Source organism: Phaseolus vulgaris, chromosome 3 (assembly GCF_051622355.1).
Source record: "Phaseolus vulgaris cultivar YP4 chromosome 3, ASM5162235v1, whole genome shotgun sequence".
Lineage (NCBI taxonomy): Eukaryota > Viridiplantae > Streptophyta > Magnoliopsida > Fabales > Fabaceae > Phaseolus > Phaseolus vulgaris.
In genome coordinates, this window is record NC_143500.1 from 54,519,235 (window position 1) to 54,651,750 (window position 132,516).

Sequence of the window (132,516 nt, forward strand, 5' to 3'; positions counted from 1 at the left end):
ATGATTTGTGTTGTTTTATTGTAAGTTGACAGTTTTGAGTTGTATATATATAATAATAATATTTTATAAATAATTATACATGTATTTCTTTCTGCGATGCACAGATTAGTAACACTAGTATATATAATATTTGAGAGGATGACACTATCAAGTCTCTATGATTAGAGTCAAGATGGTTAGTTTAAGTGATAAAAAGTCTAGTTTCTCTTAAGATAGCTTCCTTGCAGAGTCTATCTAATAATTTATTCTGTGTCTATGGTTTGCAAGTGTTAATAATATTGATTGCTAGATACCATATAAAACTTCATTATATTTATTATTTCTCTTCTTCTTTTTCTTTCTTTTAACTGATCCATTTTAACTTTTATCTATTTTTAAGTTTTTCATAGGCTAACCTTTAACAGTAAAATAGTTTTTGGATTGACTGATAAAGACTATATTTGAGATAGAAACTTGAGTGGTATTGTAACACATAAAGCCTGATAACTGCAGTTAGATTTGGCACAATTTTCCATTTCTTTGGGATAATAAAGGCACTCAAACCAACATCTCAAATACACAAAACACTCAAATCAACCAGCAAAGATAATATAAACAGCAAGTTGTTGAAATTAACAGCACCAACTACTCTGAGGGTTGCCACAGAAAGCTTCTAAAGAGGTTTCACTTTTCATCTTGTCATGGACTGTGACATTGGTGTTAGTGTAGCTCCTTGCCCTTGCCTTTCTCTGTTGGCTTCCCAACCTATTTTCAATTCATTGCCCCCACAATAAGTTAGTTTCATCTATCATTTGAATTGAGAAAGGAGTGCTAAGACCACAAAGGGGAAGTTTTATGCTTCAGTTTTCAACATCATATAAGTGCTAATTTTTTAAATTTTTGAAAATTGCCAAGTTACTGAAACTGAATCTCTATTTTGTTTAAAAGAAAACTATACATTAAAGGAAAATCATCAAAAGTAAGATCTAGAGCAAGAAAGATGACAAGGGATCATATAAAAACAGTTTGACCAGTAGATTAGTTCCAATAAGGGAAAATAAGGTCAAGCTGTCAGGAAAAGAAACATGTAATTTTGCATCCCTCCAATCAGATTCAATGAAAGTATAGTATCTTAAAATGATCCATGAAGTTTGTCCCCTTGAGATTTCCTACTATTTCAAGCTCATTATGCTTATAGGGGAAGTATTCAAACTCATTATTTAGCAGAAAACCCATATGGTGTCTGATATAATTCACTATATTCTTACTCTCAATACATCAAAATCAAATTTTGAAAAGAACTATGGACATGAGATAAACAAATAGAGATCCTAGCTCAAGCTAACTGGTAAGCTTTGTTTTTGATACTTGTAAAAGGATTCAAACACTCCTGAAATGCCCCTTTAATTCAGTTATTTTGATAAAAAAAAGATAAGAGAGATTCTGACAAGTTAAAGATGGCATTACCTATGCTCAAGTCAAATCCACGGTTTTTAAGTTCTCTATATTCCTGACATAGAGCACAAGCTTCACAACAGAAATGAACTAAGCAATCCATACATGGAGCCTCTGGCAAGTCATATTGTGCTCTCATTTTGGACCTATAATAGCATGAGTACAAGCATGCAAGCCCACTCAGAGCTAGTAGTGTCCCATAAATGGTCCCATTACAAGTGCAAGCTGAAAGAAAAAGACAAGAAAAACAGTAGCAGATATAACCATTATGAGTCATTACTTCAAATATATTGCACTCATGAATGCATTTTTTTTATTAAAACTTACTTTGTTCGCCTTTATCTATTATTTCTGCTATCAATCCGAATGTAACACAAGGGCAGAAGCAAGTGACCAAACCTTAGACAATAAACAACCATACTATGTCAATTGCTTGATGTTCATACAACAGGAAAAAAAAACAATGAATCAACAAAATAAACAATATATACAAATGAATCATTTCAGGTGATCCAACATGAATCAAGATCGATTCAATAGTCTTACAGTTTCCAGGATCATCAAGACAACGGCAAAGACCAGTTGACCATCTCTGTGTCCTGATCATAGGACCCCTGACACTGTTGTTGTTGTATGGAGGAGCATAAGATGGTATTTGTGGAGGGCCATAAGTTGGAGGCACCACCACTGGTACAATATAGCCTTGATGGCTACGATGAGCTACATATGCCTCATCATTTTCATCTACTGGAGGATACATTTTTCTCAGACTTAGCCTCAATTACATCACACCAATGACCCTCTAAGAAAGACAATCTTTTTCTGGCTTTTATCTTAGTATATACAAATGGGAGGATCTTAATTTAAAGAGGGTACTCCTCATTTTATCACTAGCTATTTAGGAAATAGTTTTTTATTGTGATTGTTTTAAAACTCAGAAGTTGCAAAGAAAAGCAATGAGCATTTGAATATCAGCATAATAATTGGACTTAGTTGTTTCCTGGAAAATCTTACTGCAAAAGGATAGGAAGAGAAGACAATTTATGATCACATGATAGGTCTTGACTTGCACATGGTCAAGAAAATCATAATCATTTTGATACAAGTGTGAATCCAGAATAATTTATTATTTGCAGTGATGCAAGATGAAAATTTAGGCACCAATGGTTACTTGGCACTGGTGACATGCAGATCAAAAACGGGTTGCAAGACAAGGATGGTGATTTAAAATAAATAACAAGTCAATGCAATATAAGTTATTTAACTACCAAAACAAAGTTATAATATGTTCAACAACCAAGGTAACCAAAAGAAGATTATAATATCAGCAACATGTGCTTCAGTAGACAATTAAAAAAAGAACAAATTTAAAATTACAACAACTGTTTAAACCCTAAATATCAGCAACATGTGTTTCAGTAGACCATAAAAAGAATAAAAATTATAAGAAATGTTGAGAGTGGGATTTGAACCCACGCCCTTTCGGACCAGAACCTTAATCTGGCGCCTTAGACCAACTCGGCCATCTCAACTTTTGAGAAAATATAAACAAATTATTATATTTAATCTTTAAGAATAAATTGTATGATATAAAAGTCATCTTTAACAATCTCACTTAAATATGAGATAATTTTTACTTTTATTTATGATTTTTATATCATAATAGTGTAGAGATAAAATTATAATTTTTCCTTTTAAAAAATAATCCTAACCTTTTTTTAGCTAAAATGACTTTTTAAAAATCCTTAACTTCTCTTGTGGATAACTAGAAAGACTAGAGTTTATATTTAAATAAACTCATCTCAAACTTCAAAAACTTAATAATCCATGATACCTCTATAATATATGTTTAAAAATTACCACAAGCTTTTTTTTATATCCAGAATATCATCAAGTATCCATATATGTTTTTAAAATATTATAAAATAAAAGTCAACTTAATTATTCTGTAGTTTCTGAACACATAATAAATTCAAATATCACTATTTCTAGATTAAAAAATGTTAAAATAATAATTTTGACCATGCGAATTTCTATTGAATCGATAGACTGAATATGTTGAGTATGAGGGTTAATGAAAAATATATTGGTCACATATATGTACTAAGACCCAAAGAATTTAAAATGATCTCTCCACAATCTATTATAGGTTTTCATGATAATAAATAAAATCATTGTTTCACACTTATCTTATAACATAAAAGGAAATACAGGATCTTATTAAATATTGGGATGTACGGTAAAGAGAAAAAATTATTATATATAATAAATAAATAAGTGTCTCAAATAAAAAAAGATATAAAAAATTATTATATATAATAAATAAATAAGTGTCTCAAATAAAAAAAGATATAAACAAAGAACTAAGATCTATATATTTAATTATATTTAACACTTCTATCGAGGTTGGAATATAAAAATAATGTGAAATTCGTTATAAATATAATCAATTATAGGATCTCGCAACAATTTAATGAACATATTTATCAACTGATTATTAAAGTTAATAAATTGAGTGGTGGTATCCAAATGTAATTTTTTCTTGGATAAAGTGACAATCTACTTCTATATATTTAGTTCTCTCGTGAAATACTAGATTTTAGAAAATATATAGGATAATCTGATTGATCACGTATAAGAGTACTTTGTGTGAACTCTCAAAATCTCAATTCTTTAAAGCATTATTATTTAAGTCAAATAAGCTTACATATGGCAGAGACCATAAATTCTATTAGGTTTCGAAGGATATGAAACTCATATTTTCAAATTCATATCAAATGAGATGAAGATGAGAGATTTATATAAAGTATGTTATGTCAGTTTTATTGGATTAAAACTACATTTCAATTTATTAATTTCACTTACAAGCGCAAAGAATAGATTAAATCATACTTTCAACTTGTTAAAATGGATTTATCATATTATTTTGAAATCACAAGATAATTTTAATATATTGAAAACTTGTTTTAACATATTGAAATAGACTTCCAAAACTACTCAAGTTTTTTTTTAAGTGGTTTTAACAAATTGACTGAGTAGAATAATCTATTAAAATATTTACTATAGCCATTTTAAACTTCATATAATAATATTTGAATGGATTAAAATATCTTTTATTTAGTTAAAATTATTTTGTAATTGAGATAAGTTCTAATTGATCATTCACTATTATGTTTTGATCCTTCATCCATTGTTTATTCGAATCATTTTTCTTAGACTAACATACTTTTTGGAATTGTTGATCCAATGTCAATGGTACATTGCAATGATCTATTGGTTGATTACCATTATTTTTAAATTCTTGCTTTGGAATTAAAATTATAAACTATACAGACACCTTCAATATAGTTAATAAGATTTTCATTTCAAATTTAAACCCATAAAGGTTAAATAGCAATTGTCATACTACAATTGCATTTCAAATTCAAAATTATAACTAAATATTGTCTTCAATGATATTTTCATTTGGAGTCCAATTGATTAGTAGGCCTTATATTTGAATTTGAGTTTGGCAGCACCATATCATTTTTAACTAGCACCCAATCACACATAGGAAAAGTTCAATCTATCCTTAATAAATCTAAAAATATCTTAAAATGTGATAGGCACCCAATCTCATGCACCCAACCCTATTCTTCTTCTTCTTGTTGTTCATTTGTGCTTGAAGCAGCAGCAGCCGCAACCACCCTCAGCCACTGTCATCCATCGTCGTTTCCCTTGGTTTCCTCCACCATCAGTGAGCTTCATCATCGCAGGCAGAGCAGCAGCCGCCATCGTCAGCTTCTGAAGTCGAAGAAGGAACCATCGTCGGAGAAAGGTACTCTGTCATGCCTACCGGATATTTTTATCTGTAATTCATTATTGAGTTCCGCACTTTTTTATCTGTAGTTTACTATTGCATTTCGGATATTTTTATCCGCAGTTCAAGACTGGGTTCCGGATATTTTTATCCACAGTTGGGCACTTGGCTTCTGGATTTTTTTATCCGCAGTTGTGGAAGAATGACCTCCAGATATTTTTATTTGCAAGAGGCATTTGACTTGTGGATAATTTTTTTCGTAGTGTTGTTGTTCTGCGCAAGACAAGAGCATGATGGGATTTTAAAAAGTTCGTCGGGTGCCAGTCACAATTGATCAGGTGCAGGAAGCAATTGCCTTTGAGTTTTGATTTGAAATTGGGCTCAATTAGAAATTGTTACTTATTGGACCTTGAATTATAATTGAAATTGGATTTGGATTCCAAATACTAATGTCTCTGGACTGTTTCTTCCTGCACCTCCATATCTTCTTCTGCCACCTCCATACACAACATGAAAATACATTTTTGTCCTTCTTGTGTCACCTCCATAGAGTAGTTTCCGGATTATGTAATTCGGAAACTCATTTGAAAAAAGACTTCCGGATTACATAATCCGGAAGTTAAATAAAACTTTCAGATTATATAATCCGGAGAATAATCATGCATATGAAAAATGACTTTTGGATTATGTAATCCGGTAGCTAATTACAAATTTGAAAAATGACTTCCGAATTACATAATCCAAAATATTATAAAGGGGCATTTTTGGAAATTTGAAAACTTATGGAGGTGAGAGAAGAAGGTATGGAGGTGCAGGAAGAAACAGTCATGTCTCTGCCATCAAGAATCGACACAAGGGTCATATTATCCATTCATGAAAAGTCAGTTTCTTGATCGATGTTATTAAATCGATGTTAATATAAGTTAGTATGAACTATTTGTCCTTTATATATTTGTCATTTATATAAAGTTTTGACTCACTAAATTCAAACTTCCTTGAATTTCAATGTTTTCATTAGTAGACAAAATTTAGATATAATATTTCAGAGAGATGCTTGATGAAATCACTTCTTTAGTTTTTCTGGATTCTGAAATTCGAAAATCTAACTTTTTCAAGTTAAAAACGGAAATTTTATTGCAAAAACAAGTTATGTTATTCTTAATAAATAGTATAACGCTATAATGAATCAAAGATTTTAGTGAAAATAAACTTCTTCATTCCATAAAATCCTACATAAATATTTCTAATCCAATCATACAGATTTTTTTTAATAATTATAATTTCAAGATTCATGAAATTATGATTCAAGTATGAAGATTTGAGTTTTTATTTATCACTGGAGTAAGATATTGGCCTCTTCTTCATGACCTAATCTCTTTGGTTAAGCATTGATAATTAAGGTGGCAAAAGAAGTCATAAAGATGAGTTAACTAGGGTTCAACATTTTGTCGCCGACCTAGTGAAGGCTATAAAGTATCCATTCTCTTTTAAAATGTTGAGATTCGAATGTCTCGAGAAAACTGGTGTAGATTCTCTTCTAAGAGACTCACCTTAATTACGAAACCATGATCACTTCTGCTAGGGTTTCAACCACTGTCAGTCTCCGTTCACACCATGTTCCTACCAAAAATCACTCGGAGTTACCTCAGTGAGAATTGTGTGTTCCTCCATCAATCTGTCGAGATGTCTTTTAAGGATAAAATTGTAACGAAACACACTTTCAAAACAGACAATATCTCGAATGACTCGGAGGTACCTCGGTGAGGATTGTGTGTTCTTTTTTTTTTATCAGTAAAGAATAAATAAAATAAAATGAGGTACTTTAAGGGTACCCCAACCCTTATACAAAAACAAAAAACAAGTTTCCTTGCACCAACAAGTATCCACCAGACCTTACACGACAATACCCAAAAACACGTATAAAATACTAGATACAGAGATCCCCCAACCCTCAATCCTATATTGAAACACGCCCTCAGAACATGCACAAAATCCAATAGCTAAAGAAGATCTTTACTAGCATTTTGACCTACATCAAACTCAATGCCAAATACAACAATAGAACCTGCAAAAGAGAGCATAACCAGAAAATCCTGCACAGAACACAAGCAACTTTCAATCGCAACCTAAGGCACTTACATCAATCCATCCATGCCAAGGAAACCTGCACAGAACATACCACAACTTCCAAACCTGGGTGTTCTTCCCTCAACCCGATACGTCTTTTAAGGATAAAATCGTAACGGAACACCCACTTTCAAAGCAGACAATATCTCAGATGCTGACGTTATCTCTCGGACTTAAGATCGGAACAAATCATAATCTTAACCCAAATAAAAAAACTTCCCCTTAGAGATCAACAAAATAAGGTGGATAAACTTGGGAAAGGAGAAATCGATGGGTTGAAGGTAATTTACAAGTTTTTTTATACAATTTTTCGTCACAGCTTTGTTAAACATAAAGTTCTAGCTAACAGCATATCATTGGTCACCGTTTTTGTCATGTAATGTTTGATGTCTGATTTAAAACCAGTGTGTGGTGCTATGATATGGTGGTATAACAACTCTTTCATCTGTCTTTTACCAAACACGATCTGAGTTGGATATGTTCTGTATTGATCATTTTTATATTTCCACTGTCGAAGTTGCTAGAGACTTAACTCATAAACTAAGCAAGGAAAAACAGCCATATTTCGCAGGATTAAACAAAGTAATTAAAGTTTTACACGTCCCTTCAGCAGGATAATCCAAAGAGCTTACTGTGTTACGTTTTGAGCAAGATGCATGCCATGCCACAAAAAATAAATTAGAGGGTTTTTGGATCTGACATAGTAAAATGAGCCTCGAGCATTGAGTGTGTATGCATATGATATTATGATATTGGATTGGATTATAATAATAAGAACTAAAGGTTGATTGATTGGATGATATTAGAATAGAATAATATGAACTAAAAGCATCATTTATCGGATTACAAGAGACAAATTTTGCTAACAGGATAGGAGACAAAAAGGGGGACAGGCTCTCAGCCCTAACTTTTCTCCTAGCAGTGGTTATTTTGATTAATCTTATTAAGTAAATTTTATTATGGGTGGTCTGATAACGGATAACTCGATAAGGTCAACAAACCATTGTTAGGATAAGCTTATAAATAGTTTTGATACGATATTAAGGAGTGGACTTTGAGTATAACTCAACCTCATAAAACCGATTTATGAGAAGAGATTTGCACTTACTTATTTACTATCAACCTCATAAAACCGATTTATGAGAAGAGATTTGTACTTACTTATTTACTATGAAATATCTTAATCTCTAGTCAGTGTGGAATCTCTACAAATTTTCTGCTAAAAGGAAGCATCACTCTACGATGCAGGAAGAGACCATTTGTCCTAAGCTCAATTGCCAAGAAATATATAAAAACTATAGTCCACAAAAGGATGTGGATTTCATGTGAAGAACACTTTGGCAAAAAGAAACACGTGATGGTCAATAGTTGAACTGAAAGATTCTTTTGGCGCATGAATTATTAGTCTTGCATGTATATATTCTTTGTTTCCTTCTTGTGCTTACAACTAGCTTTTCCAATATTTGACAAAAAGAAGAGAAGAATATAATACAGACATGCTAAACAATCTGACTTAACTCACATGATCCTGGGAATTCATATGATGAAAATGTTAAACAATTTCAGTTCTGTATAATATAGATAAAGGAACAACTTTCTTAAATATGTTTGCTGCAATTGATCAATAGTATATATCATTTGGTGAAACTGTACACTCATATTCACGGTGCCGAATTTCTCAGCCAACAGTTAAAAACTCAAAGGTGAACACCCACACTCCTAACATATTATAAATAAATAACTGATATTTTTTTTCATATCCTTTTTCCTTTTTTGTCAGTTCTTTATTATAAATATAGTATTAAAGTATTTTTAACCTATCATAACGATTGTTTGTTAGATTTATTAAGTCATCCACTATAAGATCGTTATGTTGTCCCACGCATCATTCTCGACGTGAGAAGAGTGTGTTAGAGATTCCACATTTACTATAGATTAGAGTGTTTCAGAATATATTAGTGAGTGCAAACCTTACCAGTGGGTTACGCAAATTCAATTCTTAATATAGCATAAAAAGACAAATCTAAATAACATGTTATGTCCACTAAGCACACAGACAAGAGAATCCCCATCATTATATAAGGGCAAACACCTGCATATGGAAATTAACCCTTCAGACTGTAGGAACAGAAAAGATATAATATAAGTTTTGCCTCATTTGTCTGCTCTATAATCTCAAAGTTGTGCAGTGCATGAGCTTCAATCATGGATCCCAGAATCTCCTTCTCCTATGATTTTGTGGCTTCCCAGCAGGCAATCAAGCATGAAAATATATACAGAGAAGATCCTGTCTCTTCGGATTTTGAATTCTCTGTCAAGAACAACTCCATGATATCAGCAGATGAAGTGTTTTTCCAGGGCATGCTGTTGCCTCTGAAGAGTCATGACTGCTCCAAGAAGGTCACTTTGAGGGATGAGTTGCTTGCTAATGATGACCATGAAGAGGAGTTACCAAGATTACCAAAGAGTTCAAGCCGGTGGAGGGAGCGATTAGGGCTCAGAAGGGTTTCATCTAAGAAAGATAAGAACAACAATGAAGGGTTTCAGAAGAGAGTTGCTAATGAAAAAGGGTTTTCTTCTGCACAAGGAGACAAGAGTGTGAGCTAAGACAAAATGGTAAGATATCAACCATCCTTCTCTTCTGATCTTCACATTTTTTACCACTTTCATCTTCTTTTGCTACTAAATATCCTTATAGTTTCAATCTTAATGAGTAAAATCCCATGACAGGAAATGTTTTCTGAAGGTGGTGTAAGTTGTAGGAGCAAATAGGAGAAGCATTCATTTCTGAATTTCTGAAGAAGACATATGAAAACTGCTAGAATTTTGGTCTCACTTCCTTCTCAACCCTTAAGCTAATTTAACCTAAGTTTATGTTCCCCACCTATCTCCAGCATTTTAATCTTTGTACAAAAAATTGCAGTTGAAGAACTTCTGAGTATTTTTGTTTGTGTATTCTCCTTCTACTTTCAAACAAGTTCTCTATATTCTTATCTGAACAAGATTCTTCGGTGTTACATTTTCTCTTTAGGAGAGGGGAAAAAGGAAAATAACGTGTTTTAAGAGAATTAACATAAACATAGGTTTCTATAAACATAGGTTTCAAATATAGAAATACAAACTTAAAGAAAAATGTGAGAAGTGTCACCACAATAAATAAAATAATTTAAAATCAATCAAAAGTTGAGATAAATGAATAAAAGTGAAAAAATTATTAAATAGAAATCAACTTTAGATATCTAACATAATTAGTTAATATATTAACCAAATTTGATAGTATTGTAAAGATTAAATAAATTATTGATATTTAAATTAATTATATTATTTATAAATAATTTTAAAATTGATATCTAATTAACTACATAGATTTTATCTATTAATTATTTAAATTTTAAAGTTGGTATCTAAAATCTTGATATCTAATTAAATATCAATTTAAAAATTATTTATCAATAAGAGAAACTAATTTAGATATCAATAATTTTTTTAATCTCTAAAATAGTATTTATATAATTTTATCAATATAAAATTAATTATTTTTTTATCTTTAAAATTAATTTTTATTTAATGATTTTTTTAGTGTTATCCTAAATAATAAAGTTTGGTTGATACTGTAAATAACAAAAACAATTATACTATAATTATTTTTTTAATAAAATATTATATTATAATAAAAATAATAATTTATTTAAATGAAAAAATGAATGTAATCAATCTCGAAATATCATTATCATCCTAAATTAAAAATAATTTAAAAAATGGACATAAACCTCGCCGAAGGACGCTAAGATAATATAATTTAAAAATAAATAGTATATAGCACTGGTTAACTTAAAACCAAATATAATATTAACATAATATTGTTTTCGTGAATTAAGTCAACGCTTAAAAAACATTTTATTAATTCAATTTTTTGTATTTTCTTTTGCAATTCGCATTTGTATTTTATCATGCAGTCATCATTACATGTTCATTTATATAAATTCGCATTCATTATCTTACAATCCTGTAAACAATGGTTTAATTTATAGAAAGCGATTAATAAAACTAATTTCAGAATTAAATGGATAAAAAGCAAAAAAAAAAACATTACATGTTCATTTAACATCATTGAGAAGTTATCTAAAATGAAAATATGAGACAATCCCATATTAAAATCAATTTAAACATTAATATAAATTCATTTATACAACATAAATTGAGTCCTATATTAAATTGTTAAATAAAAATCAAGTTTACCTATAAATGAATTTAAGTCCCAAATTTGAAAATTGTTAAATTTGATAACATTTGGGTTGTCCACAGAAGCTACACTTAACTATAATTACAATAATAGAAAATAAAAGTGGTAAGTAATAGAAATGTTTAAAAATTTACAAACAGAAGGGTTTGAATATTAGTAATATTTGAAAAATATTTTTAAAATTTATATTTGTACACTTTAGATGTATTTATTACAAACTTATGTATTGGACAAGAAATATTGATGTATTTAAGAGTTGAATTTTTTTGAGGAAATTTAAATATTGGATTGAAATTTAAAAAATATTTAATTTGAAGTATTTATAATAAGATGGTGTAAGTTATGGAACCAAACATGTTATTATTTGAGGTTGTATATTTTTACTGAATGAATAATACTAATCAAATAACTTTTTTATGTCATTATTCAATCACAAATTATTATATTTAATAGTTTTATTAAAGCTAATTTCTACTAAATTAACACTTAAAAAATTTGGTTATTTCATTGACTGAAAATCACCATAATAAAAAGGATTTAGTGCCTCTAAAAGCAAGATGTGTTTCAGACACAGTTATAGTTTTTCACAATGTAAAACTGATGTTTGAATTTTCCTTGAAAGAGTTATCTGCATATTTAATATTGCACTGTGTTTTTGACCATGATTATCTTGTAATAGCAATTCATGTGGGTTTCTACAGTAGAATTTCCTTTTGATTTTTGTGGTATAAAACAGAGTTTACAATAAATAATTCCCAATTTGTTTTCATAATTTACTTCACGTAGTTGCACCTTCACTTCACCATTACCATGTTTACTTCTCCCCTTCTACACAATGACTCTGTTTCTGCGTATCAACTCTGTGGGCATCTGGAAGCGCAACCGTTGGAAATGGAACCAAAGGTTCCGGCTTTTCACGACCCAGTTGCAAGCTTCCGAGCCCCATGTCGGTTTCGTGATCTCCACCAACATTTCCATCGCTAAACGCTTCAATATGGGCAATCTCGAAGAAGCCCGCCACCTGTTCGATCAAATGCCGCACCGAACAGTTTCTTCCTGGAACACTATGCTTTCTGGCTACTCCCGATGGGGGAGGTACCCTGAGGCCTTGGCCCTTGTTTCCGTCATGCACCGCTCCCGTGTCACGCTCAATGAGGTTTCTTTCTCTGCGGTGTTGAGCGCGTGTGCGCGTTCTGAGTCATTGCTTCTTGGAAAGCAGGTTCATTCTTTGCTTTTGAAATCTGGGTATGAGAGGTTTTGCCTTGTGGGGAGTGCTTTGCTATATTTTTGTGTGCACTGCTGTGGAATCAGAGAAGCTGAGGTGGTTTTTGAGGAGCTGCGTGATGGGAACCAAGTGTTGTGGAGTTTGATGCTTGCGGGTTATGTGCAGCGTGACATGATGGATGATGCTACGGACATGTTTGAGAAAATGCCGGCCCGGGATGTTGTAGCTTGGACTACATTGATCTCAGGGTATGCTAAGAGGGAAGGTGGGTGTGAGAGGGCTTTGGATTTGTTTGGGTGTATGAGAAGGAGTTCTGAGGTGGTGCCTAATGAGTTCACTTTGGATTGTGTTCTGAGGGTTTGTGCTAGACTTGGGGTTTTGTGTGTAGGGAAGGTTGTTCATGGGCTTTGCATTAAGGGTGGGTTTGATTTTGATAACTCAATTGGTGGTGCGCTTACTGAGTTTTATTGTGATTGTGAAGCTATTGATGATGCCAAGAGAGTTTATGAGAGCATGTGGGGAGAAGCTTGTTTGAATGTTGCTAACTCACTGATTGGGGGTCTTGTCTCAAAAGGAAGGATTGAAGAAGCTGAATTTGTCTTTAATGAATTGAGAGATACAAATCCTGTTTCATTTAATTTGATGATCAAAGGTTATGCTATGAATGGCCAGTTCGAAAAATCAAAAAGGATTTTTGAGATAATGAGTCCCAAGAATTTAACATCTTTAAATACTATGATTTCTGTGTATTCCAAAAATGGTGAACTTGATGAAGCAGTGAAGCTTTTTGACAAAACTAAAGGCGAAAGAAATTATGTCACATGGAACTCAATGATGTCGGGTTATATCATTAATGGTCAGCACAAGGAGGCATTGAATCTATATGTGGCTATGCGCAGATTATCAGTTGACTATAGTAGATCAACATTCTCTGTCCTATTTCGTGCTTGCTCTTGTCTTTGTTCTTTTCGACAAGGACAGTTACTTCATGCTCACTTAATCAAAACGCCATTCCAAGTAAATGTTTATGTTGGAACTGCTCTCGTAGATTTCTATTCCAAATGTGGTCACTTGGCTGATGCTCAACGCTCATTTATCAGCATTTTTTCGCCCAATGTAGCAGCATGGACAGCTCTTATAAATGGTTATGCGTATCACGGACTGGGATCTGAAGCAGTTTTACTCTTCCGCTCAATGTCACATCAAGGAGTTGTTCCAAATGCAGCTACTTTTGTTGGTGTTCTCTCTGCTTGTAACCATGCTGGTCTAGTTGGCGAAGGTTTGAGAATTTTCCACACAATGCAAAGATATTATGGGGTAACCCCGACAATAGAACATTACACATGTCTGGTGGATCTCCTTGGTCGATCAGGCCATGTAAAAGAAGCCGAAGAGTTCATCATAAAAATGCCGATCGAAGCAGATGCAATAATTTGGGGAGCTTTGCTTAATGCTTCTTGGTTCTGGAAGGATATGGAAGTGGGGGAGAGAGCTGCTGAGAAGTTGTTCAGTTTGGATCCCAACCCAACTTTTGCTTTTGTTGTTCTCTCCAACATGTATGCCATACTAGGTAGATGGGGACAGAAGACAGAACTTAGGAAAAGATTGCAGAGTTTGGAATTAAGAAAAGATCCAGGGTGCAGCTGGATAGAATTGAATAACGATATTCATCTGTTCTCTGTAGAAGATAAAACTCATCCTTATTCTGATGTTATTTATGCAACTGTAGAGCATTTAACTGCTACCATTAACTCTATTATACCCTTCAATTATCTTCATAGCAGCAATTTTGGGTAACATTTCTGAGGCAACCTACTCTTCATGATCTTATTTTTGGTGCAAGCCTGGTTTTATATATCAATAACACTCCCTTCAGACAATATAGGTTCATTATACCCTGTGAAGGAAGTTAACATGAATGACTTTTTGAAAACATTTGAAGAGTAACATAAGAAGTTGAATGTAAAGCTTTATATCCTATTCTGCTATGTCTTACATGTAGAAGAGTTTGTGTAGTAGTGAGAAACGTGTTACTGTGTTAACAGCTGAGGTAAATTTCTATTAAGAGTTTCAATAATGAAATCAAGAATCCATTTGTATAAAAGAATTATTCTCCTAATAATAATAGAATGTCAAAGCACATGGTACTATTCTACTTCAGAAAATTACAATAAGGAAAAAAATCAGAGATACATGTCATAGTAGCACTTCATCTACTGTAGCACCACACCATGTACAAAAGTTGTGGTTTTGTATGGAAATTTTAATTTACGAATTAACATTTTATTTTTAATATCAATCTCTAAAATTGACAATTATAAAATTTTATGACTATTATATAAACATGATAAAAAATCAACATGCAACAATAATTAAATCCCTCTGTATAAAATTAGGATTGTTTTTCTTTAACCTAGGTTTTTAATAGAAGATTAACCCTAAAGACACAAACTGAGGATAAAATAATTTCCTTTCGTTATCTTTTCACAGGAAACAACGAGAAGCAGTGTCCAGATTCAATGTATCTGCACTGCACGTAACAATCACAACCACGTCAAACAATTACCATCTCCTGTTATTTTGTGTTCGGAATTAACAGATAGCATCAATCACTACATTTAAATATTGTTTTTTGAGGTATTGTTCGTTCTAGAATCAGTGTTTTATTCTTGTTTTATCCTTAAAACATACAGTGATGATGGATTAGAGAAGGAAGAGTATATAAAGTGTTTTTAACTTTAAGTTTTAAGACTGAGACTATATATTATCAGTAGTAGTAGAACAATTTGTTTGTATATAGGTAAAAGAGTAAGCTCAGCACTTGGCAAAGAAGTGAATGATAGCTGACAAGAAGCATGGGAGAGGTAGACCCTGCTTTCATCCAAGAGCCACAACACAGAGCAAAGTTGTATACCATCCAAGCTGAAGAAATTCCTGTGATAGATCTGTCTTCATCAGATCCATCTTCCATTGAAGGGTTAGTGAAGGAGATAGGGAGTGCATGCAAGGAATGGGGTTTCTTCCAAGTAACCAACCATGGGGTGCCCCTCACTCTAAGACAAAGCATTGAGAAAGCTTCAAGGATGTTCTTTTCTCAGACTCTGGAGGAGAAGAGGAAGGTTAGCAGAGATGAGTCTTCTCCATGTGGTTACTATGACACAGAACACACCAAAAACGTTAGGGACTGGAAAGAAGTCTTCGATTTCCAAGCCAAAGACCCCACTTTCATTCCTCTCAATTCTGATGAACACGATCATCGAATCTCGAACTGGACAAATCAATCCCCTCAATACCCTCCAAACTTTAGGTAATTCAACTTCTCCTTCAAACAAAATTACTCTTCGCTTGTCATAGATTCACATCGACTAGAGATTAAGATATTCCATCCTTTATAAGTTGGTACAAATTTCGTCTTACAAACTAGTTTTATGAAGTTGAATTAGACTTAAATTTCACTTATGGTATCAGAGTCATTTAAAGTCTATTCTAGAGACAGTTTGTTGGGCGTATCGTGGTGTCATATGTTATCGAGCCGTTATCAGACTACCCAAACATATATTTTCACGCACGAGATGTGTGTTGGAGATCCTAGATCGACTAAAGATTAGAATATTTTATATAAGTGGGTGTAAACCTCATCTCATAAACCGATTTTATGATATTGAATTAAGCTTAAAGTCTATTTATTTGTCTTTTCTTGTAATTCAACTATCTATAGATGAAATATTAGTTAATGGATTGTTTATAAACGATGGGAATATGTGTATATGGACAGGGATATAATCGTAGAGTATGTTGAAGAGATGGAAAAGTTGTCCTTTAAGTTGATGGAGCTGATTGCTCTGAGCTTAGGCCTTGAGGCAAAGAGGTTTGAAGAATTTTTCAGCAAAGATCAAACTAGCTTTATTCGTCTCAACCACTATCCTCCATGCCCTTATCCTGAGCTAGCCCTTGGTGTTGGTCGACATAAGGACGCTGGAGCCTTAACCATTCTTGCACAAGATGAGGTTGGTGGACTTCAAGTCAAACGCAAAGCAGATCAAGAGTGGGTTCGAGTGAAACCTACACCAGATGCCTACATAATCAATGTTGGTGATATTATTCAGGTTAGTTTTTAAGGGTTTTTTTTTATCACATTTAAAAAAATTATAAATTTAGGTAAGTCGTGTCAATTTATCACAACTTCATAGGAAAAAGTCGTGCCAATTTGACACGATTTTGTCACATCAATATGAAGTCGTATCAACACGTCAACCTGAAGTCGTGTCAATATGTTAACCTAAAGTTGTGTCAAGTTAGCACAACTTTGTTCACGTCATTTTAAAAAATTCTTGTTTATATATTGAGTAGTAAATTATGTAATATATAAAATTAATTTGATACATAATTTTCTAAAGGTGTTAGTTTTTAATCGTAAAAAAAATGAGTAAACTTGGAGGTAAGAGGTACTGACACATGACAACAAATCTTGCTGAAAACATCAATTCAATTTTGAAAAGATTTAGAAAGAAAATTAAAAAAAAAGAAAAATTTTATGACATAGACAAAGTAGTATATCAAGTTCATGCGACTTCAAGTTGACATGGTAGAAGTTGTGCCAACTTGGCACGACTTCAGATTGGGGTGGCAAAATCGTGTCAACTTGACACACAACTTAGCAAAATTTGTAATTTTTTTAAAAAAAAGACTCCATTTTAGTAAAAAGAAAAAAAAAACAAAGTTGTAAAAAAAATCGGTTTTTGAAGCTATATAAAGATAGAAGATGTTGAAACTCTAGTGCTGAAGTTAATACCAGTTTATGAAACATATATAATCTCTTGATATTAGATTGGGTTGTTAATGCGGGTTTGGAGCAATGATTTGTATGAGAGTGTGGAACACAGAGTAATGGTTAACTCTGAGAAAGAAAGGTTTTCCATTCCATTTTTCTTCTTCCCTGCACACGACACTGAAGTGAAGCCTTTGGAGGAATTGTGTGATGAGAGAAACCCTTCAAAATATAGGCCATACAAATGGGGCAAGTTTCTTGTCCGTAGAAAGGGCAGCAATTTCAAGAAACAAAATGTTGAGAACATTCAGATTCATCATTATAAGATAGCTTAAAGGATAATCAAATATCAGCTTTAGCTTATGCATGACCCTAGAAGAATGTTTCTGATTATTATGCACTACTTTGAAGAAAAAGTGAACATTATGCATGCAAGTATCATGTAATAAAACAAAAATATTGAAAGTGCATGGATCCTTCATTGTTTTTGCTGTTTAAGGTTTTAGTATTCAGTAAGTATTGTTTGATGTTGTAAACTACTTCTTCATTGTAAATAGCAATTAACTGTTGAAAACTACCTACATATTTATAATCGTATATAACTATAGGTTTGTGAGTTACATACAAATTTTATTTTATGTATGGACTTAAATTCGAATGTAAATTGATAATTCATGCTAGTTATTTTATGAATAACAACAACATTTCCTAAAAATTATCCGTAGAAAATTTTTGTATGTAAGGTTAGACATAATTTTTTTTAAGGATGTGAGGTCTTGTATACAATATATATATATATATATATATATATATATACTAATAAAGAAAAATTAAATAGACTTAAATAAGTTTTAACTCTAACATTAAATATTTAATAAAAAAATTCAAATTTTATACTTAATAAATTAAACATGTTGGTTTAATTTTTTTTACCTGTGCTAATTTTATTGTTACTCTGTCAATTAAGTTAAAAACACATGTCACAATGTTAAAAAATTAAATACATCAAACCAAATCATAGTACACCATAATATATATATATATATATATATATATATATATATATATATTATGATAAAAGTATAGGCTAAGGGACCCAAAGATAAACATAAAACTATTTTAAAAATTGATTAAAAGAAACAATATAAATTTACAATAAAGCAAAAAATAAATATTTAAAAAAAAACTTAAATCAAATTTCGATAACTTATTAAGTACTTAATTTAAAAAATAATTTATGGAGTGTTCAAAATAAATTTAAAGTAAAGAATATAATGGGATCGTTGATCTCAAAACTGAAAAGGATAATGGTACATTAATCATTCACATTTTTTTTACAATTACATTATAATCTCCAATATTATTATTTTAATACTTTTCATATCATTTAATTATAAATATACCTTTTATTATATATTTATTTATAAACTCATCGGTTATACAATTCCAAAATTATCAAAATCTCATTTTCCAACTAAAAATTACATTGCTCTTTATAAAATTTGCTGTTTTGACATCATTTGCCACTTGATTATTATCTTTTGGTTAGATTCTTAGGGACTTCAACTATTAGTTGCTTTTTTTTTCACTTTTACTTTTTGAGCACTAGTATACAAACACAACCTTACTAGTATACAAACACAACCTTACTAGTATACAAACACAACCTTACTAGTATACAAAACACAAGACACGTTGTAGCATAACAGATACTAGTCCAAGTTCAATGCACATAATCTCTGGTGATTACATCAGCAACACATAAAACATTGAGTATCAGACATCTTTGGATCAAACCAATAAACCAGGAACAACCAACATGGGACAGGTAGACGCTGCTTTTGTTCAGGCACCAGAACACAGACCAAAAACCTCAGTGATTGTGGACCAAGGCATCCCTCTCATTGATCTGTCTCCCATAAACTACCAAATCGAAGACACCATCCCACTTTCTTGTGTCCAAGAATTAGTTCAAGAAATAGGCAGTGCATGCAAGGAGTGGGGTTTCTTTCAGGTGATCAATCATAAGGTGCCTTTGGGTAAACGACAGAGGATTGAAGATGCTGCAAGGAAGTTTTTTGCACTTGATTTGGAGGAAAAACTGAAGGTGAGAAGGGATGCAGTTAACGTGCTGGGGTACTTTGAAGCAGAACATACCAAGAATATTAGGGACTGGAAAGAGATCTATGATTTCAATGTGCAGGAACCCACTTTTATACCACCTTTACTTGACCCAGATCATGATCAGAGCCTTCAGTTCCAATGGGATAATCGCTGGCCTCACAATCCTCCACATTTCAAGTAATTCAATGCCCATAATTTGATTAGGCTATACTATATTTCTGTTATTAAATTTGAGTTTAATTTCATATACTATTTGATTAGTCTATAGTATATTTCTCTTATTAAATTTGAGTTTAATTTTATACACTATTAAAGTGGACTTTAAGCTTAACTCAATCTTATAAAATCGATTTATGAGGTGAGATTTGCACTCACTTATATACTATGAAATGTTTTAATCTCTAGTTGATATTGGATCTTCAATACACACCTCTCACGCCTAGAGTGACAGCTTGTGCGTAGAACTAGCGGATGGTCTGATAAGTCCAAGAAACTCTCGTTAGAATATGTTCGAAATGACTCTGATACTCTATTATGAAGTGGATTTTAAGCCTAACTCGGTCTCATAAAACCGTTTTATGAAGTTAAATTAGACTTAAAGTGGATGGTTATTTAAAATTCTACACCTTTAGTTCAGCGTATACTCTGTTTTCTCATTACATTTTCTTGTGTTGAGGTGCTAAAATCTAATTAAAAGGAGAAGACACAGATAGAATATATAAAAGTTTGGAAGAAACCATTTAAATGGGGTCTTATTTTGAAGAGATTCATTCATAAGTTTTTGATAGAGTATCGTGGTGGTGGGATAAAGCTAGGTTATTATTGTTGAATTTGTTTTACAAAGGTGAGGATTAAATTTGAATCTAAGATCTTATGTAGTATATCATCATATACTAACAGAAAAATACTGATCTGATACCAGAGAAGCATGCCAAGAATATGCAGAAGAAGTGGAGAAACTTGCTTATAAGTTGATGGAACTTGTTGCTATGAGCTTAGGCTTGGTGCCAAATAAGTTTCGCAGCTACTTCACACATAACACCAGTAATATCAGACTCAACCATTATCCACCTTGTCCCTACCCTCATCTGGCTCTTGGCCTTGGACACCACAAGGACAGCGGTGTATTGACTGTGCTTGCTCAAGATGAAGTTGGTGGTCTAGAAGTCAGGAGAAAATCAGATGGAGAGTGGATTCGAGTCAAACCCATTTTCAATTCCTTCATCATTAATGTTGGTGATATGATCCAGGTATCAAACCTTAGCTCATTTTTCTCTCCATCAAAGTTTTCAAAAGGGTGATGCAAATCCATTATTGATAAGTGAACTGATTACAGATAAAAATGTTATTTTCACATTGATACATTGAAAGACATCAGTTTACAATTATGATCTGCTTAATACAATTTTAAAATTAATCATTTTAGACAATTTCTGAAGTTTGGACGCCTCTTATATGGTGTGTCTGTGTCGGACACACGTATCAGACACCAACATTCATACGATACTCGTAAGATACGTATCGGTAAAGTGTCCAATTCAAAAAATATTTGTTAGATTTCTGACAATTCTATCATAGTTCTAACACAATTTTAAAGAGGAGAAATACATTAAACTTTTTAAAACTCAAACTTCTTGTATAAATTTTTAATATGATTATAAAAATAAGCAACAAATCATTTTGAACCAGTCATGAGAAAAAAAATTCTGCAAAAAAAAAAACTGAAACATACTTATGCACACAAATCTTTATTGTCAATTTATATATATATTTGTGTCCGCATGTCCTACATTTTAGAAATTATACGTAGTGTCAATGCTACATAGGTTTCTTGATGAAGTCTCTTTTGTGAACGTAGATTTGGAGCAATGATGGTTATGAGAGTGTGGAGCACAGAGTGGTGGTGAACTCTGAGAAGGATAGGTTTTCAATTCCATTCTTTCTTAAACCAGCACTCTACACTGATGTGATGCCCTTTGAAGAGTTGTTAGACGATAAAAACCCTCCTAAATATAGATCACTCAACTGGGGCAGCTTCCGCACTGCAAGAATGCGTAGTAATTTTGCCAAATCCAATGTTGAAAATCTCCAAATTTATCATTTCAAGCTTCCCAGTGACTGAATTGAAGAGTGTGCAAAATGTGAACTTGAAGTTTATGTTGTAAATACTTATAGTAGCTAAGTAGAACCATGGTTAAGAACAATGATAATGTTATCCACCATATAGAATGCACTCTAATATTATCCAAACCACAAGCCCAAAACTATACTAAATTGCTTTGAAAGGTGTTGGTGTATACGCATTAGGTGCAAGTAATTGGAAACATGTTTGTGATTTAAGAGTGTTCTGAGTAGAAGTAAGGCTATGGAACTAAGTGTGAAGTTTCAAAAAGTCAACAAAACTTTAAGGACTCTTATAAATAGTGTAGATAGGAATAAAACCCTACCTATTTTATCTAAATCTTCTTGCTTCCATGTAAGGTACGTGTGACCTAGGCCTTTATGTAAGGACATAAAACATCAATAAAAACACCAAAGTTGTTAGAGAGAACTAGAGATGCATATAGGCCCATTAAGATTATCTAGGACTATTTTATACAAATTCTTTCTACACCCAATCTTTTTGAACTTGCACCCAACACAATTTTAAATTTTCAATAATACTCTTTATTCTGGAATTTGAAATAATACATTCTGAAAAAGTAGATTCAGAAGATATTATTGTGTTTCGAAAATAAAAATCCAAAAACAAAAATCAAAATCTCATTCTAAAAAAAATCCAAAATTTGAAAAAATACATTCTGAAAGAGATTATTGTGCTCTGAAAATAAAAATCTAGAAACAAAAATGAAAAATCCATTCTAGATAAAAAAAAAAAACCGCAATACAAAAAATTTATTTTAAAAAAAACCATTAAAAATAATTGTAGAAGTCACTATTAAAATATATTATAAAAGATAGGCAATTGCTTCCTGCACCCAATCAATTTTGACTCGCACCCAACAAAAATTTTAAAATTACATTTTGCCATTTTCACACATTTGCTTACAGATTTCAATATCTGGAAGTCATTTTTATATATTCTAGATTTCGAAATTCAGAAGGTCATTTTCATATTTTATTTAAGCTTCCGGAAGTGAATAATGAGTTATGGATTTTCATATTCAGAATGGTGTGTTGTAAATGGTGTTGAGGATTGAGATCCATAACTCATTTATGTTTGCTTACGGATCTTGACATTCGGGAATTCATTTATGTTGTCCAAATAAGCGTACAGATGGTAAAATTCAAAAGTGACATATTAATTCCGAATTTATCTATGCAGAAATTTATAATTTAACTTACAAATATGAATATCCAGAAGACAAAAATTTAAAATTATTAAGATAAAATAAACATTTCACGTATATATCATAAATGATATCAGCCTAAAAAATAAGAGGGTAATTACAAAAATTACAAGGGTACATATATACAAGAACAAAAAGCCTTTTATCTAATAGTTATCATCAATACTAAAAATATCTTTTTGCCCAAAAATTTAAATTTAGTTTATTATTTTACAGTAGACTAACTAACACTTTATAATATAAACTGAACTCCGTTGACAAATTTATTAGATGCTTGATTTTTTAAGGTAATATGCATATGACTCGAAGATAAAAAATAAAAAAATTGTAACTAATGTTTAAAAATAACAAAGTGTTAAAGAATAATAATAATTTATAAAATAAGACGTGTTAGTATAATTTCTGAATAATGAAAGATATAATTTGAAGGAAAGTCAATGTAATTATTGACGGACTTTTCAATATGTAATTTATAATTTCTATTTATAAATAATTTATAACGTAACCAGTTTTTCTATTATATTATACTTCTGACTTTAATGTCATAGTTTTTTTTTTCAAAAGGAACTTTAATGTCATATACAACGCCTATGCCTATGATTGGGGTATCTAACTTCCAATTTCGTTATCTATATATTAAATTTTAATACAAAAATTTAACTGAGATTAATTTAAATTTTTATAATCAACTTCTTTTACTATGATCCACATGTTAATGCAATTCTATAATTACAATTAATGTGAAATATAATTTTTGTAATGACTTAAAATTCGTACAACAAAATAATAATTTAATTAATTTTGATAGAATTAATTTACTTAAATATGTTTTTATTCTCTACAATACAAAATGAATAAGCTTTAGTTTTTAGTTTTGCTCTTTATAAATTTGATTATTATTTTAATGTAGAACTAAGTATTTATTACTAATATAATAATAGGTGGAGACATGATACTTCTAATATTTCTCTAAACTTGTGGAATAATTTATTTTTATTTCTTTTATAAAAAGTTTTCATGTTAGGCATTACTATACAACTTGACATCTCAGTTAGGCTGACACCTCAAGTAACAACAATCATCTGCCATTACATGGAAAAAAATATTATTAAAATAAATACAAAAATATGGGGGACTAAACCAAAACTCATATGTTAACAAAAACGATACATAGATAGATTATACATATTCATAAAGAATTCTAAGAACAGACTAGCTGTGAGTCTATTATACCAATGAAATTGTGAAATAAATATTTAAATAAAACTAAATTAACATAATTTAAAGAATAAAATTTATTTATAATATTTTTTATATAAAAGTTTCATGTTGAATATCATTATATACTTGACATCTTAGTTCGACCTGACATCTCAAGTATCAATGATCATATCTGAGACTCAAGTATCAACAATCATCTGTGAGATTATTGTTGTTACTTTAGTATCAGAATCTAACTCTCAAGTTGTATAAAAAAAATAAAATATAAAAACAAATAGTGAATTGGTTGAGCAAGCAACTAGGTTGCGTGCAGCCAAAGAAAGGAGCACGTTGAACCCATAAAGTGAAATTGTTTATTGTAACGTGTTGCCCCCAAACATTAGCACAAAACCTTCTTATAATAAAACGACAAAACTCAACTCCTAAACAATAAATAATATTTCTTTTTTCTCTCTTTTTAACAAGGGGAATCTTTGAGGTGGGATATTTTCATTTTATATTTTATTATAAGTAGGGAAACATAGTGGCCAATTATTGATTTTAGGAAAAAGTTACAAAATATTAATGATTTTTCATCTTGTGGTATCAGTTTCTAAGTTAGTGATATTTCATTCTTACAAGTTTTGCTAAAATTGGAAGGAGTTTTAAAAATTAAGTTTTTATTTATATTTTAATAAAACTAAAACAATAATTTATTAATTAATATTACAAAATAAACTTTAAGTCTAACGCAACTCCATAAAACCGGCTCATAAGATCGAGGTTTGCATTCACTCATATACAATGAATGAAAGACTCTAATCTCTAATCGACGTGGAATCTCCAACAATTAAAATATTGTATTTAGTTATTAAAATTTATGTAAAATTTAATTCTTAAATTTAAAACTTTGTCAGAAATTTGTTTAAAGTTAAATATATTTTTCGTTTTTTATTATAACGTAAAATTAATTATTATTTTTTTAAATTTAGATCTTTAAGTATTTGTAATATAAAAAAAATTGAAATATTTCTTTTTATATATCATAATGGATTATGGAATGTCTTTTATATAATATGTGCATCTTAGATTTAAGACGTTTTTAAAAACTCTATATTAAACACAGTCTCACAATTTTCTAAAAAAAAGATAAAATTTATTAAATAAGATAAATGATTTAGAGAAAATATAGATATATTATATAAAGTTATTGTTATAATAATAAAATTACTTGAAAACTTTATACTGAGGTATTTCCTTTGTTTAATCCTGATATAATTTTTTGTTTTTTCCTCCACGGTATCCCAAGATTAGGTGAAACACTTTTACTAATAATAATTGATCTTGAATCTAATTATTTGATATTATTACTAATGTTGTCTAAAGAAATATTTTCTAACTAATTTGTTACCTTTTTAAAATGTTACTAGAAATAACGTTTTATTTGACTCAATTTTTATATGCATTTCTATTTTATCTTAAAAATATTATTAATTTTTTTTAATTTATATGTGTATGCGTATACTTTGTATGCTAGACGGTCCTTAATATTATTGTTGAAATGACAAGAGAAAATGAAATAAGAGAATTTATTTATTGTTTAAGGTTTTTATTTGCATATCTTTTCCCTTTCACGCGTGAAATGGCACAGGAAAAGTAAACCAACTCATTTAATACAATAATTCATACCACCTAAAGAGTTTCGTGATCACCTTATTATTGTTTTTTTATTATTTAAATTTAAATATTTTTAGCATAACTAACGAATAAATATTTTTATGTTAGTAGAAAATAATTTAATAAACTTCAACTTTTTTAGTACAATTTTTTTTACAGTGCTGCTAGAACAAGAAACAACACGTATTTAATAGTATTTATTATTTATAATTTTTGAATATTAAATATTGAATATTGAATTGAGTGTCAAATAATATTTTTCATATGCGTTACACGTGTTGAGATTTATTCAAGACCAAGATAGAAAAGTGTACAACAAATACATATTAATAATTAATTTAAAATCTACTATTTTAGATATCAATTTAAAAATTAATTTATTAATTTTTATTAATATTATAAATTATTTTAAATGTTAATACTTATTTAATTTATAAAATAATATCTAAATTAGTTAATATAATAATTAATTATTTTTTATTTTTAAAATTAATTCTATCTAAATGATTTCTTGAAAATATATCGTGCTTTTATTTCAGTATTAGTAAAATAATATTTACTCACAAATTGCTTTATCAAATGGGAGGAAAAAAGGTTTTGACTGTGAAAAACAATCACAAACAACAATTTTTTGGACGGTGATAGATTGATTTTATTTTGTTTACTTTCTTTTTAGTTTGTTTTGTTTTAGGATTGTTTTCAATTGAGAAATGTTAAAATCACATGGTTATATATGTTTTATAAAAAATATACTAAAATGGTACAATTATTGAATTTAAGTAAATGAATATATTTCAAAATTAACTTAACAAATGTAAATAAATTGTTGTTATTGTGGTAAATCTTACATCGTGATACAAATATTTTATAATAAAATATAAATTTCACTTTATAATTTAATTTTATAAGATTAAATTAAATTTAAAATTTATTTTTTAATATAATATTAGAGTAATTATTATTTATAAGTATGATTACAGACTGAGAATGTTGTGTTTATTAACATAAATTTGGGTTAAAAATATATAAACAAATGTTTATTTTATGATTATTATTTATTGAAGTCTTGCCTACTTAAAAAAAAATCGTGTAAGGAGGTATGAATGCTTTTATTTATGTTTTCTAAAAGCATGCTTGAAGGTATGAATTTAGATCTTTTAATGTTTTTTCAAATTCGATATACTAAAAAATACAACTAAGATATATAATAAATAATTTATTACTAATATATCAATTAATAAGGTTTAAAATTTTGTTATCTCCAAACATATTTTCAATATATTATTTTAATTGCAACAACACTTTAAGACTTAAAATAATTATATTATATAACCCAAAATAAAAAAGTCTTTAAAAAAATATTTCGAGAATAACCACTGTGACTCCAACCTTTTCTTAGTACTCAATTATTTTATAATTTATTATTTTCTTATTCACTTACTTAATGATGGATCTTATTCACTTACTTAATGATTGAAACATCAGAGTATCTTTTATAAATAATATAACACTGACATTTAATACGAATACAAACATAATATATATAATTTTTAAAATATAGAACACGAAACACGAATCTATATATTATATAATTATGAATTATATAAATTAACAATAAAATATTTATGTGCACAATGTTTCAGATTATTTTTTAAAAATTATTTTTTAAATCAGAAAGATATTTAATTTATTTTTTATTTTTATAATTATAATAAAAATTAATATATTTTTTTAAGATTATATTAGAACCGTAATAGAATTCTCAAAAATATTTCGCATCAAATTTATAGTATCTGACACAGATATAAGTGTTTGAATTTTATAAGTGGACCTTTATAAGAAGAAGTTGTATTTCATTAACAATTATTATTATTGATAGCTGAACTGATATTTCAATAAATACAATTTCAGCTTATTAAATAAACTTGATCTAAAAACATTCCATTTGTATTATGAATGTAATGTTTGCCAGGTGTCACTAAAAGAGAGGGATAAATGGTTTATTTTGGAGTATTTAAAATATCAACGAAATTGGTTATTAATTTAATTGTATTATTGTTATTGACAAGGGCACTGCAAATTACGTACTCAAGCACCGACAACTAGCACGGGCCCATTATTTGTTTTCTCGTACATATTTGTTGTCACAAAAGACAAAATTAATAAATAATAATCAAACTATAAGAAGGATACGTGTTTTCTTATAAGAATAAACACATATTTTGTGTAAACAATTCATTTTAAAAAAACTATCAATAAAAAATATTTTATCTGGTGCTGATTTATAAGAAAATTATTCATTATATATTTTCCTTTTCCCATTCAGATATAAAGGATTAAAATAAATCATTAATGTAAATTTAGACTTTTATCTCGTCAATTTAGGTTAGATTAGAGAGTAAAGGATAAAAAAAAGTTGTAATTAAATTCAACTTTTTTTATGTCGTATTTTTTTTTTTTTTTATGTTTGATGAAAAATTCAAAATTTACGTTGAATCACATTAAAATTCGATGTAAATTTAGAATTTTATATTTGATTTAATGTGGTTCGACTAAAAGGTTTTCAAATTTTTACACGTGTATCTTTTTTTTTCTATCTTTCTCTCTCGTGAATGACAATTTCTATTATGATTTTGCTCTCTTTGATAGTGACTCCGATAATTTTATGGAGGCTCCTTTAGTATTTTTGTTGGTTTTTTACCAGATTGGCTCAGGTCATTGTGTGAACGAGAGGATGCAGGTTGACACAGATTCTCGTTCGACTAAGTTATCAGACTCAAATATTACTAAGTTTAGAAGCTATTTGGGACTAATAGCTCGACAACATGTATCTATCGTCATTTCATCATGCGATGAGGTTGAAGAGATAAAAGAAAAACCTATTGTGACAGGATATTTAAGTATTGCACCATTTTATGTTAAGTTTTATATGTTTTGACATTCGAGACACTAACGTGTTAAAAAAAGAATGTCTTATCAATTATTATCACTAATTGGAGGGACTTCAAATTTTTCTTAACACTAGAATACATGCTTGAAAAACATAAAATGTCAATCATTATGTCAAGTACTAGATAACTAAGGATTTCATATAATTTTATGTCACTCAATTGGATGTCTTTTGTTAGGATTTGATATAATTTTATGTCACTCAATTGGATGCCTTTTGTTAGGTTAGTTTTTACAAATTTCTACTAACAAATTGTGCTTGTCTCATATTTTTATTTTCATTGATGAAAAAAATAATAATCTTCCAAGAGTTGCAAAAGCTTTGCTAATCAGATCACCACATGTGTTAAATTGTTTCGTACTATTTATGTACAACTTGTCCAATTCAGAATAAAATTAAAATTTGCCCATTTCAATAAATATCAAATGAAATTACACCATTTCACACCCTCCAACAAAAAATCGTTTGAATCTATTAAAGGTGATAAAATATTTAAATTTATGTGCAAAAATATAACTTTTATTGTACGTATAAAAATATAACTTTTATTACATATTTACCTATAACAAACAAGTGCATTTTACTGATTTATACTATCACGATCAATTATATCAAATTTTATTAAAATCAAATAACAATACAGAGATTATTAAATAACTCATATTTTAATATATTTTAAAAATTATATATATATATATATATTTTATCGATTTTTAAATTTATTTTAAATGGGATATTAAATTATTTTAAATTCATATGAATTTTTTATATGTGATAAAAGTATGATAAATTTTGAATTTAAATAAATGCATTAACAAACATGATCTAAGTAAAAATTATTAATTGTGTATGGAACGTTAGATATAACCTATTTCTACAGAATTTGCAATCTGATGAAAACCTTGCCAACTCAATTTTTCTCACTCCTTACGCGAAAACCGGTTTCAAAGTTCCAACAACAATTCCCATAATTTACAACAAAATGAATATTTACGTTTCGGAAATTAAAATAAAATAAAACTTTTGATGGATCTAATAAATCTATATCTCTATAATAATTCAAATATCTCCTCATTATTATATTTACATAAAAATGAAATCAATACAAAATATGTAAATAAACAAGAATTTTTCCATAACATATTATTAGCAGAAATATTGACGCTGTGGCATTTTTTTTTTATATTATTTTCTTTTAATAAAAAAAAATTAGTATTTATGTTAATTTTAATAGTATATACTTATTTAAATAAAATTTGTTTTGAAAGAAAATCATCTTAGAGAAAAAATTAAATAATTTCCGATTTGAATTAAAAAAAAAAGTAACAGTGTGTAGAGAAATTTTAATTGGGCAAAAACTTTATTTTTCTTAATTTTATTTAATATTCTATGAAATTTAAAAATATAATTAAAAATAAAGAAGAAAATGGAGAAGAGGAAAGAACAGAAAGTGAAGGTGGTTCATTCATTGTTTTGCTATAAGCAGAAAATAACTGGATTCATTCAGAGAAAGCAAGAAATCCAGCAAACCCACAAAAACAAGGGCATCGATTTTCCTTACAACAATTAGGGTTTGCATCAATCGGCGTTTGATGCATCAAAACCCGAAGAGAAAAGAAATTAAGCACATGCTGTTCTATACAAGAGGTGGAATTTGAAGAATAACATAAGATAAAGCAAGAACAATGATCAACGGAGGTAGCCATAGAAAGGAAGAGGAGTACTTGCGCGATTCAAGCTTCCAAGGGGCTCTGCAGTTCTCTGTTGAACTACGACGACGGTTTCTGCGACGCTCATGACGAATTCAATGGCCAATCGAACCATGGTTATGCAGAGTTCTAGTCTGTGGATCACCATCGCTTCTCTGAACTTTATCGTTTTCTGCTTCTCTTCTCTCTTCTCGCTCCAATGGCTTATCACCAATGGGTTGGGTTATCTCATTATATAATACCTTATGTTTCTGTGAGAATAATGGACCCACTTTATTAAAAAAAAAAATAAGAAAAAAGAGTAACGGGTAAATTTTTGCTGTTTAAAAATATTATTATTTAATTGTTTAAAATAATATCTTGGTTATGGGTAGGGTACGTTTGGTAAATTAGTGATGATTGTTTCTCATCATTTTATACTTTTCAATGTAAATTTTACTATATGATCTATGGATTAGAACACATTTAATATCTTATTAATGGCACTTTCTTGGATTTTGTTTTAATAACTATCAATTTAATTCAAAAACTATATAATTAATGTTTCATCACTTTAAAAATGAATTTAATGATATTTATTAAATTATTTCTTTTGGTTCAAGAGATTCCGTTTCCAACTAATTTAAGTATTTCTAAGTTTAAAACGTTTTTTCCAAATTTTTTTCACAATATAAATCACATGATTTATTTATTTAATCAAGGTTCAAAACTTGTACCGGGAGAGATGGGTCAGGCACGGTCGGTTGACGTAGTATAGCGGGAAGGTACCTGCGAAGACACTCCGACGCTCAAGTAAGTGAGAGATAGTATTTATAGGATTGCCTAATGGATTTTCTGTCCCTTGGACTCAGGGTAGTTATGGATAAGTCTTGTCAGTCGTGCCCTGGAATGCCCGAAAAACATATATTCTCTAAGCGCGTTTTCCTTATTTTTCGGAGGTGTATCTTAACCACCTTAGCTTGCCACATAAATGCCCTTATATTTATTATGCATTCGGTCGGTCGGCCACGTGTGTTCGTCCAGTGCCTACCGATACAAAACTCAATAAAAAAAACTGTAAAAAATGTAAAGATTTTTTTTTTATGAAAGATAGAGTCATGTTAAAATAAAGATAAATAAGACTATTTAATTAGTGATTGTATTTTTACTCCATCCATGTTGAAAATAAATTTCACAATCAGTATTTTGTTTTGGAATTAAATAGTTTTAAAATTTATTTATTTCCATATAAAACAAATTTACATATAACTTTTTTTATATATATTAATGTAAAGTGATTGATGCAGTTGAACAACTTGTACACACATACACGGGTACAGTTGGGTGATTCCAACAGTTCAGAGAGTATCTCAACGGATTAAATGTGATGTAAAGTTTCTAAAACATAAAGAACTACTAACCCTTCATTATCTTCATCTTAATCATTATTTTTATTTAGGAATGAAAATGTGGACAGTATTGTGAAAAAAAATAAATTTAAATCTATAGAGCCCAGACACTAATACGATACGGATACAGAAATACGTAAAATCTTTAAAATGTAGGACACGGATACACAAATCTATATATTATATAATTATGAATTATATAAATTGACAAGAAAGATTTTTGTGCACAAGTATGTTCCAGATTATTTTGTGAAGCAAAAATATGTTTTTCATGACTGGTTCACAAGGATTTGTTTCTTACTTTTATAATCATAATAACAATTTATACAATACAATTTTTATTTTGAGAAAATTAATGTATTTTTTCTTTTTAAAATTGTGTTAGAATTGTACTATAATTGTCAGAAATCTAACAAATATTTTTTGAATTGAACACTCCATGGATATATGTCTTACGAGTGTCATACGAGTGTCGGTATCGGACACCGACACATCATTTAAAAGGAATATCCGAGCTTCATAGGTTTCAATCCACTAATTAATTAAGTTTGTTTTGTATGTGGATGTAGTGATCCACTAACTTAAAAAAAATAAAAATTGTGTACTTATATCAAATACCAAATACCTATGTTATTTATTATTATTATTAATATTATTGGTGTATTATTATTGGTTTAGGTTAAATATGTGAAAGTGTGAAATGATAGGGTTGAAGATTAAATGAAGTGGGGTATAAGGGGCATGATGTTTATCTTTGAAAATTGAAATTGAATTATGAAGGGTCCCAAAAGTATGAATGTTGAGAAAGGTTCCTCAAAATGGCCATTCCATTAATCAAGGGTCAAGTGTTCCTCAACACGTCACACATCAACCTTTCACTCTTTTCTCCATTTCCAAACACCACTTTGTCTTACTCCTCTATGGATTCCTTTTTTTCCTTTATCATTCATTTCAAAATATTTCTACAAATAATCCTTATTCAATATTATTTATTATAATACTTTATTATTGAGAAATCAAATTCACAATATAAAAACCCAAAATGTGGATCTAAGAAATCAAATTCACAATTATAAATAAAAATAATGTTGTTAAAACATCAAAAACTTACTCAAAATTTCATTTATAAAAAAATGAATTCTAATATTAAAAACATAGTTTACGGGAGAGTAAAATTAAAATTAAGAGAAAACTATAATGGATTATGAGAATAGTAAGAATTTAAGAGAATGAAATTGAAATTATAAGTAAAATATAAAAAAAAAAGTTGTTTGAATTGGAACAAAGAATGTAGAAAAAGTATTGAAATTTCAAACGATGAGTGTGACAGATTTTTAAATATTTTAATATATAAGATTATGAATTTATTTTTATCTTCAAAATTAATTAAATATTAAATAAAATAAAATATTATTTAAAATTTATATTTATTTTAAAAATATATATTAAATAAATAAATTTATAAAATATCAACATTTAAATTAATAAAACTTAATTTATTTTTTATTTTATTGTTATAAAATTATAAATATCATTATATTAAAATATATTATATTAAAATATAATCGATTAAATTAAAAAAATTACTTTTGAAACGGAATTTTACTTTTGAAATTCTAATACTTTATTATCTCGATTTTGTAATTTTATCTCAACTGATGTGTTTTTTCCATTCAAAACAAAAAGCTTTAAATGTTTTTATATTAAAATAAGTAAATTAAATTTGCCTTTCTTCCTTGCTAGACACCTTAAACCAACGTAACTTAAATTCAGCTTCCCAAATCCAAATGTCAATACCAATAATTATTTCACATTCCAAATTTGACTGCTAAGAAATTAAATTCTCGAAATAAAAACTACAAAAATATAAAATATATTAAATTCTTACTATTTTATTTTTTTGACATGATTAAACATTAAAAACTCACTCAGAATTCAGTTTTTAGAAAACTAAATTTTAAATTGTGAATCGAATATTAGGAACTTACTGGGTACATAATGTCGTTAATTTTTTTATGAAGATATAATGAATGTCATTAATTTAATGGGATGAAAATATTTAATTGATAATTTCATAAAGGCTTAGTTTTAACTTTGATCTCTATATTTGTTTAAATCCACAACTTTAGTCTTTAAATTATTTTCTTCATACTTTCTTAACATTTTATTTAGTGTAATTTTGGTTTAAAGTTTATTTTATGTAATTTTTTCAGCTGTAAAATTGTATTTTAAATTACATTTGATAATAAATTTCTAAAATTATTATCCTACTCAATCATATATAAAAAAAAAAGTCATAGATCTTAATGGTAACAAAGCGTAGAAGGTAAGTTTACGCATTTGAACCCTAACAAACCAATCATAGATCTCAATAGTTGCAATGTTGAAGTGTTTTGTCTTAATGTATAAATAAGTTATACTAATGCAAGAAATTGTTTGTGATATTTTTTATGGTTCTAGATAACCTTGTGCGATCTAGATAACCTTGTGCGAGGAATCAACTTGGTTTGATCATAAAAAACATAAAACTTGAATAAATATATCATTTATAAATAACAATAATAAAAGAAATTCCCAAAGTTATTTTAATCCCAACATGTGTTATATCATTATTTATTTACTTTAGTTGTTTTGTAAAAGCTTCATCTCTCGAGCTAAATATTATAACATAATTTGTGTAGTTAGTTATTCATAAAATATATGCAATCAATCTCTATTTTTGCATTACTTCATCTTGAAATTTATTTCTACTATGATAAACATTAATTTCATGTGGATACGATAACCCTCAATTATACTACAGTTGACTCAGTCCGCTTGTTGAGAAAATAATTTTAAATCCGCCTTATCAATCAACAAGGTCCTAACATTCAACCTTAACAAATCAACCTAAGAATTGTTGGTTCCACTAACTTATAAAGTTAATATAAAAAGAATCAATTCTTGAACAACATTAACAGGATATACGCGGTAAGAAAGTATTAGTCTCTATTAAATATTGATCACAAAGAAGATATATGTCTATAAACTATTACCCACTTAAAGAGGATCCCAACCTTTATCACCTAAGAGGATACATGCCTTATCAACTCTTGTTTACAATAACAAACATCGATAGCAAAAGGAAAGTAGCCCCCATCAACTCTTACAACCTAAGATAATATGTAACTTATCAACTCTTGATCATCAAGAACAATATTGGAAACACTTCCAGCAAGAAAGACATTTAGTAAGCAATACTGGAACAACCTACCAAAAAGTAAAAAAGAAGTTACCCAAATTATTCACAATAGAAGCTCTCAAGAGAACAACATCACAAATCTTTAATTATCTTTTAAGTCTTAATAGCTCAAAATGAGTATTTAAAACTCTCAATTTTATCACACATAATACACTTTTCAATTCATAATACTCTTTTGAAGAGTGAGTGAAAGATTTTCAATATGTAAAAAAAATTACTCAATAAAAAAAAGTTAGGCAATTTAATAAAAAAATACTGATTACTTATAAAGTTACTAGTATGAATAAATCATTTTTTTAAAAGGAAAAATTCTTATTTAGGAAAAACGCATAGGTCAATTGCGAGTAAAAAAGGTTAAAATTTTGTTTTCTTGTAATAACATAAGCCTATGTCCATGCAACAAAATTGTAGAGAAACCCAACGAAAAATTTCTTCCTGCACCTCCATACTTTCCTTCTACATCCCCATAAATATGAAAATTTTAACTTTTTCCTTCTTGAATTGTTCAATCTTTAAGTCAAAAGTGTCTTATGGATTGCACAATTTGAAAGTCATTTTGAATTTGTATTTTGCAATCCAAAAGCCAAAAATAACTTCTAGATTGTGCAATCTGAAATCCATGTGACATTTTCCTCTCCAACTCCTCCATCCCCTCCACCATATTCTTATAAAAAAATGGACGCTTGGTGGCTAAGGTTGAACCTAATGCTCGTGGTTTTGCCGAAAATTGTAACCGTGATGAGTAAATTATTGTACTTTCACTTCCCATGTTTGTTGATGGCCTCCTCAAACTCCTCGCATCCTCTTCTTACTACATTCAAGACATTGAGCAAAAGGTAAATTATTTTATAACTCAAATCAATATTAGCTTTAAAAGGAAATTAATATGTAATTTATCCAAGGAATGTGTTTAGATCTCATTTTGTGGCTTTAAGTTCCATTCTAGGTTGCAAAACCACTTTCACAATTTCCAGGATATCAATCCCAAGGTCTACAACAACTTCTTGCTTCATATGGAGACAAGTAGACAAAGTTACCCTATTTTCCTCAACAAATTCTAGTCCTACCAGGTCATGAATGCATTGGAAACTAGAACTTCATGAGGCATTCATGGAGGATGTCAACCAACTTTGGCTTTCGAAATGCGAAATCTAAAAGTCACTTTTGGCTTCTAAACTCCACAAGGAAGTTATTTTTTACTTTCGAATTGCACAATCCATATGACTTCCAAATTTTGCAATCTTGAAGTCTTTTTTTAAGGATAAAAGACTTCCGGATTTTGTAATCCAAAAGCCAAATATGACTTCCTAATTGTGAAATATAGCAATGCAAAAAACATTTTTAACTTATAGATTACGCAATTCGAAAGATGCTTTTGACTTTTGGATTGCACAATCTAGAAAAAAGGCAAAGTAGGAACTTTTATAATCAAAAGAGTGCAGAAGAAAAGTATGGAGGTGCATAAAGAAATCCCTGAAACCTAATAGTAAGGGACCCAACAATGAATGAACTATAAGTCAGGGAGTTGCATTCTGCACCCTAATGTTTTCAAATGTGCATCCCTATGTGGTTGTGAAATGACAAAATTCTCCTTGAAAAAATGCATTTTAGATTACATATTCTAGAATGTATTTTCTAGATCCTTTTGGAATGAGCAATATAGAAGGCATTTATTTATTTTGTATTCTGGAATACAAATTTAGAGACTTTAATTTGTTGCCTTGTTTCATTTTCCTCCAAAAAATTAAACCTAAAGAATAAACAAAGTAACAAAATCAAAGATTGAAACAAAAATTGAAAGAAGAAAAGGCATGGAGAAGATAAATGGCATCAACAAGCTCGAATAAGCTTTCATAGTTTGATGGTATATAAACTAGTCATAAGTAACTCAACACTGATGAAAAAGAGAAGAATTAAAACCTTGAACGAGAAAACGATAAAGTGATATGAAAAATGATGAATTTTAGAATACGAATAAGCGAAAAATTGAAAGTGATGATTTAAATTGTTGCAAAGTGAAAGAGAATAGAGGGACTAAATATGTAACGAGGGAGTGAAACAAATTGAATAACTGCAAAACCCTAATTTCTCATGATGAAAACTAAAAAAAGTTGTATTTCATAATGTAAAAATACTTTTTGAAATGTGCAATTTAAAATGTATTTCTTTAATCTTGTATTTCCTATCATACATTATACAACACAAAATGATAAAAACATTATGAAAACGTACATTCAAAAATACAAATTTATAATTTTTTATTTTAGAATATACATTTCAAAATAAAAAAAAATAAAAAACATTATAATTTATATATTTCAAATATAAATTCTGTATTTTTAATTGTATATCCCAAAATACAAAACTTATATTCTAGAATTATATATAAAAATATTATTTTTAATATTTTAAAATATAAAATCTAAAAAATCACTAGATTATACAATCCAAAACTGAAATTGAAAATGGAAAAACAAAAAATCACAAAAAAATTTGTTTTCAGAAGGTTAAATTTAAAATTAAATTTTTTATGAGTATGGGTTGCAAACTTCAATACCCCATAAGTCAAGCCAAACACATGTCACCTGAGAGGAAGAACCATGTAGCCGTTAAATTTTTGAATTTTTGTATTAATTATGGACCCACTTAAAATGACCAGAAAGCCCTCGCATTTCAAATCCCCAAACCGCGATTACCTTAACTTTTACTCATTTTTGAATTGTTGATCAAATCTCAGCCGTTCACTCCAAAACCCCTTTTCCTTACTTCGTTTTCAACTGGAATTTTCAAATCATTCGAATCCTCACAGCAACAGCGAGAGTGAGTGAGTGAGTGAGTGAGTGAGAGAGAGAGAGAGAGAGAGAGAGAGTGTGTGTGTGTTTGTTTGCAAATGATTGACTTGGATCTATGTTGAACTTGAAGCAGTTCAATCTCAAATCCCTAGCAACAACACGCTGAACTCAGATTGAAGCAATTTCAGCTCTCCCCAAATTTTTCGCTTCGGGATCTTGTTCTGCAACTCTTCCTTCAGGTTCTGCAAATTTCCAACTCCTTTCACGATTTTAAGCTCGCTTTCGTTTATTTAACTTTTATAAATGATTTTTGCGTCATGCTTGAATTTTCATTTTCATTACGCTGCAGAATGCTGAGGGATTTCAAAGTTCCACGCCGAAACCCTGGAAAACACGAAGAACCCGAGAATGTGGATCCTCTGGATTCATCCACCACGGTTCAGAGGCACGCAGAAGGTTCTAGACCTCCGTTGAACACAATTCAGGAACCCGATGCGCATTGCGTGGGAAAGGTTGAGAGGACTCCTTCGAAGGCCAACAACAAAGGTCGCGGAGGAGCTGAGCTTCGCACGCCAGATAAGCACGGAGGAGGGAGCATGCTGTGGAAACAACGGTTCGGCTGGAATAACAAGAACGACGCCGTTTCCTCGTTCGGTGATGATAGGAGAGGATCTGTTGCTGGGAATGTGACTCCTCGCGTGCCTCGCACTGTGGGGAAAGCTTCTTCGAGTGTCACGGCTTGTTCCGAGAGCAACTCCACGCAGAGCACTCCGACTAAGAGTGTGACTAAGCCGCCCCCGAGCTCAAGTGTTCGGAGCAGGGCTGATGGAGGAGGCTTCAGTGCTCGTTTGGGGAACTATACTGCATTGTACAAAGGGGTTCCCAGTTCGGCTTGCTTGACTCCCACGGTTGTTAACACGGTCAAAGTGCCTCACTTTGATCTCAAGGAAGATTCTTCGTTTTGGATTAACCACAATGTACAGGTGAGTGATCCGGATATGTCACCAGTTGAGCTGATTTTATTTGGATGAGCGGGTTGTTTAATTCTGGTGCTTTTTGTGATTTGTGGTGTGAATTTTGTTATGTATAGGTTATTATTCGTGTTCGTCCTCTCAATAGCATGGAGCGATGTACACAAGGGTATAACAGATGCCTGAAACAAGAAAGCTCTCAGAGCATTAGTTGGACTGGGCATCAGGAAAACCGGTTCACCTTTGACCATGTTGCATGTGAAACCGTAGACCAGGTGTGGTTACATTGAAATGACTTTTTTGAGGTGCTAATTTCTTGTTGGGAAGGAGTTGTTAATTTCTGTCTCTGGTTTATGGCTGTGTAGGAAATGATTTTCAGATTGGCTGGTCTTCCGATGGTAGAGAACTGCCTCTCAGGATATAATAGTTGTATGTTTGCTTATGGACAGGTAATATCCTGAACTTAGCCTCTGTTCGACATTATGTGATAAAAACTGACTGGTAGTGTATGAAATAAAATAGATGAGCTTAGAAAAAGAAACCAGGAAAAACAGAAAATAGCATTTGTTCACATGCGTAACAGATTCTATGCACATGATCCAATCTATTGCTAATTGGATAATCTTGTGATTTGAAATTAAAAAAAGAATTTGGTTGACTGGCTCCTTAGTTTACCCATTGCCAAACAGTGGTAGTTAACTCCCAAGTTTTCATACATCATAATCAGGAGCTTCAGTTTGTCACTCACTGCCATTGGTTTTTTGTCAATAAGAATATGTACAGTTCTATGAATTAAGAATAAGCGTAGCACAACTAACATTTTAAAGTGTTTTTTATGCAGCAATTTAGCTCTCTGTGCAGTAAAGGGATCATTTATCACAAACTTATTAGTTGTAAATTCTAATGGGAGATTGTATTTCTCTGTTGTTGTACAACATAGTTAGAAATGGACAGTGAGTGGCATTTTTTTACTGTAAGATGATGGACGTCTCTTTTATTTTGCAGACAGGAAGTGGGAAAACATACACAATGCTCGGTGAAATTGAGGATCTAGATGTGAAGCCTAGTCCCCACCGTGGAATGACACCACGCATATTTGAGTTTTTGTTTGCCAGGATCCAAGCTGTAAATTCATTAATCTTTTGTAGCTAATTCAGTTTTTTATATATGAGGTCCATTTATGTAATCAATATTGATCAATTAATCCATATTTCTGTTTTTTATGTTTTATATTTGTTCTCTCAATCGGATTTCCAGGAAGAGGAAAGCCGAAGAGATGAGAACTTAAAATACAATTGCAAGTGTTCTTTCTTGGAGATTTACAATGAACAAATTACAGATCTACTTGATCCCTCCTCTACTAATTTGTTGGTAGGTGTAGTTTTTCACTCATCAGATGACTGTCAAACCTTTTTTAATTATTTCTCAGTGCTCCTTTTTTTCTTAATAGCTGCGTGAAGATGTCATGAAGGGTGTTTATGTTGAAAATTTATCGGAGTTTGAGGTTCAAAGTGTGAGCGACATTATAAGGCTTCTAATTCAGGTACATCCATGGGACCATCTTGTTCATTTTAAGGAATCCCCAAACAACTCCCTATCTTTGTTATTTAAATCAAATACATATTTGCTCTGAAATGCACTTTCGTCCATTAAGTTGTAGTTTCTGCTATGTAGGGTTCTGCAAATAGAAAAGTTGCAGCAACAAATATGAATAGAGAGAGCAGTAGGTCCCACAGTGTTTTTACGTGTGTAATTGAGAGCACATGGGAAAAGGATTCTACAACTAATCATCGTTTTGCAAGGTTAAACCTGGTTGATCTAGCTGGCTCCGAAAGGTATGCCTTAACTTATGGAGTTGATTGGACCAAGTGTATCTTGGGAACTGAGTGATGTAAGTGCATGTATACTAACAGAGTTATCATTAACATATATAACAGACAGAAGACTTCTGGTGCTGAGGGGGAGCGTTTAAAAGAAGCGGCTAATATCAATAAATCATTATCTACCTTGGGGTATTTGGATATTGCTACATAAATATTTAACATTGTCATATTTCTGCTTTCTCATTGAGTAACTAGTATTCTCCAATCACTCTTGCAGTCATGTTATTATGATATTAGTGGATGTGGCAAATGGGAAGCAGAGGCATATCCCTTATAGAGACTCCAGACTAACGTTTCTTCTTCAGGTTGATTTATGTACTGGTTTCCATTGAATCATTGGTCTCAGGGTTTCTTCTTTATTCACCACTATTTGGCATAAAATGCAGGACTCTCTTGGTGGAAACTCGAAAACAATGATCATTGCCAATGTCAGCCCTTCTATGTGGTCTGTTCATTTTATCTGGAACTATATTTCCTTTATCTAAATTTACAACTTGCCGTAGAAGCTTGATGGGGCTTTATCCATTTCACTGTTGCAGCTGCGCCACTGAAACATTGAATACACTTAAATTTGCTCAGAGAGCAAAACTTATACAAAATAATGTGAGTGCAATTCTAACATTCTTCTGAATCGAAGGAATGAATCTCATCAACCTCTCACCCCTATTCATTCTGTATCTTTTTCTTGTAGGCTGTGGTGAATGAAGATTCTACTGGGGATGTAATAGCTTTACAGCATCAAATTCGGGTTTTGAAGGTGGTGTCAATTATTTGTCGTAGTATTAGCTTTGTTTGAGTTGATACTCTAACTTAAAAGTCAAATTTTGGGGCAGGAGGAGCTTTCTACCCTCAAACGGCATCAGAATGTCTCCAGGTCTTTGTCATTTTCTTTGGCTTCTGTCAGAGATATAAAACAATCACTAGAACTAGAAGACTGTTGTCTAGAAAATGCTACTGACTTGGTTGATCAATGTGAAGAAAATATGTCCGAGTATGAATCCAAGGGCATCAGAATGTCCCACACACAGGTATACCGGCTTTGCTATGTTAATGATAGCTAGTGGAATGAAATTTATGTTTAAAAATTAAACTAATGAATATTTCTATTATTTTCATGCATTGTTCCTTCAAGATTTAATGAATTAAGGACTTTATAATTAATCATTTATTTTCTAAGAGATAAGGGTCCAAAGTAAAATGAAAAGTTATGACTATGCTGTTAGATTTTGTGGGAGAGTGAGCCTTATTGGAAAGGTAAGGCTATGCCTCGGGATTTGTTCCAAGTTTTAGCTGTGAAAACAACCTTTACATCAGGCCCTCCCTCTATCCCATGATGGTGCGAGGCTTGTGCACTAGGCTGCCTATGGCTAACATACATCCAACACTAGTCTTCTAAAGTTATATAGTTGTTAGCTTAGCATCTCCATGAAGTGACCATATAGTTTTTTCATTCACACCTTCGTATATTTATATGATCAAAATCATTTGTGTCTCAGTTAAAATCATTGGAGACAACTCTTGCTGGTGCTTTGAGAAGGGAACAGATGGCAGAAATTTCTATTAAGCAACTTGAAGCTGAAATTGAACAATTAAACCATTTGGTAGTTCTCTTATGAGGTCTTTTTTCTATTGGAGTTAATATTTCAACTGTCTTCACTCTTTATCTATAAATCTGCTGTCACTCAGGTTCGTCAAAGAGAAGAGGACACTAGGAGTTGCAAAATGATGCTTAGGTTTCGTGAAGACAAAATTCGTAGATTGGAATCCAGACTAGCTGGTTCCATTCCCATAGACACATTTTTGCTGGAAGAGAATAAAACACTTTCTGAGGAAAATCAGATACTTCAGGGAAAACTTGATCGAAATCCTGAAGTTACTCGGTTTGCTGTAGAGAATATTAGGCTTCTAGACCAACTTAAAAGGTAATATATCTTTTCTAACCAAGACTGTGACTATGAAATATTCTCTCTTTTTAGCAGTTCCTTACAACTACTTGCACAGATATCAAGAGTTCTATGAAGAAGGGGAGAGAGAGATTCTTTTGGCTGAAGTGTCGTCTTTGAGGGAACAAGTATATGTGCTTCTATAATTTAATACAAATAATTTCCATTCTAGATTCCTCGTTTTTAAGATTTTATGATTGAAAAACATTTGCTCTGTAGTTGCTTCAATATCATCATGGAAGAAACTCCATACAGGGTAGTTCAAATCATGAAACTCAACCTCAGGTCAGTATACAATTACCTGAAGCAGTTCATGTTTTTCATTTATTGAACATTTCATTCCTTTTTGCATGTTAGAACAATGTTTTCTGAAATTGTGTTTCTAAACCAGACTAACGTCATTAGTTGTACTAGTATTGTATGAAAAATACAGTCATCATTACTATAGTTATCACTAATCAACTCCTAAAATAGCCCCTTAATTGAAGCAGCTATTGACTGTTCATGTTTACTGTAAAATGCAATATATTTCTAACACTTTAATTTTACCACTGGTGCAGGAAGCTCAGTGCTGCAAGAAAGAGAATAGTTCTTTTGATCAAGAGGTTTTATTCCTTCATAACATAACAATTTAAACTTTTTTTTTCTTAACAAAATAATGATGTGAGGACCACTTCTTCTAATGGTTTGCAGCTAAGAAACACCCTTGACGAGTTACAGGAATGCAGGCGTAATTTAAATTATTGCTTAGAGGAGAATGCAAAACTCAGTAGGTATAGTTTCTGTACTATTGTTGAAGTTCATTTGGTTGTATGCAAGCAGATTGGAGCTCCAAATTTAGGCACTATAAAAATGCTAATGTTTTTGCATTGCATATTTATACAGGGAAATAGACTCTCTTCACTCAATGTTAAGCAACACAACTGCTACAAAGGTAGTCTTGTTATTCTGATTTAACATGTATTCATTTTTTCTCTAACATATAATGTACAAATCAATAGGAAAAGTTGAATGCTGTTTTTGTATGGTCTTTACTTCAACAAAAAATATTGTCCTTTACTGCCCCTTTCTATGTATGAAATCTGTGTTATGTGAAATAAAGTCTATTTTTTTTATCATTATTGTTTGCAGGCTTCTACAAAAGGATCGTTTTGTGATGCTCAGGCAGTTCAACAGATGGGGGTGAAGCATGAAACTCAAATGTTAAAACACACAGATGATGTTATAAATTTGCAGCTGGAATTAGATATAATGAAGGTCATTTTGAAGGAAGAGAGGACTTTCCGTGGCATATTGGAGGAGCAAACCAAATGCTTAAGTCAGGATTTTTTTATGGCAAAAGACAGTCTTAAGCAGACAAGCAGACAATTAGAAGATGCAAATGATGAGCTGAAAGAGGCAAAATCTGTTATTGAAGCTCTAGAATCACAGGAAATATTATCTATCAAAGAGATAGATGAGATAAGGAACAAGAACAACCATTATCTGGAGCTTATGGGGAAACAAGAGCATGAAATCATGACCCTGAAGAATCAACTTGTGTCTAAGGAGTTTAGAGATAATATTCCTTCAGATCATCCGGAGTTTGAAAACAAGTCTCCTTTACAGGTAAGACTTAAAAGGATGCATGATTCTCTTGAAAAAGCCAAGCAACTGAACATGTCATACCAAAGTGATCGTGCATTCCAGATATCCAATGAAGAAGAGATGGATGAAATCCGTCGGCAAGCTGAGGCTGAAACTTGTGAGGTGATTGTCTGTATGCAAGAAGAACTTGCCCTGCTCCAGCATCAAGTAAATGACAGTCATTTGAAGGAAAAAGAATTGAAAGAGAGTGTTCTGAATCTGGAAACTGAATTGAAGGAGGTGTACAACAAATTGCATTCAACTATTGATGATAATCAAAATTTAAAGGAAGAGATTGGCCAGAAAGATATAGAACTCATGTCACTGGCTGAAGAATGGGAATTATTAACCTCCGAGATTGAAGAAATTCTTTTCGATGGATGTGAGGCTCTTCTTGATGCCTCTGACCAACTTGGTGACATAAGCAATTTATTTCCGCAGAAACGAATCTGGATTTCTGAACAAGTTGGCATGGTGGTTAGAAAAATCTCTGAAAAGGAATTATTAATTGATGAACTTAGAAGATGTTTGGAAGATGCAAGCAATAAAAGAAGTGATATGGAGTCTATGTTGAAGTCCTTAAGAAGTGCAACATTAGTGATTACAGAATCCCATCAGAAGGAGTGCCTTGAAAAAGAAAAAGAAATTCTCCTATTGACCACACAACTGAATGAAAAAACATCTATTGTGGCAAAGCTGAAGGAGCAGTTGATAATGGCTCAAGATCATAGCAGAAAAACATCAAACTGTGCAACAGCAGCTTTTGTGGTTGTGAATAGAATGTCAGAAGTGAATCTTGGTTACCTTGATGATCTAAAGCATAAAGGTATTCAACTTAGTGAATTAGCTTTGGCTAATCAAACGAAGGATGCCCTTCTCATTGACCAATCCACTTCACTTGTTCAAGCAGAAAGACAGGTAACAGAGTTACAGGAAAGGTGTAATGAATTATCGCAGAAGCTCTCGGAGGAGCAAGAGCACTTATGTGCTTTGGCTCAAGAACATGTCAGTAAATTGTCAAACTGTGCAACAGCAGCTTTTGTGGTTGTAAATAGATTGTCAGAAGCGAATCTTGGTTACCTCAATGATCTAAAGCATAAGGGTATTCAACTTGGTGAATTAGCAGAGACTAATCAGAGGATGGATGCCCTTATAATTGAACAATCCACTTCACTTGTTGAAGCAGAAAGGCAGATAACAGACTTACAAGAAAGATGTAATGAATTATGGCAGAAATTGTCTGAGGAGCAAGAGAATTCTTGTGCTTTGGAACAAAAGCTTGAAGATCTTGAAAAGAATGACATTTCAAAGACAAAGGAGCAGCTAGTGATATTACAAGATGGTGTCTCTTCACTCAGGTCATGCATGGCCTCTTTTGCAGACCATTCAGAAAGTCTTGATAATAAAAAATCATTGGATGCTTGCACATCAAACTGTGATGATATTGGTGAACCAAGGGTAAGCTAATGCTGCTTTTTAATAGATTTACTTTTGACAATGCCATTTTTATTTCATTGATGTCAGTGATCTGTGAATGATTTTTATTCTGTATTTTCTATTTTGGTTGCAGAACTGTTCTGAAACACATATAAATAGTGATTCAGATCCCCATTCTGTTCAAGAACCTATAGTTGACCTGGCTGACTTACCCTTTAAGTTGGACAAACGTGGATATTGTATGAATGATCCAAAATCAAGAAGAGTTTCGACAGATGTGCGTGAAAGAGATGTTACCATTTCACTTTTGAGAAAAGAAATAGAATGTGCTCTTGAAAGCTTAAAAGAAGTGCAATATGAGATGGCCAGATTACATGAAGAGAAAAAGGAGATGTCAAAGTGTGAACTGAAGAGTCGGCAAAGCATTGAGTGCCTCACAAAGCAGATACTTTTCCTGCAAGAAGCCATGAACCACTTTGAAGAGAAATCCAAAGTCAAGATTGAAGTACTCAGTCAAAAACTTAGAGACCTGGAGAAACCTCTGACAGAAGCCAGCTCCCATTGGTACCAAAAGAAAGAGGTAATCCTTTAGTGAATTAAATATAATGTCCAGTGTTGAACTATAATTGTTTTTTTCTCCCTCTTTCAAGGATGAAAATTGTGTTTGCTTTATCTGCTTTTGTTGTTGTCACAAGCTTCCCCAATCCCTATTCATTCTGATAGAGAACACTTGTTGGTGTAAATATATCTTACATTTGCTTCGAATATGACTAGAATACTTCTTATAAGACATGGACGGTCCACCTAGAGCTCGCTTTTGGGTTGAGTTCGGCTTGGTTGTTCTATGATAGAGTTAACATTCAGCAGCTTTATGCATACTGCTTTTTTCTTTGCAGTTACTTGAACTTGAAGTTGGGGAAGCAAAGATCGTTCAAGCTCAGAAATCTCAGGAGGCATCTTGTATTCTTGCTAAATTTGAAGAAGCACAAGATACGATGAGAGAAGCAGATATTATGATCAACGGATTGGTGATAGCTAATGAGTCAATGAAGATTGATATCAAGATACTGAAAGACACAGAAGTGAAATTACTCAACGAAAATCGTATATTAGTCAGCAATATTGAAAGCTTACAAAATGTTGTCGATTTGAAGCATCGGGAGATAGAGGACCTTGTTGAATCAAGTCTAGTAGAAACAAGGGATCTAACTGTTAAGTTGGATGATGTCATTAAAGAATTCCAATTGATGATGACAGAAAATTTCATGTCTCTGGCTTGTGATTTAGAGTGCTTAAAATCTCAATGTCTATATTCCACTAAGTTGATACAGCCATGGCTTGAGAAGGTATGGTCTGAGATAGTTTTCAAAGATTGTGCCATGTCTGTGCTACATCTCTGTCACATGGGTATTTTACTGGAAACAGTAACAGGGATGCAGGCAGAAAATGGTTTGCTTTCATATGGCTTGTGTGAATCAAACTCTGTCATAAGTGATTTGAAGGAACATAATTATAGGACAAAACAAGAGCTTGATATGTGCAGAATCTTGAAAGGGAAACTGCTGGCTGACATCAAGACCAGTTTTGATCGCGTAACTAAGAAAGAAGTTGAAGCTGGAGAGATCACCATCAAACTGAACACTTTTGCTAAAAACATATCAGACCTACAGCTTCAGGAGGAGATGATGTTGCAAAGGTCTAATGAAATAGGATCCCAACTTGCTAAGCTGATGAGGGAATTGGATGTAAGTAATATAGACATTGTTACATCCCTTTTAGATCAAGAGACACTACTGAAACAGAAAGTTGAGGCCATTGATTCTCAGGCTGATTTGTTTATGACAGATTGGTATGCCAAAGACTTTGAATCGCTTATCTATACTTCTGAACTAAAATATATGTCATGTAGTATAGCTAATATGGAGGAGTGTTTTGTCAAGCACTCTATATTGGTTGAGCAACTGAAGAAAGAAGTAATCTTGTCCCAAGTAGAAACTGAGTTAGCAGAACAAATTTTGATGGATAAGGAAGTTGAAGTTTCCCGTTTAGAAAGAGAAGTTCGGCAGACAAAAGTGGAAAGGAAAGACCTATTAGCAGAATTGAACCAGAATGTCTTAAGGATTACAGAAATGGGTGAAGTAAACAAGGTCCTTGAACAAAATATTGAGTCCCTAAAGGAGGTTACTTCTTCTAATAATGCATTGAAGGGAGAACTTTTTGATGTTAAGGAGACACGCAAAAGACTGCTGGATAAGATTCTTGATCTAGAAGCTGATTATGATAAAGTAATTGCTGATGTCATAGAGAAGGACGTGACTTCCGAATTTTCTTTCCAACAGATTTCTTTATTTGAACGCCAAAACACAGAGTTAAAGAAAGTAAACTGTATGTTGGAAAACTCATCTTGCATGCTTGAGAATGAACTGAGCCTAAAGGATTCAGAGCTGACTAGAATGCAGAGCTTATTGCAAGTTGAGTTATCCAGAAAGGATGATGTAATAAAAGGACTGTTGTATGATCTGAGCTTACTACAGGAATCTGCATCTAACAATAAAGACCAAAAAGATGAAATTGAAAACATTCTGGTTACAATGGAGGCATTAGAAGCAGATCTTGCCACTAAATCTGTTGAACTTGCTGATTCTGTCGCAAAATGTCAGTTGCTTGAAGCTCAGTTGAAGGCCAAATCAGATATGATTACAGCTCTTGAGTTGGATTTCTCAAAAGAACGCGAGGCCCTACAGTTGCAAGTCAGTGACAATCAAGAACTTAGAACTAATATTGAAGAGGCCTTGGCAGCAAGAAAACTGTCTGACAATGAGCTCAGAGAAAGAATGAAGATAACAGAGAGCTTAGAGGATGAAATTCTGGAAATGAATAGTGTGATAAGCCAAATGGATGATTCAATTAAAAACCTGAGCAGTGAACTGGATGAACTCACTATTGAGAGGGATCAGCTTCAGGGTCAAGTAATTTGCCTAAAGAATAGGCTTGAAAAAGCTGAAGAACAAGCTGAAGCTAATGAAGCAATTGCTCAAGAAAATCAGAAGGTAATGCTTTATGGTTAATCTATTAATAATGCAGCTTGTTTTCCTTTTATGACATTATTATTGAGTAATCCATGGTTCTACATGAAGAACTTTGTTATGGAGTATTATATCATAAATAGTTGTATTTATTTGCTTCTTCACTGGGAATGAACTAAGTCAAAAGAAAAAAATGGCAAACAAGTTGAATGGCTGTTTCTTCTTTATTCCTGTCTGAATTTTCTTTACATTGATTACAGGAGGCGGAAACAAGAAAAATTTATGCCGAAGACAAAGAAGAAGAGGTCAAACTTCTAGAGAGATCAGTTGAAGAGCTGGAAAGTACTATTAATGTACTAGAAAACAAAGTGAGTTGTAATATTTTCTGGAGATATACCTTCATAGGTATCACACGTCCTTTGCAAGAAGCTGCTGCTGCTGATATTTAACAAAGTGAGTTATAATTATTTTGTTCAGGCTGACATCATTAAAGAAGAAGCAGAACGACAGCGGCTGCAAAGAGAAGATCTAGAGTTGGAGCTACATTCATTAAAGGATCTGATGCAAAATGTCAAAAATGTTGATGGTGACATGAGAAGGTTTAGGCCACTTAATCGCCATCTATGTCCCTATTTTGTGTTTATATTGCTTCTTTATGGCCAATACAAATCTACTGTGCTACTCTCTAGATCTATTAGTATAAAATATTTTACTGTTTCTATTTCAATTCCTGTAGATTTTTGGAAGAAAAAGAGAAAGGCCTCAATGAAGCCCTAAATCACATACAGGTTCTTAAGAGGGAGTTAGCAGGAAAGGATACAGAGGTAGGTTAATTACTATGTGACTGCTCTCTCATGTCTCTTGGATTGACGTGTCTAAATAAACATTCATTTTTTTTCGTCTTTTATCCGACAGATTCAACAGATGAAAGCTCATATTTCAGAGCTAAATTTGCATGCTGAAGCACAGGCCAAGGAGTACAAGCAGAAAGTTAGTAATTGTACTGAATAAAATAATCTTGGATGTTATTAATTGTAAATTGTATTGAAGCTTAGCAGCACCAGTTATGCACACTGAGATTAATCTTGCATCCTTACTTTATTAATAAGTTCTATTGTACTAAGTATGTCGTTATTTTAAATCAGTTCAAAGCATTGGAAGCCATGGCTGAGCAAGTCAAACCTGACGGCCTTTCAATTAATTGTTCCAGTGCTAATTCTTACAATGCACTGTCAAATAAGTCTGAGAAAAATGCCACCAAGTCTCGAGGTTCTAGCTCTCCTTTCAAATGCATTGGGTTAGGCTTGGCACAACAGGTAAAATATGAGAAGGTTGAAGAGCTATCTGCTGCAAGACTGCGCATTGAAGAACTAGAAGCCCAGGCAGCATGTCGACAGAGAGAGGTTGACTTTTCTCTTCAACTGCATATTCTAAAGTAGTTTGTTTTGCTTTTTATGGGCTTCAATTTGTCTTTACTTTTCTTTTCCAGATATTTGCACTGAATGCCAAATTAGCATCTGCCGAGAGCATGACCCATGATGTAATTCGAGACTTACTTGGAGTAAAGTTGGATATGACCACTTGTGTGGTAAGTTCATCTACCTCTTTAGCGATTTCTCTTTCAATGTCTAAAAATATTTCATTTTCCGTATCCACAGGGAAATCAAACTTTCATGTTATCGTTATTCTGACAGGAAATTATGCACTTTGCAATGGTATATGGTAAAAAATGGAATAGATAAAAATGGAAGCAGAAAATGTTTTTAGAAAAGAATATTTAGTTTTATGATATTCACCCAATGACTCCCATCTTTAATTTAATTTCCTTTATGTAGTCACTCTTCGACAATGAGCAAGCGCAGGATATTACAGAGAAAGTTCAATTTCTTACTCTAGACCCCCAAGACAAGGTAGTGTAAACTTTCGACTAGATTGTGATATTATTATGCTGGAGCTTAGTTAATCTGAATTGGTGTTCATTTCTGGAACAGGAGGTCGTTAAACTTAAGAAGCAGCTGAATGAATTCATTGAGGAGAGACAGGGGTATTTAAATTTGACGTTCTTTTTCTTCTTTTGAGAGATTAGGGTTTGAGAATCAAATCTTATAGCTTTTCTTTTCTGTATACGTAAAAATTCTTACAAATCTGAATCCCCCTACATGGCAGATGGCTGCTAGAAATGGATAGGAAACAAGCGGAATTGGTAGCTGTACAAATTGCATTGGAAAACCTTCGGCAGCGAGACCAAATGCTAAAAACAGAAAACGAAATGCTGAAGGTAGAATATTAAAGCTTTATTCTTTGTTTTTGGTGCGGTTTGTTTACTTTTCTTCCATTTCTAATTGACGAGCTTGGTTCTCTCATTTCCTGCAGATGGAAAATACAAGTAAGAAGAATAAAGTACTAGAACTGGAGGAGGAAATTAAAAAGTTGTCTGGTCAGCAAAACCTTCAGCAGCGTATTCATCATCATGCTAAAATTAAGGTAAGATTTTTACTTTGCTAAAGGTTCAAGCAGATTTTGTCTTTTTGCTTCCTGCCTTAATTTTGCAGCACTAGAGATAATATTGTCAACCTGTTTAATCTAAATATAGTATTTAGTACTAACTATATTTATTTTTATATAGTTCTTCCTCATAAATATTACTAAGAAAAAAAATTATAAAATTTCATTTCTCTTAATTGTCAAGGTATCTTTAAAATATAATTCTATTCGCTGGATTCAATCTTGAGACTGATCGTGGAATTTTGCAACAGGAGGAAAACAACAAGTTAAAGACACAGAACGAAGAACTCAGCGCAAAACTTCGGAGGGCAGAGGTCTTCCTTTCCCGCGTCAAAGAAGACCTTGCTCGTCTTCGTTCTTCTGCTGGCGTGAAAACCAGTATTAATTTTGACGAGGAACAACGTCTGATGATAAAACTGAAGGTCAGTTACAAAAAAGTAATGTGTTGTACTCCGAGTAGCTTAATAACAGAACTCAAATTTAATTATTTGAGTGAATAATGTCACAGGAGATCGAGGAGGAGAAAGTAGAGTTAGCTCAGCAATTACTGAGGTTGTCCACAAATGTTCTTAAGGTCAGGACAATGATTTATGCTTCTTGCTCTGTTGCACCCTTTTCTTGCAACCTCTCCAATGCAATGAAAACAAAGTCTGTGGTTTGTTAAACAACCTTATTTATGCTTCACTTTCAGGTGGCTGGAATATCAAGACCAACATCGGACATAAATCCTTCTCTGGCTGAGGAAGCCCTACAGGAGATCAAGAATAGGATAACTACTCTTGAAATGGAACAAGAAGATTTGAAGTTTAAGGTAAGAACACTATACACTAAGTAGAGAGTAATTCGTTTGCGAAGCCTTCTATGTCAAATTTAAAGAACATTTTGCTTACTTTTCTACACAGAATAAAATTATCAAGGAAAAGATCCGATTATCCGAGCTCATGCCACAAACTTCTCCTCTGAACTCGAGATCTGAAGAGAATCGTTTAACACCACCAAGGGCATCCCTAGCGCCATTCCTTTCCAGTTTTGATAGATAGTGAAACGTGTTACTGTATTCTGTTGTTGTTTAGTTTAGCCATTCATGTCATATTCTTTAATTATCCTGTAAATAACGTGTATGTAGCAATCTACGTGTAAATAATCTTTACACACAGTCAGAAAGCAATTCAAAGAGAAATTATTTTTTCAAAGCCTTTGCATTATATAAAATTTCGTATATTTTATTTATGGCTTAAGTTGGATTAGTTAAATTCAATGTACATTGAAATTTATTAGATAGAATAAGTTACGAAAATTTTACTTTTTGGTCAAGTCTGGAATAGCTATTGTCTTAAACTTTTTTTATAGAATCTTAATCTTTTTCAATTCAGTTGAATTATACTATATTTTCACCAATATACATGTCAAATTTCATCCATGAAATGAATTTATGCAGTCTGAACATGAAAACCATTATGATAATTTAATGGAGTTCATAACAAAGACTAATTCAACAGTATGTGAGCATGTTTCACAACATTTCCTTCCATATTTTTTTCTCGAGGGTATAATTTGAGAGAGAAGTTTTGGGGAGAGTGTAGTCGTAGACTTCGAATTTGTAATCTTCCTTGTCTACAATTTATTATTACTAGATGTTGAAAGTTTCTTGGTCAATTGAAAAGTCAGACTAACAAATGTTTCAGAATCAAAACATGTTTAAGGTGAAGGGCAATTGTTAAGTATGAATTATGCAAGACATATTGGATATGTTAGGTTGTAAAGTGTAGGAAGTGCTTGGAGGAAGACATGTTATATTGTTGGACATCCCACATCGATTAGAGATAAAGACATTTCATTATATATAAATGGATGCAAACATCAACCTCATGAGCTGGTTTTATGGGATTGAGTTAGGCCTAAAGTCCACTTTGAAGATGGATGTAACATTATGAAAACAATTTTGTTTTTATTTTGAAAAAATATTTTTTTCATTTTTTATATTTAAATATGAGTAAAATCAAACAAAAGTTTTCGATCCTGTTCGGTACATAACCTATTAATAGAGAATAACATAACATTTTGTAACTAGAAGCAAAACAGAACCGGACACAAATATTACTCTAAATAAACATGCAAACAAAAAATAGGAGCATCCATTTTGTTTGTGTTCTGATACCATAAATATACTCCGCATAGTTAAGGAGGAGTCGACAGTTTATATACTTATTCCTCTTTTAATTTATTAAGATGTTTTTTAAGAACAAAATTGTGATGAAACACCGATCTCTAAAGCGGACAATACTTCAGATATGATGATTAATTCTAATAATGTTATCTCTCAGACTTAAAGTTGGAACAGAATTTTCAAGCAGTACAGGTTCAGCTAAAATGGCTAAGGGCCAGAATATGCTCCCAAAATTACATAAGTTTTTCTATCTTTTAAATTTTGATAGTAGCCCTTCAGAGAAAGTCATGTTTCACGGATTACCTGAGTATGATTCAGCACAAAACAACATAGTTGATTCACTTCTCTTCATCCCCTTCAATAGCTTTATATTTGGTGATTCCCGTGAGAAGTACACATTTCATCTAGGAAAATATAAGTACACACAACACACATCATTTTATCATTTTATTTGATTGGTTAGGCTCAAAATTCAGAATAAGCATAACAAGTTAATGTAGTTAAAAGATAAAAATCACATTAAAAATACACATCATTTCTGTAATGCAGCATTCATTATATATAGTAATTGTTGACAAGATTATAAGTAAAGCGGTTTATATTCAATTATGATATGAAAGAAGATGTTTAGAATATAAGAGGGGAATAAAGAATATAAGTTGTGAAACTCTATTTTTCATAAAAATAACCCAACCCAACTATAGATAAAAACAAGTAAGGAGGTAAGATGATAAATACAACTTAAATTGAAGGAGGTGGATTTGTCCCACTATAAGGAAAATTCCATGACACAATCTTTCATGATAGAAAGTGAAGTATATTTGTACATATTTGAGAAGCAATGAACACCAACTTACATAGCATACACTATTTCTCCACTGCTATCTAAGTCAAGGTCAGGATCTGAATCCATGTCCTCATCAATATCCAAGCTACCAGTAAGATCATGGTTGGGAGACTGAGATCCAGCTGCAGGAATTGTAGCCTCTCTGATTATCTGCATGATTTCTTCAATGCTTTGTGTTGGTTCATCACCCTCCTCAAACTCATTCTTCGTATTCCCATCCATCAGATCACTTGGAAGGTTCTTCAAAAACCACTCGTGGTTTCTGATCTCAGGAATACTTATTCTCTGTTGTACAAACAATTTTAGGTCCTATGTTAAATGTCAATCTCATCATCCTTCACACCAACATATGTAGTACAGACACGGATACAGAAATATGTATAATCTCTAAACTGTAGGATATGAGGACACAGATCTTATATAATTATGAATTATATAAATTGATAATAAAGATTTATGTGTACAAGTATTTCCAATTTTTTTTAGCAGAAAGAAGTTTTTCATGGTTGGTTCAAAAGGATTTATTTTTTATTTTTATAATCACAGTAAAAATTTATACAATAAATTTGAATTTTGAAAAAATTAATGTATTTCTTCTTTTTAAAATTGTGTTAGAATCATGTTCAAATTGTCAGAAATCCAACAAATATTTTTGAATTGGACACTTCATTTATATGCATCCTACGAGTGTCGGTGCCCCCACCTCTCTATGTATATCTCTTCTTTCCTTTCTCTCTTCATTTTCTCTCACTAATTCTTATTTGGGGTTTAGGGTTTAGGATTTATTGATCCTTAAGCTTGAAACTAACTCAAGGCACTTATGAGGTTAAGTGACTTCCATTATCCTATGCAATTTTAATCTCTAAATTTCTACACTATTTTGAAGTGAATATTGAAGAGGAGCTAACTGAAATTATCAAGCGCTCAAGTGAGTGTCCAATATGTGTGTCCGACACACTTGCCAATTAAAAGGAGTGTCCGAACCTCATAAATACCAAATAAAAGGAGATCAGTTTGTTGGCTATTATAATAATTAGCTTAAAACTCATTCATAACTATTTCTGATGGGTTGATTGGTTAACCATGATAATGCATGAAAGTTAAACAAATGTAGAAACGAAAAACTGACTTTTGCAGGATCAGCAACAAATATCCTTGATATGAGATGACGGCACTCGGAAGATATATGAACATAGTCTGGAATTGAGTACTGAACATTCAAAATCCTCTGCAAGCAACATGCATCAGTTTAGGAAAAGTAGTTCAATAAAAGTACCACATTTGATTCAAAATAGGTGCAGTTAGTTTACATGTATGGTCTTGCGGAAATTTTTAGGTTCCTCTGGATCCTCAAATGGATATGCACCCACCAACATGACATATAGGGTCACCCCACAAGACCACACATCTGCAATCTGACTCAAAAGTGAGTCTCAATATTAGTATAAAGTAAACAATTCAGATTGCAGTGCTGCGTTTATTCTATGAAACAAAGGTCTATATATAAGCTTATGAACATAAAAAGCTATCTATAAAAACTCAACCTAAATGAACAACATCTTCACAGCACAAGTTAGTTGAATTTTTCAAGTGATAGAAGTTACAACATACCTTGCCATCATATTCCTTCTTAAGCAAAACTTCTGGAGCGATATATGCAGGGGTTCCTACTGTAGATTTTGGTTGAGAATGTAGCACTGAGGACTGAAGAAGTACCACAATCAAGATGCATAGGTAATGCAAATTTATCCGTTATCAACAAATGTCAGATATGTCTTTTATATGAAAAAAAAAATGTCAGAAAAAAAGAATTCTAGACATTCTTGACCTTGGACTTGGAGAAAATCTACAAACTGATTAACTTTCTAAACAATGCCCAGTTGAAATTTTATCACCACATCCTGGAATGCAGATACATACTATAAACATGAAGCTCTCTACAAATAAAATAGTAATATAGTGTTGGAAATTTCTCCTTAATTTAGTGGGATATCATGACCAATGCATATTCAATGATGACCATTTCAAAAGTCTTGGAATTGTAACTCTCTTGAAAATGTGATAATCGTTAATTATCCACTATCTCTTTACGAAGAAGTTTTACTCTCATTCTCTATATAAAGGGAACTTGTGAGGAAAAGTAAGACAAACAAGTGAGAAGAGCAACGTAGAGAGTAAATGAGAGAATAAATATCCACCATAGTGTGATTAGAAATTATAGTAAGAAGCTACAGAGACATTGTATTTTATCCTTGTTAGGTGGGATTGAGTGTTATCTTCATAAAGTGAGAGAAACAAATATTGTAATCCTACTTTTATAATGAAGACATTTTCTTAACTAGGTTTCGTGAGTTTTAATTCCCTAAGTTAAGAATGTTTTCTCAAATTAAAAATTCTCGGTGTCATTATTCTATTTTGTTATATTTTTCTTTTATTTGTTTATTTTTTCCACAAGTGCCCGTTTTGTAGTTACACTAAAGAGGGAGAATCTGTTCTAATTTTTCGAATATATAGATAATGAACTTTACCTTTGAATAGCCAAAATCACAAATCTTCAAACGAGGAGCTGGACTACCATCCAACAATGTGTTCTCCAACTTCAAGTCGCGATGGCACACTTGCTTCATTAAAGAACACCATCAAACATAGAAATGTAAGTCACACATCTCATGATACCTTCTGAGCTAAAAATAACTGGTAAAATAAAGAGACTTGCACCAGTTTACAATTATATTTTTTTGCTTAAAACTTGCACTAGTTTATGAAAATGACGAGAATAATCTTTCTTCATATCATCAATTACAGATTGTATACTGGAGCAGGTTGTAAAAGTATCATTACTGTAAAATAAAAGACTACATGTGGTGAACTCAAGTACCATTGCATGACAATAGCTAACCCCTGATATAAGTTGTTGGAAGAAGAAGCGTGCCTGCAGCATAGAATTGCAGAGATTAAAGGCATATGCAGTGGCATTACACAAATGAATGAATGTAACATTTGAGAGAACCTCATCCTCACTGAACCTCCCTGCATTGCATATTCGCTCAAATAGCTCTCCTCCAGAAGCATATTCCATAACAATTGCCAAATGTGTTGGTGTCAATATAACCTAAAGTCACATAAGCAAAGCACTAATTACAATACTTCTAAGATAGGAACAAATAGGATGAGACATTAGGAGTTCACACACCTCCTTGAACCTCACAATATTGGGATGCCTCAGAGATCTGTGATTTATAATTTCCCTCTGTACATTTTCATCTATCTGTTAAGAAATGAGCATTATCCAGATTTTTACATTGAGGAGATCATAACAACCAAAAGTTCAACTTGAGTTATAGTAGCCAAAAGGAGTAACAACAATAACACGAATTCTATGAAAGCAACTACAAAGAAGCTCAGTTAACCAAAACAAGTGATCCTTGAAATCAGAATCTTTAGTTAATCAAAACACTCATAAATCATACGAAAAACCATTCCCAAGAAAGCAGCTTATCAAAATCTAAAACATATCACCCCTTTAGAATAAAAATCCTCACTCACACACTCAGTTCCAGACTTCCACCCCACATACAAGCACAAACTTGATTGACATGCACGTTTATTTTTTGGTTTCGGAAGCCATCCTGATTGAGATAGAATCAAACATTTGTAACACCTTTTAATTAATCAGTTTAGCTATTTTCTGTATATTTCGGGACATGAATGAGATTCTGTGATTCTTTAATTGTTATTATAACTGTCTTTACTATTTTAAGAAGTTCTTAGACTGACTTGTCCAGTACCGACCGATACAGGTTGGTTACGAAAAACTAGCCTCTTGTGCTAGAGCTGAGCCAAGTCTAGTTAGTTATTTAGTTAGTGGATTGATTTGCGTTATAAGTAGGAAAAGAAGGATAGAGAAGGTAGATGACAAACCTTTTCACCTCTCTCAATATACTTAACAGCAACAAGTTCCTCGGTGAGCTTGTCCCTCATGAGCCTGGCTACACCGAAGTTGCCAGAACCAATGTCACGCACAAGTTCGTAGCGATCACTGTCATGCATGATGGGCATATCCATTCCTGGCACAACAGTGATAGCAGAGGGATCCATTTGGTTTAAAAAAAGAAGTGTTTTTGAAGAAGAAGCAAAAGCAGAAAGGGTTTGACGTGGTTGGGTGTGGGCCAGTGGATTTAGAGTTGGTGGGTGAAGAAAGAGACCAGAAATGGTTCCACCCCGTGAAACCTTCACCAACCCAAATGAGTAACCATGCATATGCATATGCATAGAGTAGTAGTATCAGTAGCATAGCAGTACTTGCAATTTGGCGGTGACACACTCGTGAACTGTCTCTCTCTAGATGCTTCTCTGTTATATGCTGTCTTCTCTTCTCTTCACATTTTGTGCATACAACCTTTTATACCTTATCTTTACAATTACTAATACTATTTTCTTATTATTACAAATTATATACAACTCTTAATTGTGATTATACTTGTATTGACTGATAGTACCTACACAGTACATGAAACTGGATGTAACATGTTTTGATCCTTCGGTATCTCTTGTTTTCTTTTTACTCAGTTGGGAGTTAACTTGTAAGATTATCTATCACTCTATATAAGAATATATGATGTATTTGATAAAAACGTACTTTACTCCTTTGTAGATGGTTTATTTATAGTATTTGGTCATGTACCCTAAACCCTAAACCGAATCTATCATCAGTGTTAACTTGTTCCTAGGGAGGTTCTCTAATTTATCGAAAAGTTATCCGAATTTGGTGGAATGTGCTCCTGATTCTTAGAAAATCTCTGTAATTGCCTTAACTACTATTTATTATAACTATTCTAAATGCAGTCTAACATAATCGATCGGTCACAAAATCGAATGACATGACTTATCTGGTACCGACCGGTTTAGTGGTAGTATAATTTTTCACCGATAAAAAACATTATAGGGGAAGAATGAAAACTATAACAATTTTTTTATATTTATTGATATAATTGTTCTAAAAATAGGTTTTGGCGACACTTGAGAACTATTTTGTAATATTTTTATATGTTACGATAAATCTTGTATTGCCCATTGTTATATCTGTAAAATACAATCACAATTCTAAGAGTAACTGTCTTTATATCCATTATCAATATATACTTTCTCAGAAATTTATAACACTTTCAATGACAGATGTAACAAAATTTATCATCCTATGTGTTACTTATCTTTTAATGTTAATTTTTCTTTAAAATTGTATTGAATACAATATTATAAATCAGTTTTGCAAGTATGATTAATTTAGTTTAATATATCATATCACATCACAAACACAAATGTAAACAAATGATCTGATATAATTTTGAATTAATATATAATTTATTTAAAATATAATCAATATCTGTTGTAGGAATATTCTACTTTCTCAAATTTTTAGTCCAAAAACTGTCATAAATTCCACTAGTGGTGCTTTTTGATTTTTTTTTTTCAAATTCTCACATAGATTAGAGCTCTTCACTGTTTTTTATTTTCATTTTTGAGTTCTTATTGCTACTAAATCATTAGTTTCCATTATCTTCTTTAAATTTCAGTTTCCAAAATTTCGAAAAATTTATGTGCTGCGAAAAGAAATCTAGTGGTGTGAACAGTAATCTAGATCTGTTTCCAAATTTCATGATCTGTGGTGCGAAAAGCAAATTCTAGTGGTGCAATAGAAAACTTTATTCCATTTGCAATTTGAATCGAATTTTTCCAGTGGTGCGTTCCTCTTTTGCTGAGATTTTTGGTGCGAATTGGTTGCGATTTTTTTTTTTTCTGTGTTCGTCTTGTGTTAATTTCTTGGAGCGATTTTGGAGAGTTGTTTTTGGAGAACGGTGACGGTGCAAATGGAAGTGGTGCGGTGTTGGAAGAATCACGAACGTAGGTTTTGCGATTTCCGGCGAACGGAATCGGTGAACGGCGAAGATGATTGGAAAAGTATAAATCGTTTGAATTCAATGATTGAACCAGATTTCCAGAAGTCTCGCAAAAGTTAAAATCGGAGCTAACGGCGATTCTTATGGAACCACAATCAGGCTTCGCGCATGTGGCCTCGTCTTCAACTACGAAAGGCGCCGGAGGTGGAGTCGAAACTGGAATTGGAAGATTGAAAACAGAGAAGTTGATTTCTCAAGCAAAGAACGCTTTCGGTGGAGGTAATTCAACGTGAATTTTCGTTGCGGTGTATTGTTAATTGTTTCCACCATGTTCAATCAGTTACAGAGTTTGCGATTGGCAACATGCAGAGAAGGTGTTTGATAAATTGATTCAGTGCAGTTCTTTCGGAATCAAGTTTCTTTGTTTATCTGGTTTTGGAGTTTGCTGGAACAAAATTACAGTAACAGCTGTAGTGACTTTCGACATAACGTTTTTAATTTTGCTGAAAATTGTTGGTTGGTCTAGCTGTGCAAATTTTCTTTGAGAAGTTGGTGCAGTTATTTGATTCAGTGTTGGTTGAAATTACAATTGTTTTAGCTGCAGCGAGAGTTGAATTGGTGCAGCTGGAATAGATGTTTTATTGTAGAATTCAACTGTTAGTTGAATACACTGTTTTGATGCAGTGTAAATGGCAGCTGCTGGATTTTGATTGAATTAGTTTTATGCATTTGTATACCTTGACGAAAATTGTTTTCAATTTGTGAGTGTACTTTGATTCAGCTGTGCAGATTTGGTGCAGAATTCTAGTGCATTGATTTGATCTTATTGGAACCAAAGCAGAGGCAATTTTTGTAAAATCTGCAAACTGTTTCGTGAAATTGGTGAATAGTTGTGATTAGAAGTTTGCTTTTGAGAATTGAGAAATTTGGTCAATTCTTTTTTCTTAATCCAATCTAGTACCTATTATCTAGGAAATTCATTATTGATAACTTTTAATTTCTTGTTTCTATTTAATTTTTAGATAATCTTTGAGTTTGTCTCATCTCTAATATCTTGAGTTTAATTTTCTTAATTTTGAATTTTATTGACCTCTTGAGATGAAAATTATCTCTTAGCTATGATCTTTGGAAAAGATTGACTAACATTGCTATGTATCTTTTTACAAACCAGTAGTTCAAAAGAAAGAGTGATAAACACTTAAGAGGAGGATTTAGCAAGCTACAAATATTAAAGATCAAATTTTTTTTTTGTAAAATCATATTGTCACAAAACTGTCTTTTTCTTCTTCTTGGCATTGTAAAAGTTGTACACAGTAGTTAGAAATTATTTTTGGCCAAGTAGAGTAGGGTGCAAATAGAGAAAAGGAGTATGGTGTAAATAGGAAAAGAGAGTGTGTAAATAGGAAAATAGACGAGGATGACATAAAAGTCCACATGTTCTCTCCTCAGTGGAGAGAATTTTCCTCAAATGAAGACATACCCTTCACTCTCCCAAATGTAGAATGATGTCATTAAATTCATATTAATATTTTGTGGTAGTGTGAGTGCTAAAGTCTCCTTGGGCATAATGTAAATTACATGAATGTGTTGAATTTCTTTGTGATTTCTTTCCCAAACATTTTGATTTTGTCTTGTAAGATTTTGAGCTCGACTTGATATTGTTTTCTCATCGTCTCCAAGTTGTCTACTACCATTTTCTATATTGTTGTAAGACACTAATTGTTTTGGAGTTTGACATAAACAAGTGGAGAGGAATCTAATGAAGAAGTAGAAAAGGAACTTCAAGAATAAATAAAAGAAGTATTTGAAAGAAAAGAATAAAGAAAAAGATTCCAAAGGAGATTCACAAGAGACAAACTAAAAGAATTAGAAGAAAAAAATATATAAACATTAATTTTTGTAACTTTTATATTATAGAATATTTCTTTATTCTCTTGGAATATTTTATAATTCAAGAGACACTCTCAAAGGATACATTGTGGATGACCTTTAAAATATGAAGGGACACATGCAGAGTTTGTAACCAACACATGTCACTTTCAAGTCATATGATGGTTGAAACCCATTCACTTGGACCTTTCAAGATTGCATATTTTTGTATCTATTGGAGTAACTCATGTGCTTCACCTTAAATCTAGGAACTAACTCCTTAATTGAATCAAATTAAGGAATAATCCATATATCTTTTTCTTAATTTAAGGAGTCGCACATGTGTTTTGTTTAGTTAATAGTTAACTAAGTTTTTGTTATAAGATTAGTTAGTCTTAATTAGCCTAATAAATGCGCTTACGATTCTAAACTTTCAAGACACATGAAAGTGTCTCTTCCCATGCCATGACATTCCTTCTTCTAAAATCATTTTTGAAGGTTGAATAAAATTTCTCGTGAGTCATATTTGAGATTCTTAAGAGTTCTCTTTTCTTGCTTTGATTCTTATCTTGAAAAACTTTTTCAAGTGACAAATTTGCATGACTCTTATCCTTTAGGGTTTTTCTTGAAGGGAGTGTGTTCTATCCATTTATATTATTTAATCCATTTTCTATTTCATTTTACAATTTATTCTTATTCTTCTTTTTAGTTTGCTAAATGTCACAAATCTAACTTGTGGTTAGTCATTCGGTCACTATTAATTTTGTTCTAATGAGTTTGAATTCTCTAACACCTTTTAAATTAATTATATTCTGTCGTCTCTTAAAGATTACATCAAAATCTTAATGTCTTATTATGCAGTTATAAATCTTTATTTTACATTATTTAAAAGTATGAAATAAAAGATAATTTTTACATACAAACTCTTCTCATAACCTAATAAGATGTTATAAAAATAAAATCATTATGAAAGTATTGAATGCTAAAATAAATAATGTCTCAAATATCATTATTCATCTGTTTTGCATAATTGTGAAACATTTATATTTTACATAATTAATAAAAAAAAAGCATTATACACTAAAAAATGTTTTGAATAATTTGTCAAATTAATTAGATTTCTCATAATTTATCAAAAGTATACACTAAAAAAATGAGAAAAATAGGGAAGAACAATAAGACCTCACTGTTAATCATAATGAGAATCCATGAAGAGAAAGTGGTCCAACGTAAAAGCACCGCCGTTACGTATGCGGCGAACCGATTCTCTTTTTCTCTTCTTCTCATCATTTGCCACCGTCACGCCACTCTCCTCCAATTGCAACCATGCTCCTTCCACTTTTTCTTTTCTTTTCATCATATAAATTTCTCACAAAATACACTTTCTTATTCTTCTCTATTTTTCTATTTTTTATATTTTTCTTATACTCTATATATTTCAACGTGATTGTGGATTGCTTTATAGAGAAAAAAAAGTCAATTAAAGATCTTCTTGTTTTCTTTATGTGCTTTCGTGTTTGAAATAATTTCATAATATATTTTCTTTTCATTTTCGTTCTTGGCTGTTTGACTTGTTTATGTTTGTTGGCAAAGATCTAAAAATTTAAAATTTTGTGTCTTGTCTTAAGAATGCGATTTTTTTTTAAAGACGGTTATAATTGTATTTTGTTGTGTTAGTGTATCTTGATATGATATGTTATTATGATTGATGTGTTATAATGTCTGTTAGATCTCCAATTGATTAGGTGTTAAGAAATTTGATTTGGAATTTTTTATATAAAAATTGTGACACCCTGAATTATCTCATTTTATTTTATTTTTTTATCCCATGTTAAACTCCTTAACATCTGTTTAATAAATGAGACCTTAATTTCGATTATTTCTTACATGCGTTTTCGTACACGTTTCCAATTATTTCATAGTGTAACGATAATGGCTTTACCAAGTTTTGCCAAGTCACAGTTTGAATCTTATTCGTGGTCTTTTTTATGGCTAATGGATCTATGAATATCACGAATTTTCAAATTTCAATTCAGAATTTTGACATGACTTTAGAAGGAATTTTTTGTCTCTTTTTTTAAAAAAAAAAATCTGAAACTAATACACAGGAAAAAAAATTACGTTAACCCTAAAAAATATTAATTTTTTCTTCAATACCCTTAAGATAAAACAATAGCAAAATACATTGAAAAAATATAGAAAGTAGTATATTTATGCAATGAATGTGCAGAAACGCATGCAGGTTTCAATTGATTTTACTGTTATCTTAAAAAGCTTTTTTGGGATGGGTGAATTATAATGGTTGAATATTTGTCCGAAAGCAACCAAAATAAAAATGTGAGTCTGCAATACTCTTCTAATGGAAGCTATAATGCAAATTCTTGAACTGGAAAGTGACCCTTTTGCTGTCTCAGTGCACCATCACGTTGTGAGAATAACAACACTTATCATTATACTGTTGGTTATGCGCATGAAGCAACAGATCAAGCGTAAAATTCATTCCTCATAATTATCCACTGCAATTTTCCTTCCCAGTCAAACTTTCTCACTTACAAAATATAAATATATACACATACTATTACTGTATAGATAAAGGGGCCTAGATCGGGCCGGATAGTACCTGTGACTTGGCGTACAATTACTGATGTGTCGGTAATCTCCTAGTTGCTTCAAGTCTCCTTCCTCAAATGTTGATGCTCGGTCAGTCGAGAGTTATCTGCAAAAGATGTTTCGATGTTCAAATAAGTACTATAGTTTTAAGAGTGTGTTTTGGTCAATGGGAAAAACTTTCCTTATTTCTTCATGAAGGATCTTATTTATATACACTTGGTTATGGACCCTGGCGATCATGGGTCATGTATCAGTTATTAAGTGACATGAGTTGAGGTTCTTTAGTAATGAAGACATGTTTCATTCCATAATTAATTCATCGGAGATATTTTTCATGTATTTCAGAATATCATTTATGACTCACGAAATACGGTTATAACTCACAAAATATCGTTATGACTCACTTATTGCATATTTTATAATATTTTTTTGACCCGGTGAGTTAGTCACCGAGACCGACACTAGTTCATCGGGTCCGACACATATTTTTCACCCACAAAGACATATATGAAACCTTAGACACTCCTTATTTTTGTGGAAAACAAATTGTCCTGGCACCACTGCAATTTTGCTGATTAACTTTTGTCAGAAACAAATTTGATGGATAGAGTATGAGATTGTTCCATTCTTTTCTATTTATCACTCTTTATATATATAGAATGGCCTATAGAATAATAGTCCATCATTGTGTAAGAGAAGGAGGAAGTTTGAAATTGTAAGAGAATGTGTGGGAAGTTGTAGGCTTATGGATGGTGATGTGGAGAGATTGTGTTTGAAGAATTAAAAAGTTTGGAGGTGATTAACATGTTAGAAAAGGAGGAAAGAGGAGATATAAGAGCTAATGATGAATCATGATGTATTGTGTGTGTGTGTGACAGATGAGAATAAGTGGATTTGTTGCAAGGGCCAAACAAGAGCAACAATAATAATGTCAGAAACAAAACAATCTCTAAAAGAAGACAAGGACACCAAACTCTAAAAGCCAAAACCAGGTTCACAAAGTGGTGAAAAATGTTAGATGTACTATGAGTCATTATTTGAAAAGATTCCATGAGAAAGGGGCAAAAAATCAAGGCCCTTGTTATTATGATCACATGGATTGGGGACAAATAGATGCCTTCATGAAGGGGGAGAGGGAAAGACTGACACAAATGCAATTAACCCATGAATATGAGCTTGTCATCACGTGAAAGATGCTCTTATTTTGGTAGTTGGATGGGAGAATTTGTCTAAAGCTCTTATATAAGGTATCTTATGTTCTCTGGATCCAATCAAACACAAAGTTTCCCTTCTCTAACTTTCTTCCAACTCAAACCAAATTGCCCTCTTCACTGAACCTATTGTAAAGTTGAAGCTGACCTTCAGTTAATCTAACCACTTTTTCCTCATGAAATCACCAATCAAGAATCTATCAAATTTATACCATTACCTGTAATATCCTAATGTTAAATTTACTTTTACAGATTGTGCAGATCTAAATTCATAGATAATGTTGATTTGTTTTCTGTAGTGAGAGGATTATTATTACTAAACCAGACACATAAAAACACAAGTTGTACATATTATATCAGTAGTTAACAAGAAAGTTTTGGTCATAAAATTAACCAAAATCAGTGACCCTTTTGTTTTGTGAAGAAAGCTAGCTTGATAGAGGTAGAAAAGTGTGAAAATTGGGCAAGTAACTGTTACAGATACCATTTATTGGATTCCTATTTCAAGAGTATCTGCTGAAAATAGATTATGCTTTGCTTTGGACATAAAAGTTTGGAGGATTGGTTGGCAACTAGCTACAGCTACCCTTCCAGAAACCACTAGGTCAAGTAACCCCTCACCCACCACACCACCTTGTCTTTGTCACCAAGAATCAAAATTCCATATTTCCCACTTTGTTTCCACCTTTATTTTTCCTCCTTGAATTGACCTAATCAAATACTTTGTTCTGAGTTGAAATTTGAAAGATCCTTGCAACTCATGATCCAAGACCCCCTTCTTTTCCAATTCCTTGCTATCATTACTTTCATTGGAATAAGGATTCCCCTTTGACTGCTTTAGGGAATAACATAATAATAACCAAGCAATATCAGAAAGCTACGCCAACAACAAAATTACCATTCTGCACTTCACCATTCTTGGAAATTTTAATATCTCACCACCTCCTTTAGTACCATTATTTTAGTTCACACTTCATTACTGTTAACTTATTTTATACCTAGAAAAAACAAAGCACAATTGTGCACACATCTCAAATGGAAAGGTCACTTATTACACTACACTCCTTCTGCTAAAAATTATTTAGTCTGTTTTTACCCAATTTTCCCTTCCCAAAAGCACATTGATTTCAATAGTATCATATTTGACCCTATAATTAACCTGTTAATTAAATGTGCTATATCTATCTGATTGACTAGTTAGTGTCATCTAAGCTAACCTTTTGCATTAAAAAAATAATTTAAATTTATTCCATAAAATAAAGTAACCCTTCTGCTTAAAGTTTAATCCTTTTCCATTTTATAAAGAAGTACTTTTATAAGGGGGGAGATTTTTTTTAAAAGTTTTAAACTTTTTAAGATCTAATGAATGAAAATGGTGTTTTTAGGAGATGGGTAAATAAGGGATGTGGTGAGGATATAGAATTGTTATGAGGGTATTTTTGGAAATTGGGGTGAATTGTTTGTAGGTGTGGATTCTTTGATTGTAAGCATCCGACAAAAGCAGTGGAGATGCGGGAAACCGGAGGGAACAATTCAAACTGCATGGTTAAGATAAGAATAAGATATTATTATTAAATTCAATAACAATTATTATATTAAGCAATGAATAATAATATTAATAAAAATAAAGGTGTGAATCTTAATAAATAAAGAAAAAAAGGGGGAATTTGTGGAGGGAGGGAGATTCTTAATTCTGTTGAAGATAACTGGAATCTAACGGTTGTAAAAGGTTGTCTTTTTGAGCAATAAAAAAGCATTTAGAAAAAAAAACAGAAACAAAAAAGGAAAAAAGGCATCTTTCTGCTGTGTGCAATGTTCCAGACGTAATCTGAGGCAATATCGAAAGTGGGTCCACTGCAAAATTGGATTCCTTATCCCTAAACCGTGTTGAAATTGGCCCCAACCAAACACGCCCTAGCGCGTGCACCTCACGTGCCATGTGATTTTTACTTGGAGGTATCTCTGGCCAGGCTGGCATGGATTAGGATTATTCCACACCATCTTTCTACAACTTTCATTTTTATCTACAGTTACAAAATAGTTTAATATGCATAATTGTGTACGAATTGTACATCCTGAAAAGGAAATTAGTTCAAACCCTACTCCCATCTAACTTCTGTAAGATTCTTTTTTCCAAATTTAAACACTCTTTTGTCTTCTCAAAATTCTAAACATTCCCACTTCTTTATCCTTTTAACCTTTTTCAATTTCATAATTAAAAAAATTATTTGGTCTCAATTTGGGTTGAAATCAAGAGAATAATTGTTTTTTTTATCGGTATACGTGTCCTCTCTTCTCGTTGAGATGGTCTTTCTGCTCTCCTTTCACTCCCTTGCTTCTCGTCTTCGTGAACTCCATGCTCGAATGATACCTGCAAAAGACACTTCAACGTTCAAGTGAAATTTGATATTCGAAATTCGGTGTTATTAGTATTGAATGATGATGTACCTTATTCTTTAAATCTGTGTCTATTTATATGATTATCATGAATCTTTTATTATTGGATCGAATTAAAATTTTAGATTATGATTAAAGATGTATTAGCTAATGTTCGATCACTAATGTATCATGTTAAACTTCTCTTTACACATAATAAATTCATTTTATTAGCTCCAATAATTCCAATTGTTCAACTAGAAAAATTATTATATTCACAAGTTCAATGCAATGGTGAAAAAAAAAATCTATTCATCAGAAATTATGGGCAATGTTTTTTTAAGTGTAAGCCAGATACATATGTTTCTTTTTCTTTTCTGGTGGCATCTAAAATATCATGGTGAATGTACAACATTGTATATTATTGCAACTTACCAAACTCATCAATCAATGGCAGACTAATTCCTGAAAATATCTTGGTGATTTGATTATGAGATGTGACTTATTGTTTTGAAAATAAAAAACTAGGGTTTAAATGAATGGAAGTAGATAAGAGTCAAATCTATGGTAGGACGATATAAAATTTTATCAAATGCCATGATCAAAAAGACTCTTCTGTAAGTAGAATAAATAAATCAAGTTTTTGCTTTAGAGTTTTATGGTCACTTAAGGATTCCCAAATTTTAAATTTTGAAGATGATAATTTCACTTTCGTGTTATTCATTTATACAAAACTCAACAAATTATTATTTAGTTAAAATTTGGTGAAAATCTAACAAAAATTAATCACTAAATAATTTTTCAGGAGTTGTTACCTTTTTTAAGATGACAATTTTATTGTGCTGAATAGACATAATCAAGTTATTTAGACAACATTAACATTAGTATCAAACACATTATTCAATAGTGTCAAAGTTTCATATGAAAAGAAACTTAAACTCACCAAAATCAGAACCAAGAATACTTTAGGGAATAGTTTTCAACAACCTTCAAATACATCATTTTGACCTTCATATTTTGCCCATTAATCGTTTAAAAAACACAAAAGAATATTACACGATTTCTGAAAAAATAAAATAAAAATTAAAAAAAAGTGGTACATCAAACATATTATTTCATTACCAAAAAAAAAAATGAAAAACGTATTTCTCAAACACAAATTATCCATTTCTCTAACATTTTGTTAAATTCAGAAAAAAAATTACATAATATTGTGAAAAAATCCTTTCTAGACTTGAAAATGACTCTGATACCATGTTATGGAGTGAACTTTGATCATAACTCAACTCCATAAAACCAACTCACAAGATTGAGGTTTACACCCACTTATATACAATGAAAGACTATAATTTCTAGTCGATGTGGGATCTCCAACACCTTCTAGTTTGATGGGAGAGATTCTAGTGTTTTTGCTTTATAGTTTGAGTGAGTATATCACTTATATGAATTATTATTATTTTACTTTTACAATATTTTTTAACATTATTATAAGATAGAAGTGGAAGATATTAAATAGTATAAAATGTTGTTATTAATTTTGTTATTAAAGGAGATAAATTAGGGTATTTTGGGACCACTAAAGGATTAGACACCTTGTCACCATTTATCTTTATTCTCTGCGTCAAAGATTCTCCAATATCGTTTTAAAGATTATTCTTTATCACTCACATTTTTTTCAAAATTGGTTCCAAAATAGTTAGCTAAATATTATTTGTTAAAGGAAACTGCTAAAATAAGTTGCATAATTAGAAGTCAATTAGATTATTAATTAAGAGACTGAAAGATAATTGTTCAAGAGATAATAATCATTTTTTAATTAAATAGGTATTCACTGTTTATATACGAAAGTAATAACTATTGCAAGGATAAAAGTGATGTCAGAAGAAGAGAACGCATTTTTCTATTTTTAAAAATATATATGCTCTGTGCATATAGTTTGTTAAACAGCACCACAATTTTTCTATTCACACGTGGTGACTTCTTAAAAGGTAAATTAAATGAAATTTTAATAAATATTAATTTAAATAAATAAAAAATTTAAAAGTGTTAATTATATATTATAGTTATTACATAAATATTAATTAAGTAATATATCAATGATAAAATAAATAATACATAATGGATACCTGATACCTAAAGTAACTACTTGGATGTTTTGTAATGGGTGGAACATTTATCTTGACTACGGTAAAAAATTAGGTTTAAAATTTCTCATAAATGCATGTGCAGTAAATTTGTTAACTTATGTTTTATTTATAGAAAGTATTTTCATTGGTATAATAGATTTCTATCTATTTTTTTTAAAGTATTTACAAATAAGTATAGATTATTTATGTATTGTTTTTGTTAATATATGAGTTTTAGTCTAATTTTTCTATTTTTTTAATTTTTTTTTAATAATATACTATCATTGAGAATTTTTATAAAAATAATAATTAAATATACATTCATATTGAATTAAAAGATAACACATTAAGCATGTGCCGGTCAATTACGGTTACTTTGAAAAAGTATGAATTGAAAGGTGAAAATATTTGAATCCATGACTTATTAAAATTTACTTATTATTCAGCATCTTCCTTATATTTACATAATATGGATATGAGCTAAATTAATTAATTTGAAGAGATTAAGGTTTTATATATATGAATAATATTGTATTTAATTGAGCATGAAAATTGAAAAAAAACAAAGTACACGTGTTGGAATCTCCATGAACATATATTATTCCAGCTTTGGTAGGCTTCTCCTTGGAAAAGCAGATTATTCTTGACTTAAATTAAAACCAAGATGCAAATGATGGTTCTTTCTTTGTTTTTGACAAAAGATACAAAATAGTTTATAATATCGTATTAAAATAACTTATCATCATTTGACTGGACCAAACTATTTTTGCTCATTCGCTGTAATGCAACATGCTATATTAAATATTCAAAAACAAAATAGCTGAATCCTATTCTTAAAATAAATAAACATTATTACACTTTTTTTATGAGAGAGATCAATAATCTAAACTATGAATTGAAAACTACATATAAAAGTGAGACAAATTTTTTAGTTTTTATATTTTTTTTATTGGTAGTTGGGTTCGCATGATACTTGTAAGTCTGGTACTCGATCAGAGTCTATCAACACAATTAAATTGAGTATGTCTAAATAAAATATTAACAAGACTAATTAATGATTAAGTTCTATGTAGATCGAGGATCATAGAGACGAGGAGTAGAAAAACCTAAGAACTAAAAGAAGATAAAATGTGATTTCTTTTTACTTCCTTCACTTACCCTTTTTCGATTTTACAAAGAAAGCTTTTCATTTTCCCTCTGAACAAACTAGGTTCATTGTGAACTCAATTGATTGAGATAACCTATATATATCATCCTTAGGATCAACACTAAAAAGGAAGAAGAGAGAGTTTCAAAACACACTCATACAAGTAGAAAAAACCAGGAGGAAAGAGGATTTTGTATAGAGTGAAAAAGTTACTCCCATAACAAAATGACATGTTGCAAAATGCAGACCTACCCATACTGAGAAATGATACAAAATATCATATTCATCCAAAAAATGGAAAGTTTGCCTTTCAAATCAATTATCACAATCTCATAAACCCTTTTTAAAATTTGAAACATTGATCTCAATGGTGTGAAAATCAACTAATATCTTCCTTAGAAGGCATACAAAGCTTAACCCAAATTTAAAAGATTAAAAATATATTATACATAAAATATTATCTCAATTATTGTAATTTCAATTTCAAGAAAAAAAAAGAGAATCTTTAGTTCCTACATAACAAAACAAAAAAAAGTTTGAATGAGGGAAAAAGTATAATAAAAAGAGTTTTATAAGAAAATAAAGACGTGAATTTAAGATGTAGAAAAAGAATATTTAGAGATTAAAGAATGTTTATGTAAAGTTAGGAAATAATAGTGTTGTTGAGGAAAATAATAATAATAATAATAATATTAATAGTTTTGGGAAAAAGAAAAAAAAAAGGTTTAGAGAGATGTTGGATTAAATACGCGAGGACCCGAAAGTGACTTTTAAAAGGTTGTTCGTCGTCGTTGCTATCGTCTATTTTCCACAGAATCTTGGCCTTCTCAATTTTGCCTTCACATCGAAACCACTTTTCTTATTTTCTCTTTATTATTCGCAATTCCACTTTCTTCCATTTTCGTTCCTATTTATTTCTTTATTCCTTTCCTTCTCTCACTGTTTCTTCATCTTCTTCTTCTTCTTCTTCTTCTTCTTCTTCTTCTTCTTCTTCTTCAAACAAAATCTGAATCTGACCGTTCACCACACAACACACACACGATCCAATGGGTTCGGTTCCGGCAGAACTGAGCTTGGATTTGAGACCCTCCTTTGTCCCCAAAACCATCACCGATTTCCTCCGCCACCTCTCCTCCGCCTCCGACCGCCTCGCCACTCTCCACGATTTCCTCGCGCGCTTGGAAGACGAGCTCCGCAAGATCCACGCCTTCAAGCGCGAGCTTCCTCTCTCCATGCTCCTCTTAAACGACGGTTAGTTCACTTCCGTTTCCTTCTTTTTTCCTCTCGCTCTCTTCTTCTTCCTCTTCCTCTTCCTCCCAATTCACACTCCTTTTCTTTCTTTTTTCCTCTCCGTCGCAGCAATTTCACTTCTCAAGGCGGAATCGCAGAAATGCCGGCCGCGTGATTCTCCGCCGGCGTTGGAGGAGTTCATTCCCTTGAAGAAGGAGCATGATCGTAACGACGGGAATAACCATAATGATGATAATGACAATGATAACGAATGCAGGGATAAGAGGAATTGGTTGAGTTCTGTTCAGCTTTGGAATAACACTACCACTAATAACAATGCATCCGATCGGAAACAGCAGCAACAACTTCATAAATTAGAAACCAAGGTAGAATAACTAAACCACGCGAAAATCTTGATGCACTTGGTTGTGTTGTGTTGTCTGTAGTTCCAGTGTTGCTTTTCCTATCCCAATTTGACTGGAAATCATGTAATTCTGTGTGGATGAAAACGTGGTTTATTTATGAAGCGGTTTTTTACGCAAAAAGGGAAAGAAAGTAATACGTGGATGCACCGAGATTTTGTTTCTGATTATCCTTGTTCAAGCAATCAGGGAGTAATGCTAAAGAGTGTTTTTTTTTTTGTTTGTTGGTGATGACAGAAAATTGAAGAAGGGCAATCTGTTGGTGAGGATCCTTTTCAGTCGTGTAGCAATAGAAATGGAGGAAGAAGGGCGTTTATGCCTTTCTCTAGGCCCTCATCTTCTTCATCTTCTGTGCCGGTGGCAACAATGGGCCTGGCTGCTGCAACCAAAGAAGAGAAGGAAGAGAGTGTTATGAATAGGCTTTGTCTTCAGACCCCTTCTTCTGTGAAAGAGGGGTGTGGTTCAAGGGGATCCAGAAGCAGTTCCAACAGGGCTGTTTCTTCTTCTTCTCCTCCTACGGTTCACCCCAGTTTGAGGGCATCATCGCTTCAGCAGACTGCCAGGAAGCAGAGGAGATGCTGGTCCCCTGAGTTGCACAGACGATTTGTTAATGCTTTGCAGAAACTAGGAGGTTCTCAGGGTAAGAAGTTGATTTTTTTTATTTGTTTGTTGTTTATTCAATCTTGGTATGGAATTGAATTTTGATCCATGTATATTTCACTTTCTTAAACTAGAAATGATGTTACTTTATATTTCTGATATGGGCTTTCATAATAAAAGACTCAATTCTAATCAATTTGGAAACAATAGGTTAGTAGAAAAATCCAAGAATTTGATGCTGGAATTTGTTAAAATTATAGATGTTGGTTGAAGTTAGGTAGTGTTTGTTCTGTTAGTTCACGTGTAAAGTTGTTACTTAAAGTTGGATCAGGAGACAGATGCATAGGAGTTTACATATGTCGTATTATCTGTCAATCAGTAGGTTCATTAGGCCAAAACTAAATTATTCATCACGACATGTTATATTGAAGCTTGTTTGGTTAATTTGTTCTGTCAATTGCAGCAGCAACACCAAAACAAATTAGAGAGCTGATGCAGGTTGATGGCCTGACTAACGATGAAGTGAAAAGCCACTTACAAGTGAGTTTTTAGCATTTTCTTGGTCCTTTTAACTGCTTATTAATTGTTTGGTGAGGAGGCATTGGGGAAAAGTTTGAAGCTAAGATTTTGATGTGTGATGAAGTTTGGATTGGAATTGATGATTTGGTTATGTATGATTGCAGAAATACCGACTTCATACGCGGAGAGTTCCATCAGCAAGTGGTAATCAGCCAGTTGTGGTTCTTGGAGGTTTGTGGATGTCTCAAGATCAGTACAACGAGTCCTCAAAAGTTAGCAGTTCAGGATCAGGTTCTCCTCAAAGTCCCCTTCATTTGACTGCAGGGTCTGGAGGGGGAACATCCCCAAGCATGGAAGATGATGAAGATGCAAGATCCGAGAGTTATAGTTGGAAAAGTCATATGCACAAACCTGGAAAAGTTGATGTATAGGATACCACTCTCCACCATGAATTTTGCAGATAAAAGTATACATGGGAGGAGTTTTACAACTACATAAGAATAATACATGATACATAAAAAAAAGAGGGTCAAAGAAAAGAGGCTGTTGGAGTTTTTGAAGGCTTTCTATACTGAATGAGTTTTGATATGAAACTCCAAATTAAAATATCCTTTCCCTTCACTTCAAGAATTCGTATCATAAAATTCTTTCATTTCTTCTTTCTGTGACTTTCTGTGACGAAAACTCTCTCATGCCCAAGAACAAATTAATCACTCCAATATTTGTTTGGGTGGACATTGCCTTCTCTATTCACCCAATTATTTCTTTCTCATACTTTTATTTACGCAAATAAATTACTTCACAAATTTCAGATATATATTTCCATAATCCTTCCTTTTCTCCTCCTACATTCTTTTCACCATGCTTACTTCTCTGCACAAAAACTTCTCTGCCATTTCAATACTGTGAAACTGGCTGAAGGATATGTTTTTTCAATAATCTTAATGTTAAAAATCATAACAATAACATAATTTATTTGAATAAGAACTTAATACAAGGTAGAATTGCATGAACTGATTTTCAAGATAGAAAATTTGATTATTTCTTAAAACAAATAAGCACCCGAACCGTGTTCAATAATTATATAATTTTGATATAAAATATAAATGCCAAAGAAAAATAATCAAGGCCTTCATCAGCTAATTAACAATAAAATTACATTTTTGAGCAATAATATTTAAACTACTTGTAAATTTTGTATGTTTCTAATTTTTAAATGAATAAAAATATAAATAAATCACTATTCTGGAGGTGCAAATATTATGCTTAGCCTCATTTTATGGTTTGTTGATTTTATATAGTGGTTGTTTTTCATGACTTTATTTTCGTCAAGCATATTAAAGTATTCTAATTTGGCAGGCAATAAATTACTTTTTCTCATGGTCAAAAATTGAAGGGTTTTTTTTTCTCAAATATAATTTCTTCCACTCAAATAAATCTTGGAATCCAACTTAACATATAATATTGGAAAATGTCAAATAATTCAACTCAAACCGACGTACGTTAATATAAAATATATAGTTAATGATGAAGTAAACAAATATTAAAATTAAGACTTTAATTAAGGTTTTTTCTTTCACAGTGCATGGAAAAGTTATTTTTTTAATGCTGTTTAAAGTTTTAATTAATTTTGCTTTTCTGTTTTAGTTTTAGCATGTTAAATTTGTTTCATGTTTTAGCATATGAAACCTAATAAATGAAGTTACACGCGTCAAACTCTTGGAACTGTTTTATTTGTTGTGTTCCTTCTTCATTCATTTGCATCTCCCTAAGTCATCTTATCTTCTATAATTATTTCGTGTGTCATTATCTCTCAGATACTGTATCCAACCTCATTAATGATGGCTTCTTGTTATTTTTAATTTAATAACAATTCTAATAAATTATTTAGGTTTTTTCATTGGATTGTGTTTTTTCGATCGATGTTGGAATTAAGAGAATGATTGTCTTTTTTTTCATCGGTTGGTCTATTCTTTTTCAGTGTAAACTCCTCGTACTTCTTTTGTCTTTCTACCTCTCTCTCGTGAACTTGAAACTCAGATGATACTTACAAAATGTACTTCGATGTTTAAGTAAGATTTCGGTATTCGATACTCGATATTTTCAGTGTATAATGATGACGTACATGATTCTTAAAATTTGTGTCTATCTATATGATTATCATGGATCATTTGTTATTGGGTTAGTTAAGAACCTGTTACCTAATGTTTAGTTGTTTGATTAGTCTTGCTAATCTTCTTAGGATATAGTGGTGTCAGTCGATCTGAACTGGGCATTAAACTTCTATTCCACCGTCGGTCCTGACGAGTATATATTCAAATAGTTTTGTTTAATATTGTTTATTATAATTAAAAGTATTATTTAAAGAAAAAAAATGTTTTAATTTGTATTTGATTGCAGTGAGTATTTGAATTAGTGAAAGGCTTGAACTTGAAACCTAACCCTAGTATCCCACATGGGAGAAAAAAAAATGTTTATGAATTATGAAGGATGTAGGTTCATGCATGACAAAAGAGTCAGTTTCAGAAACAAAATTATATAGTGGAGAATCTTGCTAAGAAAATAATGAAGGACCCCACACTGATATTCATTCATAATTATGGCATGCATTGGGTGTTTGGTGAAATGCGTGAGTGAAAGAAAATCATAGAATCTCTTTACACCTTCTAATTCTAAACCAGGTTCAGCTTATCCAACCAACCATACCATAATTTTAAATATATCTTCTTCCTTTCAATACAACAAATGCATACATTTTTATCTAACTACATCACATCTATTATCAATCTTGTCCTTTTCTTTTCTTTTTTTCTCTCTAAAAACAAAAATATCTATTTCAATTCAAAATCTTATTCTAAAAAAAATAATCTTTGGTCTTAATTTTTCCCTATCTCTCTATTCACATACTTAAAAACAAACTTTTTAAGTTATGCCATATGATGCTCTCATTGGTGCTTCTAATTAATATCTCTTTTTTATATAATAAAATTGTATTTGATTTTTTTATGATTGTATATATTTTAATATACCCATTTTATGTCACTTTGGCCTTTTTATGCCATAAAGTATATTGGGTTACAAAATAGTAGTACCATAAATATTTCTTTTGAACTTTTATGCATATGATGATTATATATAGATCATATATAATATTTTTTTTCCACTAACAACCTAACTTGCATTGTGTTACATCTTAGTTTTTATTTTATTATACTAATTCCAAATATTTAATCTTAAAAGATGTAACATCATGAACTTTTACCCAACAAATTATTTTAATTCCCAATATTTTCAACCAAAGTTATAATTATATAATCCACCTTAAACTTTATTTGTCAGGTAAGAAAAATAAGTGACAATTTCGGGTTACAATAAAAAAAAAACATATTTAAGGCTATATAACCCACATGTCTTACACCTGTTCACGTGAAAATCTTAGGGTTTTCAATTTGTCTCCCCAAAAGTGAAATTAATTTAAAGTCAACTAATTAGATCTGAGAAAATCTTAACAATATTCTCTTATGCACAGTGATGAATAGTATAAACTGAAGAATGAGCAATGACATGGAAGATAATATATATATAGAAACATGGTGTGTGGTCCTAGAAGAGGAAGAGAAAAAGATTTGTTGAAAAAGATTTGTTAAAAAAGATTCTGTGAAAGAGGAGAAAAGTGGTGTTTTTCCATGTTCATAATATGAATGGCATGATTCATGAATATGTATGAAAGAAGGAAAAGGCCAACCACCTCCTACCAATACACAATCAATTTTCTTCATCTTTTCACCTAATTTTCCTTCCTTCCTTCTCTTCTTTCTTTCTCTGCAATTTCTTCACAATCTTTTGAATAAGATGGAACATGAACCTCCAGACAAATTTGTTCATAACCCTTCTTTTCTATAATAATTCCCACAAAATCATAAAATAGAAATAATTTTATAAACAAAAAATAATTAGTTGTTATAGTAACTAAATTAGAAACCATTTTAGGACTAAATAAATTTTTGGTTTCTAAATTAGTTTATATTATTGTGAAATGGCTTCTAAATTAGTATTTAATTAGCCACCAAAGTTTTTGCTACCAAATTTAGAATCTAAATAATTGGTAATTAAAACCTTGGTTGCTAATTAGATGCCAATTTAGAAACTATTTAACAATAATAGAAACTAATTTAAAAACCAGGTCTCTAATTTAGTTACTTTTTGGTATCTAAAAATTGATTTCTATTTGATGATTTTCTTGTAGTGCCCTTAATCTAAAATTGTGGACTTCTTTTTTTTAAACGTTGTTCAGATTGATAAATAGTTTCTAAATTTGTATCTAATTAGCTACCAATATTTTTACTACCAAATTTAGAATTTAAATAATTAGTAGTTAAAACTTTGGTATCTAATTAGATACCAATTTAAAACTATTTATCAAAACTAGAAACTAATTTAGAAACCAATCATTTTTTTAATCTCTAAAATGATATATAATTTAGTCAATATAACAACTAATTATTTTTTGTATCTAAAATTGGTTTCTATCTAATGATTTTCTTGTAGTGTTCTAACTATAAAACTTTTTTGTGTGTTCATCATCACATCTATTGAATGTTGTAACATCTTGCAAACAAAATTATTAAACTTGGGTAATATATTTTGTTTAAGGTTAAATTAAATTTTTGGCTTAATTAAATTTCATCTTTTGCCCTCCAATTTCGAAAAGCTCACATTTTTTTTCTCCAAGTTTTTCATGTGCATTTCAACCTTTAACTTAAAGTTTTTCTTGTGCATTTCAACGTTCACATTATACTTACACTTTTGGATTTTGCTTTTAGAAGCCTGTGCTACATTGTTCTTTAATTTTTAAATTTTGTTCATGTTAACGATCTTATAAATTGTTACTATTATAATATACCATCCATAATCATAACCTCTATTCATTGATAAGAATGTATATATTATATATAGATTCTATCTAGTTCATTGATAAGAATGTATATATTATATATAGATGGTATCTAGTACACAAAAATTTACTCATAGGAAAGATTTTATTGTAAAATATAACATGATATATATTATAATATTATTTCATATTTTAGTTTATTTTTTAGATTTATAAGTATCATTTTCATCGTCAAAACATCTACTCACATGCAAAATAACATGATCAAACAAAATGAAAAATATAGAATAAGTTAATGATTTAAAAATAACAACTCGCAAGTAATGTAATTAAGTAAATACATATTGTAGTGAGTCACTCTATTAGTATCTTTAATCAATCCGACGACTTGATAAAGTTTTTTCGTCACACCAAGTTTATCAAACAAAAATTAAGTTTTCCTTTTTAATGTAACACAAAGGCTAACCTAGATTGAATTCTGAGAACACATGTTGATTGAATCTACATGTGGTTGTTATCCACTTTCTCTGGTGCACGTTTGTCGTTACTCGTCATATTTATAGTGGTTACCATGTGGTTTCTCAGTAGGTTTTCTTCCGACCCATGGTGGCTCCAAAAATATTCTCTCAAGACCAGATTTTCATACACGTGTTCCTCTTGTTCTTCAACTTCTTTGTCTTCGAGTCCTCGACAGGGGTACATGCGATTGTACTCCGACTCTCAAGTCAGTTTTCGGTATAAGTAAAGGATGTTAGTTCAGTATCAGGAATATCTTACCTTTGACATTAGGGTGTTTTCCTCTTTATAGTAACTGTGTTGGGTCTTTGGTTGTACGGATGATTAGGTCGAACCCAATAACCTAAGTGTCCTTTAGTCACGATTTGTGGTGTTTACTATGAAGTACTTGTTAATGACTTCATTAATCTTATATGTTGTTCGGGAGACTGCATGTGATTTGCTGAGATGCTAAGATGCATCAGTATTCGACATTACACTATGGAAACTCGTCATTTTGATATTCGATTGTACAAATATAAATATAAATATATATATATATATATATATATATATATTAATTATCCAATAAGAATGTTTATTCCTTCATAAATTAAAGCTTGTATTTGGAATAGAGTTAGTGATTTTGTCCGATCTTTTTCATTCTTTATTTAATATTTTCAAAAAATTATTTGTAAATTAATGTGGGTTTATTTTTCATTTATGATGTGAATTTTACATTTTCGGTTATAGGTTGAGTTTTTATTGAATTTAAATTATTTTGTAAAACCCATATTTTAAGCCAACGTGATATTAAATTCAATTTAGGAGATTTCGATACATGCTCGGTTTCTATGAATACAAGATTGGGCTCATGGTTTAAAGAATCAACCCAATTACAAATTAAGATAGGGGTGTTTCTTCCTGCACCCTACAATTTTCTTGCTGGACCCCTAAATTTTTTCAAAATATCCAAATTATCTTTTACAATTTTGGGTGATTACAGAATAAATGGGGATGTTTCATAAGAAAAATTGTTTCCAAAATAAAAAATTCAGAAAATAAAAAAATAATTCTAAAATATCTTTTTAAGAACATATTTTTTTAATTTTCAGAATAATAGATTCAGAATTTATAAAATGTGTTACATAAAAAGTTATAGACCATTCTTTTCTGAAATGAACCTAGAATCCAACTCAAGACAATTAAATGAAATATCATGCCATGTGAAGGTGTGTATATATATGCAGTACGCCACGTAGCAGTGTGCATGTATTATTTTTCATTGTTTTTTTACAAGAAAACACTAAAAACAATATTAAAAAACATTTAAAAAAATTAGTTAATTAGATTTAAAAATAACTTATTATATTATTTTTTGGTTGTATTTAAAAACACAACTCATAACTTAATAATATTTAGAGAATATCTGAGAGTTGAAATCAACACTTTTTTTATTTGAAAGTCCTGAATCTGAAATTCCCTATTTTAAGATAATGATTTGATATTTTTTCTATTATACAAAAGTTATGTCTTTATTTTCATTTATGATTCCTATAATTATAATAATTCAGAATTAATTAAACACATAAAAACCATATATCCTCAAACCAATAACACTAAAACTGTTATTGCATTATTTTTAGGGTTTATAATATTAGTTAGACTTCTTTCCTTTTTATGGTACATTGCATTATTCTTAGGTTTTATAATATTAATTAGAATTCTTTCTTATTTATGCTACAGAATTATTAAAAAAATTATTAAATAAAAGCTAATTTTAGAAATCAAAATAATTAATTACACTAAATTAGATATTCTTTTATAAAAAAAATATTAAAATTTAGACTAATTTTTATTATTAATAAAATTTATAAAATAATTTTTAAATTATATCTAACCATTAATTATTAAAATTTTAGTTATTTATTATCTTACATTCTAAATTAATCTATTTAATACTAATTTAAATTTAAAATATTAATAGCTAATTATGTCATCTAACAGCTATTTTATCTATACCATGAGATGAGATGATACTTATTTTCTTTTAAGTGCTTTTTTGTTATTTTTAATTATACTATTTTACTCTTTATTTATTTAAAATAATTTTATTATTAATAACATATAACATGTACAACCGAACAGTCTTTCGTCCAAAAGTAATGCTATAATTATTCAACTTAAAAGTAACATAATAACTACATTTTCTCAACTTAACTATTATTTTTATGGTTCACGTAAATAACTTTAAACTCGATCATTTAAATTAAATATTATTAATAATGAGATTTTTTTTTTAAAATTCTAGTTATTATCTAATTTTTAAAATTGATCTATTTCTCAATTGATTTCAAATACTATAAATATAGATATTTTTTACTTTTTACTAAGATTTTGGATAGCTTTTTTTTATTGAATATCTATTAATGATTAATAAATCTTACATTGACAATCCAATTTTTCATACAATACATTACAACTTTTAATATTATTATTTTAATATTTTTTTTATATGTTATTTAATTATAAATTTATCTTATTTATTAGGAAAAAGAAAATTGATTGGAAGAATGAGAGTTGTTAGAGGGATTTGGGGGGTTGGGAATGGTAAGGTTAAGAGATTCAGTCAAAAGGGCACAAGTGTGAGAAAGAGGTACCGTCTTTGAGCGCGAAAATTGTGGATTCAATATCGAAATCAAGAAAAAACAGTTATAGCATAAGGGAATACAACACTACCTTTTTCACAATCTCATATACAACAACAAAATCATCTTCATTCATCATCCAAAGGAACAAACAATAACACACAATTCCAGAGGAATAATGGCACAGGTCCAACCTGAAAAGAAGATCCATGACAACTCAGAAAAAGACACCCAAGAAACTGGCAACTCCAGCTTCAAATTCAATGCCCAAGCGCCCGAATTTGTCCCAAGATCACAATCCCAGATGCCCATTTCCGGTTACTTCTATCCATGTTTCCAGATTCTCGGTGGCTGTGGTGATTCTGATTGGTTCTTTGTTGGGGACCAGGATCCTTCTTGTCTGATCCCCACCGCCAGTGTTGCGCTACCCAATTCCTCTAAGAATATCCTTACCCCTGATCTTCAGCAAAAGATCGTCAAACAGGTCCCCCCCTCTGATCAAAATCCTTTTTTTATTCAATCCCTTTCTTGGATTTTACGTTCATTCAAGAGGGTCATTCTTGTTGCTTCAATAATGAATGCCAACCCCATTTGAGATTTTTATTGAAGTGATGTTTGTTTAGACTGATTCTTTGACGATGAAATCGGTTATGAAGGTTTTTGTAAGAATTTTGTTATTGTGATATGCAATGTGTGGATGTAATAGGTGGAATATCAGTTCAGCGACATGAGTTTGCTAGCAAATGAATCTTTCCAGAAGCAGATGAATAAAGATCCTGAAGGATATGGTGAGGATTGCTGTATTCTGTTCTGTTTTCTTCATCATCCTCCCTTTTAGGATTGGAATGATCTTACCCCACTGATGGACCTTGGTTTTGTGCAGTTCCAATAACCGTGATTGCTTCTACTAAAAAGGTTAAATCCCTCGTTAATAACGTTCATGTGCTTACCCAAGCTATCCGTTCATCTTCAAAACTAGTAAGTATTTTTCATGGAGTGGGGCATTCCTTTTGGTCTTTTAGTTTGGTTTTCTCTCTGATAATGCGACTTTTGAAGGTTTTGAGCACTGATGGCAAGAAGGTTAAACGCAAACACCCTTTCACTGAGAAGGAAAAAGAGGACTTGCAGGTAAACAAATTGTATGTTTTTTTGGTTTTTATTCGCATGGATGGTGTTGAAGTTTCTTCTCATTGTAGCATAGTGCATGTATCTTTTTCTTTTCTCTTGCAGTCTCGCACTGTTGTTGCAGAAAATTTACCTGACGATCATTCCCATCAGAATCTTCAGAAAATATTTAGTACAGTTGGGAGGTGAATTTCTTCCATCCAAATCCAACCCTTTGTTTACTCATACGAACTTCACATTCTTGAAGTTTCTTTACATTGTGAAAACTTTCTAATTGATGGCTGGTCGGTGAACAGCGTGAAAACGATTAGAATATGCCATCCTCAGGAGCCTAATACTTCTCGCCCAAAGTCTGATTTTTTTGTTAGTAATAAGGTACAGAAACAATATCATACCATATATATATATATATATCTATGTTGTTATCTTAAGAATTCAGAGATTTTCTCACCCCAAGTTACTTGTGCCTCTCAATCAAGCTCCATGCACTTGTGGAATATGAGACATCAGATATTGCTGACAAAGCTGTGAGTAAATTCTCCTATAACTTTTATCTTTTGAGATGCGTATGATTCAACTATTACACCAGTTTATCTTTCTCACTTGATTAGGTTGAGAAGTTAAATGATGAAAGGAATTGGAGGAAAGGGATGCGAGTAAGGCTGCTCCTAAGATGCTCGGTAGGTACTTCTGTACCTGATATCTACAGTCTCTATTGAACTTCCTACGTTTCTTTTTACTGAATTATTCTTTATGCAACTTGTGCAGCCAAAATCTGTTCTGAAGTGTAGAAAGTCTGAATTTGATGGATATCTAGATGATGATGAAGCTCTAAATTCTGAAATTGCTGAGGATTCCTCTCACTCAAACAATGCTGAATTCTTTGATACAAATGTAAGTAACAAGTCTGGTAGTGAACTATATCTTATATTTACCAGCCTTAAATTTTCAAGGAATTATGCAGTTTCTGCTGCATAATTCTGCAGCATACATAGCAACCTAACTACCTGTTCTATTCTTGTCTGTAATCGTTTTTTTGGTTGCCTATGATCATAGTGTGAATCTTGTATAAGAGTTGGTACACCCTTAAATGTCCCTTTTAATTTAAGACAAAAAAAATATCTTATATTATGTGATTTATAAATCCATTAGAGCATTTGGTTTGTTTTAGAGCAAAACATGATAAGGCTTGTATTTGGTACTTGGAAGGTTGATGAAAACACAGTAGGATCTAAGAAGGGATGGGCTAGAGGACGTGGAAAGGGGAGAGGACGCACTCAAGGACGTGGTCTGCTTGCTCCACCATCTCAATCAAGCAGCACTGTTCTGTGTGATGTTCATACTAAACCAAATGCCAAGGGCCCCAGAATGCCAGATGGGACAAGAGGCTTTACCATGGGACGTGGAAAGCCAATTAGTCCCCCTGCTCTAGTGGTCTCATCTCAAGATTGATGGGTATTTCTCAAGTTTTTCCCTTTGCTATATAGTCAACTTTAGGAGATTTCTCTGTATTTCTTCGCAACAGTATTATTCAAAGACAGCAAAAGTGTTTTAGAAGACCAGACCCTATTATGTGGGCTACATCAGTAGTTCCAGTTTTTTAGATGTTACCAGTTTAGTAATAATTCAAGATGTATATTGGTATATGGTATGGCCCTCCCTGGCCACAAAGATCCTAAATTTCTGCTTTCCTAGTTTTCAATTTAGTGAGGGTTTTTTGCTTTTAATGTCACAAATAAGTGCTTACTATTATTGTACACTAAAACGATTTTGAGATTCAATAAGAGACTTAGGAGTCATTTCTCCCCCTCCTTCTCTCACACTATTTTTCAACCTTTCTTTCAGGTTACTTAAATCTTAGGGAGATGATATGTTAACACTAAAAACAGTAAAAAAAATATACAATTCAGAAACCAATAAAATAATATTTTAATTATATTTATATTATAATGTGGTGTCACGTTTATGTTTTTACTGTATGAGGTGTAAAAAAATATTTTCATAAATGTTATTGTGTATTGTTTTTTTCCCAAAATAATGCCTACTCGTATTTTAACAAAATCATTCTCATTATTAAATTTCAAGTATGAAAATTTACACAAAATTTTATAATTCTGAAGTATATTTGTATAATTATTTATGTTTATAAAAAACTATTGAAAAAATATTTTCAAAATTATACACTTCACAAATCTTAGGATGAGGATATGTTAACACCGTAAACATTAAAAATTATACACTTCACAAATCAATAAAATAATATTTTAATTATATTTAATTTATTTTTTAAAATTTTAAATATTATAATATAGTGTTAAGTGTATGTTTTTACTGTGTGTATTGGGTGTGGTGTTAAAGAAATCTTTTCCTAAATATGTTATTATGTATTGTTTTTAACTTTCCAAAATAATGCTTACTCATATTTTAACAAAATCTTTCTCATTATTAAATTTCAAGTATGAAAATTTACACAAAATTTTACAATTCTCACTACAAGAAAATTATCAAATAGAAACCAATTTTTAGAAACCAAAATAATTAGTTGCAATAGTAACTAAATTAGAAACCATTTTAGAAACTAAAACAAAAATTGGTTTCTAAATTAGTTTATATTATTTTCTATTATGGTTAAATAGTTTCTAAATTGGTATCTAATTAGCAACCAAGGTTTTATCCACCAATTATTTGGTTTCTAAATTTAGTCTCTAAAACTTTAGTTGCTAATTAGAGACCAATTTAGAAACTATTTAACATTAATAGAAAATAATAAAAACTAATTTAGAAACCAATTTTTGTTTTAGTTTCCAAAATGGTCTCTAATTTAGTTACTATTGCAACTAATTATTTTGGTCTCTAAAAATTGGTTTCTATTTCATGATTTTCTTGTAGTGTCTGAAGTATATTTGTATAATTATTTATGTTTATAAAAAACTATTGAAAAAATATTTTCAAATATTTTATTATAAATATTTTCATTTTAAACATGTTATGAATTTTTTTATCATATACCTAAAATATTGAAGTAGATAAAAGTGTGGGTATTTTAATTTATTAGAAATTAATTGGACTTTTTTTTCAAATATTGGCGTGGGAAAAGTATTTTGTTAGACTTAAAGATGCTTATGGAGAAGTAGAGTTTCTTGAATTATTTTTACTAATTTAAATGTGAAAAATATGCCTTTATCCTGCTCTGTGTATGTGTTATTTAAAAAGTTTGAGTTTTGTAGCTAATACAATGCCTTGTATATACTAAAATGTTTATTTCACTATTGTTATACTGAAAATACTTAAATATATTTAAAATACACATTTTATTTTCTTTAAGTAAAAAATAAGAGAAAATATGGTTTAATTTGAGTACCATAGAATTGTTTAGCAGAGAAATTGTTTTAAATTTATTAGCTCTTTTAGATTGGGGAGGTTCAACTCTTATATTTGATATGATATTTATTTTTCAAATATTAGTTAACTATGTTTTTCACAAAAAATGTATGTATATTATAGGTGGAAGTCCAATATTCTTATAAAGATATAAGGTATTTTATAATGTAAAAATATATAAAAAAAAAAACTTAAACATATTTTTTTAAGTTCTTTAAATTTAAATAGCTTTAATTTTCGGTTCTCTAAAATTGAATTTGTTAATTTTTACTATTTAGATTTTGAAAACTGTATTCTTTTTAATCCCCCTAGCAAAATCTTTATGTGCCAAGGAAACTTTGAATTGACCATTCCCTTCTTTTCTTTCTTTTTTTTCACTCCCTCTTTGATTTAAACAAAATGTGAAAAATGGTTTGAGAGAACGGAATTAAATTGTATAATAATTTAAATAAATTTAACTGAACTTTAACCTAGTTTAAGTGAATATATTTCTATTTTGAATATATTTTCACTATCATAAGTTATAGTTGAATTTAGTTTAAGGAGTATAAATATTTTTAAATACCCTATTTCTTGATCTTGACTTCCCTTTTCTAGATATAAAATTATTTGTGGTTAAGTTTCTTACTTTCGCAGCATACTGTTGTTGTTACTGAATAAAAGTAGAAAAAAATGTTCAAGGTTTGGTGATTTCTTGAATTGGGTTTCAAATTAGACACACCAAACATAATCATGGAACCCTCAAACACGATTCAATATATGTACATGTATGATAAGATTGATGATTTTCAGAAATAAAAAATACTTAAGATGATTTCTATTTAGTTGAGAATGTAAAATGAAATTATATAGAAGTACTTCAAAATTAATATTATAAAATAGTTATTAAAAAGATTAATTTTTATCGTGTGTGATAATCCATTATTGGATAATAATACAAGAAACATTTTCATCGTAAATATACTTTAATTAATTTTTTTAAATAATAGTTTTAAATCAATTTAACTTAATATTAATAAATTTACTTTTTTATCTTCTTCAAATAAAGTATTTTATACTTTATAAAATTTAATTTTATACTCAGGGTTTTCTTTCTTAAAAACCAAAACCCATTTTTTTATCTATTTTAATAAAGGAATCTTTATTGGATATATCCTATGGAGTTAATTTTTTATTTAAAGTTTATATTGTAGTTTGTATTTAAACATCTTCCAGTGGATATTTAATAAAAAAACTATAAGATCTAAATATTTCTATAATAGATTTAAGATATTTAAAATGATGAAAAAATATTTTTTTATAATAATTAGTCAAGAGAATGTATTTACCTATCTTAAAAGTGATACATACATTCATTATTATCCCCCTTGATAGTGAAGTACATCCTCAGCATTAGTCAACTCATCATAGTAAACATCTGTTTTAAAGATAAAGTTAAAAAGATATATAGAATAATTTTGGATAAAATAAATTATCTCAAGGATATCTTAAAAATAAATTTAGAAATAAACATCTTCATAAAAAACCTTTTAAGAAGAAATTAAGAAGATCTATAAACTATTTTTTATAAATTAAAAGTAACATATGTTAAAAATTAACATAAGTTTTATCAAAAAAACGTTACTTATATATACATTAATGTTATCTCATAAAGAAATATTTTTTTCTTATATTATTCTAATAAGAAGATTAATTTGATTTAAAATTTGAGGTAATAGTCTAATTTCAACGGTAATAGTTCATAGATAAATATTTTAAACAGAACTATTTGAGGACTATTTAAAATGGATGGTGTTAGTATATTCATATTTAAAATATTTATAATTTAATCTAAAGTAAAAAATAATAGAATTTTTTTTATTTAAAATATTTTCTTAATTAAAATCTGAACTTGAAGATAGAAATTTAAATTTGAAAAATCATAGAATCTTAAGAAAATCAAAATTACTCTTATAGTCATGTGTGCATGACTGGATATCACTATAAAACGAACAAAGAGAAATAATATAGTAAGTGAAACCTTAATTTTGAAAGTTATTATAATGCAATAGTTTAATGAAAATGTCTTAATTTGGGTTAGAGCACTCTGATTATTATAAGAATACAACAAGAACATTACAAATTTTAATAAACTACGTTTATCCAGCAAATGCACTTGATGCAAACTATATAAGCAATATCAAATGTTATTATTAAAACTACTCTTGTAAAAAGAATCTTTATATTTTTTTTATTTAGTTTGATTAATCATACCTATTTGTTACATAAGAAAGTAGCCATAATTATAAAAATGAGAAATAAAGTTATGGGTGGGTGTGATTGTGAATACCCCACTTGAGTAGTTCACACTGCATTTATCCTAAAAAATAATTGTTTTAAATTATTTTATTATGAAGATGTATAACTTTCAAATATGTGATTCCTAGTTGTTTTTGTCATACACAAGATGTATTCTTCATGTAAGTTCAATTTAGGAAACCCTTTACTCTTACTTTACTTCACCACTTTACCAAGTTTTTATTTTTTTTTTGCATTTGTGCACTTTACATACAACCTTCATCACTTTACAAACGTTTTTTTTTTATCTTAGAAAAAATAAAATGGTTCTAATATTTAGAATTATTAAATAAAGATAAAAAAAACATACTTATTCAGTGAAACACTTCTAATACGACCTAAAGAGATGACAAAAAACAGTTGACCATAAGAAATGTAATAGATTGATTGATAAGAACAATACATAAATAATAATTATCTAAACCAAGTAAGTTGTTAGTATAAATATTAAAATATAGTAAGATCTCATAACTCGTTATTTGATAGGAATCCAATATCACAAGATGAATCGAAGAATGATTAGAGGGAATAACAAAACTATAAGTTAGTCTTTCTTATGAGGTTACTTACTTAGATAAGAACTGTACCTGTATGGATGACGAGGCCTGAGTAATATTAATCCACTTTGATACACAATTTATTGACGTGTTCGTGATCCTTGAATTCTTTCAAGTTCTTCCTCTTATGTGCACGTTTCGTTGATCGATGGGGTACCTGCGATTGCACTCCAACGCCTAAGTCAGTGCTAGTGATTAGTCTATTATCTTAGGATATACAAAACATACATTTTTCTCCTTTCAGAAGTCCCTTTTATAGGTTAACTTGGGCCTTTACACTCGCGTGAGTCAAGTAACTGGTTGTCAAGACATGTGTAGTGGTTTTACTTTTAAGGTCGTGTGTAGTAACTTCTTTATACGACGGAAGTGTATTTCGACATGCCTTTGACTTGTTCAATATTAGTTGTAACCGCTTTCTTGTCACGTATTTATTGTCTTATATTGTTAATTCAAGCGTTCGGTCGAAATCCAACCGGAACAAGAACTATTTTTAATTACTGTTTATGACATAATAAATTTAAATCAAAGGATAAGTTTACTAAGATATTTTCTTGTAGTGATTTTTTTTTAGTATGGAATTTCTCTTAGGAATGTTTGTCGAAACAAGATTGGGATAAAATTAAGAAAAGAATTCCGAAGAGCACTTGCAACGCAGTACCTATCTGCATCTTATCAAACCACTTAACAAGATCATAACAAATAGAATAGCAAAAGTGATATTTTTGTAGGTTGTGTCCATGGACGATGCTTGCTTGCTACAATTTCTTGCGGCGCGTGACTATTAGAAATTTAGTACTGTAGCAGTTAATGGCACTGCCACTTCTTCCTTCTACCAATTAACTCTGCCAGACATTAGATCGTGCATGCACATTAATAATTTATCCATTTTCTATCGACCATGCTTTTGACGTCAACTATACAAATTCCCATTGAAACGGATTACCTGTAATATTCTATAATTCTCATACATAATAGTTAAATAAGAATTATGCATCCGTCGGTATTGAACGTGGCAGTCTCGGTCTCGGGCAATTGGACTCGTCCAAGTCAAAGAGCATCTCAAGACATGCAAGAATAGTATTGAATGAGTCATAATTTGTATCTCGAAATATATGGAAATATCTCCGACAAACTAACTAGAAGAGATTAACTGAAAAATATATATCTCTAGTAATAAGGGATCACGATGCATGTCAGATAATAACTAATGTACAATCCATCAAGCTCAGGGCCATAAATCAATGTTATAAATAGATCAATATTATAGATAGAATCCTCTGTGAAGGAGTAAGATACGCTTTTTTTCATTTGCTAGAATACACTATTTACAAGAGTACTTATTTGAGCATCGGAGTGCCTTTTTGCAGGTCACCCCGACCGACCGTGAACATTGAAGAAAAGAGTCTTGAAGGAAGCAAAGAGAGGATTATCGACACGTAAACAATTGTAAGTAAAGTCACATGTAATATTTAGACCCTTTTCCTATTAAAGATACAAATTCCAAGAAAGAAAAAACAACTCTTCTATTTCCTCCATTACTTTTGTTTTCATTTGCATATAAATAACCCTAACCTGAGCACATGTATGTCAGACGAAATATAAGTTGTCAGGTTCTTGTTACCTAGAAAACATACTGAAGCCATGACATGTAGAGTTGTCAAAATCCCCTTCACTTTCTTCTTTTTGCTTGTTACCTTGGTTCCTCTTGTTCATATGTTTCCCTTTGGTACAAACCAGCTCGACATCAACTTCTACGATAGATCATGCCCCAACTTGGCCATGATTGTTAGATATGGTGTTTGGTCAGCCGTGAGAGATGACAAAAGAATGGCTGCGTCCCTTCTTCGGTTACACTTTCACGATTGCATAGTAAATGTATGCTTTATGATTTTTATCATTGCTTTTATTTCTGGTATAAGTGTTGTTACGTTTAAGAGATACGTACTTAGCATGCCTTTATTACATGTTCTTTCTGTCAAACTTGAAATCATGCTGCTGGACCACACTCATACATAAATTAGTGATTATTAGTGTTGCTTGAGGAAGATTCATAAATTATATATATTTTAATAACATTTTTATTGATGGAGATGATTTTTTTTCATTACCTCGCTTACAGTGATTTTAAGTACACAATTATAAATAATTTATATGATTAATAATAACAGTAAGTTGAATGGGTTGTGAAAGGGTTGTGATGCTTCGGTGCTTCTTGATGATACACCATATTTCACGGGTGAAAAGAATGCTCTTCCTAATCACAATTCACTTCGAGGGTTCGAAGTCATTGATGACATAAAAGAACATGTTGAAAGAATGTGTCCAGCAACAGTCTCATGTGCTGATATATTAGCATTAGCAGCTAGGGAAGCCATTCGTATGGTAAAACTCACACTTCTTTTTATATTATCCGACAAAAGTTTCTTAATCAAACAACATATTTATGAAACTTGTTGGTGTTTTTGTTCTATTTTTAGGTTGGAGGGCCTTCTTGGGATGTTGCATTAGGGCGAAGAGATGCAATAACAACCAGTAAGGAGGCAGCTGAGCAACAACTTCCCTCACCAATTGAGCCTCTACAAAACATCACTGCAAAGTTTTACTCCAAGGGTCTTGAACTGAGGGATGTTGTAGCCCTTTCAGGTTCTTACACTTTTCTCTAATATGGTTCAAAATAGTTGTTCATTTTTTTGACTGGTATGTTTACTTCCATAATCAGGAGGACATACAATTGGTTTTGCCCAATGCTTCACCTTCAAAGGGAGACTTTTTGACTTTCAAGGCTCTGGCAGACCTGATCCCGTGCTTGATTCTTCACTTCTGACAACACTGCAAAGCATGTGCCCAAATGAAGACACTTCAAACACCAATCTTGCACCTCTTGATGCTTCAAGTACCTTCATGTTCGACAATGAGTACTATAGAAATCTCATCTACAACACAGGCCTTCTACAGTCTGACCAAGTACTAGCTAGGGATCGAAGAACTGCTGCTATGGTTTATTATTACAGCAACAACCGTTTTGCCTTCTATGATGATTTTTCCCAATCCATGGAGAGGCTTAGTAATGTAGGAGTACTTACAGGAATGGAGGGAGAAATTAGAGGCAAATGTGGCTATGTAAACTAAGTACTTGCAAGTCATTGGAGTCTGTATCCAAGAAGAATGCACACCATGTTACCTTTTATGTGAAGATCACCCAGTGGAAATAAGAAACCTAGGTGCAAAAGCCAAAAAATAACTGCATTTTGCACTCTAATGCAGCAGTCACATATCAGAAAGGCTTGGTTTAGCTTATTATGTGTATTTTTGCTAAGTTTGTAGATTACTACACAGATGTAAATTTGAAATAAGCAAGTTATGTGTTTCTTTTTATGTGGTAGAACCCTCATGCAGAGTAAAAAAAATATAGAATTCAAAAATAACTTTCAAATACTTATGAGGTTAAAACTAGTTAAAAACGACTTAAATTTCAAAGGTGAATCATATCTTCCTATCCTATCAACCACTTTTAATTGAATAAATACATATCAGGTTCAAGACATTAATCAGATAATAAGAAACTCGTATATTTAACAAGATACAAAAATATTTTAGAAGTCTACTTGGATGACATGAATTCCTCATAAGATGAATTTCTTATTAACCATATTCAAATGCTTATTGCAATGTGACAAAAATATTATTAAAAGTAAAAGTATTATGGAGTGGGGTACACGTGTAGCTTTGAGTACGTAGTTATAGTCTTATAGTGGTCTGAATCCTTTTTTTATTGTTAAATTTGATGTATTGCGCATGCATACGGAAGGGCATCTATATCTCATACTTTTACACAGGTCTCTTTCGTCTGATGCAGATTTGCAATATAAGCTTTGGAAGCATCCTTTTATTTACGTGTAGAAACTCATCTTCTACTTTCTCAACTCAATTTAATATCATACGCACGATACTCCACTTTCACGTCCTAACGTTTGTATCTATATTTATCTCTGTATATTATACCAAAGTCAGTTTTAGGTAAAAATAAGCATGGATCAGATTTTACTTACTTTTTTTCCGATTTTGATTAGTCTAATAAGAATGTTTTAGAACAGATACAACCTTGAAACACGAGTAAACTTATCTTCATGAAAAAAGTATATACATGAAACTTATAACATACATAATTATTTGAATGTAACAGGATAATGTTAGCAGAAAAAACTATCTAATGAAAGAATTTTCTTCTCTACCCCGTTTTATTCAAATTTTCTTTTTTGTTTACACGGAAAGATCATTTACAGTGTGACATCTTATTGATCACAATATTCAAAGAATAAAAAGTAGTCAAAGATGCAGAGCTCTGACAAGAACTTACAAGCAAATTGGACCTGATTGATTCCACCGATCCTTTTGGTCCAATAACATTTTTTTAATAGGTCAATTGTAAGACGAAGAAATATAGAAAGCAGTTATGCCAGAAGTCAATTTCTACATCATGGTCAAAAGAATAAAAGAAGACTGAAACTTAATTGATTTCAGTAGATCCAAGATCTTATCGTTATGGATATGGTTCTAGTTATTTGTTTTTTTTTTTAGGCAATAAAATTTAAATAAATGTGAATCACTTCAAGGGTGGTTAAACTCGTATATAAAAAAACTCAAGCCAACTCACCTAATTGGATATTGAGATCCAACCTAAAAGAACAAATCCCTAGAAAAAATATCAACAAATTATTCTCATACAAACTAGAGTGTCAAGACACCAATCAGAAAATGAGAAAAGCGTAGTATGAGACTTGACAGTGACCCACGACCAAACATTTAATTGAACTAAGACAAAAACTTCTTAAACATCAGCCACGTACCTTCCGAAACTTCTGGCTTTAGTTTGTATATTTGTATACATCTGGCTTTAGTTTGTATATTTGTATAGAGTAAAATATAATTTTAGACGAAGTAGTTTAGAGTAATTGACCCATATAGATCAGCCAAGTAAAACAGAAATTTGGATTTGTATTTGGATCTAATAGATTAGGATTAGAGATGTCTAGGGTTCAACTGATAAAGAAAAATAATCTTTGCAATAACAAAAATAATGATATTATAATCTTTTTTTTATTCCGAGACATTTTTAAAAATTTAAGTCTAATTAATATTTTTAAATTATAATTTTACTTTTAGTTTGTAGAAGTTTTAGCAAGATTAATCAAAGGATTGATAGTGTCGAGGAGAATTTATTTCATTTTAATTTTATTTCAACTTAATTCATATTTTTAAAAATTAAGTTTTTAACTAAGATATTTCACAAAATTACATACACTAGTAGTAATGTGATATAATTATAAGATCGTGCATAGCTCTCAACACATGGATTATTTAATCTAATGTAGATGGTAGGTAATAAAATATTTTTAACACTTTAATCACCGATATAATTTAATGCAGATGGTACGTAATAAAACAACTTTTAACATTTAATCAAATTATTTTTAACATAAAGATAATTTGGTCATTTTTTAAAAATATAAATTAAATTTTTTTATGCTGTATTTCCCATTGAATATCCTTATGCTGCAGATAGCATGTTCTTACTTCTGTTTCTTTTTATATGTCAAAAGTTTGGTTGAAGTTCTCATTATTGTAGCAGGAAATAATTGACTTCAATAATGAATGCTTGCTGTGGGAATGGAGGGAAAAACCTCCATTCAAATGCATAAAGAAATATTTAATTTACTATAATTTTTTTTTATTAAAAATCAATTTTAAAAATAAAAAATAATTAGTTACTATATTTAATAAATTATTGACTATTCTAGAGATTAAAAAAAAATAGTTTTTATTATTGATAAATAAATTTTAAATTGATGTTTAATTAATTATCAATATTTTTCTAATAAATTTAAAATTTTAATAAATAATAGTTAAACCATTAGTAATTATACCAATTTAAAAACTATTTATTAATAATATAAATTAATTTAAAAACTAATAATTATTTTAGTTTATAATTTTAATTTAGTCACTATACACTACCAAAAATCATGAAATAGAAATAAATTTTTAGAGACAAAAAATAATTAGTTGTTATATTGACTAAATTAGACATCATTTAGAGACTACAAAAATTTTGGTTTCTAAATTAATTTATATTATTGTTAAATGGTTTATAAATTAGTGTCTAATTACCCATCAATGTTTTTGCTATCAAATTTAAAATCTAAATAATTGGTAGCAAAAATCTTGGTTGTTAATTAGACACCAATTTATAAACCATATAACAATAATAGAAACTAATTTAGAAACTAAAATTTTTGTAGTCTTTAAAATGGTCTCTAATCTATATCAACTAATAATTTTTTTGTCTCTAAAATTTGGTTTCAATTTCATGATTTTCTTATAATGATAGTAACTAATTATTTTTTTATCTAAAATTAATTTTTATTTAGTAATTTTTTTGTAGTGATTTCTTTTTTTGACAAAATAAATAAAAATAATTATGTGGAACATTTTCACCTTTTAGAGCATGAAATTATTTATAACGAATTGTAACAATGAAAATATTATTTTAATACGACTGTATAAATATAATTTTTTTAATTAAATAATATTGTTTGTACAAAAAATAATTTCAAAATGTATATTTGCATAATTTATATTAATACATATTTTTATTAATAAAAATGTACATAACTTGACGTTAAGTTTAAATAATGATTTCATTGATAAATATTTTCTTTTTAAATAATTTCAATTGATAAACAGCTTCCCTTAGCAATGTTCTTATCAGTTTAGGACTCAAACATAGACAACTAGGTAAATCCATGCCTTGAATTATTAAATAAGAACTTCAACCTAAAAAACTATTAAAGTATTATTAATATACTCTTTATCATAATTTTATTGAAATGTGCATAACAAGATATGATTGTTTAATTAATGCATCTTCAAGTCTTTTATATATAATTACTTAATTTGTTATTTTCTAAGAGTTATATTTTTTAAATATTTTTTATTTTATTTAACCATTTTTTTAAACAAAAGGCCAAATAATGTATTAATTATTATTTTGTCCAACTTTTCTTAGAGCCACTCACCCTGTCAGTATTTATACATGCACATATAAAATATTAGGGCATCATTTTGGGTGTGGAGTTTAAAAGCATAGCCTTACCATGAAAACACAATAAATGAAATAAAATAAATATATTATTCCACACTAAAATAATAAAATAAAAATCAATTTTTATAAATAAAAATAATAATTACTATAATAACTAAATTAGAGACTATTTTAAAAATTAAAAAAAATTAATTTTTAAATTAATTTTTATTATTGTTAAATTATTTCTAAATTAGTATCTAATTAACAACTAAGATTTTTTCTAACAATTTTAGAATCTAAATAATTGGTAGTTAAAATCTTGATAACTAATTAGATACAAATTTATAAACTATTTAACAATAATAAAAATTAATTTATAAATATTTTTTTTAATTTTTAAAATAATTTATAATTTAGTCACTATAGCAACTAATTTTTATAAAAATTTATTTTTATTTTATTATTTTGTTGTAGTGCTATCAAGAGTTTGACTAGGAAAAGATAATTTTATTTTCTTTTATCGGGTACCAATTTAAGGAGTAAAAATTCCAAATTTTGAGTAATTACTTTAATTCTTCTCCTGTAAACCGTTTAAAACAAATAATTGACTAAAGAAGTTTGGTGGAACTCAGATTTGAGTTATTTAGTCAAAGTGAATCACAAGAACTATATACAATATTAAAATAATATGATTTTTGCCTTTAGAATAACAAAACCTTTTATGTGAAATATTGTGAGATCTATTTGACAAATTTTATATTTTGCTTAGCTGGAATGAAAAGAAAAGTGAAAGAATGCAAAATGAAAAAGAAAAATTATATCACTAAAATTATTATATAATAACCAAATTTAAAAATAAATATTAATTTAAAGATTACAAAATTATTAATACTTAAACTATTTTCTATTATTAATAAAAAAATATAAATTAATATCTAAATTAATTACCTACATTTTAATTACTAAATATTTTATATTTTAAATTAATTTCTTAAAAATTAATAAAAAATAATTTAAAATAGAAAATAATAATTAATTAAAATTTAATAATTAACAATTAAATACAAATTTAAAAACTATTTTTACATAATTTTTCCTAATAAAATGGTGTGATTTATCTAAATTTATAATATTCTTTTTTATGATCACATCACATGTATAAATAAAATAAATTTTCAGTATAAAACTAAATTTCATGGATGGTAATGTTGTCCCAAAATAAACTTCAATAATTAAATAATTATTGTACACGATTTCGACATAGATTGCCAGGTATATAAGTTATGTTAAAAAATATATAAAAATTGTCTTATTATAATGTTTTTTTTATATTTTATTATTTATTAATTTTTATTATGCAAATATAATGAGAATAACTTGGTTAAGGTCGAGAGAAAAAAAATAATAGAAAATAAAACAAACATAATTTTATTATAGATGACTAGCACAATAGTTTTAAACAACTACACAAAAAGTAATAATGAATAATTATATTAATCTTCTTAACACATTTAAAAGTATTTTTACCAAATTATTGTATTTATTAAATATTTAAAAAAATGAAAATGCTAAAAATGTTAGAACAGGAGCAATTTAAAAATTAAAAAAAAGTTACTTAATTCTATTATTAGAAATAGAGAAAGACATATCCTTTCCACTAGAGAGATATTGGGGTGAAGTTAGTAAAAGTGAATTGATTTGATGTTTTGGGAGACTGAGAGCTATTAATCATAAAGAGTGAGTGTGTGGTCACAACACAACTTCTGGCAGTAGATTTTGACATTCATTCATGTATCAAACTCACACCATCTCTGCCAACACTTTCCAACACTCATTCTTTCCAACACTACATTAATTCTTAAACCTTGGACTCCAAAACAATCTAACAAATTAATATATTTATCTTCATTCATCATGATGTTTTACTGTAGAGTGAAAATACATGAAACTAGTAACAATATTTGAGTGGAAGGTTGTGTTTTAACATTTGAAGTTTGATGATGATGAGGTTGCTAAGAACAGTTCCGTTGTCGGTAGTGAAATGATTCCCTTGTCCAAAACGTTGTCTCCAAGTCACTGGTAAAAGCACCTAGAAAAACTCTCTCTCTCTCTCTCTCATCTTCTCTTCTGGTCTTACCCCACTCTCCCACCCAAAAAATTCCTTCATCTCTTTAATCAACCTGCTCCACACTCAACCCTACACACTTCCCACTGCACACTTCCCACATTATCATCAACACAACACCAAACCCTAATCACCACCCTGCTATAATTTGGGGGCAAAAGTCAGAAAAAGGGTACCCAGAACACATGCTAGATTGAAACCAACACCCATTTTCCCAATCCCCATTTCTCATCTTCCTTCTCAAACCCACCAAACCCTTCCTATTTTTAACTATTTCAAACTTCAATTTCTTCTAGAAGACTCCATTTTTGTTCTCCCTTTTAGTTAAAGTTCTGTTTTTTATATTCTGCAAACCCTTGCCTCCAATGTCCACACCGTTTGTGCAACAGCCGCCATCCATAGAAATAAGCCAGCAAGCGTACAGGACCCATTCGGATCACGGGTCGGTTGGACCCGTCATAGCGGTTCTGGCCGTCATCACCGTCCTGGGTGTCATCGCCGGCATGATTGGTAGGCTCTGTTCGGGTCGCCGGGTCATGGGTCATGGAGAGTACGATGTTGAAACCTGGATTGAGACCAAATGCTCCTCTTGCGTCGACGGCAGAATCGCCCCACCTCCTCCACCGCCGTCCCTGCCGCCGCAACCTCCCATCCACGACTTGCCTCCGGTCCAAGCTCCTCAAGAGATCAAGGAGGAACAACACCCAAGGCAAAACTTACATGCCCACACTGATACTTGAGATTCATTACTATTTCCTAGTTAAGGTAGTTTTAGCTTATTGTTCATATTACATTTGAAAATGTAAAAAAGGAGAAAAACTTAGATCCATCACTTTAGCCAGTGACATGTTATTTTCCAATTTAAGTTGACATTTTATCTAGATGATCATTAAATTAACCATTATCTAGGTGAAATATTCGTTTTTAAGTAGAGAATGACATCAACATTGTCTGTGCTATGATAATATATGGTTATGTTCTGGTGGTTCTCTTGCTTTTTTCAGTTCAGTTCTTTAGTGTATCTGCATTTTTCTCTTCTGGGTTGAACTTTAGGCTTTGAGAATGACAAATTGGTGAATTGGGTTTGAACTGAACTTGTGCACCCATGATGAGGATCATCTTTTGAAATCTTTTTTGCTGTTTTGAGTTGTATGAAATTATGAATGCTCCTTAAAGGGGAGGTAGTTGAAGCTTTGAATTTGTTGGGTGAGGGGTTTGTTTGTTTGTTTTGAAGGTGAGTTATTCAGGTGGTCCTTGGATTATTGAGTTGTGAATGAATATGTTTATTTTTGTAATGTATGATAAGTACTTCTGTATTGAGTGAGTGAATAAAAGTGAAAATGTTATTGATGAGAGTGCTACTTTTGTGAGCTGTGAACTAATTATGAAACATCACTTTTGGAAGTCAGAAAAGACAAACAAAGAAAATGGACTTTTTAGTTGTTTCATTACTGTCTAAATATTTAAAATGATTTTTTTTTTTATAATTTTAATGGTTGTGAATATATCATCAGTTTTTTAAATTTATCTAGTTAGATTCTACATATTTATAATTTAAATTAAATTTGAAAAACTTAATGTCAATAACTTACTTTTTACATTAAAAATGTAGATTTCAAATTTTTAAATAGGGAAATATATTGGTGATGGCATTGGTCAAATTTTGTAATCATTCTTGCACTTAAACTTTGTTGTTTAAAATGAAACACTTAAATCCAAAAGGATGAAAATAGAGATCTTTTATAAATTTAAATTGCAAATTGCATTTCTACTACATCCTACAAGTATTTGGAAGTTGAATTAAAATTCAATATAGTTCTAATAATTTATTACAATAACATTTTTTCATTTTACTACACCATTTTTGTTGTTGTGTTTTTGTAGAATTGAAAATCTTAAATAGATTATATATTAATGTCTTATCTGGGTTAACTTCAGAAATATACGTTCACAAAAATTGTATTCAAGAAAAATTTAAAAGTATATATAGAAAATTTAAAAAAATTGACTTTGAACAATAATTATAATATAAATAACTTATACTAAATTACTAATTAGGGGAAATTTTTGTGACCTAATTGGTAAACCCTGAATGGTTGTGAATACTTAAACAAATAGTTTAAAATAAAAATATTTTAAAAATTATAATTAAATTATTTTAATATGATGTTTGTTTAAATATAAAATCTCAAAGCAAATATTTATTTTTAAAAAACTTAACAACAAATTATACATATTTTTCATAATTTATATTTTATATTTATTTCTCTTTTCTAATCCTATCCTAGAAAATAACACAATTTTAAAATATAAGATAAAGTTATTTTAAACACACACTATTTTATGTTTGTATTTTTTTTATTTTAAGTGAAATTATATTAAGATGACAAAGTTTTAGTGTAATTTAATTTAAATTAAAATTGTTTCACAATGACACAATTTTATTTAAAATAAAAACTATCAATCACTAATCAATACTAATTAAAGTTGTGTTGTGTGAGTAATACACAACTATTAAATTGGATATTATTTTATAAATTAAAAGGTTTTTGATGTTTAAATTAATTTATATTATTAATAAAAAGTTATAAATTAATTTTTAAATTGTTATCTAACTGTAGTTATCAAGAATTTAATTATTAATTACTATATATTTTAAATTAATCACTTTTTTCGTAATAAAATTGTGTGATATTGACATAAGTTTTTTGTTTTCAAAATCTAGTATTTGTCAAAAATTGTACAAATCTAAAATTTCATGTAATTTTATCTCAAATCCACATTAGGTCATGTAGCATCATTACATGAATAATAAATTGGCATCCATTTGAACCATTTGAAAGAAAGGTCAAATTGGTGAAAATGATACTTTATTAGTAAAATTTGTATTGCATAAAATGTTTCAAAGGTTTTCCATTGTAGCAAATATTTTTAATTATTATTATAAAAAAATTATTAAATAAAAACTAATTTTACAAAAAAAATTTACTATATTCACTAAATTAAATATTATTTTATAAATTAATAAAATTATTAGTATTTAACCTAGTTTATTTTTTAATCAAAGTTTATAAATTAGTTTCTATAATGTTATTTTAAGATTTTAACAATATTTTTTCTTATATATCTTTTTTTAATAATACTTTTTCATCTAATCACATATCATTATTGTTACTTAAATAGTCAATCTAGTTTAAATGTAAAATTTCATAATGATACCAAATATGAGATTTTTTATAAAAAAAAATTACTTATTATTTTAGATTCTAAATTAATCTTTACTCAGATTTTAACTACTAACAAAAATTCAAAAAATAAGAAGTTTAGGATGAAATTCAGAAAAAATAACAAAAAATTAGAAGTTTAGGATGAAATTCAGAAAAATTACAAAATTGAAGAAAGTATGTTTCTTCTCTTTTCCTTGATTTTGTAAGTATACCTTGATGCAAATAAAGTATAAGGCAGAGAAATGATTTACAGAAAGATTTTAGGTATGATTGTTTTGTACTTGATAGAATAGTAGCCTATGGAAGAGAATAGAGTGTGCTGTAGATCACAGATCTTCCATATGCAACTCTGCACATGCTTCTTCCCTACCACTCTCAACAGTTTTAAATTCAAAATCTATTTTACCTTACAAATAAAGATATGTTAACCTTCATTTCTAGGACGGCTATACCTATAAAAATATAACAACTAAGAAAAAAATTAAAAACGAAACTTAATCTAGTATGAAATCTAGTGTTATCTCCTTAATATCTAAAGTGGAGTGGTAGAGAATTTGATTCATGAAAGATATCAAAGTTATTATTAAAATTCTTACTCATAGGCTTAATCAAATTGGTAGTTGGATCATGAGCCCAATCAAAATGATTTGATAGTATTTATATATAAAAGTTTTCATATTAGGTATTATTAAGTAATATTACATATCAGATACTTTAATTAACAATAATCATCTGTTATCACATAAAAAACGTATTATTAAAAAATACAAAATACTATGCCAAAATTCATATGCTAACAAAAACCATACACAAACAGACTATACCTATTTATGAAGAATTCTAAAAACATAATAGAAGGAAGTATATTATAACAGTGAAATGATTTTCTATGAATAAATCATAAATTAAACAACTTATCAGCACACACATTTTCTTCACGAGAAATATAAGTAACCCTAAACCTGATTGTCCCACAAAAATTAAGACAAGTATTATATCGACAATAGACTTAGTATTTATATAGTTGACTAGACTTAGTATTTATATAGTTGACTATTAATTTGCTTTGTAACAGAGTAAGGTGAAAATGTAGTGATTAAGATTGATAGAGAAAAAGACCTTCTATACTCTAAATTACTATTTTTGTTGTTGTTATACATAAATTTGGCTTTTATGAAAAGTTTTGTAACTAGGATTTTATTATTTTACACTTGACTTTTCTATTTGTAAGATTGAATGGTGGTTTGGTTGGTTTTTCTAAATGTGGAACATGAGTTAGTCAATGAGATTCTTTTTTTTCCTCTTCTTTTCTATATTATTGAAGAAGCTCTAAGTTGATGATTCTTTTTCGTTTTGTTTCTAATTCTAAAACATTCTTTTTTATAGCTAGTTACAAAGGTATTATTTTTCTTTTTCATATTTTTATTGCAGATGATATTTTTGTCTTTTGCAAGACTAAATTTCCTATCAAATCTCATACCACCCACAAAAACTATCCATCAAGACTAAAAGAATAAATCATACTTATGCAAACTAAAAAGTTAAGACCAAATGAAACACCAATGAAAATAAGAGAAACAAATTAAACCATTATTACTTTGATTGTATAGTAGAATGAAACAACAAGTAAAACAGAGTTGAAAATGAAAATAGTAAAAACCGAATTGAAAATCTGAAATTGGAAAGTAATTACTGAAATGAAAACAGAATTTAAAAACAATAAGAATGTGAAAACTGGAATCGAAATGCAGTAAATTGAAATTGAAATGTAGTGAAGGAAATTGAAAACTAAAAATTGCAGGAATTGGAAGTAGAAATGCAGCAACGATAAAACTTGTATTAACTGCTAAAACTAAAACAATAAAACCTAGAAAACTTGTATTATTATAATATTTTTATTTTCAATCAAATTTAAATTTTAATCATACTTTAAACTAATATAATATTTCATTAAATATATATTTTTTAATACAATACATATAGACACCTAATTACTATATTATAATTTAAAAAATAGTATAAAATTATATATAATATTATATTTAAATTTTATTATAAAAAAGTAAAATCTAGCTACTACATTAATTGAGTATTGAAACCTAAACAATTTATGTATTTTAGTAAGACAAAAAATATTAAATTTTAAAAAATCATTATCAATTTTTGTGAAGGTGTTATGAGTTAGGGATTAAGAAGAGTTGTTTCATGCACTCATATTTAAAAAAATACTAAAATTATCCTTTTATATTTTTTTAATTATAAAATATAGAATTCAAAGACTTTTTGGATTTATAAAATTTGAATTTTTTTTTATTATCCAACGTTTTAGATTATACCATCTAAAATATAAATTTATTTTTCGAATTGAGAATTTAAAATAATAATCTTAAAAATAATGTGGGATCATTGAAAGATTTTGACATTAGAATATGAATTGCATCCTTTTATTGGATGGTAGCACCCATACACCCATTGATTTGAATTATTTTTAGGACAAATGTTGTTTGTTTGTTTCTACTTTCCATTGATTTTTAATGAATATTTTGGTTGGACGGTGAATTAGAAATGGAAATAGAAATATCCACACCATGCACACTCTCCACTAATGCATAATTTCCTTCATTATCTAACCCACTTCTAATACTATCACTATAAAATAAACTACAATCAAAATCCATTACAAATTAACATACATATAACTTTTCTTTACATTTTGTAAAAGCATGCGTTGGATATCACATCGATTAGAGATAAAGACATTTTATTGTATATAAGTGAATGCAAACTTCAATCTCATGAACCGATTTTATGGAGTTGAGTTAACTTTGTAAGCGCATGACAAAATCTTTATATGGTAAAATTGTTTATAAAGATTTAACAATATTACCCATTTAGTTATATTTACATTGGTGTGCTTTATGGGTCCCATATATTTTCCAAATCACCCCACAAAGAGTCAAATAGAAGCAAAGAGATTAATTTCCTCCCACTTTGAACAAAGTGGTGCCTTTATGTGGACCACAATACCCAATAATAGGGGTAACCACTTTAACCCAGTTGACTTTTGGAGATTGAGCAACCAACTTATGTTAACTACGTATAAACACAAAATTAAGAAAAATAAAATAAAAACACATTAAAATTATAAAACAATTAAAGTTTTTTTTTTTTTTGAAATGGAGGAATTATATTAATATTAATTATTGTAAAAGTGAAGGTATCTTGTGCTTCCAGTCTTTGTTTATAATTATTATAAACCATTATAAAAATTTATTTATAATAATATATAATGAATATTTCATTTTGGATGCACATTTTTTTTTCTTTCAATTATAATTTAAACTTTAAAACTATTATTATTATTATTATTATTATTATTTTATGTATGTAACAATAAAAAATAGTAAAGATAAATTATCTATCTACTAAAATAACTAGACAATGCTACTTTACAATATAATTACATTTTATTCATACATATATGTAATCCATGTATTTTATTTATATATAAATTATTACTTATTGCTTTTATTAGTAACCATGCGGATTCACTTTGCAATTGTATAGATAAAATGAGTTTAGATAATATATGGAATTGCTTGTACAATTGCTTATGTATTGGTTGTCTCCTCGCTTCTCACTTCAAAACTCCTTATTTAATTGCTAGTGATCGGGCTAATCTGAAAAAGTTACTCCGACGAGCAAGTAAGTAATTTGTATTAGGACTGGATAGTGAAAATTGATTAAAGCATATCTTACACCTTTGTAGAATGTTTATTTATAGTATTTAGTCATAAACATTTGTTCTAATAGACAATCCGTAGGATATCAGTATTAACTGATTCCTAGCATTATCCCTGATTTATAGGGAGGTATTTTGATCATTGATTTAAAGGGAGATATGTTGGTATATTTGGAGAATATCTGTAATAAATTAATATCTTTCACTAACTCAATCACTACAAGAAACTATCTAACAATAATAGAAACTATTTATAAACCAACATTTTTTTTAGTCTCTAAAATGATCCTTTAATTTAGTCACTATAGCAACTAATTAGCTTATTCCTCCAATTTAGTGGGGCATGATTATGCTGCGTAAGGAGTTTCCATGTTTTTCATTAATGTCATTTATTGAACACCTTTAATATATTTTGATACGATCGTTAGACTACTAAAATCGAGTGATTAAACCGTTTGGTACGGTATAGACTTATTCCTTACGACATTATTCATATTTACTCAGTTAAAATTGAAACATAAAACTTACTAACTAATACGTAAAGTAAGTTTATGAATCTAGAAGTTCATCTACACAAATTTAAAAAACAAAAAGTTAAAATCATGACAAAAACCATTAACAATAATTTAATTACAAATTCAAATATTTTATAGAAATAAAAAATATAACAATTAAAAAACTTAAATTATTTACAACAAATAAACATATTATTATATATTAAGATAGATAGTGAAGTAAAATTTAAATTTATAAACTTAAAAATACACAATAAATGAAAATATTTAGTATAAAAATCCTATAGAAGAAGTTAAAAAAAATAACAGAAAGAGAATGGACTTATTGGGGGTACGAGGATTAAATGTGGTCTTGTCTCATACTTTTTTTTTACATTGAGTTACATGGCGGTGCGTCCCCACACTGTAATCCTAGTACCCATGTTTCTTGAAGTGGTTAAACATTGAATTATTATGTCTATATGGTATAAAAGTTGAATAAAGAAAGATTAAGCCCTTAAATAGATTCTATATTTGAAAAGATTAATTAGTGTCTCTCTTTCATTTCAAAAAAGAACAAAAAGCAAAGAGAAGAGAAAGAGTATCCATTCTGGTTAAAAATTACCCTTTACTCTTCCGACCCTACATATATCCAAATTTGGCAATCAAGATCTGAGAAAACAATGCAAACACCTTACCTAGTTCCCATACAATGCTACTTTCAGACAGACACACAAGTAAATAAATTTATTTAATAAATTAATACAAAAATAAATCAAAATTTAATTTTTATTGCTTTTGAAAGTTGATGCTGCTGTGAAGCCAGGCTTGTGCTGTGAAAGAGCACCAGGGTTGAGTGAGTGAGAATGAGGGTCTTTTTTTTTTTTACTTTTGTTTCTTCAATTATTGTGATTATTTTTCCCAGTAATTATTTTTGCCCTTTTTTTTCACACTCTGTTTGTTGCTGATTGAAGATTGAAGAGTGACATCAGAGAAGAGTCTAGAAGGTCTTGCAAGCATTCTACTTCAACCCAGCCAACATCACAGTGAACCACATCCTGCAGAGAGACATGGGGAGAGGAAGGTGCTTCTTGGACATCGGCATAGGGGAGGAGCTAGAAGGAAGGATAGTGGTGGAGCTTTACGATGATGTTACTCCCAAAACTGCAGAGAACTTCAGAGCTCTCTGCACTGGTGAGAAAGGCATTGGTCCAAATACTGGGGTGCCCCTTCATTTCAAGGTCTTTTTTTTTACTTTATCCATATACCCTTCTTCTATGTCTATTCAATTCTTCCTTTTCACCTCTCAAAGATTGCTTTTTTAACCTTGTTTGTGAAATGGGTTATGCCCCTCTTCATGAATTCTTCTATATGCTATTTGAATGAAAGAAATTATATTTGTTTTTTGTCATTAGAGTGTAACTGGGCCGTTCAAAACTTGATATTTCGATTTGGAACATTGGCTGCGTCTTTTGTAGCTCCCCTTTCATCGCCGTATCTTGATGATTTTGAGAATTTTAGCTGCTCTAAGATCTGAACTTTGTAGTAATCCAAGGGTTGAATTTGAAGCTGCTTTTTATTTCATCACTTTTGGACGAAGAGTTCTGAAAAGACGGTTATGTCCTTTATTCTTTCATTGTAGTCATTCAATTTTTTTTCCTACAAAAGGATTCTTTTACATGTATCGATGTTGGGGTTGATGCTGTTTATTCAATCTAAAGTTTTGTTTTTTTTTCCAGGGGGGATTGCTTTTGAAATTCCATAAATTATTTCTGTTTGAAAATATTCGTCAACTTGTTGTGTAATAATTGGCAATTGCTAACACAATATGATCCAAGAGATAAATCTGATATTAGTTCAGAGGTGAAATTCTGAAATTGTGTTATGTTGTGTTGTATTTTCAGGGATCTTGCTTTCATCGTGTTGTTAAAGGGTTCATGATTCAAGGAGGTGATATATCTGCTGGAGATGGTACTGGAGGAGAATCTATATACGGACATAAGTTTGAAGATGAAAATTTTGAGTTGAAGCATGAAAGAAAAGGGATGTTATCAATGGCAAACTCTGGTCCCAATACAAATGGGTCACAGTTTTTCATCACTACTACTCGAACTTCCCATCTAGACGGTAAGCATGTTGTATTTGGAAAAGTAGTTAAAGGAATGGGAGTGGTTCGATCAATTGAGCATGTTGTGACCGGGGAGGATGATCGTCCCATTCTTGATGTTAAAATTGTGGATTCTGGAGAAATTCCTGAAGGGGATGATGATGGAATATCTAACTTCTTCAAAGATGGAGACACCTATCCTGATTGGCCAGCAGACCTTGATGAGAGCCCTTCTGAACTTGACTGGTGGATGAAATCTGTGGACTCAATCAAAACTTTTGGCAATGATCATTACAGGGTATTGCTGCTTTCCCATGCTCCATCTCAGATTATTGTTCTGATGTATTAATCCATACCCTGACCTGAAAAAAGTTATATTGATTTTCTGAGATGTCAATGAAATAATTTTTCTGTCAGTTCATAGTTTTTGAGTGCTTATTTTTGCTGTAGTTGTTTGTCTCCCTTTTCCTGTGATTCTCAGTAGCAAGAAAATAAAATGATCTTTCTTTTTTTCTGGCAGAAACAAGACTACAAAATGGCTCTAAGGAAGTATAGGAAAGCTTTACGCTACCTGGATATTTGTTGGGAGAAGGAAGGCATTGATGAGGGTATGCTGCCCTTATCTACTATTTCCTTAGCTTAATTGTGCAATGCTGTTACTTTGATCACAATAATGCATTATGGTATATATGCCTTTGCAGAGATAAGTTCAGGATTGAGAAAAACCAAGTCTCAGATTTTCACAAACAGCTCTGTAAGTTGGGTGTTATTATATTCATTTGATTTCTGTTGCCATATTAACTAAATTTTCTATTTTCCATCTATTTGTTTGTTATGTCATTATTTCAAGGCTTCAAAATTGAAACTAGGGGACATTAAAGGAGCATTGTTGGATACAGAATTTGCAATGCGTGAGGGAGACAACAATGCTAAAGCTTTGTTTCGCCAAGGACAGGTTGGTATTGTACTTGAAGGGCTTCCTCTCAAAAGTTTGGAGCTTTTGTAACCCTTTATTATGCTTTTAACTCTGGTAAATATGTTACTTCCAATTTACCAGGCATATATGGCACTCCATGACATTGATGCTGCAGTTGAAAGCTTTAAGAAGGCACTGACCTTGGAGCCAAATGATGGTTAGTTGTGAACATACATTTTTGGATCTGGCCTTTGTGTCATCTACTGAATTTTTTGTTTATTTTAGTCAAGCTATTGATGCAATATCCAGAGACAGATTCACATGTTCTTAGGATCTAACCTTTTAAAAGATACAAGATGAAGATTACTATCCAGATGATGAGAAGAGTTAAATATAGAGTTAGAAATTAAAGCTAAATGAATATAAGGGCCATTTTACAAAGAACTGATAATGATGTGTGTGATTTTATATGGAAATTTTTACTTAAATTTATAGTGCAGTTCTGCTACTTCAGTAATCTAAAGTTTCCTGAAGCATAATTGATATCTTGCTATTTTCAGCTGGAATCAAAAAGGAACTTGCTGCTGCTAGGAGGAAGGTTAGTAGGGATCCATTTTTACAGCTTTGTTTTTCTTTGAAGAATCACTTTTACAAACGTGAATTAGCTTTTGGTTTTTTAAATAACTTCAAAATAATCACTAAATTATTTTACTTGAAAAAAATCACTTTTTTTTAATCTGTAACAAACTGTTTGAACAAGCATTATATAGTGGTTGCAAAATCTGAAATATGTGTTCTTGCAGATAGCTGATAGGCATGACCTAGAGAAAAAAGCATATAGCAAGATGTTCCAATAACACTCTGGTATGTTTTCATCTCTCAGCTAAACAGATAAATTACCATGAATTGAAATTCATGTCATTACAATTGCTGATGCATAATTGCAGATAGATTGATTATCTAATTATTTAGTTCGAATGAACAGTTCATAAGCCATCTATGAAGCTTGGATACGCCTATTAAATGTTGTGTCCGTTGTATTGGAGACCGGTTCTATCACAATTTTAAAAAGAAAAAATACATTAATTTTTTAAAATCTCAAACTTATTATATAAGTTTTTATTATGATTATAAAAATAAGAAATAAATTCTTTTGAATTAGTCAATGAAAACATCTTTCTGCTAAAAAAAAGTTGAAATATACTTGTGCATATAAATCTTTATTATGAATTTATATAATTCATAATTATATAATATATAGATTCGTATCTTCGTGTCTTACATTTTAGAGATTATGCGTATCTTCGTGTCTGTGTCATATCAATGTTAGTATCTATCAATGTCAGTATCTGTGTTACATAGTAAATCATACCTTCTCTTTTCAGGGTGAGGAAAACAATCAGATTATTGCAGCATATACATATGGCAAAAGGTTCAGGCTTGGATGAAATAAAGTGGATATAAGCATTGGGATTGTTACATATGGAAATTTTATCCAACAATTTTGTCAACCTTTTCTCTTACAAATTACATTTTATTGGGTGGTCATCATTGAAATGCAGTTAAAATAGCTGATGGAACAGGTATATGATTTTGATATTTGTTATTCGAGTCTTACACTGAAGCTCTTATGTAGCTCATTTATTGATTAGAATTAAATATTAGTATCAATATAACCAATACTGAATTTTAAATACATTTTTTTTGTATTTTAGCCTATAAATAACTAATTTGTCATACACCATTATTGTTTAAGATCTAATTAGTGATATTCTTTTAATGAAATCTCTCAAATTGATTCACTAAGCAAAATGAGAACCTCATTTAACGAGAGATGGTTCCTATACTAGATGTGTGAACAAAAATTTGATTTAATTTACATAAATTCATGACTTTAAACTCCCATTTCAAATGGTTAAGAGCTAAATTTGATTTTAGGATGTAGGACAATGAGAAATCTGAAGGGTGCATACTTAATTTTAATAATGTTTTCCATGAGAAATTATTTAAGAGATATTTTTAATCTAAATAAATAATTTTTATTCTGAGTGAAAATAAATATTATATAAAATAACTTAATTTCGATAAATCAACCGTGGTATGAGAGAATAAAATTTACGTTTGTTAACAGAAATTTGATTTTCTCAATAAACATAAGGACAAATTTTACATTGATTTTACGTATTTTGGTTGCATAAGTCGATGTTTGAAAATAAATGTACAAATTGAAACTAGAATAATTTGTGAAAATTCTAAATGTTAGTGGAATTATTTTTTTTTAATTAAAAGACTTGTTGGGTGTATAATACATTTGAATAAGTCAAGAAACAAGAATGAGTATTTTTACTAAGTGTTTCTATGTGCAACTCAACTTCATAAAATAAAATTTGGAAGTGAGAAGTAATTTTAGGAGCTTCTAAATTATCATATATCACTTTTAAGGACACATGGTTAGGTTAACTCTTGACCCTTCAACCTTTTAAAAGCCATCTAGTGTCTTTTGGAAAGCAAGATAGACACCATAAGTCATTACTACTTTCCTAAATTCAAAGAATTATTCAGATATACTTCCTAGTTTTAGGGAATATCATGTATTATCATGTTTAGTAAAATTAATTATTGATTAATAAAATTAACTTAATTTTTTTGTTTCTTTGATTTCTTGTCCAATTTTTCTTTTTATTACGTAAGCGAGTCTCCTCCATTTATTAAAATATTAAATAAAATTATCTTTATGAGTTCATATTTGAGAATCTAAAACATCTTTTACTTTAGTTCTTATATTGAGAAACTTTCTAAAGTAACGAATCTCTATATATTCATTTATTCTTCATTATAAATGGTGTGTTTTTCTCTATTATTTTGTCTTAATCCATTTTAATTTTAATTTTTTTTCTTTTTCTCGTTTTTACAATAAATTCTATTGCTAACCGAATTGGTGGCCACTGCATGTATACATATGTTTTTTTTCGTTTGCATTAGACAGTGGTTAGCATGGTTAAGGTTTAAGATGTAGAATTTAAGGTTTTAGAGAAAACAATAGAGAATTATGGTGCAGGGGCTGCAACACCTTTGTTGTAGTCTGAGGTTTTGCGTTTTGGTGTGCATGGAGATTATGCAAATCATGATTGCTTTATGTACCATGATTCGTCTTTTCTCTCACCATGCATGCATTCTCTATGTTCAACCATTCATGGCCTTTTAATTCACCTAGGATAGTACACGTGGGCCCCCAATTTCCATACTTTCTTTATTCATGTGGGGCCCATCCTTTTTCATATGGCTTTTTTACATCTTCGGTTTATTCCAAAATTTGGACCTTTGTTTTTAGGCCCCTTCATATTTGGGCAGATTCTCCCTGATCATTTCAAACTCGCAATTGATCATAGACTTGAAAAGACAAAAGTGTTCTTAATAAATTTTAAATTAGGTCAAGTGATGAAGGTGAATTAGAGACCTGCACCCAACCTTCACTTATCCACCCAATCCACAGTCGCAACTCATCTGCACCATCTTCCTCTTGGTTTTCACAGGGAAGCACAACAAGCCTTTTCGTTCTGTTTGATTTCGGCGATAGACCATCAGCTGCGATGACGAAGAAGTCCTTGAACGGAAAGGAAGTTCGGAGCGAACGTCGGAGAAGACAAGGTAAGTGACTTGCGGATATTTTTGTTCAGAATTATAGCTTGCGGAAAATAGTCAACTATGATATGGATATCCATAATTCAAAATACAACTACGGATATTTAAATCCATAATACAAAACGAAATTTTGGATAATGATATCCGTAATGCAGTAATATGGTGCAGAAAATGTTATTGACTTACGGACGCTTACATCCGTAAGGTTAAAAGAAGACTTCCGGATATCGGTATCCGCCACTACCTGAGCTTGAACAAAATGCGATAAAAAAACTTAAATCGGTTCTTACCTCACAACAATGTCAAAGTGCAAACGACCCCGTCCACCACCACTGTAAATCCACCTCCTACGCAACTCAAAGCACCACCAAAGAAGAAAGCCAACTCAAAGCACCACCATCACAGCTTTTCCAAAGAAACCTTCACAGCTTTTCAAACTAAAGAAGACAAGGGCATAGTTGAATTTTGAAAATTTCGTCGGGTGCAGGAAGCAATTGCCTCATATTTGTTATTCCCATTACCATTATTTCTTTAATCTAGGCCAATTCATTGGGCCTAACATTTGATAGTGACACGCGTTTTTTATATACACACCTCATCTAGTGAGTTTATGTTTTTTTGAGAGCATTTAGGGCGGTCCGTTTAGACCCAACAATTCCATGCCACGTCGCCCAATTCGTACTGAACCTTCATAGAGTCAATGAAATGACCATTATATCCTTAAAAAAACTATAGAGTCAACCAAATGACCATTATACCCTTAACAAAAATTAGAGTCAGTGAAATGACCATTGCTTTAATGAAAAAATTAAATAATCTTAAACCACGCAGACAAAAAATAATACATTTTATATTGTAAAATCTGAAAGATATTTTCTGGATTTTATAATTTTAAAATACGCTTTTAGAAAAATACATTATAAATTTCCAAAATTATTTTTATTTGAAAATACCTTTCAAATTCTATAATTTAAAATATAATTTCATTTAGAATTAAATGATCTTTTAGCCTATAAGAGGGTTACAAAAAAACTATGGAGGTGTAAGAATAAACACTCTGCCAATTTTTTTATAAAGGCACCGATATTTTGAAGAGCCTGGGCCGATTTGGTTGCCCAACAATTTTACTATTTGCCGCTCTCTTTTTCATCTATAAATTGACCATTTTTTATTTTCTTTAAAAAGTTTGGATCATTTAGCGCAATGTTTCTGCTATTTGCCACCTACTTTTAAGTTTACAATTACCAACTTTTTTTTGTAGAGTAAAATAGAAATAAATACAAATATAATTTAACACGCGCAAATAAATTTTAGACGTCTACGTGACCATACACGTCATATGATATTTAATATGAATCTTTGGAGAAAATAATTGTTTTAGTATTTATACTCTTTCCAGCAAACATTAAAAAGTATTAACACAAATATTTTTGACTTTTAGAACTATATAAAATTTGATTTTATATTGTGAATGAAAAATAGATAGAAGAAATGTGAATCTTAAATAAATTATATCTCTTTCCACTTTTTGAATTTTAAATAGATGAGTTATATTAATTTTGTATTAGATGACAATATCTTTAGATTGTTATATTTAAGTAACATTGTTTATAGATAATTTTGAATACATATATTTTTTTTATTATGAATTTAAAATTAAATAATTATACGTGGCTACTTGTCCTACATTTTATTTTTTAAGATTACACATGTTATAGTGTTCTTTCCATGTCAGAATCCATGTTATATGGATCGGATCATCTCTAATATCCTTATTTTGGGGGATTTCATTTTTATTTTAAAAATATTAGTTGAAAACATTTTTAAAAAAATGACTCTTATTTTTCAAGTCACTCATGGTTCTTTGTCACAGAGATGAGGAGTTTGCTTTTAAAGCAAAAAAAAAAAAAAAAAAACAGTAGAAGGCAATTTTTTGTATTAGATAAATAAATAAATTTAAAACTTCAATTTTTTAGATTATTTGGCTGAACAACATATTTTATTATAAATAATTTTAAATTCTTTTAAAAAAGTAAATTATCATCTTAAAATCATCTATCCAAGCTCATTATAACTGTCACACTTATTTGACCATTCTTAATTATAATGGTATAGTGCAATAATTAAGAGTTTTTTTGTGATTTTTTCTTGGATTAATACGTTAAGTTGTGGACTTTTTGTTTCATGTGTTTAAGTAATGTTGTGGCTATTTTTTTACAATATGATTAAGATATTTGAGTATAGTATGTTATGATAAGTCTTCAATTGATGAAGAACTTAGAGAACCATCTTCAAAACAAACAAAAAAATTAAAGAATATAAAAATGTAAACATAATATAAGAAAGTCTTCCACATGAAGAACATAGCTTGAAAAGAGATAGGTTATAAAAATTTGTTTGATTTTTATAATATATTATTCTATTTAGAATAGAAAATCCTTATGAGACTATGTATTTTCCTATGAGATATGAGAGTAGTCCTATCATATAAGAAGAGTTACTTTTCATATAAAATCACACCTTGAAATACAAATAATATAGGAAACTTTATTTAAAAAAAATCAATTTTAGAAAAAAATTAGTTGATATAATAACTAAATTAGAAATAATTTTAAAAATAAAAAAAATTAGTTTCTATTTTAAAATTTTAAAAGTTTTAACTTAAGTTTCTAAGTCACTAAATATTTTCTCCTTAATTATATTAATTAATTTTCCTAAAGATAGACAAGACAAATCAATATTGATTTGTTGTCCTCAATTCATATAATAATATTTCTAGATTCAATTAGATAAATCAAGAAATAAAATATTTGTATTTATAAATAATAATTACATGATTCTCTCACTATTTATAAAATGAATAATAATATATGACAATTCTTCTAATTTATATATATATTGTGAAAAGTAATCTAACAAAAAAGAAAGAGAGAAAAAAATGAGAAAAAAGTAGTATAAAATAGAGAGGTGTGTGGTAATGATTATCCTTTGCTGGGTGTACAACTGCAATGACTAAAAGTGTTATTAATTTCTGGACAAACATAGAGATCCGTTTCTCAAGGATTTCTAGCTTCTTTTTATGAGAATACACAAATCAAAGCCTAAACTTTCTGGTATCTTAAAACAGTTATATTCAATATTCATTCAAATAAAAATATTTTATTATAATGAAGTATAAATTTCACATTATAAATTAATTTTATAAAATTAAATTAAATTTAAAGTTCAGATATTAAAATTATTTTTAATCTATTATAACAAGAGTTTATTTAACTATCATAATTTAAGTGTATAAATATGATTTTATGAAGTTTAATAATATATGTTGGAGATCCCACGTCAACTAGAGATTAGAGCCTTTTATTGTATATAATTGGATGCAAACCTCAACCCTATAAGTCGGTTTTATGAGATTTTATTAGGCTTAAAGTTCACTTATCAGAGTCATTTCGAACTATCCTAAAGAATATTTGCTGTCACTTTCGATATTAGGGGTGTGTTAGAGATCTCACATCGACTAGAAATTAGAGTCTTTCATTATATATAAGTGGGTGCAAACCTCAATCTTATGAGTCAGTTTTATGGGATTGAGTTAAACTTAAAATCACGATCGTAAAAGAGAATCAAATTACAAAGTAATTAGAGTCTCTTCCACTGTGATTGCCAACATCCCAAAGGCATTGATTGAGAAGGCACTGAAAGGCTGCTGTTCTGTAAAATATCAGAAACAAATGATGAAAAGGAAAGTGATAATTGAAATCAGTAAAACAGGTACTATCTACTACTGGTAGTGGAATGTTGAGACTCACAATTTGGCCTTATACTTTATGCATTATATAGATTTTCGGGAAAGTAGAAGAACTCAAGTTTATCCCTGCAGGTTGGAACCATTATTATACTGCTAAATGCTATCAGGTTTAAATTCTTAATGTTTCTTTTATGAACTCAGATGATTAAACAACAATACCAATTACTGTCCATTGTGCAGATACTGAATACCAGCAATTTCAATTTAATTGAAATCAGACATTTCTTCTCCAGTTTTCTATACTGAAAATCATGTTAGTAACACACTAAGCATTCAGATATCTTCACAGTACAGGCACTAATTCTAGATATTCACACACTTTTATATCACTAATCACAATCTCCCCGAATTCATTTTGTAGTTTCAGAACTTCTTCTGCTAGAAAAACTTATATGTTGTGTTCATCACATGGTTAAAAGAAGTGAATATAATTGTATTTTTAACAGGTTGGAATAACAGAACTATTGAATCCCTTCTTGGTCGGTCAGTCGACTCGCACTTCACTTTTTTCTTTCAAACTAATTTCTGTAATTCTCGTTCTTTCTGTGAACTTTATGTTCGGATTGTATCTGTAAAAGATACTCCAACACTCAAATCAAGTGTCGAATACACTCAGTATTTAGTACTAGATGATTACATACTTGATCTTTTGAAATTTGTGCTCGTTTAAATAATTATTGTAGGTCGTTTAATATTGAACCTGATTAAGGATTTAATATGTAACTAAAAATACACTATCTAATACTTAATCTCTAATTAGTTCATCAATCTTCTGTTGAGGTATGATGGTCTCGATCGACTTCGATTAAATAGTGAACTTCGAATGGGTCGTATGGACCAACCAGTATAATATTTATATTCTTAATAATAATAAAGATTGTATTTGATGGTTTGATGGATAGTGGAGGAAGAAATTGAACAGCTTGAATTGTAAACAATCCTCTGTCTTGATCTCACTAATTCATGGCTAAGATAAACGGTAGCTAAACATCTGAAAATGACAGAAGTGGAATCTTGTGGTATTGTTCAACTGTTTGGATTTCCCTTTGGGATTGTACTCCAAATAGATGATAGATTGATGTAAAAATAAAAGTATTGGTGTAATCTTGCTATCAGCATAATCGTGCTTTGGAAGCATCAAATCCATGTAAAGCTTTGGATGGGTTGGTCGGGTATGAAACAGTGGTGTTGTGATAATTTGCTGGTTTTCTAATACACTTACTTCTGATGCATTGAAACCTTCAAGTTCTGCATACATTCACAAGAAGGGACCACCTATTAGCTGGCCTCAAAAACACTTGCTCCTCATATTTTTGGTTTAGATGAAGATGTGTTTGACTGTTTGTGGTTGGGGAAAATTTGGAATTTAAGAAAACAACGAAATGGATTTGGTTCTTTCTCTATGGCCCTACTAAATTCGAATTCAAAGTTGGAACTCTGTGTCTGTGTCATGCATGAACTCAGAATATGATTGCTTAGCTTATGTATCCCATGAATTAGAATAAATATCCAAACCATAGTCACATTGTCACGGGGTTCAACAACTTTATGAGCCAAAACTAAATGACTGATGAGTGGAATTCATCACATGAATGATCATGTTTCTAATCACACCAATGGATACAAGTATAATATCAGAAGCTCTTCTCATAAACAATCATGTCTAATTCTATTCATTGTATTTTAGGTATGAAAGGAGAAGGAGAACTGATATTAAGGTGTAATTTTATGTGTTTATAAAACCTGCAACACCAATTACTATAACAAAAACGATTTCATGTATGATTGAAATTCGTAAGTAGCACTCAAAATTATAGAAAAATTTGTAAATAAATCAGTATTATTTCACTACAAGAAAATAAAAAAATAACAACTAAATTTAAATTAAAAAATAATTAATTATTATATTAACTAAATTAATTATTATATTAACTAAATTAAATATTAATTTAGACACTAAAAAATTATTAATGTCTAAATAAATTTTATTATTAATAAAAAATTATAAAATATTTTTTAAATTAGTATCTAAATTAGTTATCTATATTTTTATTTTAAATTCTAAATTAATTTTTAAAAGATTAATAAAAATTAATTTAAAATATAAAATAATAAAAGATAAAACCTGTTAACTAAGAATTATATATAATTTAAAAATTATTTTATAATTTTTTTATTAATAATATAGACTAATCATGAAACCGGTTTTCCAGCGCCAATTTTCATGAATTTATTATATCAGAGAGTAATTTAAATTTAAATAACATTGATTCTACTTTTTTACTACTCCAATTCCCACTTATTCAATTAATTATCATATTCGTTTCATTTTTACTACTTTTTTTTCTCTCCGTGAATCTAATTAAGATTAGTTTTTAACAATATTTTTTAAAATTATATAAATATTTATTAATAAAAAAGGTATTGATAATTTTTTTTTAAATTAAATCAAATACAGAATTAAAAAATACGATGGTGATAAATTCCTAAAATTTTAAATAAATATCTCAACAAATTTTACTTGAATACCTGAAATGTTACCAAATAAAAATATACAATAATATCTAATACTTTAAGTGAAATACTGGTTCTTCGTTATATTATTGGTCCTCTTTAATATTAAAAACTCCTTCCATAAAAAAATAATGTAAGATTAAAATTTAAAATATAATTATTTAATTTATAACAATATAATGACAAAAATAATAAACCATAATTTAATTAGATAATTTGGATTTATTGAAAAAAAATATTATACATCAATTATTTATCTCTCAATCATTACACACCATTCTTTATTGAAAGATCTATATCCCTGTTTTTTTTTTTTTTTACTTAAGACTGCCAAATTTTTTTATAAAATATAAATTATATTTATAATTGAAACACACTAAGACCATCATTAAGAAGTAACGATAGAAAAAAAAAACTTGCTTGTGTTATTAATTGTATTTACTTATGCTTTTTTTTTATTCCATTAGGAAGTTATAGTTATAGAGAAAAAAACATATTTATACGTTTGTCATGTAAAATTTATTCACTATTTTTATTTAATATTGATGTATATCGACGAAAATGATTTTGTATGTGAAGTAATTAAAAATCAATTTAATTATAATTTTACAAAATCCAACCGTGTATATTAGTCTATAATTAAATAATTATATATTTTTAGTCTTATAAAGAGTGACTTGATTTTGGTTCTTCCAAATGAAATTATTTTTGGTCCCTATAAATTAGAAATAATTGTTTTTTTTATATATAGTTTTATGCAACCTTCTTTGTTAATAGCTTTTGTGATAAATAAACGTGTCAATGAGTGACATTTTTTAAAAATTCTCTAAATTAAATGTTATTTATCTATTTTAATGTGAAAACTATAATTATTTAGAGAACTTTTTTTAAAATAGTTAGTGAATTAAAAATAACATTAATTTATTTTATAAAAATAGTAAATAAATATTTTTAATTTTATAGAAACAAATAATAAAATATTATAAGAACTAAAATTAAAATTCTCTCATATATTGAAATCATATTTAATCTTTTAAATAATAATATAGAAAACCCTTATAGTAGTATCAAAGTATTATGTTTAAATTGTTTAACTAATACACAATAATTAGTTAATATACTCATTAAGAAGACTCCTAAAATATATTAAAAGTAGGTAAAAGAACCGAATTTTTTTATTTTAAATTATATTAGATTAGATAAAAAAAAAATTAACGATCCATTTAAAATTCCATCGATTCTTCTAATTAAATCCATAACAAAAATATAAAAAATATATTTCCATAACATTTCCAAAACTAAATTCAGTAAAAAAAAAGTAAATATATATTTTTGAAAATGTATCACTCGGTAATTTATTAGTCGGTACAGGATGACTCAGTCACTCTCGGTAATCGACCAAGAATATACATTTAAGACGCTCAATAAATGACAACAATAACAATTATGGAAACTACTTACGAATTATGATCATTTAATACTGATTTAGTGTATATGAAATTGACTTATTAAATAGATTCTCCAAATATGTTAATATATATCCTGTAAATCAGGAAATCATGCTAAAAATCAGTTAACACTAATATTTAATATATTCTATAAATTATCTACAGATGTGTAAGGTATGCTAGAATAAATTTTCATTCACATTTTTAACCTAAAGTACTTACTTGATGGTCAAAATATTACTTGATGGTCAAAATATCTTTTTCAGATAAACTACAAACAAACACCAACAATTAAAAAAACAAACTTAAAGGAAGAGAAAAAGACAACCGAAACACGTAAATAATTCTACAACCAAATAATATATAAACCTAGATAAGTAAAATTGTTTATTTAAAAACAAATTTAAGAAAGATTTAATTGATAAAAAGTTTTGGATAAAATTGAATGTATAAATATTAATGAGAAGATGTATTAGACTTATTGAAATTAGTTTTAGTGAGTGGTTTGGAGCATTGCACATGGGGAGAGAGTTTGAGTGTCGCTTTCGTCGTTACTGTTAATCTGATTATTCAGTGCAACAATCCCAACCACCCAAGCCACCCATTTTTTCACTCATAAACAATAATACTCATAACTGTAACCCAACTAATAATAATAACTGTTTTCAGGGCATTAATTATAAAATTATAAATAAAAAAACGTTCTTCTACTATTATTAGAAACTGTAGAAGTGCAACAAAACAAACTACATGATGTTGGTGTTACCATGACATGTGCATCACACGTATGCACATCAATGTGGGGACTCATCATCATCATCACTTTCCCTACTGTTTAAATAATGATAGTGCTCTCAGTAAAAAAGAAAAGTGGTTGTTCTTAATATTCTATAAATATTACCCAATATGTGGTCCAAACTACTTTCTACGGATATATAATCATCTTTTCTACTATATTATTACCATACTCATATCACATATCACTTATGATATCATTAGGATAATTATGATACAGAATATTAACATAATATCAAAATTAATTCGATAATTAATCCTTAAGAGTCCTCTTAAAGATCCTTAAAAGTTCTGTTGGAGATCCACATCGATTAGAGATGGTGACATTTCATTGTATATAAGTGGATGCAAACCTCAATCCTATAAACCGATTTTATGGGGTTGAAGATCCTTACAACTTCTGTTGGAGATCCACATCGTCGACTAGAGATGGTGATATTTCATTGTATATAAATGGATGCAAACCTCAGTCCTATAAACCAATTTTATGGGTTGAGTTAAACTTAAAGTCTACTAGTAACAAATCCATTACTATACACTTCAATATTAAACAATATCGAATATAAGATATTAAGTATTTTTACAAGTATTTTCTAAATATCTCTTTTGGTGTAGGTTGATTACTATTGTATGGGATAAGGGGAAATTTTTGGATGGTGGGTTCCACAAATATTTGACCTTTTAAGAAGGTGAGCAACTTTAAACAAGAAATGCATTGATTAAAGCCACCACAAAGAATGGTTAATTATGAAGCAATGTTGAGGGAAACACAAACTATGTTCTTCCTTATTACCATGGAACCCACTTTCATTGCTCCATCATCATCAATTTTTTTTCTTTAAAATTTCTTTTAAGTGTAACCGTTATAGTGGAGATGGGTTTAATCCAGAATGAAAAAGTAGACAAGTTTTTATGATCACATCAACATTTACTTACTATACCATACCACTAATCCTTTTTTCTGGTAATTAATTGAGTTCCAGCCATGCACGTGCATAGTTAAGAAATGAGAAAATTCTATTTATTTCTATTTATATTTATATCTCTTTTAGTTTTAGCATACATGTTTACTTTTATAATAAAATTACATTAGACTCCTTTTAATTTTATCAAACCTTCAATTTCCTTTGTTATTTAATAAAGGACATTTTACTTATGTTTTCAATAAAGTGATATTCACATTTTTTTTATATTTATAAAAAAATATTGATAACTAATTAAATATAATTTAGAAACTAATTTATAATTTTTTTTTAATTTTTAAAATAATATATAATTTAGTTAATATAGTAATTAATTATTTTTTATCTTTAAAATTAATATTTTTTAGTATATAATCAAGTTGATAATTAACATTCTATATAATCTCCAAAATAATAAAACTTCGTAAATAATTTTTAAAATATTAAATGTCTATCGATTCGGTTATTAGATTGATATATTTTACTGATATTAATATGTTATTTTGAAGAACTTTTAATACTTAAAAACTATAAAACATAATATCTAATACTTTAAAGAAATACAAAGGGTGATGAAAGGAATAAGAGGAAGTACGTAATTTGGTAGAAGAGATGTAAACAAATAAAAAAGATAAACTTGTAGCTTACTTTATTTTGTTTTCAAAATAGTGAAGAAAAGCTGAAAACTATATAAAATAATGACATAAGTGCTGATATTGTGTATAAGACGTTTTCAATTGCAACTTTCTTTTCAAGCCTTTTTTTTTTTTATATCATATGTGTATAATGTTAAAACTAAAATTAAATATAAAATATATAAATTAATAACATTTAAGATACATATAAATATTTTATGATATATAAATTGAAATTTCAATACCGATCGAGACGGAACAACCGGATGAAAACTCAATACCGGGTCAGGACCGACCGATACCATCATACCTTAAGAAGATTAAAAATACTAATCAACAATTAAACCCTAGGTAGTACATTCTTAATAACGATCCATATCCTTAATCCGATTCAATAACATTTAAGGTTGAATTACTCTCAGCAAAATATCCTCTCATCCAAATCAGAACTCACAAAAAAAAGAAGAGGAAGATAGTTAACATTCATATACATTAAAATACCAATCAAAATAAAAAAAAAAATTGACTTTAAAAATTTATAAATAACTCATGTCCACACCCATACTTAAACCATAGCAAAAATTTCAAAAGAATCTAGCACTCCATTATTAAAAATAATTTTATTTATATAATTCTAAATTTCTCAAATAATAACTATCCACGAATATTTTCAAATACAATTATCCACATAGTTCAGATACATATAATTTAACAACAAAGTATAGTTTTTAAACCGCAGTATTAATAATCAATCCTAAACGTACATATTTCTCTCTCAATATTAAATTTGTAGTGTCTAATTAATTCTTTAAACTTACATACTATTAATTTAAATAATGAATATAGCATAACACATTAATTGTAGTAATCAGTGTTGAATGTGTTCATACATTACTTATTAAGTAATCAATTAATCAATATATTATAATTGTTTAATTAAGTAGCCTTTTTTGTTTCATCTTTTTCCACATTTTTCTTGAGACCCACAAACTGGTACCATTTTTTTTCTCTTCATTGTGATTCCTCTTGTGATCCAAAATCAGCATGCTATTATTTGTTTTTGTTTCTCTCCTTTAAAAATGTTATCGAAGTTGTTGTTTCATCCCTCTTCCCCATGTTCAAAAGTCTTCTCATTTCATGGCTTAATTTCTCATCATCACTGCTTCCTTCAATTCAACTATTTCCTTCTTTTTCTTACATAAAATTCTTAAAATTTGTTGTTGTGGTTGTATAAACAGTAATTACGTTTATGGTTGTTTAAAAAATAATTATTTGATCTTTTTGTATGCAGAAAAGTATTTATTGTTAAAATAATAATATGGTAAATTAAATTTGTCATTTGAGTATATTACTCCCTTGAGTACTTACACTACAAGAAAATCATGAAATAAAAACCAATTTTTAGAAACCAAAATAATTAGTTACAATAGAAACTAAAATAGAGATTATTTTATAAACTAAAAAAAAATTAATTTCTAAATTAGTTTCTATTATTTTCTATTATTGTTAAATAGTTTCTAAATTGGTATCTAATTAACAACCAAGGTTTTTTGGTTGTTAATTAGATACCAATTTAGAAACTATTTAACAATAATAGAAACTAATTTAGAAACCAAATTTATTTTTAGTTTCTAAAATGGTCTCTAATTTAGTTATTATTGCAACTAATTATTTTGGTTTCTACAAATTGGTTTCTATTTCATGATTTTCCTGTAGTGTTATTTTATAAGATATATGTTTTAAGAGTCTGGTCATCCTTTATATAACACATTAATTTTATAGTTATTTAGATTTCTTTTTTCTGTATTTGCTCACACTATATTATGAGTAGGGTTGTTTTCTTATTAATAGATAATGATAAAAGAATTGAAAAACATTAATAACGAAGGTAAATGTATTACATTTCTGATAACATTAATAGCATATGATATTTTTTTTGACATTGTGAAGATTAATTCAAGATTGTTGAGATTGTGATTTCATGAGTGTTGAAGTGATTGTGGATCTTGTTTCACAACTCAAATACATGTAAGAATAACTTGTGTTAATATCAAAGGAGAGAATAATGATAAAATTATCAATGTTTTAATCGAAATTCATTAGTAGTTATTGAATTGTTGGTTATAATGTTTGAGAAAGAGATGATTTAACATGTTATACTTTTCAATACCTTGTAAGAAAAATATAGAGAAAAAAAAATGTATAAAGTGATTAAATATATTATCACTAAATTAATGATTACATAATATCCTATTAACAAAGTTAACCACTAACTCAAAATACAACAAAATAACAAACTACATATACTTAGAGAAGTACATGACTAATCTCACTTATATCATACTTTACATTTAGCAAAATGAAATAATATCTCATCTACAAAAATATATCCCATGTTGCCCTTAAAAAAACATATTTTTGTTTGAGTAAAATTACATCAAGCAATTTTTTATGAACAAACAATAAAATAATTTAATTTAATTTTAAAAACTAAAAAGAGCATTATTATACTTAGAAAAACTAAGTACTCATTTAATTACTTCATTTTTATTGATAAGATTTATGAGATATATATAACTCATAAAATTTACTTACTCTTACATTTAGTTTTTGTAAATTTAGTTTCCAAATATCATTCTCAAATATAAATAACTTAAAAAAAATAGTGATATTAATTAAGTTTAAAACAAAAGGTAAAAGATGGTGGGTAAAGTCATTGAATAACATGATAGTATTTCTTTACATTTCAAGTCGAAGAGATAATTCTTAAGATTAATCATAACATACAAAGTATTGTCTGTTTTGGAAATTGATGTTCTGCCACGATTTTGTCTTTAAAAGATATTTCGATGGAATGAAATAAGAAGAGTATATAAACTGTGTCTCGATGATTCTTGAAAATATTAACAGTATCGAAAGAGTATTTATAGTCAATAATTGACGGGAGTAAGTTTGCATGGTAATTGCATTTGAAATTAGCAAAGTGATTGCTTACTAATTACTCCATGTAATTTGTTGAGAAATTGGCCCTCACATGGGTGAGAAGCTCCAAGTGGTGTTGGTGAGGCAAATTTAAAAAATTGTCTTACGTGCATTGTTAAATCGATCGTTTGCATGTGAACAACAAATCATATGCTACTGCCAAATCAAGTTACTTCAATGTACCAGATCCGTATCTGAGTCCCAAGATAACATAACAGATCTTAGACACTATTCATCACATTAAATATTCATCTTAAAGAACCCAAATCCACTAAGATTATTATATATATTTCAATTCAAACTGCATTCAAGCCAAAATCTATGCACAACCTCTGTTACTCAACCAGACACAGCACAGGTGTTGAGACTTTTTTTCACTCTTTAAGAGCCTTTTCAAAAGGTGATACGTGTAATTTAGGTGTTGCTTATTTGCCTATATCATCTAACAAAATCATCTCAAACTGTCGCTGTTGTTCACTTCAAACTTGGAAAGGGAATAGAACATTTGGCCTCATTTCTTGTTTAAGCCAAACAAAGAGGGAAGAAGCATACCCAAACTATTTACAAAAACTGGTTAATCAAAACAAGTGATTTTTTTTCATACTCAACTAATTGTCTATAATCTCTAATTCCTTAAACATTCAATCAAACCTATACACATGTTGATGAATGGTGATGTTTTATTTGTTGAGTTTTTGGTGTCTTGCCTCATTCATAGTGACAATAACAAATAATGTGAATAAAAAAATAAAGAAATTCTTGAATGTTTCTATAATAATGGTGTATTTCTGATGGTACGGGATTGTTGGTGATGAGTGAAAAGGGGGAACAATATGTAGCCAAAGCTGTGGCAAGAAAGAATACAACCCCCCTTTGCCATCTTCTCACCTAAACAGATCACTGTTTTCATTATCATCCTCTTCCTCGTTAATTCAATTTCAGACCTTCCCTTCTCTCCTTAGCTTCCTCTCTTTACTTCCCAATTCAATGAACACCCAAAACCCAATACTCACGTGCATGCCACGTGTCGCGTGAAATCATCCATCTTCTTCATCTTCTTCTTCTTCCACTACCCCACAAATCCACTTCTACCCTCTTTAAAACCCTCTGCAAAGTTCGAATCTTTCGCAGAAAACAACAAGACCCAGAAGAAGCTTCTCTGCAATGGCGTGACCAATCATTCAGTAGCTCTCAGCTTCTGTGATCTTTCAGTAATGGGAGTCTGCACATCGAAGCCGCAGAAGCCGAATCCTTACGCGCTTCGCGAAGCTGAAGGCGAAGGCGACCCTTCGCAAATCCCGAAAGCCCCAATTAGTCCCGCTGGCGCCGAGAACCACCGCCGGAAAGATGACGTCACCGCCGGAAAACAGTCTCCGTTTTTCCCGTTCTACAGCCCGAGCCCCGCGCGCTTCCTGAAGAAGTCTCCGGCGCCGGCGGGAGGGAGCAGGAGCGCGGCCTCCACGCCGAGGAGGTTCTTCAAGCGGCCGTTCCCTCCGCCGTCGCCGGCTAAGCACATAAGGGCTGTGCTGGCGCGGCGACAGGGGAAGAAGGCGGCTGCGGCGATATCGGAGGAGGGGGAGGATGGCGATGGAGGTGCGGCGGATTTGGATAAGAGGTTTGGGTTCTCTAAGGAGTTCACTAGTAGGTTGGAAGTTGGTGAAGAAGTGGGTCGAGGGCATTTTGGGTATACTTGTTCTGCTAGGTTCAAGAAGGGTGAGCTTAAGGGTCAACAAGTGGCTGTTAAGGTCATACCAAAAGCAAAGGTTAATTTTTTTTTTATCTTCAATCTTAATCTTAATCATCATATGCTCTTCTTCCTTACATTTGGTGCATCACTTGGTACACTCAGCAGTTCTGAGATTGTCGTTGAGTTCCATCTGATTTGATTTGTTTTCTGGAGAAAACTCGAGTTTTATACCATTTTTGATGATTTTTATATATGGAATTAAGGCTTATGTTTTCATCTTCACCTCTTTTGTTGCCAGATGACAACAGCAATTGCTATTGAAGATGTGAGAAGGGAGGTGAAAATATTGCGAGCTTTGAATGGACACAGCAATTTGATACGGTTCTATGATGCTTTTGAAGACCAAGATAATGTGTACATTGTAATGGAGTAAGTTTGGGATATTTGTTTCTGTTTCTCTTCAAAGTTTATTGTAGCTGTAGTGCACTCTGGCCATCCTAGTGAAGTTTAACAATAACTTCTCTTTTAGTTCAAATAAAATATCTTATCATAACATTATATGACACAACCTTTTTAGTGACACCTGCACTATGTATTAGGTTATCATATTTTTTGTTTATAGAGTGCCCATTGGTCGTTGATTTTTTTTTTTTGCTTTATAATGTTTTTGTACTTAGCTGGATCTTATTGACATTTCAGGTTATGTGAAGGGGGGGAGCTCTTAGATATGATATTATCAAGGTAATTTCATTTAACACACCTGCTTTACAGTCTATACTAATAAGAAAATTAACCTTTGGAATTGCGCCTTGCCACTACCTAACTACATGGTTTATTTCTTCTTTAGAGGAGGGAAATACTCAGAAGATGATGCAAAGGCTGTAATGGTGCAGATACTAAATGTTGTTGCATTTTGTCATCTTCAGGGTGTTGTGCACCGAGATCTTAAGCCAGAGGTGAGCATGTGGTTAAAGCCTCTGAATCTGCTATATTTTCAGACTAATCTAACACTAGCTAGGCATGGAAATGGTAAGTGGGGCATGGGGGATTACCTATTTGTAACTAAATTTTACACCCCTTCCCCCAAGAAGCCCCTCTCATTCTTGTGTCACAGGTAAAATGTTGGATAAAGCTCACTTACTTATCTGCATGAGGAGTCCTAGCTATATTGGTTTTAGGATTTTTCTAGACAGCCTTTGATTTAGTATTTCTGTTTCCTTTCAACGTTTTTTTTTTACCTTCTCGGTTCAAACATCGTTCAGTTGCAGTGTATAGGTCAATATAAGCCATGAGTATGTGACCTAACTTTTTGTTGTTTCATTTAGTTCACCAGTCACTTGCGCACTAGCTCAATCATTAACTTATTTAATATAGGTTTTGATGGTTAGGAAACAAAGTAAACGATAAATAATAGCAAATAAAATTCCATAAAGAAATTGTTTTCTATATAACCCCCCTCTGTTTGTTGGACACACACACATATATATACATATTCAAGGTTAGATTTAGTCATTGAATGTGAATTTCAAGTTGGACAGCATTGCATATTATCTAACCCCCTTGCATTTTTCTTTTCAGAATTTTTTGTACACTAAAAAGGATGAGACTTCTGAGTTGAAAGCTATAGACTTTGGGTTATCAGATTTTGTCAGACCAGGTCTTCCTTTACAAGTCCTTACGTGGTAGTTGGTAGTAGTATCCTTTACCTCATGAGAGTTTGGTAGTGATCTTGTTTCTTGAATTGCGTCTTACAGATGAAAGGCTTAATGATATTGTTGGAAGTGCATACTATGTGGCTCCTGAGGTTCTCCATAGATCTTATAGCACAGAGGCTGATGTGTGGAGTATAGGCGTGATAGCATATATTCTTTTATGTGGTAGTCGTCCATTTTGGGCTCGAACGGAGTCTGGTATTTTTAGGGCAGTTCTGAAAGCTGATCCCGGCTTTGATGAAACACCATGGCCATCTTTATCTTCAGAAGCAAAGGATTTTGTGAAACGCTTACTGAATAAGGACCCTCGGAAGCGGATATCTGCTGCTCAGGCTCTAAGTGAGTTTTTTTTCCTATAACATCATTGACAACTAGTAAGATATTTTTCAAGCTGCCACCAATAATCTTGTGCTTGCAGGTCATCCTTGGATAAGGAATTACAATGATGTAAAAGTTCCACTTGATGTTTTAATATTTAAGCTCATGAAGACATATATGAGATCATCATCCTTACGCAAGGCTGCCTTAAGGGTGCGTACTTCTGACCACAAGTATTTTCAATTTATTTGTCTCCTGTAATTGACTAATTATTTTTCTTTGTCTCTTTGGCAGGCCTTGTCAAAAACATTGACTGCAGATGAACTCTATTATCTGAGGGAGCAATTTTCACTGCTAGAACCTAGCAAAAATGATAGCATATCTTTAGAGAATGTTAACAAGGTTAGTCATCACATAATGTGTGTGAAATTTATCAATGTTAGATTCCACAAGTTTTTCTAATTCATATTTTCTGGGCAGGCCTTGATGAAATATGCAACAGATGCCATGAAAGAGTCTCGCATCCCTGACTTTCTTTCCTCGGTAAAACTACCGTGTTCTGTGTATATAGATATGACCCTTAATTTGTTTTGTTTCTCTTTTACATGTTCTTGATGATATTTCTCTTTTTATTTACAGCTGAATTCATTACAATATAGAAGGATGGATTTTGAAGAATTCTGTGCAGCTGCGTTAAGTGTGCATCAACTCGAAGCTCTTGATCGTTGGGAACAACATGCTCGCTGTGCCTATGAGCTTTTTGATAAAGATGGAAACAGGGCTATTGTCATTGAAGAGCTTGCTTCAGTACGTTAAAAAAAGAACACTTCACACTTTACTCTATTAGTGATTATTATAAAGCTGCATTTACCGTTATTTCCTTTAATTAATGTAGGTTGTAATCCCTTCTTCAAGAGGGGAGGGGGTAGTTACAAAATTTATTAGGAAGAACAGAAAGTACAACTTAAGGAGGATAAGGAATCTCCATAGACCGTAGGGGGTAGTTACATAGGACACTAAAAACAAATGGAGGGGGTAGTTGGTGAAAATCAGAAAGTGCAACTAATGGAAGATGAAATCCTCTCCATAGACGGTAGGGAAAGTTAAGAAACTAAAGAACCAAGAAGTAGATATATGGCAAGGCTGCCCAATCTACGATCTTGCCATAAAGATGCTTGCTCATTAAACACACCCTTTCCCATAATAGGTGAAGAGACTGAAGACACCCTTAACATGCATGGCCCTCCAACCGAATTTAACAAAGGACTTCCAAAAATAATTGAGTAACTACATCTGATGGCATCTCTTGCATAATTTAATGCATGTACACTTTTTATCTGCCACTTTGTATATATACATCTAAAGAATCTGCAGTTACCTGCAACTGATTACTGCTGGATCTGTCAAGAATATACTGATGTGAATCTTGTTAATCATACGGAATCATTGAAAAATTTTAAATTACTATTTGTGAATATGCAATATGCAACTAATTAGTTCTTCAAAATATTGTTTTAGGAACTTGGACTTGGCCCCTCTATCCCTGTTCATGTTGTTCTTCACGACTGGATACGCCACACTGATGGAAAATTAAGCTTTCTTGGGTTTGTCAAATTATTGCACGGTGTATCTAGCAGAAGCCTTGCCAAGGTTCAATAAAATTTAAAGCAGAAGAAGCCTTGTGTGGCTCGACCATATTTGGATTTGTGTCTAGTTCGTGGTGGAACTGATTATTGTCTTGTTATCTTATGCTCTTGCTAGCACACCCATTTAAAAAATTACAGGTTCATAATGAAATGCAACTCTGATTTTTTTTGAAGGAGCTCAAATTGTAAAATAGTCTACAGATCGTTGGTCTAAGAATTAATATATGAATTGTAGAATTAGATTAGCTTTGTCTCGATGGGTGGTAATAATTTCCTGTCACCTGTATTAATGAATGCTTTTGTATAACCATACGTTTGTGAGTCTGAAAATTTTAATCTTAATTCTATTATATGGTGTGTTGTGTGGGTGCACTTTACATTCTATGAATCCGTTACTTTCCTCGTTCCATTGTAGGAGATTTTAGCTGTTTAAGAAACTAAAATTATTGGGATCTGCTGAGCGATTCCGATTGTTTGGAAACAGTGAAAAATGCCCACCAACTTCACAAAATCATTGCCTTTATTAGGGAATTTGAATTCATTCTTGTCGAATGCGTAATTTTAACTAGTTTCATCATAACCATTCTCTATTTTATCAGTCTTTCTCGGCTTTACTTTTACATGCATTGTTTCAAACAGTTTGGTTCATCTTTGTTTTTAACTATATTTTTCTTTAAGTTTACAGTTGGCCATCACCGATACGATGATTTTTCACAACAGTATGGAAAATAGAACTTGTACCTTTTGCATCAATTATTGATTTGACGTACACTTTTCCTTCCTCAACGCATTACCA

At 30.2% G+C, this 132,516-nt stretch overlaps 12 protein-coding genes, 1 long non-coding RNA gene and 1 other non-coding gene across 21 annotated transcripts; 11 read left to right on the forward strand and 3 right to left on the reverse strand.

Moving 5' to 3' along the window:
• Nucleotides 1-487: 487 nt before the first annotated feature.
• On the reverse strand, nucleotides 488-2,634 carry LOC137808752 (protein PLANT CADMIUM RESISTANCE 7). The gene is made up of 4 exons (XM_068610020.1): nucleotides 1,981-2,634; nucleotides 1,762-1,833; nucleotides 1,447-1,659; nucleotides 488-744 (listed from the first exon to the last, which is right to left on the reverse strand). Exons 1-4 carry the CDS (start codon nucleotides 2,192-2,194, stop codon nucleotides 671-673), a joined length of 573 nt encoding a protein of 190 aa, XP_068466121.1. The 5' UTR covers nucleotides 2,195-2,634; the 3' UTR covers nucleotides 488-670.
• Nucleotides 2,635-2,885: 251 nt separating this feature from the next.
• On the reverse strand, nucleotides 2,886-2,966 carry TRNAL-AAG (transfer RNA leucine (anticodon AAG)). Its single transcript has one exon. It is a non-coding gene; the product is annotated as a tRNA-Leu (tRNA).
• A 6,520-nt stretch (nucleotides 2,967-9,486) lies between these two features.
• On the forward strand, nucleotides 9,487-10,315 carry LOC137808754 (uncharacterized). The gene is made up of 2 exons (XM_068610022.2): nucleotides 9,487-9,976; nucleotides 10,091-10,315. Exon 1 carries the CDS (start codon nucleotides 9,566-9,568, stop codon nucleotides 9,965-9,967), a length of 402 nt encoding a protein of 133 aa, XP_068466123.1. The 5' UTR covers nucleotides 9,487-9,565; the 3' UTR covers nucleotides 9,968-9,976; nucleotides 10,091-10,315.
• Nucleotides 10,316-12,185: 1,870 nt separating this feature from the next.
• On the forward strand, nucleotides 12,186-14,816 carry LOC137808753 (pentatricopeptide repeat-containing protein At2g13600). Its single transcript, XM_068610021.2, has one exon. It carries the CDS (start codon nucleotides 12,439-12,441, stop codon nucleotides 14,623-14,625), a length of 2,187 nt encoding a protein of 728 aa, XP_068466122.1. The 5' UTR covers nucleotides 12,186-12,438; the 3' UTR covers nucleotides 14,626-14,816.
• A 480-nt stretch (nucleotides 14,817-15,296) lies between these two features.
• Nucleotides 15,297-18,094, forward strand: LOC137808756 (jasmonate-induced oxygenase 2). Its single transcript, XM_090299921.1, has 3 exons — nucleotides 15,297-16,135; nucleotides 16,604-16,934; nucleotides 17,656-18,094. The coding sequence occupies exons 1-3, from the start codon at nucleotides 15,684-15,686 to the stop codon at nucleotides 17,929-17,931; spliced, it is 1,059 nt and encodes a 352-aa protein (XP_090156047.1). The 5' UTR covers nucleotides 15,297-15,683; the 3' UTR covers nucleotides 17,932-18,094.
• Nucleotides 18,095-18,210: 116 nt separating this feature from the next.
• On the forward strand, nucleotides 18,211-22,005 carry LOC137808755 (fe(II)/2-oxoglutarate-dependent dioxygenase 4). The gene is made up of 3 exons (XM_068610023.2): nucleotides 18,211-19,897; nucleotides 20,643-20,970; nucleotides 21,579-22,005. The coding sequence occupies exons 1-3, from the start codon at nucleotides 19,416-19,418 to the stop codon at nucleotides 21,840-21,842; spliced, it is 1,074 nt and encodes a 357-aa protein (XP_068466124.1). The 5' UTR covers nucleotides 18,211-19,415; the 3' UTR covers nucleotides 21,843-22,005.
• Nucleotides 22,006-37,959: 15,954 nt separating this feature from the next.
• Nucleotides 37,960-52,656, forward strand: POK2 (phragmoplast orienting kinesin 2). Its single transcript, XM_068610025.2, has 38 exons — nucleotides 37,960-38,266; nucleotides 38,377-39,010; nucleotides 39,118-39,273; nucleotides 39,364-39,447; nucleotides 40,004-40,123; nucleotides 40,256-40,369; nucleotides 40,449-40,541; nucleotides 40,673-40,833; nucleotides 40,936-41,010; nucleotides 41,099-41,186; nucleotides 41,268-41,326; nucleotides 41,421-41,484; nucleotides 41,573-41,638; nucleotides 41,715-41,909; nucleotides 42,378-42,482; nucleotides 42,568-42,803; nucleotides 42,883-42,952; nucleotides 43,044-43,109; nucleotides 43,385-43,429; nucleotides 43,518-43,597; nucleotides 43,710-43,758; nucleotides 43,956-45,908; nucleotides 46,021-46,467; nucleotides 46,784-48,937; nucleotides 49,174-49,281; nucleotides 49,391-49,512; nucleotides 49,650-49,737; nucleotides 49,829-49,903; nucleotides 50,059-50,316; nucleotides 50,403-50,501; nucleotides 50,749-50,823; nucleotides 50,905-50,957; nucleotides 51,080-51,191; nucleotides 51,287-51,397; nucleotides 51,670-51,840; nucleotides 51,927-51,992; nucleotides 52,110-52,229; nucleotides 52,321-52,656. The coding sequence occupies exons 2-38, from the start codon at nucleotides 38,378-38,380 to the stop codon at nucleotides 52,456-52,458; spliced, it is 8,709 nt and encodes a 2,902-aa protein (XP_068466126.2). The 5' UTR covers nucleotides 37,960-38,266; nucleotide 38,377; the 3' UTR covers nucleotides 52,459-52,656.
• Nucleotides 52,657-53,689: 1,033 nt separating this feature from the next.
• Nucleotides 53,690-58,808, reverse strand: LOC137808759 (serine/threonine-protein kinase SRK2E). Of its 3 annotated transcripts, XM_068610026.2 has the most exons (10): nucleotides 58,354-58,808; nucleotides 57,626-57,700; nucleotides 57,443-57,544; nucleotides 57,311-57,364; nucleotides 56,961-57,053; nucleotides 56,044-56,136; nucleotides 55,743-55,847; nucleotides 55,562-55,660; nucleotides 54,443-54,717; nucleotides 53,690-53,989 (listed from the first exon to the last, which is right to left on the reverse strand). In XM_068610026.2, exons 1-10 carry the CDS (start codon nucleotides 58,702-58,704, stop codon nucleotides 53,986-53,988), a joined length of 1,251 nt encoding a protein of 416 aa, XP_068466127.1. In that variant the 5' UTR covers nucleotides 58,705-58,808; the 3' UTR covers nucleotides 53,690-53,985. The 3 variants fall into 3 exon arrangements, with proteins under 3 accessions (XP_068466127.1, XP_090156049.1, XP_090156048.1); XM_090299923.1 differs by lacking the exon at nucleotides 53,690-53,989 and having other exon boundaries at nucleotides 54,241-54,717; XM_090299922.1 differs by lacking the exon at nucleotides 53,690-53,989 and having other exon boundaries at nucleotides 54,241-54,717; nucleotides 57,311-57,544.
• Nucleotides 58,809-60,186: 1,378 nt separating this feature from the next.
• Nucleotides 60,187-61,166, forward strand: LOC137808761 (uncharacterized). The gene is made up of 2 exons (XR_011080732.2): nucleotides 60,187-60,608; nucleotides 60,699-61,166. It is a non-coding gene; the product is annotated as an uncharacterized LOC137808761 (long non-coding RNA).
• An 11,255-nt stretch (nucleotides 61,167-72,421) lies between these two features.
• On the forward strand, nucleotides 72,422-75,072 carry LOC137808762 (transcription factor HHO6). Of its 2 annotated transcripts, none has more exons than XM_068610029.2 (5): nucleotides 72,422-72,919; nucleotides 73,028-73,284; nucleotides 73,558-73,960; nucleotides 74,384-74,460; nucleotides 74,604-75,072. In XM_068610029.2, the coding sequence occupies exons 1-5, from the start codon at nucleotides 72,715-72,717 to the stop codon at nucleotides 74,868-74,870; spliced, it is 1,209 nt and encodes a 402-aa protein (XP_068466130.2). In that variant the 5' UTR covers nucleotides 72,422-72,714; the 3' UTR covers nucleotides 74,871-75,072. The 2 variants fall into 2 exon arrangements, with proteins under 2 accessions (XP_068466130.2, XP_068466131.2); XM_068610030.2 differs by having other exon boundaries at nucleotides 72,468-72,919; nucleotides 74,387-74,460.
• Nucleotides 75,073-82,391: 7,319 nt separating this feature from the next.
• LARP6C (RNA-binding protein) lies at nucleotides 82,392-85,328 on the forward strand. 2 transcript variants are annotated; one of them, XM_068610028.2, is made up of 10 exons: nucleotides 82,392-82,960; nucleotides 83,183-83,264; nucleotides 83,360-83,454; nucleotides 83,533-83,604; nucleotides 83,707-83,786; nucleotides 83,898-83,976; nucleotides 84,081-84,128; nucleotides 84,213-84,281; nucleotides 84,370-84,495; nucleotides 84,811-85,328. In XM_068610028.2, exons 1-10 carry the CDS (start codon nucleotides 82,655-82,657, stop codon nucleotides 85,051-85,053), a joined length of 1,200 nt encoding a protein of 399 aa, XP_068466129.1. In that variant the 5' UTR covers nucleotides 82,392-82,654; the 3' UTR covers nucleotides 85,054-85,328. The 2 variants fall into 2 exon arrangements, with proteins under 2 accessions (XP_068466129.1, XP_068466128.1); XM_068610027.2 differs by having other exon boundaries at nucleotides 82,410-82,960; nucleotides 83,533-83,786.
• A 6,168-nt stretch (nucleotides 85,329-91,496) lies between these two features.
• Nucleotides 91,497-93,252, forward strand: LOC137808763 (peroxidase 10). Its single transcript, XM_068610031.2, has 4 exons — nucleotides 91,497-91,751; nucleotides 92,067-92,258; nucleotides 92,354-92,519; nucleotides 92,596-93,252. Exons 1-4 carry the CDS (start codon nucleotides 91,518-91,520, stop codon nucleotides 93,003-93,005), a joined length of 1,002 nt encoding a protein of 333 aa, XP_068466132.1. The 5' UTR covers nucleotides 91,497-91,517; the 3' UTR covers nucleotides 93,006-93,252.
• A 13,832-nt stretch (nucleotides 93,253-107,084) lies between these two features.
• LOC137808764 (peptidyl-prolyl cis-trans isomerase CYP40) lies at nucleotides 107,085-111,267 on the forward strand. 4 transcript variants are annotated; one of them, XM_068610034.1, is made up of 10 exons: nucleotides 107,085-107,408; nucleotides 107,523-107,789; nucleotides 108,453-108,953; nucleotides 109,176-109,263; nucleotides 109,357-109,409; nucleotides 109,506-109,610; nucleotides 109,713-109,788; nucleotides 110,132-110,169; nucleotides 110,375-110,435; nucleotides 110,957-111,267. In XM_068610034.1, exons 2-9 carry the CDS (start codon nucleotides 107,619-107,621, stop codon nucleotides 110,426-110,428), a joined length of 1,086 nt encoding a protein of 361 aa, XP_068466135.1. In that variant the 5' UTR covers nucleotides 107,085-107,408; nucleotides 107,523-107,618; the 3' UTR covers nucleotides 110,429-110,435; nucleotides 110,957-111,267. The 4 variants fall into 4 exon arrangements, with proteins under 4 accessions (XP_068466135.1, XP_068466134.1, XP_068466137.1 ...); XM_068610033.1 differs by having other exon boundaries at nucleotides 107,098-107,404; XM_068610036.1 differs by having other exon boundaries at nucleotides 107,098-107,285.
• A 15,640-nt stretch (nucleotides 111,268-126,907) lies between these two features.
• Nucleotides 126,908-132,070, forward strand: LOC137808767 (Protein kinase superfamily protein). The gene is made up of 11 exons (XM_068610037.2): nucleotides 126,908-128,120; nucleotides 128,343-128,473; nucleotides 128,744-128,785; nucleotides 128,892-129,000; nucleotides 129,623-129,701; nucleotides 129,799-130,095; nucleotides 130,175-130,287; nucleotides 130,369-130,476; nucleotides 130,555-130,617; nucleotides 130,714-130,881; nucleotides 131,593-132,070. Exons 1-11 carry the CDS (start codon nucleotides 127,572-127,574, stop codon nucleotides 131,731-131,733), a joined length of 1,800 nt encoding a protein of 599 aa, XP_068466138.2. The 5' UTR covers nucleotides 126,908-127,571; the 3' UTR covers nucleotides 131,734-132,070.
• Nucleotides 132,071-132,516: the final 446 nt, after the last annotated feature.

Coding starts and splice junctions, on each gene's coding strand:
- LOC137808755 (XM_068610023.2), top strand. CDS start 19,416: ATGGGACAGGTAGACGCTGCTTTTGTTCAGGCACCAGAACACAGACCA. Junction 19,898..20,642: donor CACAATCCTCCACATTTCAA/GTAATTCAATGC, acceptor ATCTGATACCAG/AGAAGCATGCCAAGAATATG. Junction 20,971..21,578: donor ATGTTGGTGATATGATCCAG/GTATCAAACCTT, acceptor TTGTGAACGTAG/ATTTGGAGCAATGATGGTTA.
- LOC137808764 (XM_068610034.1), top strand. CDS start 107,619: ATGGGGAGAGGAAGGTGCTTCTTGGACATCGGCATAGGGGAGGAGCTA. Junction 108,954..109,175: donor TTGGCAATGATCATTACAGG/GTATTGCTGCTT, acceptor TTTTTCTGGCAG/AAACAAGACTACAAAATGGC. Junction 109,789..110,131: donor GACCTTGGAGCCAAATGATG/GTTAGTTGTGAA, acceptor TGCTATTTTCAG/CTGGAATCAAAAAGGAACTT.
- LOC137808754 (XM_068610022.2), top strand. CDS start 9,566: ATGGATCCCAGAATCTCCTTCTCCTATGATTTTGTGGCTTCCCAGCAG.
- LARP6C (XM_068610027.2), top strand. CDS start 82,655: ATGGCACAGGTCCAACCTGAAAAGAAGATCCATGACAACTCAGAAAAA. Junction 83,265..83,359: donor TAAAGATCCTGAAGGATATG/GTGAGGATTGCT, acceptor GGTTTTGTGCAG/TTCCAATAACCGTGATTGCT. Junction 83,787..83,897: donor ATATTTAGTACAGTTGGGAG/GTGAATTTCTTC, acceptor GTCGGTGAACAG/CGTGAAAACGATTAGAATAT.
- LOC137808753 (XM_068610021.2), top strand. CDS start 12,439: ATGACTCTGTTTCTGCGTATCAACTCTGTGGGCATCTGGAAGCGCAAC.
- LOC137808759 (XM_090299922.1), bottom strand. CDS start 58,704: ATGCATATGCATATGCATGGTTACTCATTTGGGTTGGTGAAGGTTTCA. Junction 57,054..57,310: donor TTAGCTATTGTCATGCAATG/GTACTTGAGTTC, acceptor TCTTTAATGAAG/CAAGTGTGCCATCGCGACTT. Junction 55,848..56,043: donor AGAAGGAATATGATGGCAAG/GTATGTTGTAAC, acceptor CTTTTGAGTCAG/ATTGCAGATGTGTGGTCTTG.
- POK2 (XM_068610025.2), top strand. CDS start 38,378: ATGCTGAGGGATTTCAAAGTTCCACGCCGAAACCCTGGAAAACACGAA. Junction 41,910..42,377: donor TCAGAATGTCCCACACACAG/GTATACCGGCTT, acceptor TTTGTGTCTCAG/TTAAAATCATTGGAGACAAC. Junction 42,953..43,043: donor TGTCGTCTTTGAGGGAACAA/GTATATGTGCTT, acceptor TTTGCTCTGTAG/TTGCTTCAATATCATCATGG.
- LOC137808763 (XM_068610031.2), top strand. CDS start 91,518: ATGACATGTAGAGTTGTCAAAATCCCCTTCACTTTCTTCTTTTTGCTT. Junction 91,752..92,066: donor TTCACGATTGCATAGTAAAT/GTATGCTTTATG, acceptor GGGTTGTGAAAG/GGTTGTGATGCTTCGGTGCT. Junction 92,259..92,353: donor CTAGGGAAGCCATTCGTATG/GTAAAACTCACA, acceptor TTCTATTTTTAG/GTTGGAGGGCCTTCTTGGGA.
- LOC137808756 (XM_090299921.1), top strand. CDS start 15,684: ATGGGAGAGGTAGACCCTGCTTTCATCCAAGAGCCACAACACAGAGCA. Junction 16,136..16,603: donor CAATACCCTCCAAACTTTAG/GTAATTCAACTT, acceptor GTATATGGACAG/GGATATAATCGTAGAGTATG. Junction 16,935..17,655: donor ATGTTGGTGATATTATTCAG/GTTAGTTTTTAA, acceptor TCTTGATATTAG/ATTGGGTTGTTAATGCGGGT.
- LOC137808767 (XM_068610037.2), top strand. CDS start 127,572: ATGGGAGTCTGCACATCGAAGCCGCAGAAGCCGAATCCTTACGCGCTT. Junction 128,121..128,342: donor AGGTCATACCAAAAGCAAAG/GTTAATTTTTTT, acceptor TTTTGTTGCCAG/ATGACAACAGCAATTGCTAT. Junction 130,618..130,713: donor TCCCTGACTTTCTTTCCTCG/GTAAAACTACCG, acceptor TTTTATTTACAG/CTGAATTCATTACAATATAG.
- LOC137808752 (XM_068610020.1), bottom strand. CDS start 2,194: ATGTATCCTCCAGTAGATGAAAATGATGAGGCATATGTAGCTCATCGT. Junction 1,660..1,761: donor AATAGATAAAGGCGAACAAA/GTAAGTTTTAAT, acceptor TTTTTCTTTCAG/CTTGCACTTGTAATGGGACC. Junction 745..1,446: donor TGGATTTGACTTGAGCATAG/GTAATGCCATCT, acceptor AATTGAAAATAG/GTTGGGAAGCCAACAGAGAA.
- LOC137808762 (XM_068610029.2), top strand. CDS start 72,715: ATGGGTTCGGTTCCGGCAGAACTGAGCTTGGATTTGAGACCCTCCTTT. Junction 73,285..73,557: donor TTCATAAATTAGAAACCAAG/GTAGAATAACTA, acceptor TGGTGATGACAG/AAAATTGAAGAAGGGCAATC. Junction 74,461..74,603: donor AAGTGAAAAGCCACTTACAA/GTGAGTTTTTAG, acceptor GTATGATTGCAG/AAATACCGACTTCATACGCG.